Source organism: Falco punctatus (assembly GCF_963210335.1).
Source record: "Falco punctatus genome assembly, chromosome: 3".
In the NCBI taxonomy this organism is placed as follows: domain Eukaryota; kingdom Metazoa; phylum Chordata; class Aves; order Falconiformes; family Falconidae; genus Falco; species Falco punctatus.
The window spans coordinates 76,204,424-76,348,602 of NC_137582.1; the positions used below are offsets into that span (position 1 = coordinate 76,204,424).

General features: G+C 38.2%; 1 protein-coding gene across 3 annotated transcripts; it reads left to right on the forward strand.

Annotated features, from left to right (window-relative positions):
• Positions 1–7,943: 7,943 nt before the first annotated feature.
• Positions 7,944–114,149, forward strand: PTPN3 (protein tyrosine phosphatase non-receptor type 3). 3 transcript variants are annotated; one of them, XM_080378148.1, is made up of 26 exons: positions 7,944–8,098; positions 18,622–18,729; positions 18,875–18,932; positions 19,996–20,074; positions 21,590–21,634; positions 22,517–22,569; positions 32,354–32,474; positions 36,420–36,507; positions 41,921–42,009; positions 48,641–48,704; positions 53,902–54,074; positions 58,984–59,118; positions 60,636–60,812; positions 71,915–71,938; positions 73,882–74,080; positions 75,050–75,127; positions 76,123–76,179; positions 80,926–81,082; positions 82,871–83,037; positions 85,905–85,995; positions 86,263–86,324; positions 87,161–87,307; positions 91,374–91,502; positions 101,754–101,899; positions 102,578–102,713; positions 106,625–114,149. In XM_080378148.1, the coding sequence occupies exons 1-26, from the start codon at positions 7,961–7,963 to the stop codon at positions 106,700–106,702; spliced, it is 2,799 nt and encodes a 932-aa protein (XP_080234274.1). In that variant the 5' UTR covers positions 7,944–7,960; the 3' UTR covers positions 106,703–114,149. The 3 variants fall into 3 exon arrangements, with proteins under 3 accessions (XP_080234274.1, XP_080234275.1, XP_080234276.1); XM_080378149.1 differs by having other exon boundaries at positions 82,874–83,037; XM_080378150.1 differs by having other exon boundaries at positions 18,890–18,932.
• Positions 114,150–144,179: the final 30,030 nt, after the last annotated feature.

Genomic DNA, 144,179 nt, shown 5'->3' on the forward strand with positions numbered 1-144,179 from the left:
TAGCAGCCTGTGCAGCTTTATTGCTAGCCAGTCTGTGTCCTCTTCATCCTTAACAGCAAGAACTGTTGGTGTGCCTGAAGCCGTGCACGTTTTAAGACTTGGTAGGCAAAAATCTGTAGATGCAGGTAACACAAACCTTTTGAAAAAAGAGGAGGGAAAGAGGAAGAAAGATCTCAGAAAAGTTGAAGTAGACTGTGTCTTCAAAACTTGTCTCAAAATGAAAATATATATATTTTTATATTGATATATTTATATACAGAACAAATGTTTGACATGAATATTCATTTTTTAAGAGAATTCATTTATTGTTGCTCTGTCACTGTAAGTGCAGCTCGGCTTTCTGTAACTTAACCAATATTAATGTATAATTAATGGTCTGAAGAGAGCAAAGCCTTTTCTGTTATGCTTGTACAGTATTTTGAGAGCACTGAGTCTCTGCCATCCATCAAGAAACTGGATGGTCTCCCAGAAGTGTTGTCCCCAGTCCACACGTGTGAGTGTATGTACATACGTACCAGGCAGCAGAACTGAATTAAGAGTGGACAGCTTACTGTGCTGCATGGCTTATCTGCACCAGGTATTTGCAGCTTCTCACAGTGCTTGCATTACCTTCAGTATGTTATTGGCTTAGTGGGATCTTAGGGACACGTCAATCAAGATATAATGTAATGCTAGAACTAAAACTCAGGCTTATTTCCATTCCTGCCCACCTTCTCCAGTCCGTCTTTGACATGCATGTGTGGTCTTGCTGAATTCAGAATTCAAAGTAGCTGGATTTCTCTGAAACACTTTTCAATATGAGTTTACCAGAGATATGTTAAAATGGAAAGCTAAATGAAATGCAGGGAAGGCTTGCAAAGCACTTAATCTTATGCACAAATTAAGCACCTAACCTCTTGGTGTGGGCATTTTTTTTAATTTATTCAATTGTATATATTGTATTTTCTTAGAGGCAATGGCTACCGAGCAGTAGGTAGGTAACTGACTTCTAGACACAGGAACAATCCAGTTTGTCTACTTACTGGCTTTTAAAAGTAAAATAAAAAGTTAGGTTCCAATTTTGAGGCAGTTAGCAGAGGAAAGAATATTCAAAATTACTTGTGGCTTGGTTTTTGTTTTTAAATCAAGGCTTTTTTCCTTTTAAACTACCTTCATTGAAACTGAAATGCTTTCAAGTACATGCTAAATATGCAAATAGAGATATCATCATATATACGGTCTACCGTGAAAGCTTATTTGTGAATGAACTCCAGCATAAAGAGTTGTCAGATAAGATGAGGTATCGTTATATTTTACTTTGGAATAACCTTTTTTCTTTACTCTGTTCGGTACTAGTTCTGGTAAGTATTGGGCTGGCAATGCATGCAACAATATATGTTAATGAATATACCTATGTAACGTATAATTTTAAAATTCCTATGCTTATAACTTTTGTAAATTTTTGGGTTTTGTTTTTATTTTTACTTGATAGAGTTATTTTCTGCACAGAATCTCTACCTGGAAGATCTATTTTTCTGGAAAAATTAAGATAATAACTAGAATGACTGAAACATTGTTAATGCAATTTTTGATAACAAGTACTCTCAGAATGCTTTGCTAGACCTAGTCATTATTTGTATGACATGTAAATAATTTTGCTGCACTGGAATATATCATGGATGTTAGCCACTGGAAGGAAATATAAGAAAGCTGGATCTTTAATTTTTTTAACTTTAATTTTAATTTCGGGGCAAAGAATTTCTATTATAATGGTATTGCTGTCTTAAGAGTGGCTGGAAAAATTGAAGCTACTGCTTTTGAGATTGTGCGTTTGTCTACACACACACACAAACTTTCAACGTGGATATTAACCTTTTTTCTGTTTCTAAGCAAAAAGATGTTGCAAGAAGTCTGTTACTCATGTCTCAATTTGGAGGTATTTTTATACCATAAGCTGTAATACTTAATCATCTAGGGCTTTCATACTTGTTCTGTATTTATAGTTTAATTGCTTTTTTTCAAGTGATGTGAAGTTTCATCATGTTGTGATAATTCTGGCTTCTAAATTTACTTTTGATATAATTTATAATCAATAAGTCAGGAAAGGTTTATGAAAAATGACTAGATAAAGAGTAAGTGATAACCTGCACATATTGCTCAAAATGAAGTTTATCTTTTACTTTGGTTGTTGCTTTAATGATGCCCTGTAATTTGTATGGAAACTTGCAAATACTGTATTGCGGTTAAATACCTCATGGGATTTTTCTGTGAAATATTACAGTTTAATTTTATGTTAATGGGGACACATCTAGTTTCTTGATGGGAATATAGGAAAGATGAAGTGTTTCCTCTGCAGAAGGTGAAAACTGAGGCTGTTTTTCATAGGTGTTGAGTTAAATGTCAGTCTTCTATTCAGAAAATCTGACTGGATAATTTAATCCTCATTAAGATGGATTGATGATCAATATGTCTTTGAGGTGTGTAAATAATTCTTAACTACATGGGAATAATAATCAGAGTATAGATTACTACAAAAATTACAGGTTCACTAGCACTGGGCTTTTTTCTGATGGTAATCTGGGAGATTTTAACCAGCAAATATGGAAAGGTGAATGCATGCTGAAGAGTGTGTTGGTTGTTTTAGGGCTAGCCATTGATAAAAAGACACTTTTTATGCTGTTATACCTCTTTGTATAGCTATTTACCTTATTTCATACCTTTTAAATAAAGCAATAGGTAACCATTAAAGGTAACTGTTATTGAAAGAACATACAAGGCTTGGACATGTCTTTAGTATTTTTTCCCTTCATTGTCAGGGGTGGTCACTCGGGCAGTTGAAGTGGGTTAGAAGCACTATCCTTCCGTAAATGATATTCCCACAGGAACCCAATGTGGAACTATACATTTTTCAGTCATGAGTATAAAGAAATTAAGAGCATGTAGAGTGTGGTAGTCCCCTTCTAAAACAAACAAACAAAGAAAAACAACAACCAAAACCCAAAAAACCCAAACACGAGCGCAGTCACTTGCAGGACCAGAAATATCCCCATTTACCCAATGAAATGGGGTTAAGGAACAATTTATTTTTTTAAAAAAGTATATTCACAGTTACATATGGTGATGTTATATGTAGAAGGTCCTTAAATCAAGAGCAGATTTGCTGCATGTATATTCAATTCCTTGGTAACACACATATTAATGGTAGTTATACAGAGAATTGGGTCATGAGTTTCTTTACCAACAATTCCTAAGTGTGTCAGAAAGAAATTAAATGCTGGTGTGGAAAAAGTCTCTTTAGAAGTTAGTCTTCAATACAAAAGATGAGGAAAACACGTTGTTTTTGTTCTGCTTGGCTGCGGTGTTATTGTAGGAGAAGGCATGCATAACCAAACTTGTCCAGAGGTGTGTTTAATACACTTGGAAAACATTAACTTCTTTCTGTAGCTGTATTTGTTGCTCCTGTAAGCCTATTGCATGGTCTGATGATGGGATAGAATTCCACTTGTTTGTTTGATACCTTAGGGTGAAAGTAACTGTGTTTTGAGGGTGGCTTTGGTTTTTAAAATAAAATTTTAACTCTCAACTTTCTGGATTTGAGATGCTTATTTTAGGGAAAGGGGACTAATTATTAAGCTATTGGCTTGTTGATAATGTTCAAATTTGTCATATTTTTTTGCGGTTTGTTTTGTGAATTACCCTCCTGCCTGAGGGTACAAAGCAGGAGCTGGGATTCGCATGTAGTGGCTGGTCCTGGCTGCTCAGGGCTGGTGGCTGGTGTGCAGAGTCAGCTCCTGGTCTGGCCTGAGATCTCCGTGCCCCTCCGCCTACCCCAAAAGCGGTTGCCACTGCAGGTTGCTTCGTGTGCTTCCACAGGCCCCTTGATACTGCACTGGGGTTGTTGAGCCATTTCAGTAATCAGGGCCTATTTAAAATACAGCTTTAAACACGGGTCATGTATGGAGGAAAGGTAGTAGGGCATGTCCTAATAACTCAGCTGCTCACCTCTCTTCTGTTCTCCCCCTCTTGCCGTTTAGAGTAGGGTTTGCAGTTGTTTCCTTACAGACACGCTGAGTGTACGGCATGTTAAGCTAGGACATGCAGAATGACCTAGGCTGGTGCCAGTGGTGTGACATCTATAAAATAGCTCCTTCAGAAGCTTGCTGTCTCTGGAGTAACATTGAAGGCCATGGAGGTGGGAAGTAGAGAGTCCGGCTTTCTCTGCTAGGGACTCCTAGCTGGTGGAAATTTTCTGGGGCTTGATTAGGCCCTTTCAGCCTCTGTTGACTAATGGCTGCAGTGTCCAAACACTCGGCCATTTGTCCCAGCCTTGGCCTTGGCACAGCTTCCATGGTCAGCTGGCACCATCAAGGACAGCCTCAGCCAGGGCTCTTTGCACGCTGTAAACACAAACTGTGAGCTCCAGCTGTGTTACTAGTTTTATTTTGCATAAAATTGTAAAATACGAGGAATTCCAAGTTTTCATTTGTGAACTCAGTACAAACTGGTCACACGAGCATGTTTGAATTTCTTGTGATGAATTTCTGACTTACTACTTCAGTTGGGGCACCCAGTATATAACTTTAAGATACTAAGACAAATGTAACTGACGAGCTAGCATAGAAAACAACTGCAGCTTTAGTCTAAAGCTAAGCACCTCTCTGATTTTATGATAAGCAGCAGTATGTAAGTACATGTCACTCTTAGTTCTTGGATAGCTGCTATGGGTGCTGGAAGACAGACTGTTAACAGGTATATAGCACAGAAAAGAAAAGGTCTAACTTGCTGGAGGATGTGTGACAGTTCAGCAGTGACAATGCATTTTGTACAATCTCTTTGATATCATTCATAATTCTCATTATTTTGCGAAAAACTTTGACATAGAATTTCATCCTTGTCGCAGACAACTTTAGGGTGAAATTCCTACACATTCTTGTGTTTAGTTGCCAGCATTCGTTGGAGACCTGGGCCCGAGTTTAGAGAACTCGGGTTTGTCAGGGGCAATGGTTGAATTTCACGTAGAAATTGATACATAAGTGGAAAAGAAACGTTAGCAGTTTAAGAAAAACATAGGGGACCATCACCTGAAAATTAAACCTAGCCTGCCAAATCTACCTCAAGTATGGGCTAGGTTATCCAGCTGACATGCTAGGCTTTCTACAGAGGGGGACTGACTTTGCTGTGAAATGGACCTGTAATTACTTGTGCTGCTATGCATAGTCAGTTAAATAAAAATCATCAATTTGTTTGGTTTTATGTTTTAGTTATAAAAGAGTTTGAGGTGTTGGTTTTTTGTTTTGTTTTTTTTCTGGATAGCAAGTATATATATATAAAAAAATACTAAAATGTTGATGCTATTTTATCAGCTTCTATAGTTGAAGCTTGAATGAGTAGGAAGATCTAGCTAAACTGTAGCGCTTGAAAAAGTATTACTCTGCTGGGGAGCGATTAGGATTAGATACCAAATTTTCCACAGGGTCTCCAAGCGTGGCTTATCCTGCAGTACACTCTGCACGAGGAGTGCAGGGGCTACAATGCAATTTTCTTGCTTTCTCCAGGCTGAGTGCTGGAGAATCCTGCGATTGTTGCTCTCTGCTGAAGCCCAACTAAAGTGGAAGAGAATTAGAACATACTTAGAGAAAGGGTATGGTGGAAGTGTAAGATAGGAAGCATTGGGGTTGGCAGGTGAGAAAGGTTGGGGAATACGAGCAGAAGGGTCAAATAGCGTTTTCCCGAGAGCAGAGAAGTCTGTAAGCTCCAGGAGCATTAGGAGTCACAATGCAGCATGAGCCCTGAAGGTCATGCTGACAAAGCTTTGAATCTGGCTACCAAAAACCTTCTTTCTTGTCTAGTGGCTGGCCCGCAGCAAAGAATGACTTTCTCCTTTTACCCAGCAGCGGACTAGCAGGTAGGAAGCTATTTCTGCGAGTGAAAGGTTGTTGGGTTTTTTTTTACCTCAGAGGGTGGAAGGAGGAGAAAAGACAGTGCAGTATAATTCATGTAGTCACTGGAGTTTTTGGTATAAGATGAACACAGTGCTGAATAAATAGTTTGAAACGTAGCTGCTAGAAAATTAGAGAATGTGAAATTAAAGGCTTCATATACAGTCTTAACCCATCTTCACCTTTTTTGAATGTCCTTGATAATTAGATAGCTGCATATTTTATGTAGCAGCAACCATTCCTGAATAAGAAAGCCCATTTTCTGGTTAAAATAAATGAAAAATTAATATGCTGTGATTAACTGCAGTCTGTATATCAAGAATAATTTTAAACCAATAGGAGTGTATAGTGGGTTATATGAAAATACTGCTCTTAATCCACCTAAAGATCACGTCTTCCTTTTTTCCCCAGCCTTAAAAACCAACCAACCAACCAGAAAAAAAACCAACAAACAACCCCCAAACCAAAAATCCCCCACCAAACCCCCCAAAATCCAAAGCAAACAAACAAAACCTCCACCCCACACCTTTGGGAAAGAATAGGGAATTTCTCTTAGGAAAAATGTGCAGCCTAAATAAATGAGTCTCGACAACTTCCAGTTTTGATTTTAGAAAGTATACAATAGCAAACTATCAATAGGCTGACAAAAAAAGGTATGAGAATTTGTTGAATGCTTTTGTGTGTCTGACCTGAGTTTTCTGTGAGAAGGGAATTGTTTTAGCTGCTTCTAAGTATAGATTGCGCATCATTACGCAGGGGTGGTTCACTGCGCTGTTTTGTTGCCTGCCTTTGGTGCCGTATAGAATTTTGCATCTTGTGGCCTTTCATGCGTTTCACATTTGCTTTTTGTAGTGATGTGTGAGTAAATATGTTTCAGAATTCTAAGTGATTTTAAATTGATCAGTGTCTTTAGCTACTTAGAGAAAACCTACCCTATGTTTTAAGGCAGATATACAAATAAAGGGAGATTACAAAACTGTCCTGGTGTTGGTCCTATCTAGCTTGGCCAGCAGTCTAGGAAACACTCGTATTGTGCAAGTCTCTTTGTAGCTAGCCTTTAGTAAGTGAGGTAGAATTTGGTAATTGGTATGGTAATTAACCTGGAAAACTATACTCTGCTTTGCTTGCCAACTGGCTTTATATGCTGTGATGTTAATGGGTAAACTGATCTAGTGAAGAGAGGCTTGAAATGTTTACAAGCTTGACTGTATTTAATTCCTCTCATTTTAGTGAATGGCTCTTTTCTGTTTGGGCATTTTTATGTTTTTGATTCAGTTTTTTTTCAGTTTGTGAAAACTGGCTTCAGAGTTTTGGTGTTCATGAAGATTTTTTTTCTAAAAAAGAAAAAAACAAACTCCTAACAAAACTTTTTTTTTTTTTTTGTGGGATGTTCTTGGATATGAATTTCTGGCTTCATGAATTTATGTATGCTAGGCTGTAAAACATTGACATGTTTTAATGTTAATTCTGAGTGCCTTACATATGGTGTTAGCATTTTATTTCAAGAATATGTATACAATTTGACAGAATGTGATCTGCATTAATTCAAGACTGTTTTGTCAGTTGAGAGTAAATAGAATTGTTTTATTGAGGTGAAACCTGTATGGTAAATATTGAAATATGTAGGAAGTCTGTAAGGGGATGATGGATTTACTAGTTACAGATGATAAAAACTTGTCTTGACATTGCCTTCCTGCTTTATAGTAGGCATTTGGGTGATTTTTTACTGATTTAAACTGAGGCAATGGCTCATGCCTAACCTAAGTATACACTGCAGGAGTTACCTGTGATTCTTTTTAGAATACTCACATTTAGAACATGGAAGCCCCTCTATATATGCATTTATATTCTGGTTCACAATGCACTAATTTTACAACTTACTCTTTTCTGTAAGAAGCATTTGTTACTATAGGTATTGGGGATGTAATGAGGTCTTCATGATGATGTGGGTTTCTCTGAAAAAAAAAATAGGTGAAACATAGTGAATTATAAGAATTTTTATTAAACGTAATTTTATTTTTATAGGTTATTCAGCAATAGTTATGAACTCCCGTTTACGAGCCTTAGGTGGGAGGATAAATAACATACGAGCATCGGAACTACCGAAAGAGAAAACGCGATCAGAGATAATCTGTAACGTTCACTTTTTGGATGGCTCAGTACAAAGCTTCAAAGTCAACGTAAGTTTGGAAAAGTACTATTTTTTAAACGTATAGACATTTGTTTGAAAGCTGAAGATGAAATGTGGGACCCTGAGGCATGGGATTTCCAAAAGATGTTGAAGAAGTAGCTTTGCCATTACAAATTGCAGTATTACTAGCTATGAAATGGATTTTTAAAGTTCTATTATAATTTTCTTTAAAGTCAACCAGCTGAAATGTAATGAAATCATGCCATTCAGATTGTATCTAGGAGAAGGTCTTCTGTATAATATGGGAACCATGAAGAAACAGATCTGGTGATTGTTATTAGCTATGAATAAGTAATTCATATTTAAAAGGAACTCCTAAATTTAAATTTGCTCCTCCTTTTCTCCTGTCAAAGGACTGGTAGTGCTAAAAGGAGGAGGTCTTGTACTGACATCACTACAGGAGGTTACATATTTTTCTGAAATGCAAAGGTGATGAAAACAGGGAAGACATGGCTTGGTAGGTCAGTTCTGTTCGGTCTTTTGTACTTCAATGTAGTCTCTTTATCTGGGAGTGGGGAGAGAAAAGGGATTAATGGTGGTTTGTATTGTACATTTCTTACTGTATTGTGTTAAATATTTTGGTTTATAGCCTTCAGTACTGATCAAAAGTATTAGTTCATTTTTAAATGAAGACAAAGGAAATACGTTTACTCTTTAATCAGTTCTCAGCAGAATTACCTGACTATGCAGAACTGTGGATGAATTTAAGTATAATTGTGTAAATTTGTGTATATTAGACTTGTTTTATTCAGTTTGCCCTAGTTGAGAAGCAGCGTTTTGCTGAGGAAGCTGTTGTTGGATATCCTAGATTAATGCAATGCTTTCTTATTGGAGGTTCAAAACTTCACCTGAAAACTGTATTTAATGAAGTGTTCCTATAGTTATTGAAATAGAAATGCTTTGATAGGTAAACAGGTGCTTATTATTTTAATATATACAGAATTAGTCTCTATATTTTATATACTATGTATATTTATATATGTGTGTGTACGTATATATGAAGCAGCTAAGATTGAGGAGTGGAGTATAAGGAGAGCAGGTATATAAGAGAAAGAGCAACACATTAAGTATACAGTTACCATTGTTCATCTCCAGCATGCCCTACGTCAATGAGCTAGCATAATTGCCCTTGCCCTCTGTTCAAGGATCTTTGACAAATAAGGGATTTAAAACTTGTTGAAATCCATGCGTTAGTAGTATATTCTTCCTTGTAAACAAGTGTTTAAACAGCTTTAGATTTAGCACTTGGCCTGAAGTCCAGCACTGTACAAGTGCATTTTGCTTCTCATTTCATCCTTTTAGCAGTGAGTACAATATGGTAATTGAGAAACATTTTGAAACTCCAGACCCAGCTGGCTTCTCTCCCTGCCTTCAGTGTAGCCCCAGGGTGTCCCTTCTGGTACCTCCTGTGTCCTTCATCAATTGGAAGAGCCTCCTTTACTACAGCTGTAATGCTGAACTGGTGTAGAGGTAATGCAGGTCCCATTACTGCTTTATTGAAAAGAAATGGGGAGATGGCTATGTTATAGGCAAATGCGAGGAAGAGGTTTACCAAAAGGTCTATGATCTTCGAGTACTGAGCTTTTATACCTGACTGAGGGAGCCTGTGCTTTATCTGGCAGGATGGCTCTTCCTGATTATCTTAGCTTGACATCTGCCTAAGAACAGGCTTTGCTCTGCTCTCCTTGTGTTGCAAGGTCCAGTTCTCAAGGGTTTGGAGCCAGCTGTGGAAAATTTGTATCCAAGTTCTGCTTATGTTAACAGAAAAATTCAGCTTCATGAGGTTTGTACTGACTGTGTTTTTAATTGCCAACATCATTCAGTTTTACGTTTGTGAGCAAATAGTAACTCAGGTCTGTGGTTAGTCTGGGAATCAGCTAAGCACGTACTGAAGGAAAATAAGTTTTAATTTTCCCCACTAGTGAAGTCGTTCTGTGTTGCTTTAGAGAAACTCTTTCTCATATCAATACATTAGTTTATAGATCTGATTTTTCTCCATACTTTATTCATTTCTGGATGCCAGGTCAATTGATAATTCTATATTTTAAAGAAATTAAATATGCATATCACATGGCATGATTATCCGTAAGACAAATTAACAGCAATATATTAATATTGTATCAATAGATTATTAAAATGAAGGTGCTTTCTGAAATGGCTAGACATAGATCAAGATACATGGATAAAAAGGCATGTCTTGTGAATGTTGTAAATATGTTGTCTGGTTTTGTACTTTCTCAGTTTTTACTGTTATTGCTGAAATCTGTTGAATTTTTATCTCCTGTCTGACTTTGGAGAATTGGAACTGGATAGGATCACCTCTTTTAAAGCATAAGGTCTCTAGTGTTTTCTCCTTTTAAAGAACTTCAACATTAACTGTAAATTAAGGTTGGGAATTTTTCAGAGTTGTATGTTTAGCGGCTAGTGGTACCTGACTGTGATTTATGAAAGCTCTAAGTTTGGATGTATGTTACACTTCAAACTATAACATTACGGTACTGCTCATGTATACATAAGTATGCTTTACATTCACAGTCAGGATTATACTTTTCTACCGCAAATAGTGGAAAATGAATGGGGTAAAGCAGAATACTCAAAGCTTTGCCTTTGTCCATTTAATAGCATAAATGGAATTGAAGACTTCTGCCATACTAATGGCAACAGGCTGAAGAATACTGAGCATTGTTTTGTCATGTATCAGCTCTCTGAACACAGAATTCTTACTGCAGGAGGATTTCTTTCTTTAAAAGGCAAAGGAGGATTGTATAGAAAAGTAACATCAAATAAAAGAAACATCAAGGGTAAGAAGAAACTTGAGAGAAATTTGCTTTGAGTTTATGCAAATAGGTATTCCTAAGCTGTCATTTCTATTATCTTGTTGGCACTGCATGGAAGCTCAAGACTAGTAAATTTGAGGTGGATTTAAATTTAATACAAAGATGATAAACAGTCCAAACTTACAATCTATTGACACATTGAGAAGAACAACTTCAATATTTTGAACTAGTAGTAAATGACATCTTTAAAATGATGGTAGAATGTTCATGGTATCTCCAAATACTGAACCTTTTAGAGAACAGGGAGAATAGAGATGTGACTGACTTTTCATTCTGTAGAAACAGGATCTTTATAGAGCCCACACAGATAATTTTCATCAAACTTTGTTAGCAAAGTGCATGGGCCTATGAAACTTTCAAGTTTATAGCTATAGGTCTCTATTGTTCTCCTTGGTGGTACTTTCTTTTCCCGGTGGTTTTATCTGTAGCAGTAAGAATGAAAACGAAATATTCTAGTACTGGGCAAAGGAAGAAGGAAGGTGGATTTTGCTTATAGAAATAACCTGGGGGACTTTCTATTTATTGAGAAACCTGAAGATAGCTGCATAACTTGATTCTTGCAGATTTTTTCTTATTAAGTACTTCTACCAGAGAATATCAGTGGCCTGACCAACTGTAAATAAAGATTTAATTTTAAGAAACAGTGCCATTTTTATTATGTTTTTTTTGGCTTTGGCTGATTAGTGAAATGACAGGCTTTTTTGTTCATTGTTTTCATTTGAAGGAGTTGATACAGTTTCAGTGAATCTGAAATTTGTATTGATGGTGTCACAAAGAGTTAATCAGTATAACTTGTGGTATGTGCTGTTTTCAGGTCATCATGAAAGTTCACATGGGAGCACAGACAGACACATTCCACTAAATTACTTACAGGCCAAATAGAAACGTATGTGAACTCCACAAGGCTGAAATGGCCTTTCTTGTCTTGCCCCCGTTATGTGTTTCAGTATTTAGAGGGAACATGTCCGTAGTTCAGGCAAAGAGCAGAAGGTATACATAAGGTAAGAGTTGGAAATGTTCTTCTTTCAGAAACATTTCTGAGACAAAGACTTGACTGTACTTGGTAGAAAATGTTGCACTTGATTTTAATTATATCTGGGTTTTCTTGAGGCCTCCCAATACATTTCAGGTGTTTGAATTTTGTGAGAAGGTTAATTCACTTCTGTCTCTGGTGTTACCTCTGTCTTGTGCTAGAGCTGTAATGCATAAGCTTTCCACATGGAGAAAATGTTAGTTGTCATTCTAATATAGACAGAATGTGCTCGCATGCCATGTTTGGGTATGTTTAATAGCTGTATATTGAGCAATAATGCAAACTTACTTCTAACTTCTGATATAAACCTGCAGGAATTTTCTGTTATTGCTCTACTTTGACTCATTTACCAGGAATGACCACTTGGGAAGTACACCTCTCAAATTCCAGTAAATTGACTTTTACGTAGGAATAAAATTGACAGTGTCAGATCACTTCTGTATTTCATTGTCTTTCTGAGTTGATGCTCATGTCTCAGTACCTGTGATTTTTGGGTTTAGACTACTTAGCTTTTAGTAATAAGGTTCCCTTCTAGAAATAAAATGATTAAGCAGTAATAATGAGAAAAGGTGCACAATGTGAAATGCAAATTGTAAGGAATGTTTTTCCTTCCTCACCATCTCAGTTAAGCTCCTTCTTCCAGTATTTGAGAAGGAACACGTTTTTTACAGCTAACACCAACAATTGCTAATGCTGCATTTAAAATAATGGGCAGAGACAAGTCTTAAAGGTTCTTTTTGATTGTGGGTACGGGTTTTATAATTTTAAACTTCTCATAGTAAAATGCAATGATGCAGAATTGTTGAATCTTTGTCACTAAGTTTTCCTATTGGATATTGTTTGATAATACAAGACAGTTTAGTGCTAATATGTTTCCTTAATGTTGAAAGAACTGCTGGGTTAAGTTTCAGGCTGGCAACAAATATTTACTTTTATTTTGAGGCACATCAGTACGCTCTATGACTGAAAAACTGCAAAAGTATTAAATTTGATGATGTCTTTGAGGACAGTTAGGTGATCTGACTTCCATTGTTAGTCTTAGCCTTTCATGGGGCCTGGCTTAATATTAAATGCTGAAGGAAAGAATTAGTGGAGGAGAGATTTTTCCGGTTAGAACTGCAATGACTAACCTCGTGTATGTTTGTTTTAAATCATTTTTGAGGCAGAGGAAATGCAGTGGGTCAGAATGCTGTGGGCTTGGATAAATATTTTGTGTGACCTTTATATAGGAAAATACTGGGCTGGAGTGTATGGAATCTAGAAGAGTTAGGGGATGGGCAGGGATTTGGCTCAAGAGGTGGCAGTAGATCTTGCTGAAGAGGAGATGTTAAACAGTGCAAGGGTGTTAATAGAGTTCTTGACTGTCAAATTTTATGTGTTGCTATTGAATCTTTTTTTAGTAAATTGAAAATGTAAGACTCAAGGCATTATTAACAAGGAAAAAAGAGGCAGGAATATGAGGTAGCAGATAGGCTATCTTGAACAAGGAGTAATTGCAGTGAGGGAAATCAGTAGTGTAAACTAATAGCTTTCATAAGATGAGGTAATGTGTTTTTTCTAAGCTCAATTTTCAGTTGTAAACAATAGAGGAGGCGAACACTGTAGTTTCAGGCTGAGCTGCTGATGTGTTACTGTTCTGAAAAAGGTGAATGCTGTTACACATCAGGCAGGAGTCTTTAGCCAATGTCAAGGAAGTACTAACAGTGTTAGTCTTGGCATCAAGGCCGCCCTCCAGGGAATGTCACATGTAGATCCTGGTTACTCACAAAGAGGGAAGTTCCAGTCAGGCAGGCATAGAAAGGGCAACTAGGATACCCTGTAAAGGTCTGGACCTAAGGAAAGAAGAGGCTGCTCTGTTTGTTCCGGCCGTACAAAATCTTGCACGCTCTGAGTAAGAGCATCAGGTGGGTAAATAAATGCCAGGAAAAAGACAGAGTTAGTAGAAGAGCAAATAAATTAGCTGTGTAAAATTAGTGTGGAGATTAAAAGAAAGTGTAGCACTTAGTTCAATTTCATAGGCATGTTGGGACTGAAGGATGCAGGCTATTTGCTGGTGTATGACTGTTACAGGCTGAGTTAGGAAAGGATCGCCTCAAGCAGCATGTGAGGGGCAATGGGTATTGTGTCTGAAAAGTTCAGCTGGTGCTTAGCTGTGAGGTTATCATTGCCAGAAAGTGGGGGCAAAGCTTTTGCAGAGCGGAGGGACAGGGAGATGTGCTGTATGTTGCACTGTCCTCTTAAAGTGTCACTTTGTACCACTTACCTTGTGGAAGTTAAGCAAGTAATCCTTGTTATTTACCTCGCTACTCCAAACAGCAAATAGTCTTTGCTTATGTTTATGCAGTTCTTGGGACAGTGGGTCTTGGTCACCCCAGCTTCTAGGCAGTATTTGATGTTAAAAATAATGAAGGGGTTCTTTCTCTTCAAAATGGTGTAGCTTGCTAGAAATTAAACTTGCCTAATCTAAATTCCCTAAATATAGCAGGAAATTGTTGTGGTGCAGGCAGGGTGTAATAGGTGTTAGTTATGACTGCTTTAAATACTAATTTTTGGCCTCTCCAACATAATGTGAAATATACTTCAAGGTACGTGTAAATGGAGGTGAACAGTGCGTGGTTATGAGGTGGCTTTTAACAGTTCAAAATAAGGACTGGAAGGTGCCAGGAAGACTAAATAAATGGAAATTTCTTTTCGAGGTAGAAACAAACAAACCTCTTTTTAGTAGAAAAAACTTTAAAATTCTTAAGATTATCTTAAGAGCTTGTGTCATTGTAACAGTGGCTAATTAGGCTAGTGTGGAAAGTGCATAATTACTATTTCTTTTAAATCTCATTGTAGAAGGCAGGAGACGTGCTGAGACTGTCTTTAGTTGCTGTAATGGTTGACAGGGTTAAGGAGAACTTGGTTCTAATGCCCAGTTTAGCTGAGCAGTGTTGATGTTGTTTTGCCCTCTTCTTAGGGTGGAAGGGAGTGAAAATACGATGTGTTGTAAAGTACTTGACACATAGTATTAGAGTACAGTGTGGCTATGGACTGTATTGAAATGGATGTCAGCATTCAAAAGCAGTGATGTGACATTCTTAGCCTGCCTCACTTTACACCTAGATCTCAAAACTGTTTATGTGTAAAATAGATTGAAGGTTATGCAGTATGAGCTGTGTGGCAACTTTATTTTTAGGTGTATAGGCTGAAAAATAATTCAGGTGTTTCTTAAAGCTAAAGCCGAGTAAATACAGATTTTCTTCAGGAAAACCAAAAACCTTCAGCTTCAGGAATTCTAACAATTGAAGAAAACTTCAGCAATTTAAAATAACATTTTCTGCTAACTTTGATTTGTGGAGTGAGTGCTTGATCTAGGCACTGTGGAAGAAATGTGCTTTTAACACCAGAGGGCAAGAATTGGAGCCACAGAAAAGTAGTGTTGGAAATTTCTTGCGTTAGGAAACGTGGGGAGGAGGAGGAAGAGAAGGAAACAGTAGTAGATATGAAGATGGAGGAGACCAGTACTGGATGAGCAGCTGGGTTTAGGGTTGGGAGACCTTTAGGAAGGTTTCAAAGAGAGCTGCAACTGCTGAGCAAGAACACTGTAGCAGGAAGCTTGCTTGTCTTTACAGAGAAGCAGTGAAAAGGCTTAGCAATTCATGTGTGTTGAGGGAGGAAGGGGTGCAATTGTGAGAGGAGGGGAGAGGGAAGGTGGAGGCATCTGAATTGGGATGAAGAACCAAGCATGAAAAATGAAAGGGAAATTGGGAGATAATGCTGTTGCGACAAAAGGAGGCTGAGGGGAGTCAGGAGTGTTGAAATTCAGAGAGAAAACTAGCAGAAGAATCTGCCCTCTGTGGTCTTCTCCTGCTCCATTTGTAATGAAACCTGAGATGCTTCTGAACGCTTTCTTTCCATAAAGTCTCATCCCCTGTAATTACTGCTTTTGGTCACAGTGTAACTTGAGTTGTTTTATTTAGCTTGTGTCAGAAGTATGTACTATAGACCTACAATTATGCTTCTGTGTTGTGCAGGTGTCATGTGATGTCACTTGAAAGTGTTTAAACATTCTGCTTACAAAAACATGAACCCTGGGGAAATGAATGTGGCATGTATAGTAAGGCAGTGCTAAAGATGAAAGTATTCATGTCAGGAAATGCCCATTATTTTAGAGGATTAAGGATAATCTGCTATTTTCTTAGGGCCCTCTTGTAGACCTGTATGGATAATCTCTGTTAGCAAATATTAGTCTTCATCGTGGAGCCCGCCTGATAGATGGTGCTGGACAGAACTGCCTGACAGATGCACAGCATCGTGGCTGTGCGTGATGAGGAATGCCTGGTCGAGTGGTCCTTACCTGCCAGTGAGATTTAAGTTTCTAAACTGAGTTTAGGTCTGTGCTATTTCAGAAGAAAACCGGGTTTGATCAGTGCCATGGTTTGACTATCCCAAGGAACAGTACCTTGTTTGAAAGGAGGGGAGTAGGAATGTGCAGCTGGGGAAGAAGGAGGGGACAGAGCTGCTGCTTTTGATGGCTGCACAGACTTACAGGCCTGAGTGGACTTGCGTTTATTGCAAGACCTCAACTGGTTTTTGTGAAAGTTAAACAAGATGGGAGACTGTTGGAGGGGAAAGGGTAGTCTCATACGTAAGAGTTCAGTGTTGCCTACATTGTTTTATTCATACGTGACTTTGCCCCAGAAAAATGGGCATAACTTTTCATGGGAGGCCAACAGTTTGCTGTTACCTTATCTTGCATCTGGAGCCTGATGTAGAAACACTGAGTATTTAAATCACAAATGAGCTACTAGGAGTTCTGCTCTGGCAGTAGGGAAATGTTGGATAATATTCTGTCCTCCAAAATAAGGAAGCAGAGTGGGTGTCATTTGCTTGAGTCTTTGTTGTTCTTTTCCCATCTTTTAAACAGGAAGAATGCCTTTATGAGAAAAGGGAAGACTATAGAATATATTACTATTTAAAATGCTCCATTACAACAGTGTGGTACCCTGTTTAAAAATAAAATAATTAAAAAAAATATCAAATCTGTCTTCTGAACAGGACTTGAGCATTTTATAATAAACAAGATGTAGATAAAGAGAATTCAATACAATATTGGCTTAATAAAGTGAGCAGTCTTATGGAATAAGTAAGACTTGCCATCCACAAAAATTGTGGCCACTGTCATGCTTAATATACATTAAGTCCTTTGTTTCAATAGATAGCCTAAGAAATTTGTTTAAGAAATCAGAACTTGTGCTAAGGTAGTGATGTAGTGACAGGACAAGGGGGAATGGCTTTAAACTGAAAAAGGACAGATTTAGATTAGATGTTAGGAAGAAATTCTTTACTGTGAGGGTGGTGAGGCACTGGAATAGGTTTCCCAGAGAAGCTGTGGCTGCCCCATCCCTGGCAGTGTTCAAGGCCAGGCTGGATGGGGCTTTGAGCAACCTGGTCTAGTGGAAGGTGCCTCTGCCCATGGCAGAGGGGCTGGAACTAGCTGATCTTTAAGGTGCCTTCCAACCCAAACCATTCCGTGATTTTGTGACCTTAATTATATCAGAACTTAATTTTTAAGAAGTTTGTTTCAGAACAAAGTGCTTGTCCTTTGCAGTCTAAATAATTTTTCTCCAGTATTTTTTTTTTTTTTTGCATGTGTGCAGTTTATTTCTGCTTTTAAGAGTAACATTTGGAAGATATATGAAAAATAAGTATGCTATAATTTTTTGAATAGATGAGATAACAAGCAAACTGATGTAATTTTTGTTCTGTCCGGCAATTTTGTGCATAAAAATCTTGCCCTAAAATGCCATACAACTTTGCAAGCTATTTATTACGTATTACTGTATTTAGGATTGCAGCCTTGTTGAGGGGGTTTTGTTTGTTTCTTTTTGTGGTTGGGTTTTTATAGTATAGTTGGTTCACAGTGTTCTTTGGCAGAAGTTGGTTAATCTGCTGTTCACAATGCCATGGCATGGAGATACTTGTTTGGTTTGGGAAGAATTATACCGTGCTTCTGATTGTGGATCTCTGCAGCCTGTGCAATTCCCTGTTGCGTCAGTTCTTCCGTGATACCTGTCTTGAGGGATGTCTAGACAGAAAGTGGTGTGGCTGAACGGCAGCTGAGCACGCGGAGGCTGTGGGCCAGGCAGGAGTTGAGGCTGAAATACAGAATCCTATGGTTGAAGCACAGCATCCTCCTACTCTTTTTCCCGTCCTAGTGTATACTGACTTTGCCTTTTGACAGCTGATGTGGAAACAGTGAGCTGCTTTGGTGGTGACAGAAGGGGCCAGAACAGCCCCATGTGGCTGTAACCCATCCTTGCAGGTTACAGCTCCGGAGAATGGCATTGCTCCTAAAGACTGTGGTCAAGGGAGAGGTTGTCTCATCAAAATTAAGTTGCTGGACCAACCTCAGGGGCTTGATCATGTCAATTCAAATTATGAGATTTCACATGTGTAATGTGTTTTGGAAAGAAAGACTCTTAAAAAAGATACTTTTATCAGAATAAATTCTTATTACTGAGAAACTGTGAACCAATGCATTAGCAGCTATTTTTACTCATGAGTTACTTTTTTAAAAAACAAATATATTTTGATTATTTGCATCTTGAAATGTGTGAGGATTGCGGAGTTTCACTTCTGAAGTTTTCTTGTTTTCAGAAACAAGACACTGGACAGATTTTGTTGGATATGACCTATAACCAGTTGGGTGTGACAGAGAAGGAATATTTTGGTTTACAGCAAAATGAAACTTCAGTAGATTCACCTGTAAGTATAGTAAATAATAAATGTGTGTGCATGTATATGTGTGTATACATCTATATACACATGTATGTATACACACATATTTATGCACACACATACACATAAATAAGCAGTATTCATTTGTAAACATTTTTAATCTATCTAATAGTTTTTCATTTCACAGCGATGGCTTGAACCAAACAAACCTATTAGAAAACAGTTAAAAGGTAAGACTTGTTTTTAATATCTTGATTGTAACTGTGTAGTCATGCTTTTCTGTGTTCTTGTAACTAGAATAAATACAGTTCTTGTAAATTAGTACATCCAGATGGTAGATTTTCTTTAAGAGCAAGTCTTACCTCTGCACAACTTTTCAGCAGAACTTTCTATGCATCTCTTACTGCTATCTGGTGCTAATAAGACCTAGTAGGTCACTAACTTTGATGCTGTCTAACCCTGGCTTCTGAACAGTTTTGGACAACATGGTCATGAAAGCAGTAGTGATAGCATGATGCCAGTAAATTCCTCCTGATTGGGAAGGTAAAAACAGGGGTTTTGATCAAGGGAAGTGGAGCCAGTTTCGTGTCTATTTTCTGATAATTTCTTGTCTCAAGAAGAATAAGGAAGAATAATTCTGTTTTTACAAGAAACCAAGCAAACAAAACCCCAGCACTACACACTTCCAAGTGCATGTGTTGTTCCAGTATATCTTGTTTATAGACAGCTTTGGGTAACAGAATGCTTATGAAGAAGACCAGGTTGGCCAGCATGACCTTGCCATAAAGCAGTTTAGGAGGACTGAGTGACACTGTCCCAATTTCTGCTGTGAAACCTGAGCTGTGTTTTTCAGCTCTCTTACTTCTACCATATGCTGTAGGTTGTGTGTGACTTGAAATAAAATTACATAGAGTTAACATGGTGAACTTATGTTAATTTATTGTATTTATATGTAAGAGAGAATTGAGTATTATCCCAATTGAGATACTTCAGATATATTTGCTGCAATTTTCTCTTCTAATACCTATGAGGCAAAGCTAACTAAGTAATGCCTTTTATGTTAAGTAGCATATACAAGTGCTTTAAATGAAAGCGTTGCAATATTTGAGAGTATTTTCTTCTCATAGTTGGTGTTGGGGGATCAGGAGAGACTTCTGGTTTCTTGTAGTTTCATGAGAAAAATGCATCAGATTTCTGTGTGGTTGTTCATGTAATTTTTCTATAACTATAGAAATAAAAACCTTGGGCTTTTTATTAAATGAAACATTGATTTGCTCTTCTAAAATATTGCAGGAGGTTTTCCCTGCACCCTTCGTTTTCGTGTAAGGTTTTTTATACCTGATCCTAACACACTTCAGCAAGAGCAAACCAGGTAACTTCTTTTTGATATTTACTTCCATGAACTAAGAATATATAAAGCCCTCCTTTCCCATCTCCACAGCTTGGCAAACTATGCTTCATTAGATAGGTAACTTGACATAACTCTTTGTATCAAATATATTTGGAATTGACAGCTTGATGTGATGGTTATAATGAATGGTTTCTGCTATACGGAGCCTACAACTCTAAAATACAGCCAGAGTATAACCTAGTGCAAAGATGGCAGTTGGTTTATTTGCACCTTGGATTCCTTCTTTTTTGAGCACTTTGTTGCTTTAAGTACTTATTGCATGTTTTTCTTTCTTTTCTGATCCCTTAATTAATCAGATGCAATGATTAAAAAATAGGGGAGTTCAATGATTAAGCTGTCTGTATGCCCTAAGTGTATGTTGGAAGTTTTGTATCCACAGAGTCAGTTTTGAACACCTGTAGTAGCTTTAATGCCGAGGGTGTGGGAGGGTGGGGTTTATCTTTTTTTCAGGAAGAAAAGAGAATGGTTCTTGTTGTCTAATTTGCCTATTACTTGCAACATGCAAAGATCTATAGCGCTTCAGTTTATAGTAGATCTTTAAAATTTTCTTTCTTAACCTATCTCAGTTTTTATGGGGTGGTGAGGTACATGAATTATAAACAATTTTCAGTTAATTTGTCACAAGGCTTTAATTGAAAACTTGTTTTGTTCAGTGCACATGATTTGGAGTTCAGAATTCACAGACACTCATTAATCGGGCATTTTTGTAACATTTTTGTAATGTTTTCATTATCTGTTAATTTTGGTCACTTCAGAATATAAATAGTACAGCATGTTAAATGGTATTTCTTGTAGAAAATTTTGGCATCGACCTGTCTTGATATTTGCTAATCATGCAGTTGTAAGCTATTCTGCAGTTTTAAACTGAAATTATTCAAAGATCTGTTCTTTATGGTTCTTCACATCCCAACTCTCCAGGGTCACTGTAAAGTAACATTGTCAAACACTAATAAGAGCAAGACCGAGCTGCTCTTGGAGAATTGTTTAAGAGCTTTTTGTTAGCATATGCTACTTGAGAAATGTCTCGTCCTTCATTGAGTATTTCTAAAATAGACTGTCACAGTTTGGGGTTGGTTTGGGTTTTGGGTGGATGGTCAGTGTGTGTAGTTCGGGGGGGATGTTGTTTGGTTTTTTTGTGTGGTGTTTTGTTTTTTTTTTTTTTTTAATGTTGAATCTAAGATGAATGTTCCAGGGAGAAAGCCCAGTTCTGTAATGGTTTGGGTTTTGTAGTGTTTGTTGTGTCATTAATACTGTGGTCCTGGAGTTGACGTACAGACTGCCAAAGATGTTTAAAACCATGATGAGAGTGAGTGGGTGTATGATTGCATATTTGTAAATGGCACTAAGTTTTATTCAGCTGATTCTATAGTTTGCCAGGAAACTTAATAAAGTAAAATGAATACATGTAATCATTTCAACCATACCTTTTACATCTGAAAATAAATGTGTGTTTGTTTTCAAAAAAATATTTTCTAGGCACTTATTCTTCCTGCAATTGAAGACTGATATTGTGGAAGGAAGGTAATAAGAAGAATGCGCACTTTATTTATAATTCTTTTTTTAAATAATATTTTTTTTAAAAAAGCCTTTTTCTGAGAGTATTGTTGCTATAAAAATGTACCTTGTGAAGTACTGCTTTAAAAGAAAATTAAATTGGTAGGAAACAGTACAAATTTTAACATAACTCACTTAAGAATAGTTTAGAAGCCTGTTGCAATTGAGCTATAGGATGTGTTGCATGAATGTGAAAGATCTTTCTGCAAGGAATGGTGTGCCAGGCGTGGTATTCCAAACATGGGGACCTGCTGTCTAGTACAGTAATCGGGGGGAGCGGGAAAGAGCATTCATGCCATTGTTTCACATGATTTAAGGGTAGGCATATACCCAGTGGTTCCTTTGCCTGCAATTCCTGTGTGTTTGTATGCTTTAAAAAAAAGAGGGAAAAGGTGGTTTGAGTATTTGCTGCTAAATGTAAATTGCCTTTAGGTGTTTGCTTTCTTCTTTCACAGTCAGATTTGGTCCTGAGATCAGAGCTGTCTTTGTGCTTGGCATTTGGCTAATTTTAGTGTTTGTACCTAGTTTTAAATACACCAGACTGGACCTATTAACGTCCAGAGCTCCATAAAAATCCCTTCTCCTTTTGCTTTCCCGAGTAAGCATCCAGCAAGAATAGGAGCATGTCCTTTCAGGACTATTTATTTCCATTCACTTAAGAAGCTGTTATACAGCAAATAGCTTTTCATGTGTAGCCCTACTGTGTTTTGACAATCAAACTTTGTAAGAAAAAGTCAGATGCTCTTGGAGATAAATGAGTCTTCACATACTGAAGTAATTGCAGAGACATTGTTAACAATACATTTATGCAATCTATATTTAAATAAAACTGTTTTCCCCTCTTTCCAGGTTATCATGCCCCATTAGTTCTGCTGTTGTCCTGGCATCCTATGCAGTACAGTGTAAGTAATAACCAAGTGTTTTTTTGTTAATAAATGTATTTGACCAACTACCTTCTCTGCTGTTTGGCATGGAAAAATAAGGAAATATTTCTTCTTATCTGTTTGTGCTGAACATTCAAAATGCTACAGGTGATGCTTTATAAAGAAGATGCAGGTTATTTAAGCAGCCTTCAAAGAGTCTAAATAGAAATAGTATACTTGTTAGGTCGATCAAAAAAAAAAAAGTTGATACAAGAATAACATTGTTCTTAAGTGTGCTTGTACCGCTGACAAAAAAGGCAGGATTTCATTGTTACTGGAAACAAAATAATGAAATCTACCTTGTGTTACAGTAGCTACAGGAAATCATTCCAGGAAAATAAGAGATCATCTAGAGGAAAGTTAAGGGAAAGGTAAACTCATGATTAAGGAACTCCAATGTTTACTTATGTCATGTTTTTTCAGGGAATTTGATTTGTTAGTTCTGTAAAACTGTCTGGCACTTTGCAATACAATTAAGGTGACTCTATGTACAAAAACATATTCTCTTCTGCTTGCAACTGGCAAAAAGTAATTGTAAGAGTGATATTAGAAAAATATCTTCTGTAGGTAAGCCAAAATGGAGTCTGAAAACCATAATGGAGCCTGATCCTATGCCTTACAGGTATCCTAAACAGATAGTGGAAAAACAGCTGGAGGAAGACCTTTCTCAGTAAACAAAGGAAAAAAAACAGGTTGAGGGTTTAGTGGAGTTTGTGTATTTGTAGAAATTGTTGCCAGGGTAAGCATACTAGAATAGTTGTGTAGTTATTTGGCTGATGTATATTTATCCTGTTTCTTTATGGAAAGACTAGCAAGGTCTGCAGATATGACTGGTAATTTTTGCTTGAAATAAGGACCAAGCTAAGCAATTAAAAAACGGTTTTAAAAGGAGAAAGTGATAAACTGTTGGTATCTGAAAATCCCAAGTGGCTATGAAACATTCATTTTTATGTTTAAGTGTATCACATGTTGCACACTTTAATTAAATGGAACTTCAACCACATTCAAGCTTAGTAAGAACAGCTGAAACCAGAGCAAGTTTTCCAGAGTAGGCAGGAGTCCCAGTTTTGCTGCCAAAAGAAATGTGGTTTTGCCTCTGTATCCCTCGGGCACAGTAGGGCACTTGAAAGCTGAAATACTCTGAACCTTTAGGACTGCTAAATGCAATGCTGCTGACCCAATTGTGCTAAAGCACAAAAATGTAAAGGTACACTGAAGAATGCAAATATTTTATCACAAAGTCAAGGTTAATGTGATTTTTAAAATTAATTATGCCACAGGTAGTGTACCCCAAATCCCAAAGTAATTCCTGTTTCCCATTCAGTGTTACGACCGTTCTGGTTTTAGTGCTTTGGATACCTACTAATGCAGTTATTTGTGCTACGAAGGGGAACAACAGAAGGTCAGTGAAGACTGTGGAAGGGTGCTAGTGTGTTTTAATCTTTCTCCTTCCTAGTGGATTCTAGAATTTCCTATGCAGCTATTTGCTTGGTTTTCCTAACTCATGATAGTGCTATTATTACCAGAGTTTTTTAACTTTTAAAAAAACACAACCTTTCATTTTTGCTAGCTGATGGCCTTTCTGTTGCTGTTGGTATGATACCTACGTTTATTCTTTGCATTGGCAAAGAATGAAACATTTAAAAGAAAGACGTGTTCCCTTAAAGAAAAAAGAGGTTTGTTTTGCCTACCAGGTTGTTCCCATTTACCTGAAGATGATGGCCTAGAAAGACCTTCTGAAATCTGAGTGTAGGTCTCCTTATCTGCCCATGTTTGCTAGGATTCTTGTCAACTGAAATTGTTTTAAATTCTAGTCATACTTATTAAAGAGAGTTGAAGTTCTTGGATATGAGGGGTCTGATTATTAAAAAGCCGTTGTCTGAAGTTACCATGGATCGGTTCTACCTGAGCTGTTTCTTATTACAGCCGGTTCTTGGTGGTTTTCAGGCTGCTCCCTCCTCCTCCTGTAACTTCCCTTGTATGCAGAATGGGTAATAATCATTGCCTGACACCCTTATGGTTATTTGTTTAAAAGGTGGAGCAGTTGTCACTGGCAGGAGGGTTGAGGCAGGTGTCTTTCATTGCGCATGGTCTGATGTTTGGTATTACTGCTCTTTCTCTTGAACTGTTTTTCACATGTGGCAGTTGTATGATTAACCTTCCCAGGTCTGAGTTTTGCAAATGGACAGGTGGTGGTGGTGTCTGTTGCGCTGCTGGAGTGCTGCTTCTCTGTATGGCCCTTTGCACAGGCGTTTGGGTTCAGCACCGCGGTTCTGAAATAAAGTGCTGACGTTACTCTGCACCGCTGTGGCACACCCTGTGTGTCTCCTGGAGCCAAGTTACAGGGGAATACAAGTGGGTGTGAATACTGTGTCTAAATAGCATGTGACTAAACTTGATGACGAATACAGCTCAGACACTTGAGGAATGAGTTGTTAGTTTATTATCAGTAAATGTGGTTTGTGATAGAAATGATCCCTGGATTTTGAAAATTCTTTTTAATGAGAACTTAAGGTGCATTTCAAATAAATTCAAAATAGTTAAGTCTGAAGGATACTCTTGTACTCAAAACCCAATCTAATAATAAATCATTCATCTTGGATTTTTACTAGTGTAAAAAAGGGAATGTTCTATTCTCTATAAAATTAAATAAAGGACCCATGCAGTATGTGTACTGCTTTTTCTTATTTAAAATGTCACAAAGCTTAATCTAGCAACGCTTGTTTTCTGTCACTTCATGTAGTAATCTTTCATTTCCAGAACAGTATTTAAATTACTAACTGTTGGTATGTGAGGAGCCCCATGGGTTTGGTGGAAATACGCTCTTATGTGCGTAAATCCTTTGCTAGGTTTGACTTGAACCTAAAGCACAGCACCAAAGCAACAAAAGATGTTATGAATACTTCTAAGCTTTCTTCTTCCTGAGCATCAGCTGCTCAGTGATTCATTATGACTGGGGTCTCTCTCATATCTCCTCTGTCTCCTGTGATATTGTTCCCCGCTCAGCTCGGGAGGTTTCTCTAGCCCGCTGCTGTCTGTCATTGGGAGTTTGTTCAGGAAGGGGTTGACTGGTTACTTGGGATTCAAATGACCTTTAACACCTTCTAAGAAAAGGAAGGGTGGTGAGGGTGAGGATTTGAGGAAAGCTGAGCTTAGTGTGCCGGTTCCTCAGAAACTAGGCATAAGTGAGCGAGTTAGAATTTCAGGAATGCCAGAAGGCTGAGAATCCCAGAGGAGGTGGGCTGTAAGATTCAGAGGAACATCCAACAGCAGCTCCACAGTGAAAATTGCACCACGTAACTGCCTATCAACTTCTTGCCTGATTCTTCTCACTTGCCTTCATTTTGATCTCCTCTGTCTTCTCAGAGGTTACACTGAAGCCTCAGACTTGCTAATTTATGGAGACCTGCCTCTCTTCAAAGCTAGCATGTAGGTTTTTTTTTTCTCCATGTGCTCCACACCTATGTTTTGTGAAGTGCTCAGAAGGACGTCATGTAAGCTGAGAGATTTGCTCAGAGGTCATGCAGTTTCTGCTACTCTCCAGGGCACCTCTAGTCTTCATGCCCCAAAACCAAAATCAGAGTGGATGAATAAAAAAACCTTTGACCTGAATTTCAAGTGTTTGAAATTATTTACCAGATGTGTTGGGTAGTCTGAAGATGTGTGTTTGTCCCACCTGTTCTTCTGAAGCCTGTAGCAATGCTGTTCAGTCACAGGTACCTTTTTATCATGTTTTACAGTACTTGTTGTCAGCAGTACCAGAGCGTTACCTGTGCAATGGCAATGAAACTCCCAATACAAGAATCTGCTTGGAGAGATTAGTTGAAGTACACACCCATTTTCTTCCACATGGTTCACTGTGGTCTAGATTGTTGCCTTTGAGTTTGCTAGCTGTTCTAAGACTGTCCTGGTAGCTGATATACAGTAGCTCTCCAGCTGTTTTGGACTGTTTTCCCTTAATTATATTTTACAGTTGTGCTAGGCAATACAGAAGTCACTTCAGGAGATCATTACTTGAAGCATTGTATGTCTGGTGGTGTTCTGCTAAGCCACAAGTGATTTTTTTTGAATCTCAACACTTCAAAACAGGGTACAATGCTGTAATCTCTGGAAGTGGAGAACCCCAGGTAGGCATGTTGGCCAGTGCTGTAGCTGAAGGAGCTGACTTTCTACAGAGCCTCATAGGCTTGGTACTGTTCCTCTGTATTTTTAAGGTGAATGACCCTATTAAATATTTTGGTGTAACGTAACTTTTCCCCTTCCTAGTTACTGCAGGTCAAGGTCCATGTAGTACAATACTCATTATCATGAGTAGTAGTGCTGAGTGTATGCTGAGAGACAACGTTACATGACAGAAGATCAGAGTAGTTTTAAGATGCATTAATTCTGCAAAACCTCTTAATGTTTTGGGAGTACTGATGGCTATTCCTTTAAATCTTTTATTTCCATACTTTTTCAAAATTAATATGTTTGTACTTTGGATTATGCTTTGCTTTTCACAATACTTTTTCTGATTGTGACTGTATGGTTTCTGAAGTACATGTTGGTTTTGAGATACAGAAATAGCAACTCAGTATAACTTATATTTTTTAATTTGTTTCTTCTTTTTTCTTGTGAATTTTTTTGTTGTGGTTGTTGTTTAACTGTGGCTAGGGTTTGAGCTGCTGAATTATTTATTTATTTATTTAAATAAAAAATGTTACAATGACTCCTTTTTCATTTGAGAGTGGTAATAGATAACTTGGAGGCCACCATTGTGTGTGTGTAGTTGGCATTTTTTTTCTACAAATGTTTCTTTGTTGTTAAAGCCAAATTTCTCATTTTGATTTACCACAAAGTGACCAGTTGTCATAGGTGGTCATAAGCAGCTATTTACAGACATCTCTAGATTGAATCTTTTTTTAAGGGCTTTTGAGGGTGAAGCATTATTTCCTTTTACAAAACTAGTTTGTTTTATCCCCATGATAGCTAGTTCTTCTTGTCCAGTAGGGACATCATACTTGCTTACTTATTTGAGTGGATTAAAGTTTGTGCTCTCATCCTTATTTGGATACAGGTTCCACTTGTTTAAACACCTTTCCTTCTCCCGACATCCACTCAGGAAGGTTTTGGTCCTTTCTGAACTGTCTCTCTGGTAACTATTTTCAACATGGTGTCTTTAATTTCTACATCTAAATGGATTTTGCTCATTTCAGTGCTCCTTTTTAGTCTCTCTTTAAGTGTCTGCATTTTTATGGTGGTGCTTTGAAACTGAATTCTGCTATAATGGATTATTTTCTGATTCCAGAAGCATTATACCTGAATACTTTATAGTTACTGTTGAGAAACAGTAACTGCTTTACTTTGTGCTACACTGTGCGTCATCTTTCTTCTGTTCTCTATTTGTGCCAAGAAGTGATCGCTTGAAATGTCTAAACTGATTGAGCTGTACAGATTAGGAAGGATCTTTTCTTTTTGTACCTCAGTGCTCATATGAGTATAAATTTATCATTAGCCTTTAATATTATATTTCACTCTCATCTCAGCAGATCAGTCATTATTGCTGTTCTAATTTGGAGGCCAAAGTCACCCTAACTGTATTTTAATCCTGGATTGCAATTTTTTACCTGAGGATTTTTTTACTCCTTGATAACAGTTAAATCAGTTACCTAACTTGTGTGCTAGACTTGTCCTATTGTTTGATTATTTTCTGTTCCACTGGGACCCTGTTCTGCTTCTGTAATTATTCCCTTTTTAAAACAGGCAACTAGGTTCACTTCTGTGCTTTGTGTTACCTAAAATATTCAACCCCACAAAAAGATATGAATTCAGCGTGGAACTACTTGGTTTTGTTCTGTTACAATTCTCAGGTCTTCAGAAAGTTGTAATTAAACCTGTTTTCAAGGACTAGCTTTTGTAGGCATTCCTTTGGACCAAATTTTCCATAATATAGATAACTGATTTCCCATCATGCTACTGAGCCATTCATACATTTGCCCTTTGACATATGTAGTTACTTGGAATACCCATATGCAGAGAGGTTCTGGTACTATTACTTTGTATACAATTTTTTTTATTATTGTTTACAAGCAAACTCTGTAGAATTGGAGACCAGCTTGTCTTCTGTACCTTGAAGGAGATCATATATATGGGAAGTAGAAATCTGTCAACCTTTAAGTTATAAAAAGCTAGAGGCTTATCTTTTCTGCTATTATATTTTCTGGGTCTGCCTGTGGGAATTGGGCCAGATTGAAATAGTGGTATTTTGGTACTGTTAGCATTCAAAAACAACAACAAAACTAATTTCTAAAACTGGAACCAAACAAATAATTAACTTTGTTATGTAGCAGAAGAATTGGATGTTAAAAATAACTTCACGTAAGTAAGAACCACAGACAAATCTAACTTGGAAGGGGCTTCTTCAAAGCCAGGTCAGTTTGCTCAGGGCCTTTCCAGTTCGATTTTGTGTTTCTGATGCTGAAATTTGTTGTCAGTCATCCTTGTGGTTTGCAACTCAAAGAAGAGTCTGGCTCTGTCTTTCTTGAACCCTCACTTTGGGATAGTGGAAGACAGAAATGAGATCAGCACTGCCTTACCATAATACAAAGCTGATTGACCAATCCTTTTTTGGAAGAAAGCACTGAATAAATGAAGCATCAGTAATTACTGTAAGAGTTGTTGGCATCAGTGGCTTTCTTTGCTTCCATATGTGTCAGTTCTCCCCCCTATAAAGTTCTTCCTTGCCTCCCCCCATGCTGCAAGACATCAGGTACTTGGAGCTTCTCTTTCTATGGAAGATGCGTATCTATAGAATTCCTATTGAAACCCATTAGTGCTACACAAATGCACTTGTTCATGGTCTGCCTTTCCTCTGCATCTGAATCTTATAAAAATGTGTAATTTTTTAAAATTATTTTTAATTAGTCCTTTGCCTTCTTGCACAAAAAGAAATTATTCTGTGGCTACTTGGCACAAGACTTATAAAAGAAACGTCCTCTTTTTATTGAATTTGCCCTTCTAAATGAATGGTCTATCATGTTCTTTTCTTTAAAGTCTTCCATATTAGATATAAAACTCTAAAATGCAAGAATCTATATTCAAATAAATGATTTTTATTTTTTTTACTCCTCCTTGGTTCTGTTTTCTTTCATTTTATCTATATTCTTTCCCAGTTATAATGAATTAAACAGCAATAGTTGGCTAGAATGGAAAAAGGTAAACCTATGCTTCCTCCCGCCCCTCCCCCCGTAACTTTGTCCTTATTGACTCAGTATGTGCTGGCTCATGTGATCAGAGCAGAAGCTATGTCAGGAGAAAATCCAATTAGAAATAGGTCTTTAATATTTAGTGCTCCTCTGCTGTCTTCTGGAGGAATCCAGTAAAGAAGTGGAAACTTCACAGTTTTTTCTTCTTACTCGAGTCTTGATATGCCCTAACTTATTTTTTTCTACTTGAATAATTAAATCCTGCACAAGATCATTAGACTTTCATGATGCCTGCTAATCAGCATTTATAATTTCTCTTCAACTGTGACAGTTGGCTGGGGAGTTGGAGAAGCAAGTAGTACTCTAAACTGCTCCCCTTGTTGACATGACCTCAGGTAGCTAGGAGGAAGAGGAAAAAAGACCAGAGCAACCTTCATATTTGGAAGATGAGCAAGAAGAGTCTGCCTCATAATGCATGAAGGAACAGCAGTTGCCCTCTTTAGAGAAGGTAAAACTACAGTAAAAAATATTTTTACCTAATGCGAAAAGAATTGAAATGGGCAATTGCGTTGTCTTACTCCTGGCAATTGGGTCTCTTCCCATTGGCAAGAATGTGATTCAGGCTAGCTGCAACGAACCTTAAAAATGTAGACTGTGATTCAGAAAAAAGGTGGGTTATGTTAATGGCTAATAAAAGAAGAAATCTTCAATGAACTACTGTTGTCTGTGAAATTGTGTGGGTTTATTTTTATACTGTTATTAATATACCTACTTGATTCAAAAAGTTTTTAATTTTTTGTTTTTATTGTTATGCCTTGACCTTAGCCTTGGCAGAGACTTGGACTTCTAATATGTAGATATTCCTAAAAATTATTTCAGTTTTTTGTTATGCTTCTGGATCTTCTGTCTTGGTTCTTTTTTGGTTTTTTTTCTTTTCATAGACATGTTATTTGACAGAAGGGTTCAAATATGTGTTTTGGTTCTAATGGTAAGTATTTAGTCTTTTGCCAGCTATTTTGCTAACTAATTTAAAATTCGGGCTACCTTTAAAAAGAAAAGGCTAAGTGTTGCAGGAACATCTGCATTACATCTGCATTCAAAATAAATTACTTACTGTTTATCGTTCCACTTTTTATTTACATATTTCCGTTGATGCTGACAATTAGGTGTGCAACTATATTAGCTTCGGACTGCATTTGTCTGGGAATTGTTTTGTATCACGGTAGTTCTGTTTTCTAGGCCATAGAAATCATGCTTTTTGAATATGTAAGTGGCAAATAACTTTTATTTCCTGCATTACAGATACTCCATAGGTACTGTAGCTATAAGTTATTTTAACAGCTCGCCCCTGCCCCCCCCCCCCCCCCCCCAACCTGAATCATTTAAAACACACTTCCATGCAAGTATGCTTTTTAATTTGGTTTAGTTGAGGGGCTTTCTATGCGGAATTGTTTTCAGTCTATATGCTTTATTTTGTGTTAGTTACACAAGTTTACAAGTTGTGCAAATAACTTCTGCGAAGCTTCAGTGCTTTATAATAACTGTTCAATGCTCCTTAGGGAAAAAGCTGATTAGTACAGGTTCTAGTGATTTTCTTAAACGTACATCAGATTTCATGAAATACAGGGTTTGAATTGTTTGCTTAATTGAAACGAGGTAAATTTGTGGCACATAGGCAAGTACTTTGAAGCAACCTCCCTGCTGCCCCAAAGCTTGCATCTTTATAGCAAGTAAAAGGTTTGTGTATGTTTCCCAGGATATAAACTTGTGCTGACCTAGCTTTTGAAGGAAACTTGCATAGACTGAGGCTATAAACTTATGGTCATTTATACTTTCATTTCTTTTCGGATATACTGACAACTGTGGATAAGAATTAGCTTTTGTTTAGTAACTGTTTAGAAATATATACTGATTAGTATCATGTTAGAAAGGATAAAGTTTGCAGGAACTAAACACTTTTGTTTATTTGGCTGTAAACATATTTTGGTAGCAGCTTGGTAATGTTAAGTATAAATCAGCAATTATTTCTCATGTGTTAAGTAACTCATGTTCAGCTGAGACAAGATTAACAATTGTTAGGACAGAGCCACAGTTGGTAGTTTGAACAATTTCTACCAGACAGTGAGAATATTAGATGCTTTCTAAGTGACAGATCTTGTTGCAGATTTCTGATATATTTACTTGACTATAACACATACCAAACTGATTTCATTTGCTGTCTCTTACTGAAGCAATTTGGTATCCTCTGTTAAAGCACTACACATCTGTGCTGGCATGGCATGTAATGCCTGTCTGTTGATGTTGCAGCTTGTGATGCAAAAGTGGGGTCTATGTAAGTAACTAAAGTAAGTACTGAGTTATTAAGTACCTGACACTATGGTAAGTGTATTTTGAAAAAAAGTAATCTTTCTTCACTGATGTCATACAAGTCCCTGTGTTCAACAGTGCTTGTCTGTAGGGAAATAATTCAGAATTTCTGCATTTCCCCATATATGTTTTAATAAGGGGAAGGAATTCCTTTGAAGTAATAATCAACTAACTATGAACGCTTTCTGTATGTGTTTCTTGTTTCCTAACAGCACAACTTGGAGATTATAACGCTTCAGTACATCATTCAGGATATCTGTCAAATTACAACTTTATACCAGAGCAGAACAAAGATTTTCTTATCAAAGTAGAATCACTACACGAGCAACACAGGTAACATCAACTTTCAGTTCTCTTTTACCCCTTGAGGTTTTTAAAGGAAAAAAGAGTGCCAAAAGGAAGTCTCAAATTCTTAGTAGTTTCAATACAACACGGTTTTATTTTATATAGCTTCTATTAAATGAAATACTTGGTTTTATCATGTAGGTGCTAGACTAATCATATTCAGAGTACGATGCCAATATGTTAAAATATTTAAATAAATTTCTAGCTGTAACCACTGGTAGATCAATTAGCCTTATAATTATTAATGGCAACCATCTAGAATGCTGTACTGGATGTTAGGGTTTTTTTTTTGATTAAGGATATTTGACCATTTTTCAAATCCTATACATTTTTTTTGGTCTGTCTATTGGAAAAAATTCACCCATGAAACACTTCAATTAATGTTGTACTTTCTCTCCACTCTCCTGAGTGTACTATAAAAGCTACAACAGATTATTCCAGCTAGTCCACTGCTAATTACTCTTTCTAACCCTACTGCTGTGTCTCTTGTAAGACTGCAGCTTTAGAATTAGTGGTTGATCAGATACTTGCAAGCTGAATGCAAATATGCTAACCTAAGAAATTCTGTGAGTATTCAAGCAAATGAAATATGATTCTCTATGGACGTGTTCTCTCTGTCTGTATCTTTACTGTGGCAGAGCAAGTTTCCCACTTTCCTAGTTTCTTTGATTTATACCCTGAAATATCTCCATTTTCATCTCCCCCTGATATTCCTCAACTTTTCTTGTCATCTTTCAGTACTCTCACCTCTCCCTCATGTTTCTCTACTGCTAGTGGGTGTAATGAGTAGTTCTGAACTTCATGTGTGCTGCCTGGCAGTCCAGAACATGCTTGTGGGTTTTTCATCTGTGGGGACAAAGACAGATAACCGCTAAACTCTAACTGCAGGTACTAATCTGGACTACTTTCCATGTTCAGGAACGCAACAGCTGAGGCCTCTACTCCTTCCAAATTAATTTGTAGTTTTCAGTATTAGAGGGAGATTTGTAGACAGACATGAATAAATCTGCTTGTCTTTAGGAAGCAATCGTCTCTGAGACCGCTGAGGGAAGGTCTAGAAGTGGTAAGGTTGAACTGATGTGTGCAGTGCTATCACAGCCAAAGATATAAAACTGGTTACGTCCTGCAGAGAAAAGACTAGAAGTTACCATTGATCCAGACAAAGGTGTGGTCAGGTCTGTTGGAAAGACTCCTTTCTTTTCAGGGTCATTTCAGTGATAATACTTTCATTGAGTGTTTTTGGTAGAGAAGTCTTGATGACGGAGAAGTTTAACTGCTGTATTTAAATTCATCTAAGTGGTGGTAATTGACGTTCTGAATAAAAATACTTGAGTAGACCAGACTAGGGAAAATGCTTATAATTTTAACATCTGTTTTGAAACTTAGCTTTTCAGACCTATTTATTTTGGATTGTAGGGAGAGGCAAATTATTGTATATCCTGGCAGTATTTCTTGCATCCTCCTTTGGCATTTATAGTGAATACTTAGATCTGAGACATGGTTTTGACTAGAACCGTGCCAGAAATATACTTGACAAGAGTGGTTCTGGTGCTTAGCAGGCCTTCTGAGGAGGAAAGACAGGGAGAATTTTTCTTCTTACAGTTTGAAGAGAACAGTATTGTTTTGAAATGAGATTTCTGCTGATCTGGAGTAAATAATATTTGCTGTAGACCATATGGGATATCTGTAAATTATTATACCTTTTAAACTGACATTCTTGGATTGCAGAATTGCAATGCCAGCCCTATACACATCCATGCTTTTTCATTCTTTAGTGTCTATCCTTTGAGAAACTTTCACAAAGGAAGATTAAAAGGCTAGGATTGCTGAAATGCAGTATAGACTTGAGATGCCATGTTATGTCCTGTATGTTGTAGCTTAATGCAAGTTGGGGTTTTTTTTAGCTAGTTTTCATGCTGCTTTGCAAAATCTGAGAAAGTAGTTCTGTAAATATGTTCATATCAGCCACTATTCAGTGGACAAGTAAGTAGCTGTTGAGAAAGCAACTGTTGTCGTTGAACTGGTATAGCTTCAGAAATTTTCCTTTTGTGTTCATCTCTAAATCTGTAGGGGGTTTTTCTGTATGTAGTTTGTTCTAACAAGGTTTTCTTTATTTTCTTTATTTTTCTTAATACATAAGCAACCTGAGGACTTAGGATGTGTGGATATTATCCAAACTGGTAATGTTTTCATAGTGCTTGCTAGATCTAGCCATCAGTTTGAGGAGAAGGTTGCTTTTGAAACTTCCTGTGATGCTTATATTCCTGGTGATGTTAGCTCTCGTGTATTAAGGGTGATAAAAATTGGAAATGGACACCAAGACTGGTTTCCTCTTGCCTGTTTATCTCACTGAGTAACTGCCACCTGCTTAGGGACCTCAAGGTTTCATTTCATCTCTAATTGAGTAGGGAGGTGTAACAACAAGAAAAAAACCCTGCATCTGTGCTGAGGTACTTTTTCTTGTTGGTGCTTCAAGACACACAGCTTGATCGTTCTGCTGTAGATGGTGTACGGAAATTGAGAATTAAAATTTGCAGGTATATCTCATTGGTATGCAACGGACTTTTCTCCCCTTTCTAAATAAAATTCTTGATCAAAATTCAAAAAAGGAAATACTTTTGCAAACATATTCAGCATACTGTTGTATAATAAAATGGTTGTTTTGTTATGTTTTTTCTCTGCCTTTCTGACGCAGTATAAGAGATAAGGTGTACTAATGTTTTTCAAAATCAAGGTGACAGTAGTCACTGTAGATATAGGTCTGAGTAAGCAGTTTATGACAAGCAGCTCTTTTTTTGTCTTTACTCTTTTTTCCAATGTTGTGACATCCTCAAGCCACACTGCTGGCGATGACTTTCCTGTTCAAGGTGACTTTCAGTTTTGCAGAGCATGATATAATACTTCCTAGAGTGGCTGTTTCAGGGCATAGTATTTTCATGGCCTGGAATTTGAAAGGATGAAAATTAATTGGAAGTAATAGATGTCCACCTTTTGAGGTAAAACCCCTTTCAAAAATGAGAATTACTGCCTTATGTGGAATGCCTTTGTATCTGGAGTTCTTCACACAATGTTAAATGAACTTTTTACAGGTTGTACTTAAATTGTATTTGATTAACATAATTTTATGCTACTTCCTTTAGCATGCCTAAAGGAGTCTTTATAGGTCACATTGCATTAGTCTCAGATGAATAATTAGTAGGCTACATGGCAGAACCAGCTAGGCAGGGATTACTGTTGGATTCTTTGGTATTTTAAACTCCTAGTAGACTCCGTGTAGCCCTTCCATCATGATATATAATCTGTTTATTTCAGGTGTGGGGACTTTTAGGTTTTTGTCTCTGGGGGGGGAAAAAGTCAGAATTGTAGAAGCTTTCTAGAAGACAAGAAGATAGAATCCTTGTAAGTCTTGCAGCACATTTCACATCTAGCAGTGAGAGAAAAAAGTATTTTAGGACTTACAGTTTGTATAATCTGTAACTCAGATGGCTTTTCCTTGGTGAGCTACTTGTCTAATCTTCTTTCTCCCCCTTATTTTTTTAGTAGATTTCTGCTTCTAATTTTTCTTCTGAATTACTTCCTTCTGACAGACTGTGCAGTATAGAATATTTACAGATACAGCTTCTTGCTATAAAGGAGGCTTTTATAGGGCAATTGTTTCCTCATCTCTAACCAAAACAGATACTAACGAGTTTTTAAAAAAGAATTGGTCCAGAATGGCTAAGATTATAACGTTGTGTATAGTTTGCTCAATTTTTGAGAGGAGCTGAGGAGGGCCTTCACCAGTGAAGAACTCCTAGCACCAGTTAATGAGGTTTATTTGGCAGACACCAGGCTGTGGGATTCTTCTGTTTTTCTGCATTTGGAATAAATATAATGTCATGTCTTTAACTTTTGACTAGGGTTCATGTATTTTTTTTTTTCCTGCTTTTTTAGTGGCCTCAAGCAATCTGAAGCAGAGTCCTGCTACATAAATATAGCTCGAACGCTTGAATTCTATGGCGTGGAGTTGCACAGTGGTAGAGTATGTTTACATTGTGATTTTTCACTTGGAAAAAAAATATTTATATGTATCTTGACTTGATCTTAACAGCAATAAACCTAGTAGCATTTAAGTATTGACTTTATGGTGTGTAATTTTTAATGAGAGTTGAGTAATTATTCAGTAACTTCTGTATAAATCAGTGCTGGAATTTCAATCAAATAAGCTAGATCTCATCAAAAGTGTAACAATTTACTTTTAAGATAAATTGTTTTAATATGGCAATATTTTTACTAAAGTTTACGAATGTCTTATAGAAAAAGAATGCTCTGTTTAGTGCTATACTGTTGTTGACAGATTTTTTTAAGAGTTTACTTTCTCTGAATTTCTAACACAGTGTTAAGAATATAGAGATTTTATCGTGCGTGCATTGACAAGAAACATGTCCTACTATTTCAATGGCTACTGGGATTTGGTTGATTATACTAGCTGTCTGAGACAAATGCCCCAAATACTTTTTTTTTTATTGTGTCCTAGCGTGCAAGTCACCATTTGTGCTTTTTATGTATGGCAAATTATTTTGGCATACATCTTGTACTAAAAAGTTAATGAAGTGTAGTGCAGATGTTTGATTTCCTAAACAAACATGACTCCTGTTTTTGCTAACGTTTTTCTGAGATTTGTTAATAATCCTGACACTGAAAATTTTACCAAAAAATTTTCAATTTCTGTAATGATGGAAGGGATAGAAAAGGTCATTTTCTTCCTTCAGCGTGATGTTTTCTTCTTTTTTTCTTTATGGTACCACAAAAAAAGTGTTGCATTAAATTTCTAAGAATTCCTAAAGTACTCCTGTATAAAGCCACTGTAATTACATTCATATTAATGAAATACAGTGCTCAAACAGTAGAGGCCTTTTTTTAAGGGTGGGGAAAAGTACAAAGGAAAGGAAATAATTGATCAAAATATGAACTTTCTACGCTCATACCATCTGATATGAATATTGAGAGGCAACTGTTATGTGACAGCTGTTAAAAGTGATTACATATCGTGGTTCACATGCACTGGTTGTGGTTAAGTAATCTAGCATGTGTGAATGAAATCCTTATGTTCTTGCGTCTTCTGACAATGTAGAAGCTTTTCCAATTTCTAATGAGGTGATTAACTTTGAATGGTAAATGGGTATCTTAGTAAATTTGACTTTGTCTAGGTTCATTGTCCATTGGGTCATCAGTCACCTGCCTGCTGTATTGAAGAACCCTCTACTGTCACACTGCAGATATCCTGATACGCACTTAACTTGATCAGTGTATTATGCCTTTTAATTTCTGTTGTAGCCCAGTATTTTGATAAACCAACTTGAGTTCCAAGACTGACACCATGAGGCTATTCTCTTAATATTCATGGTATGCTGCTTCTGAAAGTTCTTTAATTTCTGACATCTTCCTGAGTTGCAGGCCACTGAACGACATGCAGGATGTCAGTAGGGGTCATGTCAGTGCCAAGTAGCGAGGGTGTTTCAAAGTGGGTTCAGACATTTTCAACTAAATGAAATTTCATTGCAGTGTGCTGGGCTGCTATGTCTGAATAGAAATACCTTCTGGAGATATTTACCTAAAGTTTTTTTTTTTATTTGTTTGTTCATTGGGTTGTTTCCCCAGAGCATTGTTTCATATTTAATGACCTGGGGGCTCATGGCTTGTCAGAATATTAATCATGAGCGCCTACTCTGCCTGACACTAAACTGTATGATCTTGAATCAAATAAAGTACAGATCTGAATCAAAGCCTTCTCTATTCCAGGCTGCTAAGATGCAGGCTGTCTTGCTGTTTCAATCCAAATTAATTTTTATTTTGAATGATGAAAATACTTGAAATGGTCTGGTTTTTTTAGCAGTTGAACTGAACATGTAGACAATTAGAAGTTGCTAGAAATGAAATAGAAAGCAAAATAGAAATGTCATGCCACCTTTTCTAAATCTGTTTTTTGTTATAATTTGAATGTTAAGTTTTGTTCTTAGTCTCCCTTCCTTATGTCAAAGCGGGTACAGGAGTAAGAAAAAGTACAAAGTAGTAAGTGTCATGTTTTAAGGAAAAGCCTTCTGCGGCAGGTGAAACAGCATTGAGAATGTGAATAATGAACAATTATTATTATTTTTTTGCTTTAGTAGTAAAAAATTTAAGGAGCTTAAGTCTCCCTAGAAAGAGACAGGTTTAAGCAAAAAGAACTTTTTCCGTATGGCTGCAGCTGAACTGTGGAAATTACTGCTATTTTAATGGGTGACCAAGGTGAAATAGGTATCAAGAGTAGTTAGGCAGTTCAGTGGAAGAATGGTTTACTGGAGTCCATTGAACATACAAAAAGCTGATCCAGGAAATCCTCTAGCTGTAAATCACCAGAAGCTGAGAAGGGGGCTTAGTAGAGGTGTGGTTGTCTCTGGATTTTTGTATTTCCAAAACATGTGTTACAAGTCATCATCTGGACTGAATGCCATGAGGTAAACCTTTCAACCAACACGTTATCACTGATGATGCTCCTGAAGGCCTATAAGAAAAGTGACAGCACTGGATTATATGAGTGGCCACTCTCAATATTGTCTTCTGGTAGTCTTCCATGTGTAAAGTGCTTTGGCTGTGCTGCAGCAATTCTGCAGAAGAATTACTCCTCAGCATTTGGTAGCCCATGTTGGCTGTAAATGACACTTTTCTGAAGTTTAAAACAGACTGTTTCTAAAGTTTGTTGGGAAGGTTAGATACCTTCCCCCCACAATATGCTGCTGCTTTACAGAGGCTACTGTGTTATAACCCCAGCTTTGGCAGGGATGTTTGCCATCTCCCCCAACTTAATACTGCTCTTAAATCATCTCTTTAGTTTTGTTATCCCAGTGCTTTTCTTAGTCCTCCTCGGTTTTGCATGGCAGAGGAACCAGGTGACACCTGCTTTTTATAATAAAAGCCTAAAGAAGCTGGTGCTCCTGTACTGGTGGTTAAGAGGTGGGATACTTTGGGGTAATGTTTCTTGAAGAACAGATGAGTATCTAGTTTACTTTTTGATGTTTTACGGTACAAAGTTAAGTATTCTGCAGAAGTCGAGTGTGAGCTTTCTTTTTAGCAACTTGCTAAACATGAAACTTCCATTAGTGAATTAATCTGAGCTCAGTTTTCACATGCAGACACTTCTGCTTTTCTCTGAGGATAAATCTGAACTGCTAAAATTGTAATGTTAAAAAATGAAATAGTGTTAAACTCAGACAAGTGAGTTCAATACCATAAAACTATATTGAGATTTCTTGAATTCCTAATATCCACTTGACTCTGGACCCCTATCTCATCTGCTCAACAATTAGTCTGGTCTTAACTCATCTTTCATTTTTTCTCAGACACATGAAAATAGGAAATTTGTAGAATCAATATTATTTCCATATCTACAAAAATTTAGATGGTAATTGTAAATTAAATCAAATGTGAATCACTATTTAGCTAGATGCCTGGCATAATCATTTTTATCTTTATAATTTTTTTATAATTGTCTCTTTAAAGAAACAAGTAAAAAGAAAAATACATGCATGTTATTTCTTAGTTGTGCAATTTAACAGCATAGCTATTTTGAAAAGAAAATAAGTGCACATCCAAATCATCTTTCTTTTGGTAGACCTTCTTTTTCTATACCGGTCCAAATTCTTGTTTTCGTATTGCTTAGGTTTAATTTATGAGAATTCATTATAACAAATGGCATGGGAGATTAGTATTTTGGACCAGGGCAGACGGGGTTGGGGAATGAACTTTGTTCTAACAAAGATCCTGGAGGAAATAGTTTAGCCTAATTAAGCCCTATCAAGTGTTTAGCTAATCCTTTGTTCCGGCTACATCATGTAGGTTTTCACCTTTTTCTCCTAAAGCTGTTTTTTTCTACACTCTGATTTTTTTTTTTTTTTTTTTTTCTTAAAAGCAGCAGCCTGGAGTAAGCTCCAAGGGCTAATAAACCAGGCTTCTGCCCTGCTTTACCTTGGCTGTATCATGGCAGGGGCAGCTAAATTACATGCAATTCATCTCTTGAAATACCTCAGTTTTCTCCCAGAATATTAAAATAAAGGAGTGTCAGTTCAGGATTTCTGTATTATGCTGGCATGAACTGGCAGTTCAGGAGCATCTTCCAGTGGCAATTCAACCAACATCTCTAGCAGCAGTTCTTTGCAAAGTCGGAGCAGCATATTGCTGAAGGTTATTAATAATTTCAGCTGATTCCGGTCTACCTTGAATGTATATGGGCTGCTACCTACCTAACTATTTTCTTTTATTATACTGTCACTGATAAGATTGGTATTCCTCCCATCTTGTTAGTATTCATTGTTAACGCACTGTACATCAAACAGGTTATGCTCATTTTCTGCGAACTGCTGTGGTATTTCACTGGAGGTTTATAAATCACATTGCAAATTAGGCTCAGCTTCATTCATTCATATGCCTGTATGATGCTTCTGTCCAACTATTTTGAAAGGATTTATTGTAGGCTTTCCACAGTATTGTTAGAGCACACGCTGCCTGTTCTATTCTTCTGTACCTTTCCGATAGAAAGACTTTGGGGCTGGACAGACAAGAGACTTGTGTTACCTGGGCGCAGAGCGCCATCTAGAGGAGCAGCTGAGCTACTGACGGCTTTAACACAATCATTCTCTTCGGCCATCCTTTACGAAAGAGTCTGAAACTACTTTTGAGTCAAACCTGATGTTTTAACCAATGGGTTCTGCACTTACATGTAGATTATTTCAATGTTCAGCTCTGTTTAGGAATTTAAGTAATAATCTGTGTGTTGATCTTAGAGAAATAGGAAGGCAAGATTTGCAACTTGTAACATTGGTTTGGGTTTAGACTCAACGATTCAGCCTGTCTATGTCCCCCCACCCTTTTTACTTTTTTAATCTTCTTTTAGCTCAAGTGTTTGCTTATATGGAAGCATGTGTTTCCTTTTGAGTATCTCAATACCTGTAAAGGATTGTAAATTTATGGATTCATTTTTCTAGTTATGCATGTTATGCTAATGCACAGTTTTTGGTTAATAATGGATTCAGTTTAGTGTATCAAATATTCCCATACATGTGTGTTCCTCTAGCATGCTCTTATGCAGAATTGTGGTCACCTTCTGCCCAGACTTTGTTGGTAAGACTTTTCAAGAAAAAATAAGGAATTACTTAATCTTCTAAACAGCTTAGAATCAGGACATTTGTGTTCAGTTCCCAAAATTCTGACCTAAGGAATATCTAGTATAGTAAGGCAAACATTACAATGTGTTTTAGAGAGTGAAAGTTTATAATACCTAGTAGATAACATCAAAGGAAAGACATGCATGTCATTGCCTCAGGATAGCAATATAAATATAGAAATATTGAAAATTAATTTATAAGTAAATGGAATGACATAAGCTGCATCTGTGTTCTTACAGTATTTTTCTTTTGCAGGATCTCCATAACCTAGATCTCATGATTGGGATTGCATCCGGTGGAATTGCTGTATATAGAAAACTCATCTGCACAAGCTTCTATCCCTGGTAAATTCCTTTACTAGTAAAGAATTATGTCTGGTCATTTTAGTCTTATCTATGTTTTCTTTAACATTTATCCCAAAGAAGCCTATAATACATACATTTTTTCTATATGGAGTATCATGGTATTTCCTTGTGCTGAGATAAAAATGAAACCTGTTGTCTAGGCTTTTAATTCTTTAAGACTTCTGAACTCCTTGTGCTGTGTTGAAGTCTTGATCAAGTTAAGTCACATAGAGGTGTGAGTACATGATTAGGAGGACCCTGTGGTCTTAGAGATTTGCTGTTGTTATATCCAATAATATGTCTTTTTAAAAATCAGTATTACTAGTAAAGCTAGACAGCTAATGGTCTCATCATTTTATCCTGTCCTTCATCAAGAAGATAAATTGGAAAAAAATAATTGGAAAATAAATGTAAAACTACTTGTTTAGAGTTTCAGGTTTACTGGAGTTTAAATTATTTAAATTTTATTTAAATATTTGAATTTTAAATAAAGTATATACATTTAAATTACAAATTTAAAAATTTTATCAAACAAGGCTGTATAACATTAACAAGTTTTGGAGTCTCCAGGGGAGAGACCTTTGCGTTATTCTAGGATACTGAAAATGTTAGATTGCATGATAGTGCTGTAGAAAATAATCTCTACAAAGAAACAGTGAGCATGAAAAGTTTAATATGAATGACATTAGAAATTAGTTAAGCTGTAATTTTTTATAGTAGTTATGGGCTTTATTAGTTATACCATACTAAAAATGTTAACATGAATTAGAAATTACATGGAGGCTGGGCATTTCCTTAAGGTTAATGGATAGGATCAGGAAGAATTTTTCCTAGTCTTTCAAAAGTACTAATTTATATTGTATAGTTGATAAAGTATAGCTTTATCATGTTATGCATAATTTCCTCATAATTTATAACAGTTTTTTTGGAGAGCATTTTCAGTATACCATCATACTGTTCTTAATCATGACAGAAAAGTACATTCTAATGCGTTGTGCTTGCTTTTCACCCCCTAATTATATAAAAAGGTCCTTCTTGCCAATATTCCTTAAGTATTCGAGTCATTCCATCCTTTAATTATGCACCCAACCTAACAGGTATTTACTACAGGAAAGCAATAAAATCAGTTTCAATTTAAATATTAGTGGAAGATGTTCTGCACAGTCCCTGAGTTTTCTTTCTTTCTTTGCAGCGAGTTGATTTCAGCTCACTTGGATGTACTGTTAACCATCTTAAATGTCAGTAATACTCTCATACAGCATGGTGACATCTTGTTTTTTTTCCATTTCTAATGCCCACTAAAGCATGAAAGACTTTTATATTTTACCTTTGTGCCGAGTTCTGCCCTTTAATATGTCAATCTTTCAGCTTTAAACAGCTCAGGTTTTAAAAACTGCCAGCTAGAGGCACATTTTATGTCTTCTGCAAGTCATCTTCTGCCAGCTTAGTGACCTAAGGTATGAATAGATAATAGTTATTCCTGAAAACCATAGTGATAGCATTTTAACATCCAGGGCTATATAATTCTTCAGAGAAGGGAAAGAGAGCTTTATAGCACACAAGACAGGAGGAATCCACAACTTCAGGTGCTACTGTAACTCCTGGATAGCACAGAGGAATAAAATGCAAATACTAAAACATCGTTCCCAAAAAAATATTCTCATTTTCAAATAGAAACTGAGGGGAATAAACCCCACAGACCTTTTAGTTCAGATAATTTCCACTCTATGAGGTTTCAGTAGCAAAATTTTCAGCTGACAACTAAAGCAATTGTTCCAAGCTTTCCTTCTCCCTCTCTAAAAATATCTTCTCAACTTGAAAGGGGCAAAACCTCATTACATGGGGGATAGGTTCTTGATGTTTTATTTCTGTCTTCTTGAATGAGTTAGTAATAATCATTTATGCAGGAATGGTGCCCATTCCCTGCCCTGCCCCCCCCCCCCCCCCTTCCCCCCAAGAAAACCCCAAACAAGCAAACAAAGAAGGTCACCAGAGCAGACTAGCTTGTGCTGTATTTGTGGTAAAGACTTTCATTTTCTTTTTAAACCTCAAAGCAGGATATATTTCTGTAGTGCCTGGAGGTTTAACGTATCTTGGTTGGGCTGAAGGTGTGCAGATAAGGAGATTCCTTACAGAATAGTATATACCTGAGAATGAGGAAAAAAAAAAAAAAGCAAAACAAAAAAACCCAAAACAACTCCCCCTTCAAATAATTGAAAAGATATTTAGGCTTTTTATGTAACAACATTTGTAGTAAGCAGATTTTCCTATGGGCTGAGCAAGCTTCACCATAAACATTGTAGAACTCAAGGTGGCAGCAAATGCCATCAAAGCATTCTTTCCAAAACTAAATAAAACACTCTGCAGCATTACTGGATGACAGCGATACAACTATACGATACGGTAGTAGTCTAGGACCAAAAGTTTTCAGGAACAGAGGCAGTGAGAGTACTGCCTTTGCAAAAGGAAGGTTTTCAGTCAAGGCAACCTATGTAAGGAGCTGACTGATCAGTCCGAGGCAGTGCAAGTCAAGACAGATTTAAAAATAACTCTGAATTTAACACAGTATTTTATATGGTCTGGAAAGTTATTCTTGTGGATGCTCAACTATTTTGTAATAATTTCCATATTAGTTTTGCAAGTAAAATGTTAATGGCAAAAACGTACAAGCACTCTACATCAGCAGCAATTAAGGTTACGTATTAAATGCTGTTCACTGTATGCAGTTTCTTTGCTTTGAAAACTTCAAGAGAAACTACTGGAGGGATACATTCTACATTGCTAGTTAAAATTTGAAAAACAACTCAACAGTCTTACATAGCAAATTTGATGGAATCTTTCCTGCTGAATCTTCCAATGGCAATATATCAGGCATACAGCTAAAGAAACATTTTTGCTTCAAGTTAAAAATAACAGTGTTTAGTACTAAGTGCTATGACAGAATTCCCATTTTAATCATAAATTACTAATTCTGTTGCCTAGTAAGTGAAAATAAATCTATTTTGACCCTTGTGAATGATAGGAATATGGGACCCAAAAGATGTATCATTACTAATGTGCTAAAAGTATTGAGCATATTACAAGTAAACCGTGAAATTTAACGATTTGGAATGTTGCATATTCACTGGACAGATCATTGGTGAGTGGTAAAAGCAGCTGAGCCACCAGTTAGAATAAGAGTAACTGCATCCTATTCAGATCATGTTTTGGATGTGGCATCTTCAAGCACTTCTTAAATCTGAATCCTTTGATACCTTAATCTCTTAGATTTTTTTTTTTTTTTTTTTTTTTTGAGGATTCTGCTCTATGTGAACATTCACTCAATTTGTAGGCGTAACATTGCAAATGATTTTTAGTTAATGTTAAATAAAACTGTCAGATTAGTAAGTGTTCTTTGTCACTGAATTAAATAGGTTTAGTTGTACTTTAAGAAGAATGAATGGAATTCAGAGGGATGCTCTACTTAGAGGAGAATCAAAATAGAGACTTAAAGCCCTGAATTGGCTTGAAGTGATTATGTGGTCATGCAGTGAATTATTTTTTTTAATTTTTTTTTTTTTTTAAAAAAGGAGGTAGAGAGAGGAGAGGAACTGACAGTTTTGGTATTTTGGGATGGCGGCTACCTTTTTGTTACTGTGTTGAGGGTGTTTTGCTTGGTCTGCAAGGTTAGTTTTGTGTCCTGCATTTCTGCTGGCATTATGTTAGAGTAAGAACAGACTACAACAGCAACTGCGTAAGCTGAGAAAAACTCCTAAAATTTATTTGTTGAATTTTAATCCAAGTCAAGAAACATGGTAAGAAAGAACCAGAAGCACAGAACTTGAGTACTAGTTCAGGTGGAATAGCACTAGGATTAAGAAAGGATTTATATATAAACGAGTCCTATCTAATTAAATACAACTGAAATTCAGAACCCAGAACTTCTAGATGAGCAGTACAGATCATTGCTGTTTGAGGTAGGAAATCAAATGGTACAAATATTTCAAGAGTTGGTTTAACAGGAGAGTTGGGTATGATTTAAACTTTCCATTAACTTTTGTACAACAATTTGCCTGGTTGCCAAAGAATAGTGTTAATGAAATTCCTGGCATTTTGTCATTTTGTAATTGATGGAGAAAAGCATTTTCAGAAATGGGCACATGTTCAGTTTTCCACCTGTTTTGTGAAGGAAGTGAGGATTGTTCATTCCATTATCTTTCTTGTTTGTAACTGTCAAATACACTTTTCTGTATCAATGAAGGATATTGCTCTTTAACAAGCACATCTCTCATGGGCAGTGGAGAATTGATGATATGCCATTGTCCCACTTGCTGAGAGCGATGCAAAAACTGTGCTAAGAACTGAAAGGACCTTCAATATAGTTCATACCTGATGAGATCTAGGGTGCTGTGGAATATTGTCAGTTTGTGAGAGTATTCTGAGACTTTTGGCAGCAACCTTCCAAAACTCTTTCATGGTGTCTTTTAAAGACAGATATGACTTGATCAGACCTTAAATAGCTTTCCCAAGGCTTCCATATGATTCCAGCTAATCACAGATTTCTTATTCCAAAATGTGTAGGCTTTCAGTTATTGCAGCAGAAGTATTGCAGACAAAATTTAGGTATTTTAAACAAATCACAGAACAGTCAGGGTTGGAAGGGACCTGTGGAGGTCACCTAGTCCAACCCCCTCCTAAAGCAGGCTCACCCAGAGCAGGTTGCACAGAGTCCCATTCAGGTGGGTTTAGAATGTCTCCAGAGAAGGAGACTCTGCGACCTCCCCAGGCAGCCTGTTCCAGCGCTCTGTCCCCCTCAGAGTAGAGAAGTTTTCCCTCATGTTCAGGTGGAGCTGCCTGTACTGCAGTTTGTGCCCATTGCCCCTTGTCCTGTCACTGGGCACCACTGAAGAGGGCCTGGCCCCATCCTCTTGGCACTTGCCCTTGTGATATTTGTAGGCGTTGATAAGATCCCCTCTCAGTCTTCTCTTCTGCAGGCTAAACAGGCCCAGCTCTCTCAGCCTTTCCTCATCAGGGAGATGCTCCAGCCCCCTCATCACCTGCATGGCCCTCCGCTGGATCGTCTCCAGCAGTTCCCTGTCCCTCTGGAACTGGGGAGCCCAGAACTGGACACAGCACTCCAGATGTGGCCTCACCAAGGCAGAGGAAAGGGGGAAGATAACCTCCCTCCAGCTGCTGGCCACCCTTCTCCTAATGCCCCCCAGGATCCCATTGGCCTTCTCGGCCCCAGGGCACCCTGCTGGCTCATGGGCACCTTGCTGTCCTCCAGCACTCCCAGGTCCCTCTCCGCAGAGCTGCCTTCCAGCCGGTCAGCCCCAGCCTGTGCTGGTGCGTGGGGTTGTTCCTCCCCAGGTGCAGGACCCTGCACTTGCCTTTGTTGAACTTCATGAGGTTCCTCTCACCGCAGCTCTCCAGCCTGCCCAGGTCTGGCTGAATGGCAGCGCAGCCGCCTGGTGCGTCAGCCGCTCCTCCCAGTTCTGCATCATCAGCAAACATGCCGAGGGTACGCTTGTCCCTTCATCCAGGTCATTGATGAAGAGGTTGAACAGGACTGGACAGTGCTGACCCCTGGGGAACACCACCAGCCACAGGTCTCCAGCCAAGCTCTGTGGGGCTGATCAGAGCCCTCTGAGCTCTGCCATCAGCCAGGTCTTGGTCCACCTCACTGCCCGCTCACCTGACCCACACTGCCTGAGCTGGCCCATGGGGATGTTGTGGGAGACAGTGTCAAAAGCCTTGCTGAGGTCGAGGTAGACAACACTCTTCCTTCCCACTCTCCCTTCATCTACCCAGCCAGCCATTTCATCATAGAAGGCTATGAGGTTGTTCAGGCATGATTTCTCTTTGGTGCATCTTGTTTTGATGTTGGGATGTGCGTGGGAACCTAGAAGTTTTGTTTAATTTAGCAAAACTGATAAACATATAATTAAAATAAAAATTGCTTAAGCACCAGTTCTAATTCTAGTCCTTACCTTAAAAATCTTTATTCCCACTATGTGTATATAGAAAAGAGGTGTTTAGTTCTCTATAAATTTACCACATAAATTATGTAGCAATGTTAATAATTTAAGTGAAAAAATATACTAATACTCATTCTTACAGTTTTCATCCTTCTACAATTATGATTTTAATGAGTGCTTTTTAGCTATTAATATAAGTACATGATATTTTTCATGTTATGAAACCAATTGTGTGAAGTCTCTGGGGAATTTCAGATGTTGTATGACCAACTCTGTTGTGTCATTAGGGTCTTAAATTCTGTTCCTTTAGTCACAGTTGTCATATGATTCTTAAGTTACACAGACTTGACACATTTAACATTTGTGCAGCTTAGTAAAGGATGTCATCAAGTTTTTGCTGCAAGAATAGATTTGGTGGGAGAGAATTGCAGTGTGAACTATTTAAAGAGTAAATGAGGCAGAACCTCAATTTTAAAAAGGACTTTCCTTCTTAGCTAAAATTTTTTCTTTGAGTTTCTTGACATCTATTTGCCACTCAACACAGGAGATGAGCTGCATGTTATTCATTGAATATGTATCAGCTATAATCTTTTAGGCTTTCTGTACTTGGTATTATTTTTTATTGTTTTATACATCTAAACTTTGCTTAGTATTTCATGGTCTGTTTCTTCTAGGGTGAACATATTAAAAATTTCCTTTAAAAGGAAAAAGTTTTTTATACAACAACGGCAAAAACATGTAAGTAGTCATTTAATTTTATTTTGCTCAAGTGGTCATGTTAAGTTTTTTTGCCTTAAATGTGAAGACAACAAAATGCTGATCAAAAGGCTCTGTTGTGGTAACTTGCCTTTGAAATTCTGTTTTCTTAACTTGCTACTGCTGTTGCGGTCTCCTTATCCTCACTGTGTTTCCCGTGTTTGTTTCCTTTCCAATACTGAATCCTTCCACATTCAGTCTCTTGGACTGCGTCGTTCCCATGCAGGTTTCTTCTCCCTTGGAGACCTGGGGGAAATGCATATCTTAATCCTTTCTACAGTATTTAGTAACCTAGCATATCTCCCTTTTCTTGCTAGCATTTGCTGCTCTCTTTGATGTTTTGTAAAGTTTCTTAGTGCAGTGAATCTACTAAACAGCTGCTTATCCCATCTATGAGGATGTTATGAGGTCCCTTCTGCTTATGGGGCTCAGAGTTCTGGGAGCAAGGAGGGTTTCTGGTGAAAAGGAGAGCTCTGCAGCTGAAAGACTTGAGGTTGGAAAGGGCAATAGTGCACCTTCTGCTGCATGTAACGTGGAGGGCTTTAGAAGTTGGCAAAATATGTGAAGATACCTCATGAAACTGATGTTAATTTTTTCTGCTCTTAAGAGTAGTCTTCTGAATGCTGTATGGTTTTTGCAGAGCAGTTGTAATATATTACTCAATGTAATAGGAAAAGAAATCTTGTTTACAGTATTGTGCTGCCACAGTATGAACAGATAAATTAAGGCATCTTTTTACAAAGAGAAGGGACTATTTGATATGACGGAAAAAATACAGAAATTAGTGACCAGCAGATATATAAATATTTTAATTCAGTTGAGGACGAAACTCAAATAGATAGTAAAAGGTGTTATCTTACACCTAAACTTTATGGAAGCTCTTTCCAGTAGTAAATGAGCTCTTAAAGGTGTGTTACAAGAAGACCCTCTGACCCCCATTGGTTAGAAGGCCTGCTGAAGACAGATTGCTAGGAAAGCTTTTTTACCGAAAAGGAGGTATTTCATCTTTCCCCCCTGTCCTTTGGTGCTTATCTTCCAAATTTGAGGACTGTGCATGCATGTACACATTCTTACTTTTCAGGGCTTATGTGTAAACAAAGTTACATCTAGAGGTAGTGTTACTGCACTAATACAGACACACACAGCATGTGCAAATGACACTGTTTTCTCTTTTGAGAGAGTATGTCCTAATGCACTGTAGAGGGGTCTTAAGTTTTTTGCAAGCTGTAAGTTTCTAAATATGTTTTTTTTATCTGCAAGCCAAGCTGTAAGTTTCTAAAGAGGTTGTTTATATGCAGGCTTGTCTCAGTGTGTTCATATATATCACTGTATGAAGAAATGAGTTGCTGGCAAACCAGTCTACTAAGTTGTGTGTGTAATTGTATTTGTGTTACACTCAGTGTAATTGTATTACACTTGCAAGTATTACCTTATTCTAGATTGGTGGATTAAAAATTCACTGATAAGTAGACATTTTAAAATTCTAAATATCTTCAAGTATACAAATATGGGCAAGTGTACAGACAGCAATTTCCAAATGTGTCTTTAGAGTAAACATAGGAACAGGACTCTCTGAGAGTGATCAGTAACAGCGGACAGTAATATGAGTGTACCTCATCAGTGTATCTCAGTAGACGTGAAAAAGGAGACCAGGCATGCTATTAAATCTCTAGGTATGTCCATACTGGTCAGTTAGCTCCCTTTGCTTGAAATTTAGGGCAGCACACCTGCAGTACTTCAGTGGTATTGCTTGGAAAAGCTTGCTCTTGCAATGGCAAGGGAGTGAGGGCGCAGCTGTACTACTAGAGGTTTTCTCCAGAACCGTGGGTTGATCAAGGGGTTTGTGAGGGCAGATGACTGAGGTGTTGTCAGTCTTTTGAGTGATCAGATTTTTGCTTGGAAGTACAGGAGAAAGTAGGTAAATGGGCCTGAAAGTAAGGAAGATGGAAGAATGTGGGGAAAGCAGAGCAGATACTACATATTCATAGGCAAATTTTTATTAAAGATATTAACAATGCTATCACACTTCAGTTTTGTGTGTCATATGGAGATTTCTTAACAAAATCTACAGAAAGTTCTCAAAGGCTGTGAATTTGCAGTCATCTGAGATGTGCCGTATTTCATTGATTTATTCTCCTTATTTCTCTTACTCCTTTTTTCTTTCCTTATGCCCCCGTTCTGAAGATTCGTCTTACCTTATCTCACTCTCTCCCTGCTACTCGCCACCTCTTTTACCTTCCCACTGCTTCAGTCTGTTGATCAGCTACGTGATAGAAGTATGCAATGTTTCTGTTTCTGCTGAAGAGCTACATAAGGACTGGGGAGCAAGACTGATGAATCAGTGAATGTCTGATGCTATAAAAGCTCATGATACGTAGATTTAGTAAAGGGTGCAAGATTTAAGGTAGGAATAGGAACTATGCTGGCTTACAGGCAACACTTTAAAGCTGACAGCAATGAAATGTTATTTGCAATTTGTTTATCTAATGCTTAAAAACAACTTCATGTTCTGCATATTAAAATATATTTTTATTTGCTATGCTGTAGATATTTTTTCAAATTCTCTGAATGGAATAGACATATATTTGACACAAAGAGCTTCCCTGGTGCTGAAATAGCAGGACACTCACTTTAGCTATTGAGAACTGTTCCCTTACCTTAACTGGCCATAAATTTCTCTAATACTGTTTTCTGGACAACTATTAAAATACCGTTCTTTTGGAACTTGAGCTGGGAAGTATGATGGGCATTAGATCCTTGGGTCCCGCTACAAGTCTTCACTTTTAAAACAGTACATAGATTTAATAGTGCAATTTGCAAGGTGGCCTGTTAGTGAGCCAGATGGTTATGTTAACAAAAGGTTTTGTTAATCTAAAAATAGACTGAGTTTTTCTGAAACTTCTGAAAGTATTTATCCTACTTTAAGTCCATATTTAGACTTTTAGCCCACTTAAAAGCTGCTAAAAAGGTTTTGTGACAACAGTGGGGAAGAACACACTTGTGATATTGACAAGTTTCATTTCTATTTTCAAACTTTACATTTTAATAAATTAATCTAACATTATTTTCTTAACTTTACACTATGGCTTTTCAGTGTAATTGAGATGTTTGGATTAATTTGTATAGCAATTGAAAGGCCAGTGCTTTCTTTTATTTGTCTTCTGGAATAGTAAAACACTTCAAGTGGTATTCAGCAAACGGAGAGTATGGCAGAAATCCATTTGTTGTTAAATCTTTAAGTGATATATGCTTCTTATATTGCAAGAAATTCTGAGCTAAAATTCCGTGGTGCTTGCATGCTTTATTTTATATAAGCTAATTAGAAGCTACTGTGGCAAACTGACAAACATTAATTGGTTCCATTATGCATAAGGCTCAAATAACAAACCCAGCTGCTTAAAAAACCCTATTAAAAAAAATAATATATATTTTAATAGATATAGGGAAAACAATCCTGAAAGATTTCAATGAGTTAACTGTTTTACAGTGTCTATGTGAAATCAAGAGGCAAATCCTTTTTATCGTTATCTTGAGATTCTCTCTGTTTTTTTAAAATAGCGGCTTAAGTCATAGCACCAGTCATAAAGTGATATGCAGAACGTGGCATTGATCTCTGATACATAGCATTTGTAAAATGTTGCCTAGACATTACAAGAACACAAGAAAAATACTGCATATTCCAGACAAAATGTTCTGTAGTTACTTCCCAGCAAGATTGTTCCTGTGAACAAACCAAAGGACATTGGCAACTAGAAGTCAAGGTGTTACACAGTTGGGACCTCGATTTCTTGCTGGGCTGTATGAGAGAGACCTTTGTTAGATCTTTGAGTTCTTTAATAAAAAGGCTTTGCGACCCAAATCCTGACTTCCTCCAAAGTATGAGCTAGAAAGACAGATTTACTGAGATGGTTGCCAGCCTAATGGTATGCTGGGTTGTCAAAATTCAGTCATAATGCAGAACAGCAGGAAAAGATGAGTGATTAAATCAAAAACTTGCTTTTTTTATTGCAGTGCTGAGCTGTAATGGCAATTAACTCAGGTGTCATGTTACCTTCCTTTCTCCTCTTTGCTTTACTCTTCATTCTGCTTTCTTGTGCAAAAGAGAAATAGAAATAGCTGCAAACATCTTGTGCAAAACTCTTGGGATCTGAAATAGCTCAACAAGTACTACAGTTGGTAAGGACATTAATGTGGGTGGCACAATTGTTACAACTGTGTTTCACTGGCACTTTGGCACTGAAATTGCAAGTAAGAGTTTGCAAGACAACAACAACCAAGACAAACAAGCTTTGTATTCTGCTTTCTTTTGATCTCCTCATTGTGGTCTCATGTTACCATCCAGAAAGGAGGGACTGGATCTGAACAGCAGTAGCAGCAGCTCCAGTCCCATCACAGCTACTTTATTTCCCCCAGGATGGATCACTGTTAACATCTTTAGTATCTTCTAGAAGACTATCAAGCAGATGCTTTTTGCATACTGTGGGTCTTGAAAGAACATGGTAGAACTGAAGCCTGATGCAAAGGGCGTTTTTTTTTTAACTCTGAGTGTGACTGAGCACTGGCACAGGCTGCCCAGAGGCCTGTGGGGTCTCCTTCTCTTGAGGCATTCAGAACCCATCTGGACATGATTCTGTGCAGCCTGCCCTAGAGGAACCTGCTTTAGCAGGGGGTTGGATTAGATGATCTCCAGAGGTCCCTTTCAATCCCAACCATTCTGTGATGATGTGAAGAGTTTGAATTCAAAGTTTGAGGTTTTTTTTTCTCCTTTGCACCCGTAATAGAATGTGTAAAAGAATTTTGTTTGTCATAGGAGGTCAAGATCTGACTGGAAACCTGAAACTATATTTAGCTACTTAATATTTCACCTGTATATACAAAATCTTCACCACTTAAGACTTATTTTGTTAACACTGTAAAGATTAGGAACTAAAAAACTTAATAGTTTTTCAGTATTGCTTAAACTTTTGAAGTGTCTGTTTTGCAGTTTAGAACTTCATGTGGTCATGGGGCTATTTTGGCCATCTCCAGCTCAAAATCTACTATATGCTGATTTTTTGTTTCCCTAAATGCCTTTTTCCTATTTAAGCTAAAAGTAATTTTATTGGGGTTTTTTATGAGCTTGTTTACTGTGTTTGATCTGCTTGTATATATTGAAACATGTTATTTCCTACTGTTTCAGAATGAATCCAGAGAGCATATTGTTGCCTTCAACATGTTAAATTACAGAGCATGCAAGAATCTATGGAAATCTTGTGTAGAGCATCACACGTTTTTTCAGGCAAAGAAGTCACTACCTCATGAAAAAAAGATATTGTCACATTATTGGACGCTGGGTTCTAGAAATCCAGCAAAGTAAGTATTGTGTGAAAGCATGTTTTGCTTTGTAATGGGAATGGGAGCATCTGTCCAAGTGATAGCTCAACTTGGAGTGACAAGAGTTCAGTTCTGCTCACAGCTGTGTCCCAGCCTGTATGTGAACCATTTGACAAGTTATATAGCTGTGACTTCAGTTTGTGCAACGTGGTATCATTACAATAGAACATTTCTTATAATTTCCTAGAAAGACATTCAAATATAAGTTTTACTGGTATTGTTTCAACTTGCTGTTTCAGTTTGAGGTATATAAACACTAGAAAGTAAAAATGTCATGTAGCTAATGATTCAATAAGAGAATCTGCAGAACAGATTTGTTTTGAACTGTTTACCCCTTAGTGTCATATACACATTCTGTTTAATGTGTTAGGTTGATTTCTGGAGTGCATCATACCAACCACTTAATACTGTCATCGAGATGAAAACCCTTGTCCCATCCAAGTGTTCAAGATACCACTTTTGTGACATTGAGTCTTATAGTTGCCTTGTTGGGTTCTGCTACTCGGAGCCTGTTATTTTGCTATATGAATTTGGGATTGTGCCTTCCCATATGTGCCAACTGTGCCCTAACTTCATTAAACTTCATCTGCCATCTTATTGTCTAGTCACTTGACATTAGAATGCCCTGCATTTCTTCACAATTGACCTTTATTTTTGCCATCCTGTGTGATTAATATCTTCAGCAAACTTTGTTCACTCTTTTCTCTAGATCACTAGTGAATATGTTGAGCAGAAGAGCCCCCCCCACATACCCCTCTGACTTCAGTGCTGATCTTTTTTCACTATAAACCTGAAACATTTTTGTTCTATTCTCTCTTTTCTGTCACAAGTGAACAGGTAATTCCTCCAAGTGAGAGGACACTTTCCCTAGCTTCTTAGTTTCTCTTTGGGTTTAAGGAACCTTGTCAAATGCCTTTTTGAAATCTTGAGTAGATTAAATCACTAAAGTGGGAGGTTATACTCGAGTAGTGCTGCTGTTTCATCTTCAAGGCTTTTAGAATTTTGATAAGTATCAGTCTCAGTGATTTTTATCAGCAGTTCAGCTAAAATGTCTCATCATGTGTAGCCTGTTATATCCATGTCCTGTCTCCCCCTGCCCTTGAAAAAAAATGTCATGAAACATACCAAAAATCTTCCGTATCAATAGTGAATGAAAAAGAAAGTCTTAAGTCATTGCTCTTACATGTGAGATTTTTGAGCATTCTTTGGTCTTTTGATAATCTGTAGGCTCTCTAGAAACCCATTTGTTCTGATGATTTTTGGAGAAGTCTTTTGTTCTCTTTTTGTTTGTGGACAGTGTGACTCTGTTTTTTCTTTTGCCGTGTGTTCCCTTAACAGTTTAACTTTACATTTAATTTGTCAGACTGATGCTCTTTTTCTTATTTGGATAAGCTTTAACTTTTGAGTGATGTCATCATACTTCAAATAGCTTCCCAGACTTTGCTGGCTCTCTGGCTTTTCAGACTGTCACATCTCTTTAGATACTGCAGAAATTCATACTATGTGGACTTGTATTGCTTGTACATGAAGCAGTTAACCCGTGAGGGCTGTCCAACAGTAAGAAGGCTGATAGAATGCTTTCTGCTGGAAAAAAGAAAATGTTCTTTGCTGGAGTGGAATTCCTATTTTCATCTAGTACTATATCATAGCTCAAACAAGTGAAAACAAGTAGTTGTACTAAAGTAATCTAATTTTGTACTGTTTTACAGATGTGTATTTTGAGAATTAGTTCCTCTATGGAGTGGTATGAACTTGTTCTTCCTATAGTGAAGGTTTTGAAGAAGTGACTTTCTCAAAGCTTGTAGGATTGTCACATCCTGGAGTCCTTTATTTCTGTCAAATTTGCAAAATCCTGATGCTTGTGTGTGCACACACAGGTATTGCACAGTCCTTGTGATATTAAAAAAACAGTATGAGTTCCAAAGGGTACCATTTTAATATCATTCCAGTTTCTACCAGACATTTGATTTTCAACAAATTTACTGTTACAATTGCTTAATAACGTGTAACATGCAGTATAGTTCTCATTGTTGAACTGAGTTACTAAGAAAGGCTTATTTTCAAGTAATTTCATGTTCTGAGGCATTATCTCTGGTGAATTGCTTATTTAGGCTCTTAAGGAATCTCTAGGGAAAACTGTTGACTGTGATATTTTTCATCAGCTTAATGATGTCCTCTCTACTACTATGTCCTTTGGCCATATTTATGGCAGCAACAAGCGTGAAAGTTAGGATCTATGTGAGGCAGAAGTGAGTCGGTAACCTTTACTAGCAGAGACTGCTAAAGCACATAAGAAGCAATTCTGGAAAATTCCAAGTTCTTATCAACTTGGTCACTGTCACTTAGCAAATTATTTTCTCAAAAGATTTAAGAAAAGTTGTGAACAAGTCACTTCAAAATCATCTGTCACATATTGAAAATTTTTGCTTTCCTACTTGTTTGTGATTGTAGAATATACAGGACAGCACGTTCCTTTTTAAGGATGGCTCTGAGCTTATATGGAAGATATGCAACCAAAAAAGGGATTCTGCATTCTCTCTTATGAAAGGGAGCAAAATTTTGCATTCAGAAAAAGAAACAAAACCTCTTAAAAACCCAAACACACACGCATGCACATAAAAATCCCACCAACCACACGGTACAAGTCTGGAGATTTTAAGATTGACTTGGATGAAAAGGATCCTTTTCATCTTCTGTCAGATTTGAAGGGGATTACATTCAGGTTTTATCACCTTAAGTATCACAGGTTTTCCTCTGAAATTTGTGGTTTTCTTGTACTGTGTTCTTTTACACTCATATGAGGCAGTTATCCTAGCATTTATTGCATCAGTTCAGATAGTTGATCTCTTGCAACGCTTTAGTAAAATTTATTTGCACGTGACTGTGCCCTTCTAGATTCTCTTAGTGTAAGGTGCCAGTGGAATTTCATTTAAATTAGGCTGCTGAGTTGTATAAATCACCTGTAAGCCTTATTCTAAAGGCAGGCTGAATCACATCTCCCAGATTCTGAGACATAAGTTTATTCAGTGTTTCTAGACTGAATGCTGATAACCTCTCCCAGGCACATTCTCATTCCTTGCTCAAAAGCTAAAAATGTACCTGTTTTTTCACAAAGGATAAGCTTGGTAATAGATAGGAGCAAGGAACTGGCACCTCAAGATATTACAGCCCATTCCAGAAAGGCATTGGCAGCCTCTCAGTGTGTTTGCTGAGCAATATGCTTGTATTTGACATATGAAGAGCAGCTACTTGGAGTTCAGGAGATTGCTACCTTAACTGAAATATCTAGAGAATATATTGTTAAAATCATTCTGTGGTCAGAGTTAGGGGTTAAGGGTTAGGGCTGACTTTTATCACATGAGTTGCAATGCTCCTCAAAAGACACCTGCATTGCAAAATGCATGAACAGGCACTTGTAAAAATAGAAAGCTGAATAATAAGAATACGTGGACTTCTTCAAGATGCGTTTTTTTGTAATACATCCTCTTTTTCGACTCTCCCTCTCCACTTCACTCATATAAGGTTTCTTTGAAAAAACTCTTTCTGTTTGAAGAAGAGTAGAGCAATTGGTGCCTTGTCATTGGTATTCAGAAGACTGACAGAAATAAAATAGATAATACAGGCAAAAGCTTTCACTGAAGTTCATGGGCTGTGTGTTTACTAAGCTTAAAAACATACATGGGTAAACTGATTTTTAGATGTTCATATTAAGTTTTTCCCCTTTTTTAAACTGGGAGAAGCTTTAAAAATATATGTTTAAAAGACGAAGGAATTATTTTGCTTTAAAATCATGAACAAGATTTGTAAAATACTTCCAAATATATAAAAAAAAAAGCTTTGGGTTGCTTTTTCTTTTACTTGTATAAACAAGAAGCAGTACCATGCGAAGGTTTGATATTAGCATGAATAATATCCACAGCATAAAAAACTTTTTTTAATGCCGTGTAAAATTGAGACATTTCAGCTCTACAGCAAAGTCCTCAACTACTCTGCTGTCCCAGCTGCCCGTTACGTACAGCTCAGGACTTAGCAAGACAAAGGTGCTTTCTCTGTAACTCATAAATTGCTTCTTTCCCATGAGAAATCCTAGACCTGTAAACTTGAGTATGGGCAACTCATCTCTCTGCTTGTCTTGCGAAATGTTGTGTAAAAACATGCATAAAAGTTTCTCAGTTTCAGTCCACTTAAAAAAAAATCTTTATGCTGTATGATTCAACTAGTAAGATAATTTTATTGCTTTCCTAGCTGAGGTTCTGGTTTGGATGCAACCCTTATCTTATTAGGTTCTTGTCAAAAGAAGCAGTCCAGACTCGGAGATTCCCTTTTCGTGTCAGATCTCTCCCTAATGGTTTATTCCAGTAAGGAACACATCACTCAAATGTGGCTTCCTTCTGGAAATGGAGCATGGTATCTTGTAGCTCTTATTTGCTGAGGCAGCAGGTTGATGGTTAAAGTAGTCCTGTGCTCAGTGAAACCATTAGTGAATTGTTACCCATTTACGAGCTTTAACAGAGAATATTTAGAATCTTTTGCCTGTATTTGAACCTGATGTTTTGTCAGGCACTTGGTTTAGTGCCAATAGGACATACTGAATTTCCTGTTTTCCCTTCCATCTTCTTAAACACAATTGGGTTAAAAATAACTTTCAGAAAAAGTTATTTTTACCCAAGCTTGTGATTAGCTTTGTTGCAAGGACTAGCAGTTTTATTGCCACAAGTGAAGGACACCAAATGGCTCTGTGAGAATGCAAATGCATAAGTAAGGAGGGTAAGCACAGGGGACCCTTTAAAACACATGAATTATAAAATTGACTTTCATAAACTTATTTAATTTCATTTAAGTTTTCTATGCAAAATGATTCATATACAGTTTTTTTATTTCTTTGCAGGTCTGTAAACAGCCAGTACTGCAGAAAAGTTATAGGTGGGATGGTTTGGAACCCATCTATGAGACGATCTTTATCTGTCGAGCATCTAGAGACCAAAAGCCTTCCTTCTCGATCACCTCCTGTTACCCCTAATTGGTAAATGCAGTTTCAGCCTTTCCCATACCTTCCAGCCTCCTACCTTCTCTAATTGTGTGTACTCTAGCAGAATAATTATGTAGTGTGTATGCATACATTCAAACATTGTTATTCTGAGAATATGTATGATGACAGGAGATGAGTGGGTGTCACCTCAACTTTAGGAAGGCTTTTGATACTCTCTGCCAAAATACTATACCCAATCTAAGACTTCGTGTTCTGGAAGGGTGGACAACAAGGTGGTTTTTAAAAAAACGAGATGGTTGGATGACTAGACTTAGAGGGGAGCTGTTTGTGAGTTGTACTCTACCTGGACAACAAGTGGAATACTGCAGGGGTCTATTCTGGGACCTGTCCTGCGTAACATCTTTGTGATCTGGAGGAGGCAATGGAGTGCTTGCTCATAAAGTTTGCAGAGGACACCAAACTGGGGGGATGAGTCAATTAGCTTGGGGGCAGGGCTGCTATTGAAAGGAACCTTAATAGTCTGAAGAAATGGGCCAATAGGAACTGTATGAAATTCAATAAAGACAAATGAAAAGTCCTGTGAAGGAAGAACCAAGTGCAACAGTATTGTCTGTGATGAACTGTCTGGAGAAAGACCTGGTAATCTTCATAGCTCATGTAACAGCTTGCTGCCTATCTGGTGTGCTGTGGCAGCAAAGTCCATAGCAACCTGGCAGTATTAACAGAAGCATGGATGGTAGATCAAGGGAAGTGATTATCCCCGTGTTGCTCGGCATTCATTAGACCTTATTAGAATGCTGCAGCCATTTTTGTGTCCTCTAATACAAAAAAGACACTGACAAACTGGAGCAAGCTCAGCAAAGGTCACCAGCCACCAAGGTATTCAGGAGACTGGACCACTTGCCCTGTGAGTAGAGGCTGAGACACCTGCATTTGTTCAGCCTGGAGAAGCAAGCATTTCCCAGATGCCTAATAACAGCCTGGCAATACAGAGGAGGAGGCTAGCTAGAGGATGAGGCAAGGTTCTTCAGTGTTGCAGGATGGGGAGGATGAAGCAACAGGTATATGTTGCAAGAAGACAGGCTTTGTCTGGACATAAAGAAAAACTGTTTCACAAGGACGGTTGATCAGTGGTTGCTTGGAGCAGCTGTGCAGTCTCCATCCTTCAAGTATTTTGAGATCTGACTGGATAAAGTCTTAAGTAGCCTACTCTGACCTCAGCTGACTGTGCTTTGGAGCAGGAGGTTGGACTAGATGATTTCCATAGGTCCCTTCCAACCTGAATTGTCTTATGATTAGAACTTTAACAATATAGGTGGCATTTTAGAGAGGTGAAAAAAACAAATCAGTTCAGTGTACTGAACCTAGTAGTGTATGATTGCCTAGTATACCCTACCAAGTATTTAAAAATTGATTATTTAAAGTGAGACTTGTAGACTTGTCATCAAGATTTTGGAACGTGGATTGCAATAGGATAGAATTTTCACTTTGATAAAGATTTATTAATTATTCTGACCTTCCAAATTGTGTTTATGTTCCTTATTTTTAAGGCGGAGTCCTAGACTACGTCATGAAATTCGTAAACCACGACACTCGTCTGTAGATAACCTTACAAATGAGATTAGTTATATTACTGAAACGGAGGATGTTTTTTATACATATAAGGGTTCTCCAACATCAAAGGACAGTGATTCAGAGTTCTCTCAGAACCGTAGTCCACAGAGGAGGTAAGGACTGCTGCAAACAATTCATTGCCTATTTTGACTTTTTAAAAAACACCAAAAAAACTAAACAGCTTTAGTATAAAACAATCACCATCCATTATAATATTAGAATGAGTTTAAACAGTTTTGTGTTTGCATAACCTTTATTTTGACAAATTGCTAAACTGCAAATGCCGTGATACAAAATGACAGGTTAAAACCAAACCAACCCTTCAGCCCTAAACAATTATCAGTAGTTGAGTTCTCAGTAAAATTAGAAAAGTTATTAAGGCATGCTTGTTCATATCTGTAATATCCTGAGTCCTAGTAGCTTCTGCTACCCTTTCCTACCTGTTATAACCTTTTCATTTTTTTGCTGGGGGTGGGGTGGGGGAGATTTACTGAACTCTTTCAGTGTTCCACATCATCAGCTCAATGTCATCAGTTGAAAGAGGTACTACATTTAAGTAAACACAAGAATATAATAATGCTAGCTGTCAAACATCTTGTTCTTCTTCAGAGGAACTGTAGATTTCTACTCTAAAGGCAGCCTCTGCTTTTTGCCTTGAGGCATTTTTGCTGTATCCCTTGAGGACCAACTTTTTTCTCCCTTGCATCAGTATAACCACTTGAAGCACCTGTCTTTTGTGCACTGATTATTTGTTTACTTGTATATTACATTTTCTGTGTGGCTTCACTCTTTTCTTACAGAGGCATTTCTTAACGAGTAACTCCAGATTAACACAGCATTTATTTTACAAATAATGTACAAAGTTATTGATTGTTCAGTCTCAAAAAGAAAACAGAGCTACTTCAAAACTTTCAGCTGGAGAGAATACCATGTATTAAAATGCAGGTTCCTTTGTAATGTTACAAAAGGAAAGTGGTTTCTAGTGATCCTGAGTAACTTTGAGGCAAGATGTATTTTTAGAAGCAGTGTATTATTGGAAGCTGACAGGACTTAACTCTGTGATAGAGTGCAGCTACTAACTGTAGCTTTAAACTCTAGGTTTAAACTGTTTCCTTCAAATTCTAATACAATAATGTTGGCACTGCATTACAGCAGAGAGGTTTCTATGAAAGAAGGGAAAATAAGCATGCTGTATGCATATTTGGAGTTTGTCATTGTGGTGTTTTAAATTGTTTTTCTATTTTTCTGACTGAAATTCAGATGAACCTTAGTAATAGTAGTGCCAGTAATAGCCATGGTAATAAATGAAAGTAATGCATCTAGATGTTGTCAACAATCGTAGATAGAAAGCCATATCTTCCCTATGTTTTAACATTTTACAGATTATACACTTGAAGTATTTTCTGAGTAATAATACTGACAGACTATAAGAGGAGAGGATGAGGGTAGAAGCTCTGTAGACAGAAAACTAAGTTGCCATGCTGTGTTCTGTGACAGGGGAATTGTCCTGCCAGTTAGTACGTTGTTGGGTTTTTTCTTTATTTTCTTTTTTCTTTTCTTCCCTGTAGTTTTTTTTTTTTTCCTTCCCTTCCTCTTTTGCCTGTCCTATGGCTACTGAGAATGGAGTGGGAAAGCCTGCTTTATTGCTGTTTCTCAGACAGTGAAAATCTCATATTCATTTATTTTCTGAGCACTAAATGATGATGCAGTATCTGAGTAATATCACTCACTGTGGAGAAGATTACTGTTATTACCTCATATAAACCAAATTTTCTATACATCTTATCCGCAACACAATCTTGGTTTCTTGGGTATGTTTATAATATTTGATACTCTGCAGGTAATTGAAAATAATGCTTGCATAGATCTGATTAAAATTTGAAGCTTGTCTTTTGGAAAAAGAACAGTAACACATGGAATGAATGATCATTTGTTGTATTGACTGCTAGAATTCTGTGAAATGATTGTTAATACTTTCCTTTTTAACAATTGAGTAACCGTACAAATGAAAAAATTTCTTCTTTACACAGAAGCTGTAAACAGTTTATGTTAGTCCACATTCCAGTTTTTCTCCTTTGATATTCTTAAAGTAATCATTACTTGCCTCGCTGTGTTGAAAGATGTAAAGTAAAATTTAAGTATATATAGGTACTAAAATCTTTCCCTGAACGCTTTATGAAAGAGGGAATCTTACCCTGTTGGATACATCTGTTTTATAAGTAAAAAGTTTAACTTGTGTATCTTTGGGATTACACTTGTCCTGGACTTTTGCCACGCTTCAGGACTATTTAGATATTAACTATAAAACACCTTGCAGTGTACTGATAAATCTCTTAAAGCCAACTTACCCACTTTTGCCATCCTGATTTTTAGTAGATTTGAATTGACATTATTGAAACATGTTATGGAAAAAAATAATTTGCAATTTCAGTATCTCTTTTTCATTAGAAGAGAGCCAAGAGTAGCTTCTTATAGTCCTGCTAATATACACTGTCTTTAGAGGGTTCTTTTTTTACTGCCCAGCCTGATTTCTGAAGCTATAAAAACAAAACAAAAGTTAGTTACTGCTAATTATAACTAATAAATAGCTTTGGTATGAAAAAAATCTGAAATATTTTTGGAGTGCTACTAGCAAACAACTGTAAAAAGCTGATTTTTAATCACTGAATTCTTATGTCTGGGACCATAAATCTTAATTATAATCATGCATCTGCTTGACTTCTGTAAACTAAATATGTTCACATCAGTTTCTTTTACTGCATCTGAAGCCTAAGACTGCAAGTTGCAGTTAGCACAGGATATGGCTCTTCTCTGTTTTTCAGGCTGCCATCAGCATTTCAGAGGTGAGAGCTAGTTTTCACCTGTTTCATTTCAGCCCTTGGGAAACGTGTTAAGTCTTTTTCATTAAAACTACAAGTGGTTCAAGACAGACCTACCTGCAAACTGTTCTGTTGTGTTAGAGTGCCTTTTGAGACAAACACATAGGTAAAACTCATGTAACAAGATTTGCTGTGTACCTAATCCTGCCAAGGCATGTTTGGAACCTTGGTAGGTATCAGAACTGTAGAAGCCACTGCTGCTAGCAGAGTACGTACACCTGCGTTTATTTCTCTATACACCTTTTTTTTTTTGTTCCTGACAATACCAAGTATAATTATATTCTTAATAATCGATTTTCTTCCTTGCTGTGGTTACTGACTTAAGGGAATCAATGAAGTTCCATTTTCTTTCTATAAAACAGTACACAACTTAGAAGACAAATTATGTGCTCTTAGTTTCAAGAGCATAAAACAGAGCTGTTAACATTTCTTTATCCATTTCTTTAAGTATATTGCATGCTGCTAAATACTTTGAGTATGCTACAAATGAGGGTCAAAAAGATTTTGTCATTTATTACATTGCTTTAAAAAACCACAGTGTTTGTTTTAAAGATGTTTTTTTATTAACATTCTACTTTCTAACTGAAATTTATGAGGTATATCTTACAGGCTGTGACTTGAATAAAGACTATTAGAAAATAGAGCAAGCCATGCACGTAGGTGAACTACAGAAAGCCGGGGCAAGCTTATGAGTCTTGTGTTTGGTGTCACTAAATTGCCTCTGCTACCAAAATTATTTAAGGTACTTTCACATTCAAGTACAATTTGAGGCTCAGAGATAGTGAAAAGAAGCAAATTTTCTCTCTGATTAGTGTCTGCAGAAAAGATTGGAGCTATCCATTACATATGTATTATAGAGAAAAAAATTGCTCTAATCCCAAATTAACATATATGAAATAGAGCTTTATTCACAGGGTTTTCAATAGGTTTGCTTATCTAAGCCAACTATCTCAAATCACAGCTGCATACAAAACCTGTCATCAAAGACAGTGCTGAAGAGGACTTCAAGAGGACTTTTGTTTAGCCCAGGGCTTCCCAGCCTTTGTGAAGAAAGCATCCCCTGTCAGTTCTTTCTCCTCTTTGTTGCCCTGCTGCTGTGCATCTCATCTGACTGCTACTGCCACTGAAAAATTAACACTAACACAGACACGGAGCCCACACTGAGCCTTCTGAAGTCTCATAGTGCTTTCTGTGTTATACCACACTTTTATTATGGCTGTGCCTCACCAGTTCAGAACAGGTAATCCAGTCTGTCTTGTGACTATGTGCTGTACTCGCTCTGTCGTTATATTTATCCCATGCCTACGTGCATATGCACATGATACTACTACTATTTTGGTTTTAAAATTATTTGAAGAATAATATTGTGATAAAACATACTAATTAGTAAGTGCACTTGTTTAATAACTGTTTTTCACTTAAAATTGGCTTTCCCTAGTCTTGATTTCAGCTTCCCTAAAGATTTTTCTCTTGAAAGATTTGCGTTTTCTTCATTGAAGCACTGCTGCTACTGATTTACTACATTTCTTATTTTAAGCAAAGTAGAAAAAACTTCTCTCTATTCTGTGAGGTAACATATCTTGTCTTCAGATGTCCTTAAACACTGAGATGCACATTAGGGAAGAGTTATGAATATGAAGTCTTATGGCTTTTCTTTAAGATACAAAATAAGTTATATTATGAGGCTTTATTTCTAAAATCATCTCTGTGGAATAGCTGCTTTAATATGGGGTTTTTTCAAAGTCATGTCATACCAACAGGCTACCTGGCACCAACCCATCCTGACCGTCTGTTATTCTAATATATTAGCTCCAGGGAGAGGTTGCCTTTGAGAAAAATGTTTCAGTGTAACAGATTTAAACCACAGCTGGTTATTTTTAAAGGCAGGCTGGTGGACTTGTGCAAGGAATTCTTTTTGGTTGCACTTTTTTCTTTTTTTTAGCATGGTATAGTACCTGAAGATTACCAATGTTGCAGTCTGTCTTGATAAAGGTACCACTACAGTTTCCAAATCTGGAATAAAGAAAGCTTCACTGGTTAGTGGAGCAAATCATCATCAGTGATTCACCTTTCTGTGACACTAATGCAGTCTGTGTGCTATGTCATTTAAGGGCAAAAGGCTACAGTGAAAATGAAATAGTCATACTGAAATATGTGACATTTTCAAGACCATGTTGGGAAATTCTAAAATATCTTTGATTTAAGCAGTAACCTTCAAATTTAAGTTGACTTTAACTGGGGCAATAGACTGATTACATTTTGGAATCATGTACTCTTGACATGCTTCGTCTTGTATCAGATGTTAGGTTTTGTCTTGAAAGACTGCACTGTCCATCCCCAGAGCAAGTTCTGGCTCCTATCATTGGTATCTTTATTAAAAAATAAAATAAAATAGTAGTAACTTAATGGTTTTCACACCCAGTAGTTCATGTAGGAGTCTTCACTGATGAGCTGTTACAAGAACAGAAAAAAACCCAAAAACTTGAAAGAAACTAGCTTACCCTTTACCTGCAAATAAATAAGTGAAAATTTAAACTACTAAGCTGAGTTTACTTGTTTTCTTATGTTCAAGTATTTTTGTAAACTAAAAAATGGTAGATTTAAATGTTTTGATAATATGCATTTTAAACACTTGGTGACCTTAAAATACCAAGGTCCAAGGTTTGCCATGAAAACATAAGGACATGTAACCAAGCAGTGTTTAAGGAGCTTTGAACTTTAATTTTCTCTGCGTATTTCTTTCCTGTTTTCTCAAGCATCTTCTGGTGCCTGAGGTGTGATACAGATGTTCACACTTCACAGCGCAATGAGAAATGAAAGTGAGTGAATGAATGAATGACAAAAAATGAAATTTGAAAACCAGTGTTTAATGCTTTTAACCTCAGAGAGCCCAGCTGTGGGAAGCCATGTGGTTTTCTGCTGGTCACTATGAAGAGGGAAGTGTCCTCCGCTCTTTCCTGTTCATGGATTTAAGGTTTTACTTTGTGGGAAGACCATGCATCGTTGCCAACACCCACACTTGCCCCCTAACTGAATGTTGTCTCATTGAAGTAAGCTGGTATTTCTTTTGGACAGGAAGGTGTTAGATGCAAAGGGTTACTGAAACAAGCAGGTTTCCTTGCAGTTCAGGATAATCTTATTCATGTTACCTGTGCTGGACTGATTTCTACTTTATATGAGGAGCAGAGCTTACTTTTGACGTTTTAAATTTGGGATTAATGGCTTGTGCTTTTTAAAATGCTTTTTATGCTACAGGGGGAATAGTTTGGAGTGTTAATATAGCTGTTGCTTGCCCTCTTAATGCCTTTTTTCATGTTTTTGAATACTTTTCTGAGTGGGAAGGGTACTTGTTAATAAGAATACATAAATTTAAATATGTATATAAGATGCTGTTTTAAGGGGTAAAAATAACTGGATTATTGGCTTGGGAAAATAACCTGATAAATCTGTGTTGGAGGGTCTTGCTACTTGAACTGTAATCAGTTTCTCTTGTTCACTCTAATTAAATGTTCCATAACCAAACATCTTTGGTTTAGTGGACTGCGTAGGAACAAGTGTTTTGGTAGGTTTTTTTAAAGTAGACTCAGTGGCCTGACAGAAAAGATTAGCTGTGAAATTTTCTGTTTAACCAGGAAGATTATTGTAAAACACATTTCTAAGTGATAAGCTATAGTATTAGTCAGTAAGAAAAACTTACTGACAGATGAGGTATATTAGATATTTTTTAGAGTCATTACACTGGTGTGGGTGAGATAAATCTGGCTGGTTATTCATAGATGTGAGCATATGATGTATGAGAACCGGAAGGCTGTGGGGGTTGAGGAGGGGTCGGTCTCATTTTTGCCTTACTTTACCAAAAGAGGGTCATCAAGAATATGGAGCCAACTCTTCTTGGAGGTGCACAGCAAAAACATGTGAGGCAGTGGACAAAGTTACAGCAAGGGAAATGCTCAGAAGACACTGAGGGGAGGAGGGGGTGGGGAAATCACATCAAGATGTACACATTGACAGAAAGATGGAAGTGTTTGCATCCTTGAAGAGCCTCAGAATGCAAAGTGACAGGGCCCTGAAAACCTTCATCTAACTTTTGATGTTGGCTATTCTTTGGACAAGAGTTTAGTTGATTTCTCAAGATCCATTCCAACCTAAATAACTTTGAGTCTACAATTCATTTTGTTATACATGCAATGTATTCCCCCATAAAGCTTTTCTCTTAAACATGTTTGCAAAGCTATAAACCTCTTTAACTTATATTCTAAAACTATCTTTTGCTGGTGATATAGATGGTATAATGTGTGTAGTCTTACAGTTGGAGAGGAAGGAAATGAAATGATGAACTAGTATACAAAAAGGAAATTCACTTGCACTGTGCTATGAATTTCTGGAAGTGCATGTACACTGCTGGTGTAAGTCTGATACATCATCTGGTGAAGGTATTGCACTGAAAATAGATTTCCTGAACGGATGCTGCATTTGTTCAATTCTTTCAAATTACCATTTTGATAGACAATAAACTGTAGGTGCATAGTGAGCTTTGGTGAATGTACTATGGGAACAAATCACTATTTTAACTAAAATTTAATTCCTTTTGTGGACAACATTTTTGAAGTGTAACTGTAGATGAAAGTACCCTTCAGATGTATCCAGCCAAGTCCTAGTAACTAGTTTCTTAGTAGGAAATTGTAAAAACCATTTTAAACTAAGTTTTTTCCTTAGTTTTTCATTATATACAGATGCGATCAATTCCTTGTTCTTAAAATCTGCTACATTTCACAAGAGTGCATTGTCCTTGTTTGTGTACTTCAGTCTTTCTCAAGGAGTATGTCCTCCTAATACTGGTCAATGGATCTGACATTTCAATTGGTTTCAAATTAGTATTTTAAGACTACAGCTAGTAGACTTTTATCAGTTTACTCTGCTTTTCCACTCAGATATACATTAAAATAGTGCATATATATATTTTGCTTACATGTAACCCTTTCTTTTTAAATATGTATCCTTATGAAAATGTACTACACTTTCCTTGCCAGTTCAAGAAACAAGCATTTTGCATCCAGAAAGAATGTCTCAAAGCTGAATTGCGAATCTGTGATAAGGCAAATTTTGCAGCAAGCCAAGCAGTTGCAGAGTATCAGAGTACATGAAACTTCCATGGAAAGTCAGTAAACCTGGAATATGGTCAATAGAGGCAATGCAGAGTAACTGAAAGTATCCTTTTATGGGTGATGGCAGCAGCTTACCAAATGTGAATGTTTGGAATTTCTAGAAAATCACTGAAAAACTTGTGTATACCATGAAGTCCTCAAGTTTTTCTGTAATGGTACTTATAAGTATGCAACACAAAGAATCTACATGGCTGCCTTACAGAGTTATTCAGTTCATAGAAATGCTGCATATTCTGTGTTGCTGTCTAAAAGGCAGCAAAAATGTGGTGTTGCAAATGTCTTCCACTTATTTGGCTTATGAATAATAATCCCAGTTTTAATGGTGAGCTCTCAGAAAAGAGGTGATAATGGAAGTGCTGGCATATTCAGTCTCCCTAGCCCTGCAGGTGTTACAATAAAAGAAGCTTTAAGAACTACAAGAACAGCACAAGGGCAAAACCTACAGATGTTTCCTTCAGTTGTTTTGTAAAGGGGGGAGTTCTGCTACTCTGCTATTGTTTCAGTTGTCCCTTTTCTCTCGGGGTTTTACTCTGCTGTATTTTATCATCTTCAGTCCTCAGAATAGCAGAATTCCCTGGTAGGGCACACCAGAATGAGGAGGAGGGATCTTTCCTTAAGACCTTGTCCTCATGACAGAAGAGGAGAGTTAGCCTTTTCAGGGCAAAGAGCTTTATAATAAAGATATTCATCAACAGAGCAATCAACAGTGAGTGAAAGATTGAAACGGCAGCATTTTAGATATATTGTGGATTAAGGAACAGAAATTACCTGCAGTTTTAAAGTATTTGCTTGTTAGCTGCACCAATGGAAAGCTTAATCTCCTTGCGAGGAAGGGATCTCTTTCTTGATGAAAAAGTTGAATGGCTGGTCTGGTGAGTGTTCTCTTTTATTGACTTAAAATATTGTCCTTGTCTTATGTTGTGAAATGAGGAAGAGAGGTTAGTGAAATGTGTAATAATGTATAGCCAGAAAAGATCATCTAGTTTTTCGTGTTTAAGGTACTTTATTGTATTGGTGAGCAATTAAATGCTAAAAATACTATTTAACTGAGTTTCAGAACAAAATTCTACAGCTCTAGCATGCTGAGCTACTGAGGACTTTTGGAGACACGGCTGCTTTTCCCTGATGAATTCTTTTAGGCCTTGAATTTGGTCACTTTCCAGGTCAAAATTTTGGCTATCTTTCTCCACTTTAGAAGGTTACAGCATGATTCAATACCTGTTTAAGTGCTGATATGTTTCAATTAAAGTGCAATAATCCAACAGATAAACCTTCAACAAATACTACTAAGAACTTATATCCCACATTTAAGTCTCAAAATGTATTACTAAGAAGATGAAAAATTTGCTATATTTTTACACACAATATTTGAATGGAAGCCCAAGTTGTTTTTTACTGTCTGAAATTACCTCGCTATTGGGAGGAAAGAGAGGAGATAATACATAAAATTAGGGACATTGCATCGATTTGCACCATAGTTCTTTGTGTGTAAGTTTTTGATGAAGACTTTTGAAAGGATTAATTTAGGGTGCCTTGAATTCCACACAGTTTAGTAATAAGAGTGGTAGCTCTGCTGTGGCAAAACATAGAAAAGATACAGGGTTTCATTGTTCTTTGCCTCACAAGGAAATCAGTTAGCTTAAATGAAAATAAATTCAATGTTTCTTTATTTTTAGCATGACTTCCTAAGGAAATAAGGCTTATGTCATTGCACTGCCTGTCTGCCTCTATATTCCCACTTAAGAACATTTGGACAATTGCAGTCAAATCTAATGCAGGAGTCAAGTTTTCAGAGGCAATTTTTTCTACAAGATTAGTGAAAGTTGGTGACTAGGCATAAAAAAAAATCCTTTAGACTGACATCTTCCTCTCACTGAGCAATTACAGCATGAGTTCAATGATTGTCTGTTCCATTTAGACGTGGGCTGGTCAGGCAGCAAGTGAGTGCGCATTCTCAAAGGATCTGCTGGGCACTGCTGACATTTAGTGGGGAAAAAATACCATGGGGCTTGCATACAAGGAGAACCAGAGGTATTTGTGGGAGAGTGGGGGTAGATGTCAGTGGAATCAGAAGGGAGGCATGACTGCGATGAAAAAGGAAAACGCTTGGTTCTTTAAAAAAAAGGTAAAATACACACAACCCAAACCTCCACAAATTGCTATGGAATCAAGCTTCACCATCTCTGCCTCTCAATGAAGAGTTTCTTCATATTGTAGAATACATAGAAGGAAACTTAACTAGGCTGATACTGCTGCTATTTTTACTGTAGTTTTGATGAAACATAGTACGTCATTCTTAGTAGTGGGGGTTTTAGAGATCAATAATTAAAAAATTTAACCCTATATTGTGAATTGCCTCCTATAACGTGACAATTCAACAACTCTACATTCAAACCAAACTACTTCATGTTTGTATTTGTCTAGCATGGACTTTTATCACTCCAGGTTTTTTGGTCATTACTTAATTAAATTTGTAAAGCTAGCCCATCTGCCATAAACTTACCAAAAAGTGCTTGCAAAGCAAAGTAACTTTTACTTTCAAATTTATCTTCATATCACAGCTGTTGTTTTAATTGATGTAATGTAGTTTAACTCACTGTTGCAGGTGATTTCTGACAAAGCTGACTGAATGCCTTGGAAAATGCCATGTACTGCAAATTTTGATTTCTTTTCTGTACTACTTGTCCTCATCTGTGTAACCACTTCAGCTTTAGCTATGCTTTGTCTTAAAGTTCTCTGTCAACATCTGTTCTGCTTTCAGATTATGAGAATGTGTGAGAAACTCCATGCTTCTGAAGCTGCCTATGCTCATTTCTTGTTACCTATACATAAAGATTTTGCCACATTTGACTTTTTGCAAAATACCGTCAGTGATGTCTGTAGTTACTGTGGTCCAATCTAAAACTTTGTTAAATGATGTAGAATGTCTTGCTAACAAGAGCTGCTCTGGAATTTTTCTTGGAGTGTTTCATAAATTCCGTAATTGTCCGATTTATACTTTCAGCATAGGATTAAGTATTCTTTAATTTACTGTGAGCACACCTTTTGGCTTTTATGCAGGCATTTTATTTTTTTTTTTATTAGAGTTTAGGTCTTGTTTTCCTGAAGATTTAACTTATATTCTTTTACTGTTTTGTTTTGGTTTCTTTTTTTTATTTTTTATTTAAACAGGTCATCTGAACAAGAATCACCAAAGTGAGTTTTCTTTAAACTTTCTACTGTAGAATCTCTAGCTCTAAGATAAAAGTACATAACTTGAACTGATTTTTCAAAGTAGTGATCTTGTATGGTTAAAGGACATAAATAAATGTATAAACCAATGAAAATAGTAAAGATTTGTGGGGAAAAAAAAAAAAGTTTTTGCATCAGTCCTAATACACCCCTAATCACTGTTAACAAGAAAGTTGGTTAAAAACTGTTGTAAAAGTTTAAAGATGCAAAAATCCACTGGTAATTTTACGTGGTAGCTTTATATAGTGCCAGAGGGCATTAACTGAAATAATTTTTCATATTTTTCTGGCATTGGGTTGTTTTTTTGTTCTACACTGAAAAATCATTATGATCTGTATTCTCAATTTGTAAGTGAAACGTTTGGAGTTTTTTAAATTACTGTATTCTGAAAAACTTATTAGGGTGTTTTTACATGTACAGTGTTCCTCCTTGCTTAACATGAAAAGTCCTGGAAGCTATCAAATAAAAGCACAATCGTGATGGTATAATTCCTTCAAGTGTCATTATAGTTCACTACTTCAAAGTATTTTGAAATTATTGAGAGCACCAAGTGGATAAGATCTGGCAAACACTGAAAATATATTTTCTGTAATAACTGAAAATTCTGCAAATGCTGCACAAAACCCTTAGTTCCCATTGCCAAGTACACATAGTATAACTGAACATGGGAAATATTATGGCAAGAATACATTTGCTTGATGGCACCTTTCAGAATGTTTACATTTGTTGCAGTCAGATTTCCATAAGCTGCGAAATAAGTGTGTTATTAAAGTTTGCTGCAGTGTGAGTCCTGTATGTTAAAAGCCTAAGCTACGTCCCTCTGTAGTGCAGTATTACTTCCTCATTGACAGCTAGCAGTGGTTGCTGGAAATAGTTAAAAAAAGCTCACATATACAGTTAGATTAGTATCAGAGCAGAAACAAATGTTTGATTTTACGAATTTTAATGCCAGGGTTTAATTGCATATACTAGTGCTACTTTAACCCTGTGAGAAGTTGATGTTGCTTTTAGGGATAAACTGCAATAAACAAGTAACGGCATGTGTACTTCAAGGATCAAATGTCCTTCACTGCAGCGCTGGCTTGTCAGCAGCAGTGCAGAGTGTTCTTGCACTGAGCATGGCGATCTGTTGTGTGAGCAAGAGGTCTGTCTGCAGAGGGGTAGTACAGGGAGCTGGGACTCCGTTTTTGCCATACACAGTGCTGTATGTTAGTGATAGAAAACTGTCTGAGCTGTACCTGAGCTTTCCCCAGGACAGCGAATTTCATGAAGTATTATATAGTATTTGTAAAGATGGAACAGTTAGTTTGTCCGGTATCTATGAGTTTGGCCCAATTAAAGAAGGGGTTTAGTTGTATTAGAGGTCTGCATTTCATCCTTTTCATAAGAGGCCATGTAGCTAAATGAATGTTTGAAAGGTCCTGGGGCACCACCAGGCCATTTGGCCCATTCTAAGATTTGAGGTATTTAATTACTGACTTTTGTTATGCTTGAATTTTAAGGTCCTTGAATAGTGATTCAAGGCCAGACCTACATCCCAGTTTAATTCTGGGTCCTTCTACGTGGTTATAACTAACTCAATAAGCTCCCCTGGGCTTCAGCTCTCCTCACGTTACTGTGATTTCCTGTGCCACTGCAATAGCACCTTTCACTACTAACATGGAAATACTTTGCTAAAATGTTTTTGCTACTTCAGTTTTGTTTTGCCCATTCTTCTCGATGCCCAGATCAATGATCAGTTTAGATCATACACCAGTCCTGTTATCCTGTACCTCTACGAGTGGTGTTAAATCTAAGTATAAAGTTGGCTTGCTTCTTTAACTGGGTGGTACATTTGTGTGTTGTACTAGTTAACTTAAAAATCTAGATAATGATACCCTTGTAATGTTTGTCCTTTTTAAATGAAGGAATGTATTGGGAAACAGTCCAACGCGGAATTCTGTGACCCACATCTCACCTAAAGCCTTGGCTCAGTCTCCAAATGGAGTTGGTAACATTTCTGGCCCTTACCCATTGGAAGGGGTGGATAAACAGTTCTTAGAAACATATGACAACGTTACAAGGAGTAGCTCAACAGAAGATTCCAACCAGTACTACTGTGATAAGGTATGTTCAATTGTGTGCTTTTAAAGTCAAAACTAGTACTGAATGTAGCTTTGAACTGTAGATTAAGAATGCACAAAATTTGTGGTTATATTTCAGGATGAGAATATTTTATGCAGCAATAAGAATAAATCTTGTCTTACTACAAATTTGTCCAAGGTTGCATACCACAGTATGATAGGCAAGCCTGCGAACTGCATTGATTTCCATAGTCCAGGCTTCCAGGAGCATCTGCAGGGGAAGTTCCTAGTGGAATGGGAATCTTTGTTTGATTAAATCTTATTTCCTCCATCGGGAAAAAGCATGTAACTCAGGTTGCTATATGTCTTCATAGCAGGCACAGTTCTGCTTTATCTTGGGCATCTCTTCAGGATGGTTGAACATCCTTTGAATCCTGTGCTGACTAGAGAGCAGCTGCTCCTTGCTAGTGTTATGGTAGTGGATCATTCCTCCCCTTTCTCCAGACTGTTCCAGCAGGGCGCTGAACAGCTTCCTAACCTGTCTGTCCAGTAGCTGCTGCAAACTTCTAATCCTTCTGGCTTGTGGATTTCTTGCGTAAGATACCAATGCACCCATTTACAGGAGAAAAATTGGGGAAAAAGTAGTCACTTCCTAGTCCTTAGAGTAGAATTGATTCAAATGTGTTGCATCTAACACTTTTTCCTTTTAAGTCACCTTTAGTAAAGAGAACACTGAAAATTTTAATAGGAGCTATCAACTGAGAAAGCTGAGAGTAACAGGACAGAGCAAGCAGAGTATCTATTTACTGTTATGTATGTTGCCATTTTTACAATTTAAAAGATTGCTATCATGAGTATGTTCTGTGACTTTAGCTTCTTCCTATTTTAAAGATGGATTTACATAGAGTATTCTTGTTAAGCACATCTAAATTTGGATGCACTATTTTCTAATTTGCTGCTATTTTTTAAAAAATGAAAAAAGTTTTGGTTTTTTTTTTTCTGTGTATTGCAGAATGATCTAATTGAGGGAGATTTACTTCTGGTGCGTATCATACCAGATGAAGATGGGAAGTTTGGATTTAACCTAAAGGTAAAACAGCAATTTTGTAGTTATTTTTATATGCTTTATAGAGATGCTATGCTTTGAGGTTATGATTATTTTTCATTTTTAATGCAGTGCTTTGGAGAAAGCAGTGTATTCTACAGGAATTTTTTATGGACCAAGATTTTTTAAAAAGTGGCAGCCTAATGCTTAAATGCTAAAGCAACTTTTACAGAAATAAGTCTTTACTAGTTCTCTGGTGTTTTGTTGCATATACTATGGGCATGGCAGATTTCCAAAGCAGACTGCCAGTTTGGCTGCTTGAATGGCAACTTGGAAGCCTAATGTAATGCATCAACTTTTAGAAGATCGGACCTCTGTATTATAAAACAAGTTAAATAGTTTATGCTATCCAATTGGATATATCCATTAAAAGATCATATTGGAAGGGTGAAAATTAATTTGTGAAGAAAACTGAAATTACTGTTGATAATTGACTGTTGTGAATTTTTTACGTTCTCTCACTGAAATTCCATTTAAGGAGATAGAGTAATGTAAAGTAACCATAATATCAAGATTGGGGCAGAGTCTTGTCTTTTCTTTCACCTTGGGCATTTATTGGTGGGGCAGTCATAGAACATCACATAAAGAGAATAAGGGAGTACAGTTGTCTGGAACCTGATCCTTTACAGGTTCGATCACAACATCTAAGAACGCTGTCCACCTTGCAAGTTCAAGTGTTGAATAGTCTTGTTTGAAGGGTAGGGTTAAAATAAATGCTGCATTTGTTCTGTTGATTGCTTATTAAAATATATGGCCAAGCAAAGATGCTGGGTCTAGTTTACTGGAATGTGGTAGATCTAAAGACACTGCACACACACAGACACACCCATTTACTGATGAAAATTCAGTCTTACCAACCCCGCCTATAATGACAAAGCATCAAGTTTATATAAAAACAAAAACAAGTGATTACTTGTATGAAATGCTGCTATTGGTTAATGACATATTTTATGATTGTTATTTTTTTGACATTCCTCTAGGGTGGTGTAGATCAGAAAATGCCATTAGTGGTATCAAGAATAACTCCAGGATCACCTGTAAGTAAATTCTTAAGCCTTCTAATCCCTTCCTTTATTACTTCCTCCACCACTCAGAGGTCCATATGTGTAGGAATCTGGACACGCTTAACCAGTATGAGAGAGAAGCTGAGCTGTTCTCTTTAGACCAGCACTTTCTTAAACCACAGATGAAAAGATCTGGAAGTGTTAACCAAACAAGATACAGTAGAAAGTATGTTTGTTTCCCCCATCATCTCAAAAAGTGCGTCTTCAGCTGGAAAATGTTTGATGAGGGCCAAGAGCCATGATTGAAAATATAGAACAGTGTTCATTAAAGTAAGTAGTCTGGGCCCCTGCAGCCTAGAAAAAAGAACTACTTTAAGGGAGATATAGTAGGGATGTAGATGTAGTATCATTGTGAGCAGGGAATTCCAGCAGAACTACTACAGGCTACCAGATTAAGTCACTTAAAGTCAGGTTCTTCATGCTTAACAAAGTAGTTCTTCATGCATAAGATAGCAGACCTGTGAAACTCCTTGATAAAGGATACTATTAAAATAGTTTTGTGGGTGGTCAGGAGAGGACAAGTACCTGGGGGAAAAACCTACTGACAGTTACTGAATAGAGAAACCACTGTAGGCTGAGGAATTCCTCAGAGCTAAAAATATTTATAGGATGGGAGAGTACTTGGCAGGGGAGAGGGGGTGCAGAATATATTTGCTCTGTTCTTATTTTGCCATAGATTTTTGCTTATGGAAATACTTATGGACTAGGTAAAACGTTCATCAGAATCAGTACAGCCACTGCATTCTTCTGTTGAATTGTAAAATAATAGTAACATAATATCTTGTTAACTTTTTTCTAAATAATTAGTACATAAATTTGTGAGGACATTATGTTAACTCAAATTTTATTCATTCACCTTATTCCAAAGTGTATTTCCCAATTCTCATAGAATAATTTCAGTGCAAACTTGATAAGATATATTTTATATCCTAAAAATCTGATGTATTCTGCATCTTGTGGACTTTTGAAATTTGATAAGCTGTCACAGGGCTGATACCTTTTTGTGATGTAAATCAAGATAAAAGGTTGTTTGAGAAGGGGTGGGGTTTTTTGTCACATTTGTGATTTGTGGCTTGACTTATGCAGTGTATAGGATGCCTTTATGAACTCCAATTATTTGAATAAAAGAGTAGCAGGTAATTATAATTCTAAGCTTAAATCCACAAAGTGAGAATAAAACAGTCCTTAAAACATTTCATGGACAACCTAGCAAACTTCTTAAGAGTGATTTGAGATACTGGCATTAATGTAGGGCAAACATGTTCATTCCACAGTCAGAGAATGAAAGATGCTTCTCCAGAGGCAACAATTTCTTTTGGCAGATTCAGGTTGTCTTCTGGAAAGTGTTGATCTGTTTGGTTTTTTCTCTTGGATTGGAAAAGGACTGGACTTTAACTTCATGTAAGTGTCTCCAGTTAAGTGGCACATGCATAGATGCAAGTGACCAATTAGCTCTCTAGCCTAGTAAGCAAGTTATCAAGTGTCAGGGAATAAATTGGAAACAGTTCTCCAATACAATATACTTAACAGCAGTATTATAGAAATCGTGTTGCTTTACAGCAAGAGGAAAAACATATACTTACTTTTAGAGCATAGTAGTATTAACGTTGATTATATTGTTTTCCATAAACTAAATTTCACCTGTTCTTGACTGTTTAATGAAATGTAGCTGATATTTGAAAGTTGAAGTTAAGCAGTCTATGGAATGCATTTTTACATTATTTTAGCTCAGTGATGCCTTTCCTTCATTGTATTTGCTACTGTTTAACATGCTCTAGATACACTCATTACCTTGTAAATTGTCCTAAGGGATGTTGTTTGGTAATATTATTAGCTAAGGTTATTTCTCAGATTTTGTAGGTCACTTTCTCCCAGTTTCCTACAAAAAAAAAAAAAACAACTGTATTTTTTGTGAAGGAGGGGAAACAAATCTGCTCACCAAACTAAGGCATTATTTTTCCCTTTCACGTCCTAAAGTTCTTTTAAAAATCCTCCTCCAATACAGCACCAGTCTAGTATGCTGGGAAGACTGTAGGATAGAGTAGCCAAAATTGTGATAGAGCATTATATCTAAAGAACAGCCATTTATTGTGTCTGGTTTGTTTTGTTGTTTTGGGTTTGTTTTTTTTATTCAACTAATGTCATATACTGATTTTTTTTTTTCCCACAAACTGTATTAATGTCCTAAGGTGGTAAAGAAGTCATTATGGTTTTATTTAATAGAGCTTCTAAATGAAAAATAGTATGCACCATTCTTGAAGCAATAACAAGCGATTAGCATAAAATGAAACATTGGGTGTGTCAGTAAGACAGGAAGCCTTTGGCATAATTAATTGTCTGGAAAATCTAGTATCTGAAAAAATCTACAAATTATGCTTACATAGAAGGAATTAATTCTCCTTCAAGATACATTTTATATAGTCAGATGATTCAAGTAAGATAGCTGAGGCATTAGCATGTCACGTGATTAACAAAGTTTCTTTGAGCAAAGATATTAGTCTCCTTCTGTAATAAAGAATAATAGCCAGCAGCAAGCCAAGAAATCGAAATTATAGACAAATGTAGGATATCAGAAACCATTCTCTCCATGTTATTGTTGGCTACTTGAGTCTCTGAAACTGACCTGATACGGTCTTCATATCACTTATCTTTTCAAGTAATTGTATTTTAGGGAGAGTAATTTATATCTCAAACAATAATATTTCAAAGTGTTTAAATCATTCATAGTTGCATTCTTCAATCTTGCCTTTCTAAATTGGACAAAATGTGGCAAGGGAGTTTGGGGGGAGCTGTGAATACCTAGTTAAATCAGTGTTGAACACCATGGCTCTTCCTAATCCCCATTCTTTTTCTGTTTACATTTGTCTTTTTTTTTGATTAATCATAGTCAATCTTCCCCGTCCTTTATTATTTTATTTCCTTATTTCTTTGGAAAAAGTTGGGGGAAACTATTCCTTTTGTAAATTTTTAAGCAGATTTTTTGCTTAGGATTCTTCTTCCTCTTACGTACATCTTTCTTTTCTCTCTAGTCTTTCTTTTATCTGTTTTTTGGCACTCCTACATGTCATAAATTTTCTTTCCTTTTACTTTATTCTCTGACACAAGTGGCTCCCAATTTTTCTTCTTCGTAGTGTTGCCTCTTTTTAGTCTGCGTTTTCTTCTTGTTGGTTCTTTCATTATCACTTCTCCTTTCCATCTCTTCCTGTTTTTTACTTAATGATAGAGTACGCCACTGATAAATTTACTTTTAGAGCCATCAGTGCAAGGCGTAACCGGTTCTAATTAGAACTTCTTGTTCACGTTTTTGGAGCCGATGATATTTTTTTTTATAGGACTAATAACATTGGATGAACAAAGTTCAGAGAACCTGTGCAGGCATTAAGGAAATACAAGGAACAAGTATGAATAGACAATAACAGTGAAGATCGAAATCTCATTCATAAAACAAATGAAATGGAGTGTGTATATAACTGTATCACTCTTGTGTAGCTGAGTACTTCCTAGACAAAATAAAAATTAGGATAGCAATGAAAATAGAATTGTTACGCTACTCGACACTCAAAGGTTGTAGAGGATCCTGCATATTCATATTGCAGAATCACAGAAGGAAAGGTTGGGAGGGACCTGGAGGTCATCTTGTCCAGCCCCCTCTACTTGAGCCACCTAGAGTGCCCAGGTGCCCAGGGCCATGTCCAGATGGCTTTTGAGTACTCCAGAGTGGGACACTCCACAACATCTCTGGGCAGGTACCTGCTCGAGTGCTCAGTAACCCTCACAGTTAAAAAAGAGTTTCTTGATGTTCAGATGGAGCCTCCTATGTTTCAGTTTGTGCCCATTGCTTCTTGTCCTGTCACTGGGCACTACTGAAGAGAGCCTGGCTCCATCTTCTCAGGACCTTCCCATCAGGTATTTATACACATTGACAAGATCCCGCTAAGCCTTCTCCTCTAGGTTAAACATTCCCAGCCGTCTTAGCCTTCCCTCCTACGAGAGATGATCTAGTCCCTTAATCATCTTCATAGCATCATCACCATATTCTGGCCATAGCTTTAATTGCTTTGCACTGGACTTAGAGCTAAGCATTCTGGGAAGTGTGACAGAAAAGCCAAACAAACCCTAGATTTCAGCACTTGGTCTGAATTGCTGTATCCAAGATAAGACATAATGTAAGTTTTCATTTGAGATGGGGAAAACCTTGTTTTAGTGTTCTCTGTAGCACAGGTAGCAAAAGAATTTTCATCAAAATTTTTTCACAGGGTACTTGAGCATCATGGGTTAGTGTACTTATCTGCATCTTCTTGTTAAAACTTTCAGCAAATGAAGTGAGGAAGAATGTTCTCCATTTGTAGATATCACTTGGTACTCACCAAACAAGAATCTGATAAATACCAAAAATATGAAATGTGTAGGGATTTCTTTAAATTTTAAAAAGTGCATGCCTGGGGAATGTCATATTTCTTAAATTACATTCATCAAAATCACGTTTGGACAATCTCAGTATTCACTGCATAAAAACTGAAGCATGTTATCTTATGTGTCCAAAACACTTTTTGCAGAAATTAATTTGCAAATGGCTATAACCAGTGGTTGTCCAGGCTTGGAGTCTGAAGTGTAGATCTTCAAGAATTTAATGAATAAAATGAATTTAATATCCTGATGTTTTCCTGCTTACATGACTGGATACAATGACATTAATGTGTTTCTTTGGTCTTGAAACAGGCTGATAAATGCATTCCAAAACTGAATGAAGGTGATCAGATAGTATTAATTAATGGCAGAGATATCTCAGAGCACACGCATGACCAGGTGGTCATGTTCATAAAAGCCAGCAGAGAATCTCACACGCGAGAGCTTGCACTTTTGGTCAGGCGGAAAGGTAATTGGGCTAATTTTATTAACTTTTAATGTTTTTGAGACTATTGCTCTTATGCTAAGGTATACCATCTTCTGTTTACGTAAATATGTTCTCAGTGCACTGGGAATGGGTCTGTGCTAAAAAGTAGATCTCTCTGCATTTGAATTAGTAGTACAGATAGTTTTAACTATGTGGATTCTTAACCCTGCAACAAAGAATCTATTAAATTAGAATTTCTTCCTATTTTATAAGTCTAAAAATCTATGAGAACAAATAGTCCCTTGCAAAATTTGAGGGATTTTGTGGGGGCTTTGTGCTTTTGGGCTTTCTTTTTTGTTTGGTTTCTTGGTTTTTTTGTTGTTTTGTTTCTAGGTTTTTTTGTAAATGTAGCATAATTTCAGAAATCCCCAGTTGTGGATTTGAAAATACCCACGGGCTGTTCCCCTGCACCATTTTCCAATGCAACAAGTCAAGCTGCCTCTTTTTATTTTTTCTTATCCATTCTTACAATAGATATTTTCTGACAGTACTCAGCTTGACCTGTGCTGGTTTCTTGCTAAACTGCTGCCAGCAAACAGGAGACAGTCTCTGAAATGTGCAGGGTCTTAAGCCTGTCTATTTAAGATATGGAGAACCCATCTAGCTTGGTTTTGCTTGCTCCATATTTAAACACATGCAGATCCCAAGAGCTTTCAGATGATGTGAAACTCTAGTTTATTATTCACTTTCCTTAAGAGCTATGGTAAGCCCTTAACACACATGATTATGGAAGGGCTTTGCAGAGTTCCTAATTACATTAAAACTTAAACATTTGAAAGGAAACAGGAGGGAATAAAACTAATTGATATGGATTTCTGAAGCATTTACTTTCTTTACAGTTTCTGGTGTTACCAGGAAGACAGGTGGGCTCTTGGTCTTTTTTCCTGAACAGTCCTACTCCTATTATTACAGGCCTTTCCACTGGCTCTATGCAGTCATTAGTCTTCCCTTAAGTTTTGTAGTCCCCTTCCTACTTGCAGATGAGAGAAGTCTGCCGTTAGCTTAAGATAGCCTGTGGCCCTGTGCCAGTCATTTGTATAGGCATGAGTATGAACAGCTCCCCATTCTCTGGTTTGGCAGGTATGAGTAACATTGCAGAGAATAACCACAGGTGACCACATTTGGTGATATAATAGCTTTTGTCAAGACAGAACTGCTGTGTAGATTAATTCGTTAATGTTTGTCATGTTCTTCAACATGCTAGCAAAGAATGTCATAAAAAACCTGCCAAATCAATTTTTTTTTGTAGTTTATTAAGTTAGTTCCTTCAGTAGTAGCATAAGAAACTGCAAAAGACAATTCAGGTGCTATTGTAATGGCAAAAGAGTACAATGTAAGTATGTGCATTAATTTTGTTGTTGGGGGACCACTTTAAGCTTCTTATAGGGATATTCCATTAACTATGCTGTACACTTTTTTTTTTAGGCAAAACTTACTTGTTTTTTACTATGCTGTATGTTGTGATTAATTAGTTTATTCAGCAGTTCATTCTGTAAGACAAGGTTGCAGCAAAAAACTCTTTGTGCTTGGAAGTCAAGTTCTTCGCCTTCACAGATAGGCACCTTGAGGAGTTTTGTTTTCTGAAAGGTCATAAGGACATTTTACTCTTAGTCATATAGTACACAGAGAAATGCAGTTAAATGTATTGCTGTTTGTTTTCCTGAGGCCTTGTCTTTGCTAACTTTGTTCTTGCAAGCTGGTAAATTTTAATGTGTTGCAAGGACATTAATGCTGTATGTAACAGATTTTTATTTTCAATACATCTTTCAGTAGTTAAACAGTTTGTGGAGCCTAAATCAGAAGATGAAGTTGATTCCCACAATCTCCCAGAATCTCTTCTTCCTACCTGTTCTGAATATGGTGATGATACACTGGAGGACTCTATGGAGCAGCTAAGAAGAGGGCTGGAAAGTGGGACTGTCCTTATTCAGTTTGAGGTAGGTAATACTCAACTCTAAAACACTCTAAAATATAGGCTAGTAGCTGTGATCTGCAAGTGATGTAAGCTTAATTAATTGGAAATCTCATTTCTCCCATTCATTCTTATTTCAAGAGAGCAAGAATATGATTTGCCCACCCATTTTACCCTTCACTGTTTAGAATAGGGAAGAATGAGTAGTTACCAGTCTTGCATAAATCTTCATCTGCTGATTAAAAATGTGTTTTAATTAGCATGTTTCTAGATCAAGTACCCAATGCTTACTAAATTAGTGGGTTTTTTCTTAATTATTTTATTGAGTACCATAGTGGGGTTTTGACAGAGGTCAGTCTTGTACTTTGTTTCTTTTTCCATGCCACTCGGTGACATTTCCGAAACATCTTTTATACCTTAAATTAAGGTTTCAAGTTCTCATGCGTTGCCTTCTTTCATGGAATAACAGGAGCAACTTGACCATTCCTTGTTGTCTTCTCTTGGAGGTTGATATGAAAGTGTTGGAATGTTAATTTCCATTTGAGGGACAATTGTAGTGTCCAGTTCTGTGGTGTTTCTCCCTGGCTATCTAAAACAATGATGGTTACTTCGTGGGTAGATTACTTCGGGGGTGAGATTCTCCTGTATGTACGATGAGACTTACAAAACTGCTATATAGATTAATGAATTAATGTTTGTCATGTTCTTTAACGTGTTAGCAAGGAATGTCATAGAAAACTGACTAATAGAATGTTTGTATAATTTATTAAATTAGTTCCTTCAATGTCAGCATAAGAAATTCAAAAGATAATTTAGCTGCTTCTGTAATGGTAAGGGAATACAGCATATGTATGTTTGTGCTTGTTTTGCTGTTGTGGATCTGAACATTTATAGTAACTTCGGAGAAACCCTGGTTATTATGGTTTAAATATTTCACATTGTTGAATTCAGGAGTAACCCTTTCTGATGCTGAAAACTTGTAGAACAGCAATACAATTTTCCCCTATTTTGATATATTTTTCTTCACTCTTTTTTTTCAAATCCCATAAGATTTCATGGTGGTGGCTGAAGAATTGTGGTATTTCTTATTGCAGAACCACTCTTTGAGGTTTTCTTAGTTTTCAAGATTTCTGAGAATTAAAATTCCCTCTTTTGGGTTGGTTGTTTTTTTAGTGAGGGGTTTTTTTTTGTTTGGGTTTTTTTTTAAGGAATTGTAGACTATAGTTCTTACCTGTTTTCCAAAATCCACAGCACTGTTGCAATGCAGCAATAGTAGTGAGTCTGTTGGCTATTGAAACAGTAACTCAAAAGACATGAACTAGCTTTTCAGTGCTTTCTTGGTTGTCAAAGTGTTTGACCAAATCTGTGCACAAAGTTCCTGTAATAATCTTCATGGCATATTTGATCCTTTATGGCTTTTTTTTTTTTTACCTGACATCATTTATAAAAGGTTATTACTGATGTTACAAAAAAAGTGCAAAAGATTTTTGAAATCTAATGATCTGGTGGACAGCTTAGTGGCCATTCTTAAAGTTCCTTGTTTAGTTATCTTCAGAAGGCAGAGCCAATTGCAGCATCACCTCATCAGCCTTGGTGGCTCTCAAACTCTCCATTCACATTAGTAAATAATTAGCCAGTAGACTATGAATATAATCAGGGTTTTTTTTCCAGAACATCTTCCTCCACTTAATCAGAATTTAAGATGTCTGTCAATGGCAAATGACTTTTTGCCAGGCAACAATAATTAAGCTCCAAAATTGTTACTTAACGTTAAATTATTCTTGTTTCCCCAAAAAAGGCAGAAATAGCAGCTTGGCACTAGTAAAATGAAACTTGAGTTGAGAAGCTCTTTGGTTACATTTATTATCAAGTTCTCTTCTCACATGGCTTGTTTATGCTGTTCAAGTTGCAAAACGTGGTGAGCTGTGATACTGAGTCTTAGGATTCAGTAAATCTCACAGTGGAATTAACTTTTTGTGTGTTGTTCCTTTTCTCTCAACTGAAGTAGTAGATTTTAGACTCCTATTTGATTAATTCCATTTTATGTATGGAACCATATTCTAATTCTTCATTAAACATGTAAGATATAATGAGTTCTTCGGGCAGTGTTCAATGAAGTATATAAAACTCTGGCATAGCCAGGTTAATAACACAGTTGTAAGTTGCTTTCATGTATATTTAATGCAGAAAAACCGTAGTTGTATAATTACATTTCTTGATTTTATTTGTTGTTGTTGCTGTTGGTGTTTGCCACACTGTACCTTTTCTTGTCCTGTATGATGCACTTTATGCATTTTGACCTTAAAATTTTCGTTATACACTTCTATGCCTACATTTACTCCAGGTGAAGTTTGCAAGATAGGGGTTGGCCCAAATGAAAAGGAGTCACATCTTAAGAGACTGTGATACATGAAACTTTGTTTTTTTCAGGTACTTGTAGGATTGAATGTGGTAGTTTTAGTCCAGAGAATAAGTTTGTCTGAACTTTCTATGTTACAGTTGATTCAAGAAAATATTAATCTCCAGCTGTCTTTTTCTTCTGATGTCTTTTGTGGGTCACTTCTACCCTCAACCACTGTTTTCCTTCTGGCCCACAGTTTTATGAGAAAAAGGCGACCTTGCAGGGAAATGGTTTATTTCAATGGCTCTCACATTTCCTTCCCCCCTCCTCCTAGAAATCTTTCTAGAGATCATGATGGGTTAGCAGTAACAGAAATTCTTGTCATGTTAAATACAAAAATCTCTCAGGTGACTTTTGCAGATGGTTAAGAAAAAGGTTAAGGAAAATCATTCTGATTTTTTTTCCCGTCTGTTTTCATGTGAATCTATTTAGTGTTTGTATAGCATAATCACCCCCCTCAAAATCCTACTATTTTTCATTCTGTTTTGCAGCAACTTTATAGAAAGAAACCAGGGTTGGCTGTTACATGTGCAAAGGTACCTCAGAATATGGACAAGAACAGATACAAAGATGTTCTGCCTTGTGAGTATTAAGTACAGTTTCTGCCTATTTTGCTTTGTCCTCTAAATGATAGCTTATAAAATTGTTGTATTGAACTTCTTGATCAAAGATTTCATTATATAAAGTCATATAATTGTTCATTTTATTTTCTAAAAGGTTATCTATTCCAGACTGTATTCTGCTGTTTGTGTGTCTGAGATTCCTCAGGTTTTTTACTTATAAGGGAAGCATGCCTCTTAATTGCTAATTTTATTCCCTCTTTTTGTGTGTGTGTGTGTGTGTGTGCAGATGATGCCACGAGGATAATATTGCAAGGAGATGAAGATTACATTAATGCAAATTACGTTAATGTAAGTGGTATGGAGACCTGCATTTTCTCACTTTCTGTATTACAATACCAGGCTAAATTTAGGCTTTTTAAGGAATAAGGCTTTTTCATTTTATATTTTGTGGACTTGTAAATGTAAAAGACGCAAAGATTCATAATGTAAAGGATGAAGCGTCTCTTGTGAGACAAGTGGCCATCCTGATATACAGTAGATGGAAGTATCTGTGGTATGTGCGGAGTCTTTAACCAGTAAAACTTGTGTTATCTTCCTATGTACTGCAAATTCTGAAGTACTGCAAATTCTCCTGTAGCTTAACACTAAGCCTTTTTCCCTCTAGAACCACTCACCAAATGTCCTATGAAGGGTCTGGAAGATAAACCAGAGCCTTAAAATTGCCCTAATCTTGTGCGTATGCTGGGAAACAGGGAAAATTGAAGAAATATGTTTGTGTCAGATACTTAAATTAAACATGTAAATCACAGAATTAACTATTAACTTACTCTGTTTAGTGTCAGGCAATAAACAGCTAGTGTAGCTTTGGTATATCTTGCCATTATTCCCTACTAAATATTAAAGAAAATTTTGAAAGCTTTGCAGTTTCAAGTTTTGAAATACATTTTCACTATTAATTATCTCTTCCTAGTTCAACATGGAGTTTAGAGTCTGTAGTATACATCTGGTTTAAATTAAATATTTAAAGATTTTTCACATAACAAATTGTGATCTTGCTTGTCTGATTACACAGGCTTGCTGATTAATCTTCCCTCAAAACTTCCTCTTTGAGTGAAATGCTGAATTAAAATAGTACTTGAGTAGTGAGAACAAACTTTACATAGGATTTTCCTTTCTCTTTGTAGATGGAAATTCCCTCTGCGGGCATTGTGAACAGATACATTGCTACTCAGGGGCCTCTTCCACACACATGTGCGCACTTCTGGCAAGTAGTCTGGGATCACAAGTTGTCACTCATCATCATGCTAACAACTCTTACTGAACGAGGACGGGTAAGTGTTCAGGTTCTTTTGCACGCTGAAGAAATGTACTGTGCCTTTAAATTTTTTTCCCATTATTGTTATGAAATAACCCTAAAATAGGCCAGCTTCACGTGTTGAATCATTTCTCTTAGACCAGGCTTTCTGAATTATTTTTTTTCTGAATTACTGTAACTTTTTGTTATGCTTCTTTGAAAACAAACCAGCTGTCTGATAAACAGAAATCACTGCACTGACTCTGTTTCACTGATCACCCAGGTACTATATACTGTCATTTTTTCCCCTGAGAACTGGGCTGCATGTGGCAGTTGCATTCCTAATGATTCAGCAGATGTCTGGAAGCACTGAGCAAAACTTTCGGTCTGGCTTCAAACAAGAGACTGACGTTGCAGTACTTCCTAGTTTTAGCATGCTGGTGGTCAGAATTTAACCTGCTTGCTTTTATTTATATTGTAGGTTCTTTCCTAGAATTGCTCTGATAATTCTTTTAATTCCGTTCAAATAAATGCCAGCACTCTATGAATTTCAGAATAATACAGTGAAAATTAAAGCACTATCCAGTATATTCTTCTGTATTTTGATTTAATATATCCTTTGAAACTTTAAATATGAAAATTTTAGATTAAGGTACATAGACATTGTTTTTCAAGTTTTAGAAGCTGAAAATTGAAGGATTTTTGTTTTAAAGGTGGAGAAGATGCTGACTCTTGTATTCCTTCACTGTAGCTTTTATCTTTAGTTCCTATATGATATATCCTACACTATCAAATTTATTTGGCATCCCAGTCAAAAATCCCGATGTTTTTAGAAGACAAGAGAGTGAGTATTTGAGGTCCTAAACAGCCTAATGATTGAGCTGTAAGAACTGACAGTTAAGCAACAGTGTGTGAAAGGTGAAAAGCAACAGACTTTAACCATGGTCAGGGTATGTTGCTGTTCATGGAGAGAGATATTATTGAACATCATCTGGCACAAAATGCTTCCTTCATCTTTCGACTGTATTTCAGTGAAAATAATTTCCTCCTTGCTTTTCTTGTATTGAGGAGAAACACAAGTTAGTACTAGTCTGTACTTTGCCTGGTGAGTTGGAAACTTCAGGGTGTTTTGTTCTAACTTCTAACCATCCTGCTGATACCTTTATACACCAGACACTTTTTCTGACTTTTGTTTACTTTCAGGGATGATTTACATTTGCCTATTTTGTGGGTGATAAAAAAAGATGCATGTTCTTGCCAGAGTATCCCCATTGCCAAATGCCAAACCTTTTCCCAAACCCTGGAGGCTTTATATTCTAGAATATTTCTTTTCAGTGGTGTTAAGATTTGTATTACAGAATAAAAAACTTCCCACACACACACACACACATATAGAGTAGGGTTATTTTTTTAGAAATGGATGCATTATTTTGGCTTAAATTTAAAGGGGGAAGTATTTCAGATAATCTAATACAGTAAAATTTTCAGGCATAATGGTTTAAATGTGGATTTCAAGTCATTGAAAACTGAACCCTAAGAAAGGTAGAATTAAGAAATTTTAACATTTCAGAATTTCCAGCTCTTGCCACTCTTTATTAGTTTAAAAAGAAATTAAAGTTATAGATGGCACATGCAGTGTTGATAAGTTGATAGAGAATCCAAATTAACTAAAGCTGAAGTAGAAACACATTGGGTATATAATTGTTTGAGGTTACTTTTGGATCTAGTAACAATTATTATTTAAATATATAAGTAGTGAATAGGACAATTGTAGCTCAGCTGTTTTGGTCACAAACAATTAAATAAAAATTTTCAGTAGAGTGTCTGAGGAATTGTGTCAAGATGTGGGGTTTTTTGTATGAATCACCCTGGATTTTCATATGGATCAGCTGTCCTTTCTCTTTCGTATGACTTTCTCATAAGTCCAGTGGACTTATACTAGGAAACTTGGTTCATATTTGTTACATGATGGCAATTACTTGCAAGGCTGGAGTACAGAAGTGGATGATGAGAATATTCAATTACTGCGATGAAATATTGAAACTTTTAAGTTGATGGGCAAACTTGAGCTGCTTTCGGTGAGCAAAAGTTTCACTGAACTAGTATCTCACTGGAATACTTTTTCAAGTTCAGTCTATTCCACAACATTTCATCCTTTGATTAGATGGGAAACGAGGTGGCAAACTTTGTCATCAGTGCTACTCTAATCTTACCTTTTAAAATGAGGAATAGATACTGGCATTGCAACTCCTGTAGAAAAATATCCTATGTACACTGACTAGATGTGCCTTATCGGCTTTTAGAAGGTGAACCAGAAAAAGGAAGACTTTCATATCGGCAGTAGAGTGGTAGGGATCTGAACATCAGCCTCATACCTATTAGCAGCAGAAGACAGGAGAGAAAATAGTTCCTTGTTGTTGTAAGCAGAATTCATTAATCTGGTTTCTTTTAGAAAAAATAGGGTATTTAATGGATGTAATTTTGATACTGAATTCCACTTCAGCTCTCACTTGTACTGCACATGCAGTTTGTGGTACACCAAAATATATCAGGTGCATTCACATGCATGTATGACTTTGCTTGTCACATGTTGGTAGGCTTGACGGTTAAGCTATTGTGGCCTTGCATGAAACCAGTCTGAGGCAGAGGGCAAATTACACTTTCCTGCATCAATATGTACGTTTCCAGGGTTTTGTTTATAACTTTAACATTTAGATACAAATAGTCATTTAAGAGAAGATCTCTGTCTTCAGTCATGCATCTGACATAGAAAAGAAACATGCACTGACAAGTGACATGCACGTAAACTGAAGTTGTTCATGAGTTCTTCCAGTTTCTAAGCTCAGTTTTCCCTAGAAAGTGTAAAGAACAACTTTCATTGTATGACCAAGTCACTGTGGATTATTGTGCCCGCAATAACTTTTTATATAGTATTTTTGCTACTAATGTTCGTAAGCATTGTTCTGCATTTTAAAATGTTTGCTTTAAAACACAAAATACGATCAAATGGAAAAATGAAGATGTGTTTCCCATTCGGTTAATTCCTGTCAAAAACTGAAGTAACGTATAGCTATTAGTGACCTGAAAACTAATAACCAAGTTAGGGAAGCAGTCTTTAAAAGCTTCATCACCTTCTCCACTTGCTGTCAGGGAGAGGATAAGGGAAACAATGGAGAATGGAAGCAGTCAGATAAGTACCAGGCATGCTGAACTTTTGAGGGGTTCGTGTTAAGAGATGACAGTGCTTTTTGGTGTTCCTTTTCCTGCTCCCTCTCTCTGTGTAGGGTGAGTTCTCTCTTAAGGCCTCCAGAAATGGAGCTTGCCTTGCTCTTTCCCTCAGCCGCAAGCCTGCAGTGTTGGAATACAGGGGAGACAGACTGATTCGCACGACTTTTTGCATTCCAGTGTGATCTTGCTTCAAGGTCTTGGACAAATTCAGGTTTGAAGGGACCACTGGAGATATCTGGTCCATTCCTCTCTGCTCAAAGCAGGAGCATCTTTGAACTTCATGAGGGTTGCACCGTGTCATGTCAGTTAAGTTTTGATTATTTCCATGGATGAAGATTCAACAGCCTCATAAGGCATCTTGTTTCTGTGCTTGATCATCCTCATCAAAATATTTTTTGCCAACATCTAATGAGAATTTCTCTTTTTGCATCTCTCTTTTCAGTCACCTCTTGTCCTTTCATTGTTCATTTTCAAGACAAGTGTGGCTCTGTCTTTGCTATAACCTGCTGTGAGGTGGCCAAAGTTAGTTATAACTTTGCCCCCTATGCTTTTCATCTTAACATGGAATAAATTCATCTGTTTCTCCTCCTATGTTATGCCTTGAGAAGTCATTTTAGCAATTGCAGATAAGTACCAGACAGAAAGCACCTTGCATCCAGTTTACCTGAGTTTTTATTATAAGTTACTACAAAAGCTTATAGAGAATGTAGCCTATTTTGCCACATTATTTTCCAATTTAGATGTAAACAGCTCACCAACAAACCAGAACGGATTTTACACCACTCCTTGAATTCCCTGAACCACAGCATAGGAGGAGAGGCTGAAAACAAAAGTGCTTGTAGACAGTCTTGATATGCGCTTAATTTTCTTTACAGACCAAATGTCATCAGTATTGGCCTGATCCACCAGATGTAATGGAATATGGCAGCTTTCGTGTCAGATGCCACTCTGAAGATTGTACAATTGCTTATGTTGTTAGAGAAATGGTGATTACAAATGTTGAGGTAAGTGCCCATTATCTTTAATTATCCCCAAACAAGCTGAATTAATAAATTATTGATAGGAAGATACAAGCTCTGTGTCTGACCATGTACATCTGTATGTGTGAATATACATGTGTGTGTATATACACACGTTTTTGTAAAAATATGTGTATATTATATGAATCAACATAGTACAATTATTTCTTTAAAACTTCTTAAAAAATGTACTTTCTGAAGTTCTATATTACATTAATGCATTGTGCTGTACATGTACTGTGATAGGCTTCATAAAGAAATTTAGAGCTTTTCTGTAAACAGTTTTGCAGTCACTGACTCTTCACAAGTGTTTCAGTTGCCATTGAGAGTTTTTTTCTAAGTGACTGTGCTCTTTCGAGGTGAAATATGGGTCACTTGGTTAACAGCACATACAGCTAGAATAGCTAACAAAGAAGTGTAATATTATTGTTTTGAGAGAAGATGCAGAATCTCATCAGTTCCTTTTCATTGTCTTTAGTCAGATAAGAACTTTTTTCTTTTTTTAAAATCTCAATTGAAGCGTTTTCAATTTACATAAGGTATTTATATTCCATAGCTGTTTATATTTTATGCTAATAGAAGGGTTATAAAGCAAAGAGAAAGTTAAATACCTGGAATACTTCTTGCATACCAGCTTGCATTGTGGAATCTTGTTCAGATCACATCTAGGCTTCCCACAACCTGAATAAACGGGATGAAGTTTGGCTTTTGTTTATAAGTTGTACTATTTCTACATTTCTCTTTTCATCTCTTTTCCAAAATTCTATCGCCACAAGAACTTTCTAAAAATATGAAGGGTTTGTTCTAAGATACATGTGTAAGAAATTCAGTGTACTGATCAAACGCTAATTTACAGTTCCAAGTTTTAAAGTTCTTTTAGTTAAGTAAATTTTACTGTTGCTAGAATTGCTAGTAGTAAGAAAAAGGAAATATCTGTTTTAAAATATAACATTTCATTTATGTATTTACAGCAACATGACCAATCCTTTAGTCTTACAAATTTGTAACTATCATTTGACAGTGCATCCAAATTTTTTTTCACATGATTAAAATTTCCTTTGTAGTTACAAACATGTGAGATGCCAGTACTGAAAGTTTTTTCAGTTAAGATGACTTACAGTGTTTCAGTTTCTAGCTGTGAGAAACCATCCAGTCAGGGAGTAGCATGATTTTTGGTTGTTTTTCAGCCAATTAATCTGAAAATGATAAACTTGGATGTCAGCACATAAGAACCTCATTTAACCTCATTAAAGCATTACTGCCGAGCATGTGTAGACAAACTTTTAGTTCCCTTCACTCAAATTAGTTGATTGACAATTAACTTTGGTTAGCTAATGCTTCATGTAAAAATTAGTTTACTATTTTCAAATACTTGTTCTTTTTCTCAGTTAGTATTTATCAGACTGGTACATAATTTTGAGTAAATTCAGCAGTGATTGTATTCATTATGTGTTTTCACTTCAGGTATCTATTTGCTAGCATGTGATATGTCAAAATCCTGATGAGAACGGGGCAGTCAATTATTTTTTTTTTAAGTACAAGTTAATTTTTATTTTCAGATAAAGATTGTGTGAGAATAGACTTTGTAGACATGTTAAAAGATGCGAAAGTTACAAGGTTCCTCAACCGTGTAAGTTGTCTCATGGTAGCTCAGTTGAGAATAGAATTTCTAATTCAAAGGCATATGCTTGCATAGATTTCATCTAGTTAGATAAAAGCATGCTAAAGCTAGTCCTAGGCTGGATATTTGTTTGCGGTGAGGGCAAGGTTGTTTTGAAGGGGTATTTTACTTTGATTTTTTTCGGGTTTTTTTCCACTAAAAGCAAGTTTATTTGTACACTTAAAGTGGCTACACTCAAAACCACTCAACATTGTCAATGCGGTAAAAATATGACCCCACTAACTGATAGCTCTGTGTGCATTTCAGATGGGAATAAACACCCCTGTAGTTTGTTAAAGCATAGTGAGAGAACTCTCTGAAACACTGAAGTATCTCCTAGTTCTACATGTCATTTGATCTGTTTTCTTAAAGCTAACCAAAAGTATTCTTGTGGAGGCATCTTGTGTTTGAGCAGACTTTGCAAAGTTTTATATATACTACCTCTCACAGATACTGCTGTTGTATGCTTTGCAGAAAACATTAAAAAGCCATCTGAATTCAAACCAGGGCTTTATTATTCCCTGAACTAATGTGAACATCGTTGGACTGGTCTTTTTGAAGACAAATAGCTTTTAATAGTAAGATAGATAAAGCTTCCAAACTCACAAGAGACTTGATTTCGGTTGGAAAGGCATATTTTGTGAAAGAGTTTCCTGTGAATTAAATTGCACAGATTTCAAACCTGCCTTTAGGGAAAATACCTCAAAAGATATGAAATGATGCCCTTGGCCTTTTGTTCACATTCAGAAGACTTGAGGAACAAGAAACTACTTAGGATTTTGCTAACGCAGTTTAATTTGGTGTTTCTTTACCTATAATTGAAGATCAGCAAATCATAGAATCATTTAGGTTGGAAAAGACCTTTAAGGTAAAGTCCAACTGTTAACCAAGGACTGCCAAATCCACCATTAAACCATTGCATCTATGTGTTTTTTAAACATTTCCAGGGATGGTGTCTCCACCACCTCCCTGGGCAGCCTGTTCCCATGCTTGACCCACCTCCCAGTGAAGAAATTTTTTCATAATATCCAATCTAAACTTCCCCTGGCACAACTTGAGGCCATTTCCTCTTCTTCTGCCACTTGTTATCTGGGAGAAGAGACCTATCCCCACCTGTCTACAGCCTCCTTTCAGGGAGTTGTAGAGAGTGATTAGGTCCCCAGTGAGCCTCATCTTCTCTAGATTAAACAACCCCAGTTCCTTCAGCTGCTCCTTGTAAGGCTTGTGCTCCAGACCCTTCACCAGCTCCATTGCCACCCTCTGGACATGCTCCAGCACCTCTGCATCCCTCCTGCAGTGAGGGGCCCAAAACTGAACACAGGATTTAACATGCAGCCTCACCAGTGCTGAGTGCAGGGGGGCGATGACGGCCCTGGTCCTGCTGGCCACACTGTTTCAGATACAAGCCAGGGTGCTGTTGGCTGCCTTGTCCCCCTGGGCACACTGCTGGCCCATGTTCAGCCAGCCATCAGCCAGCACCCCCAGGTCCTTTCCCACCAGGCAGCTTTGCAGCCGCTCTTCCCCAGGCCTGTAGCGCTGCGTGGGGTGGTTGTGACCCAGGTGCAAGACCCAGCACTTCTCCTGGTGGAACCTCATACAATTGGCCTTGGCCCATCAGTCCAGCCTGTCCAGATCCCTCTGCAGAGCCTTCCTGCCCTCCAGCAGATCAACATTCCTGCTCAGCTTGGTGTCATCTGCAAACTTACTAAAGGTTCACTCAATCCCCTCATCCAGATTGTCGATAAAGACATTAATCAGGACTGGCCTCAATACTGAAACCTGGGGAACAGCACTTGTGACTGGCCACCAGCTGGATGTAGCTCCATTCACCACCACACTTTGGGCTTGGCTGTCCAGCCAGTTTTTAACCCAGCATAGAGTATATCCATCCAAACCATGAGCAGCCAGTTTCTTCAGGAGAATGGTATATGAAATGGTGTTAAAGGCTTTACTAAGGTCCAGGTAGACAACATCCACAGCCTTTCCCTCATCCACTAGCCAGGTCACCTTGTCATAGAAGGAGATCAGGTTCGTCAAGCAGGACCTGCCTTTCATAACCCCATGCTGGCTGGGCCTGATCCCCTGGTTGTCTTCCATGTGCTGTGTGATAGAGCTCGGGAGGATCTTCTCCACGGCCTTTTCTGGCACCGATGTCAGGCTGACAGGCCTGTAGCTCCCCAGATCCTCCTTCCTGCCCTTCTTGTAAATATCTGCAAATGTGTGAAATATATGTAATCTTTCTAAGCCTCATGAAACAAAATAAGGCTTAATTTTGTGCCTTTTCTATTTAAAACCAAGGTTGAATGTTATCCTCTATCAAAATTAAAGAAAAGCAAATAAAGCACTAGGTTTGGGGGGTGGGGGTGGTGTTAGGTCAGTTGTTTGGTTTTGGCGGGTTTTATTTATTATTTTTTTTTTTTACAGTTTCAAAACACTTTGGGGACCACAACAAACAGACCAAAGGAAAGAAATTGTGTAGCAGGAGTGCAAACTTAAACACACAGTGCACTGTTTTGTAAACCAAGATAATTTCTTTTTAGTCACTGCAAAAATAGCATGGGAAGCATGAAGCAAACTTTCATTCAGTTCCTTTAAGATAATTGTCTTGTAATGTAACATTGCCCGTTAAATCTCACCAATTTCATCCATTTACATTTTGAAAAAAACTTTTTTGCACCTTCTCCTTGTTTAAAAGAACATTTTTCTTTATTTCAGTTAAGTGTGACTAGAACCCAGCCATGGAACTTAGTAAGGCTGTGGAGATGATACTTGCTGAAGCATCTTACTCGCATAACTTTGAAGAACTGTAATTTTGCATGTTGCTCTGTTGTGCTTTTTTCATTCTGCCACATCTTATATTAGTTGTTAACTAACACCTTGTTAGTTGTTTCCACAGTGCCCTGTCATTGTCCTACCTGATTAGTTTTATTAACTAAACTAAATCATTCAAAAAAAAAAAAAAGTTTAAAACTTGATTGAATTTCGTCCATTAAAGACCACTTAATTATACCACTGCTATAATGAATAAGGAGTGAGCACCTTGAGAGAGTGCTTACACCTTATAAACAACCCAGGTCAAGGTAATTAAGACAATAACTTGTTATAATTTGGACTGTTTAGGCTGATTGTGCAGACAAGGACAATGCAAATAGAGGGGTTTCAGGAGGTTAGCTTATTTTTAATTTAAAAACTATCACTTTGCATGGACATCACAGTGATGGAGGGGATGGTTTGAAGAAAAAAAAAAAAATTGATGCAGCAATTCCACAAACTGAAGCTTAAGCATAAATTAATTTTGCTGAGGAAGGTTATTGCTGTTTGCTGAAGGGAAACAAAGGCAGCAATGTAAATGAGTATACTACCGGCACTTTCTGCTATAACCAGCTAAAACCAGAATCTCTCGTCATTTTTTACACATCCTAATTGTTTGGGCTGAGGCTTTCCACACCATTTGTCTTCCTTGCCAGATGCATGTCACACAACAGTTTGGAGGAGTGGGGAATGTTGAGTTTGTTCATGCTAAATATTTTTAGATTGGTTCACTGAAACTTTTGCTTCAGCACAATAAACAAGACCTCATTACTTTCTCTTTCCAAAGATATCTATATAAATTTGACTTAAGTCATAAATGTTTTGAACAAACTTGTACTGCAGAGGTATTTTAAAGGCTTCTCTGAAAAGTACCTGCACTTTGAATGTGTTCTGTTCTGTCAAATACTTGTGGTAGAAGAAAACTAGTTGGTTATGAATAGTAAAGAGCTGAAGAACAAAAGTAGATTAAAAGCGTGTCATGGTTTACCCTCAGCCAGCAACTAAGTACCACACAGCTACTTGCTCAGCCCCCTTCGCCTCAGTGAGATGGCAAGAAGAATCAGGAAAAAGGTGGAACTTGTGGGTTGAGATAAGAACAATTTAATAATTGAAATAAAATATAATAATAATAGTCATTGTAATGAAAGGGAGAAAGAGAGGAATAAAACCCAAAAGGAGGAAGAAAACACCAAGTGATGCACAACACAATTTCTCACCACCCCTTGACCAATGTCCAGCCGGTTCCTGAGCAGCAACTAGCAAGCACTGGCTAATTCCCCCCAGTTTATATACTGAGCATTCTGTAGTATGGAACACCCCTTTGGATAGTTCAGGTCAGCTGTCCTCACAGTGTCCCTTCCTGATGGCTTGTGGCCCTCCAGGCTTCTTGCTGGCAGGCCCTAAGAAACTGTGAAGTCCTTGACCTAGTATAAACATTACTTAGCAACAACTGAAAACATCAGTGTGTTATCAACATTATTCTCATATTAAATCCGAAATACAACATTGTACCAGCTACTGAGAAGAAAATTAACTTTATTCCAGCTGAAGCCAGGACAGTGTTGTGGCAGGGGTGTACAGAAGCATAATGAGGTGGGAACAGTGTTCCAAAGAAATGGCAAATGCCGCTGCCAAAGCATCTGCTCTTTCGAAACTAGTCTTTACCCCTGATCACTGAGTCTCTGCTTTCAAGGTATATTTGTGTACCTCACTAGCAAAGAGCATACCTTTTCCTGCTTAGAAGATAATGACCATGTCAAGGTTAAAGTAGTTCTACATGAGGAGATTTCTGTTCTTGGTTTTGTTTTTTTTTTTAATTGAAGATTATATTATAACCTAGACCAAAAAGGAAATGAAATGAAAAGGTGAAATACAAAATCAATTGCTTGGATTTTAAGAAAAGTCAAAGTTAAGATTGACATTTCGAGCCTAAATTTCCTTCTTTCTATATGACTATTATTATTCCAAGCTGTGTGGGGTGTTTTTTTCTGAGGAGCTCAATTCTTTTATTAGTTGGGGAGAGTCATTTTAGGAGAATGAAACAAGGAAACTTGCCTTGTGATTTAATTATAATAAGCAAGGCTGCAAACTACAGAAGGATGAAGAATGGCTATTTTTTGTGGCTGAAACTCTTAATGAGATTTTTTTGCAAGTGTTACAGCAGCAATTTGAAGCATTACCTCTGACAGCCCTTTACTTTGTCAGGAGTTGCTTTGTGAGGAGTTGCAATCCCAATGTCAGGCTAATTAGAAAAGATCAAGTGTCTTTACCCAGTGTTTCCGAGCAAAGTCTAGGATGTTAGCTTAAGCACAATGAAGTTGCTTTTGCAGTAAAATGTCTTGAAATTTCACAGGAGGAGTAAGTCCAAGTACATCTTTTTTTTATTTTTTTTTTTTTTTTTGGCTGATACCTTTGCTGCAGCAACAATAACCGTTATTGGAAGGATAGTAACAAATTCCTTGGGACAGATATGATGTCGTAGACCTTTGTAGCTGCTTGCCATGTAAATGTGGGTCAGTGCTGTGAAGCAGCTAAATGTTGGCCAAATGGTTGATGATCAACTGGGCAAATTATGTAATCCAAAAGTGTCACTGGAGTTCGTAAATTGTTTGAAACCATTTTTTTGAATGCACCATTTTTAAGCTGATTTGTGGAAATACCAAATACATAAATTCAATTAGAATCAGTCCACTCTGAGTGCAAAAAATATTTAATACTGTTGGAACAACAAGGTCTGTAGTATCAGATTAGGCAAAAACAGCAACCGGGCCAGGAGCAATTCTTGCTGTCTCACTTTCTGTAACTTTAGACTTATGAAACAGGGCTAATAAAGCCAGATTTTATAAAGGTAAATTCTCCATTTTTTTCAGTCATTAGGATGCTACAGTAATGACTGTCACTGAAAACCTTAGTGCAAAAGAAAAAAATCTGTAGAAAGGATTTAAGCTGACTTGCAGAGAATAATGGTATGAACAGCAACTTCAGTATAATGAGAAGCTACCTCTTATCATCCATTAGCACATTTGTACAAAGCAAGGTCTGGAAAAAATGGTGTGTTTAAAAATAAGTATTGTTAATAGGACATGTACAGTGGGGCTATAACTATGGGACCAGTAACTATAATTCTAGCACTTTTTTAATGTTAGATGGTCTTTTACTGCATTATTTTCATGTGTGGTGATATTTGGCTGACATTTTCTGAATTTGAAAGCTGACTGTCATTATGAGTGTAAAGACTTGAAGATTTTATATTTAAAAAAAATAAAATAAGCAAAGCCAAAAAACCCCACTAAAAACAGTGGGACTGAGTACTGATTTGATATCTTCTGCATGAGACTTAAAAATATTAGAATTGGAAAAACTAGTTCTGACCTATGAATATAACTACAGTTTACAATAGGTTAACGCACTAATAAAGAAATGAAGTATTTTAAAATTCTGGTGTATTTTAAAAAGCAAGTGATGTAATGGTCAAGTTTTGACAATTTAACCCATCTCAGAAGAGCTCAACCAAAAGAATCAAAACTGTTTACATCTTAACACAAATAACTAGAAAACTGTACTGAAGCTTGAGACGTACCTGGAATAATTAACAAACAACTGTGCTGGTCTCTAGGGATGAACAGGGCACAAAACAGAAAATTAAGATGATCACACCAAGAGAGGATGAAGGACTAAGTGCGTGCTCTTACAGTGTATTCTTACTCAGAATAAGTTATATAACATACTTGTTATACTTAATGTCTATGAACTATTTAAAATAAATACAACTCACTATATATGATCCTGAATTACTGATAAGTGAAAACTAAGTTAACCCTTTCAGTTTTTCTGACCCTGTAAAATAGCTTTTGATGCTAAAGATCACTGTGGGTGGTTCTTGGGTATGCCACTAGCACTTATCCATGATGCATGGCTTGAAGTTCTTGGTGCACATGGAAGGTGACTGGATACTCACTCTTGGATAATTTTAGAATGAGTCAAGTCTTTGTTTCATCTGAATGCTGTAATTCAAAACATCTCTGATTTAAGAGAATCAGCTCGAACTCTTACATGTAATTGCTGCATTATCTCATTTCCCTTTTGAAGAGGTTCTGATTAAGCATGTGCAGATTTGCAAAAGAGGACTTCTTAATGACATTTTCTTGTCACGTTTTTATATTTTTTCAATCTGTGGCATTTCAGAAAAACTTTAAGTGTAATCATTTGATCAAGCTCAACTGCACAATGGCAGCAAAGCCAAGTAGAAAAAGGCAATGCTTTTTCTTGCAGAGATCCCAGTCATTGTGGGGTCTTTTTAATGATACATCCCAATGCCATTTGTATTGCAGCAAGCTTGGTCATTGATGTTAGGTTGCATTGTCCACTTGGGCCTTATGCTAGACCTTTTAATTGTGATTGCTCAGGCGCCGCCTTTAGGAAGATAAGTATGAGCTATGTTGTTTTCCTTCATGTCCCTGCAGGTAATTGTAAATTTCTGAAATTACTTTGACTGAAATAAATGCATGTCCTAGGACTCTACTTGGTACGTAGGCAGTAGTTATGCTGTGTTCTGTAGCTCACTAACCTGGTCCTGGAAGTGGAACCACATCCTCAAGTGGAAGAGGAAAGCAAGCAGTTGAAGGCATTTATAACAGGTCTTATATTTCAGTAGTTGTGCACTTCAGAGAAAAGGGAAAAAAACCCTCCTAAATTCGCTAGCACCATGAAAACATTCTTGCATGGACCACTAGAGAGAGGCCAGCTTTTATAGACTATAACAGTGATAAAGGAGAGTTTTCTTTCAGTAGGGTGTCAAATGTTAATTCTAGTAATGGACAATGATAAAATGCAGGAAACAGTTTAACTGTTGCTAAATGTGTCGAAGAAATAAAGAAAATGACTTGTCTCAGTTTGTAAAGAGTGAGATCCTCATTGTATGGTACAGTAGAGCCCAGAAGCGCCTTAGTTTTTTTCCTTTCCACCCTAACCATTGGTTGCATCTGTAACATAACAGTTGAGCTCAATCTGAATGCAAAGATGGTTGAGTGATTTCACAATCAAAGTCGTCAAAAAGCTAAACTGAAAGAACTTCTGTAAAACCAGGTTTTTTAGGTATAATCAAATGGAAAAAGAACTCTTCATACAACAGAATCTTTTCTGTATGGAAGCAGTGTGGTTAGTGAAAAGTATCCTTCTATCGGTCATACAGAAAATCATTCATATATGTACAATGAACATGTATGTATGAACAATATATATTGTTTTCTAAAAGAAATGAGATGTCACAAATGTTGCAGGCAATTTTATATTGTAACTGAATCTGTAAGTAAACACAGACTATTTGGAGTAGATTGTGTAGGCCCAAGATCCTGTTATTTTGTTACTGTTCTCAATAGTTCTGCTGTTTTCAGCTGTTTCTTCTAGCATGTTCTTAACTATAGTACTATTATACGGAAGTCTTAAGCATTTTACCTCAAGGGAATCATTGATTTCAAGGTATTAGAGGTCAACAGTAAATAAATTCAGAAGATTAAAATCTGTTTAGATCACAGAAGTTAAACATGATCTTATTTACTTAGAAAATGTTACACCTTTTGCACGCTTTCTAAAAATTTTGTGTTCATACTTACCTCTGAATTTTAAAATGGCAAACATTTTTTGCATCATACGCATCTTAATATCCACAGAATACATTTACAGGGAAAAGTGTGACTTGTATATAGTAAATATCAATGCAGGAGTCATAACGCTGAACACTTTTTGAAAACCTTACTGTATTTTAGACAGAACAACAACACACTGTCACCCATCTCCAGTATGTTGCTTGGCCTGATCATGGTGTTCCTGATGACTCAATGGACTTCTTGGAGTTTGTGACCTGTATGAGGCCCAAGAGAGTAGAAAATGAGCCGGTTCTTGTACACTGCAGGTACTTGTGTTCTAGAATTCTGATCCTCGATTTGCTTCAGCCTTAGAATAAGTGTTTGCTTTGAAAAGTTTGTCTGCAGGACAGGAGATTTCTTGAACTAGATGAAAATGTTTAACTGTGCAAGACCAGCAGTAGTTGTTGAAGACAGAAGCATTGGAGTTGTTGTATCTAAAGGATGAGTTTCTTTTCTCTCACTTTTTCCTGCAACCTTTTGGTGAAATAGCTTAGTCACATAATTATCACAAAGCTGATAATTTGTAATGGAATTTGTTCCCCAATTTTATTTTCTACCACTGTTGTAACGTCATTATGAATGGTACTGCGAAGTGGATTTTTTCTGCTGTTCAAGTGCCTGTCAAAAAGCAGTCAATTAGTTCATACCTTTTTTAGTCAAAAATACCAAACCAATATATGGAGATTTGTAAGCATGTATAATTGTTAAAAATCCATTTACTTTAAATGATGTTTTAGTTTTATTTATTAAAAAATTATTTTCAATAATTGGAAGGAAATATTACTGAAGTTACTTTAAAGCTAAGCTTCATGCTCTGTCCTAATTTTATTAGTCTTCCTATAATTTCTGAGGCTATTTAGCATCCTAGTATTAAGACTAGGATATGAATCTGGTGCAATGCAAAAACCTAATTTTATAGACTGTTTTTCTGTTACACTTCCCAGCGCTGGAATCGGTCGCACTGGTGTATTGGTCACTATGGAAACAGCCATGTGCTTAATTGAAAGAAACCAACCTGTCTATCCGCTGGATATTGTACGAAAAATGCGAGACCAGCGAGCTATGATGGTGCAAACATCAGTAAGTGATGGAGAGGAAGCCTCATTTTCTTTATATATACATATATATATATAAAATTATATATATATAATTTTTTAATTACCTAGTTGTATGAGTCTTCAGCTGCCAGTATATTTCGTGCTTCCTACATTTAGCGTAACATAGCATGGTGCCAAAGGATGCTTTGCTTCTGAGGTTTGTATTTAACTTTTTTGTAAATACTTCTTACATTGCCATTGAAAGATAATTGATTTCCATATACTGCAGGTGGTTACAATGCACAAAGTCAGACTTACACAAAAATCATCTGTTCATGGTCCTTTGTCTAAATTCTCTGCAAGAAACTAGAATAACTTTTTGCTTTTCATTCTAGTACAGAGCCATATAGGAAAGATATTAAACTGAAGGTAAAATTAGAGGTTCTGCGGAATGATTTGAAGAGGGGAAGTGGCTCATCAAGAGGCCACTTCAGGAAAAGAAATTCAATAGGAACAAAATCTGTATGTTTTTAAATTGTGCCACAGCTCCACTTTGGAAAAATGAAGGGCAAGAATGAAATTCAGGAAAAGTTGGGTAGTATCAATAACTGAAATATTAAAATCAGTGATTTTAAGATGAAAGTGGGTCAAAGATAATTTGAGATCATGAGGTCAATGTTGCATCAGCTTTGGAAATTAACATACTGACATTAGAGACCAAGGATGAAGGATGGGAGGCTCTGCTTTCTTGATTAGAGGCTGGATGACAGAATACTAACTGTGGGTTATCTCAGAGAGCAAAATGCCCTGGGGCAAATGGAAGTAAAGAGACCCACAAAGTCAGCAGTTAAATTGGGCATTTCTGTGTCTCGTTTCAGAAGAAAATGCCTTGGTTTTCACTTGATTAAGAGAAGGAAGAAGGTAACTTGCAAAGACAAATACTGTTCATTAACAGGCTAATGACTGCAGGAGCTAGCATTATAACTGACTAGATGGGGGAGAAGTCCTGTGTTATCAAAGCATATGAAAGTGCCAGGAGTTATGGTTGCTTGTGTGTAGTATTAGAGTGCTCTGTGAGCAGAGATTGTTCATACATGCTGCTGGCACTCTTCTTTATTGCAGTGTAAGCGCGCTGTCTGGAAGTGCGTTGGGGCTGCAGGGTTGAGAAGGGAGTTATCTGAACAGTCCCCTGCCCGTTCCTTGCAGAAATGGAAGCTGAGCTTATGATGAAGGATGTCATGGGATGAGAAACACTAGCCTCAAGTTTAAGGCAGTTGAATGTTGACTTCCAGAGTTGTACACATCTACGCTCCTCAGTTTCTAAAATGAACTGAGACAATTCAGGCTTAAACTTTCTAGAGGTGGCAGTCTTTTTGAGTCATACGTGAGAATCTTAAGTAAACTTCAGCTTGCCAGAAGGCCAAGTCCCTCCTGTTAAAACAGTAATTGGTTGTAATTGTCCTTGCACTCCACAGTTTGGTGTAACTGAAGAATATGGGGAATAGCAATAAATACACTTAACGATCAGATCCCACGTGTGGAAAACTGAGTATCTAAAATAGGATTCTTTACCTTGCTTGCTGTATTCCACAGTTCACTGTCAGCAGAATCAGGAGAGGGATGATCTGTAGCAGCAATACTGTGAAAACCAAATTCACTTGTTATTTCTGAAGTATGCAGATACTGTTGTGAAAAGCCAATGAGCAGAACTGGCATACTGTGCTGTAAATGGGACACAAAAGCAAGCACTCCACTGTGAGAAAACAGAATACCAAAGAGCAGCATGTTAACATTTTGATCTATCCTGAGTTCTCTATTGCATTCCCATGCCTGCATTCCAGCTAGCCCCACTGCTCATATTTGATATTCAGCTTAGGGCTTCTGGGAGAAGCCATTAGGGATTGTTCAGTTGTAATAGCCTTGCCTGAAGCATGCTCCACTGCCCTGTGGGAATTGTGTGTGTGCTGCAATTGTAAGATGATACATATAGCCAGATGCATCTTGCGAGTTAATACCAGACAGGATATACTCAGTAAGTAAGAACGAACTCGTGAGAGCTATTAACTGGTCAGTTTTGTGGCTGCTGTTAATCATGTGAAAGCTGTAGTTTCTCAAAGACCTGTAATTTGGTCATCAGGAACAGCAAAACAAAAGCTTCAACAAAAATAATAAAGCTACAATAAAATTTGTGTAACTCTATGGCCTTTCATTGAAAAAAAAAAAAACAAAACCTAACCATTAGGTTATACTAAAGAGAAATTAGAGGTACTAATCAATACAGAAAGCAATGCTTTAGGACATACATAATGGAACTAGCCATCAGCTGAGTGAGCAGTAAGAATATATGCAACAGATAAGAGCAGAGAAAACAAGTAGTCAGAGTCTCTGAGTCAGGAAGCAGCACTGAAGTGCTTATTCTTATTTGTTCAGTAACATGATCACACAAGTTAACAAGGCATTGAACAGGGAGCTAAATATCACACTTGGGTTGTTCAGGCAGTAGAAATCTGCAAATGACAATAACAATGAAGAGAAAGTCAAGGTAATTAAGAAATAAAGACAAAAGAACAGAATGATACTGAAGGTGGGAGTAATTGACTGAAAAGTTTTTTTAAAAAAAGGCAGGAAAATCAAGATGCAGAAAAATAATTTCCATCCCCCTGTTTTCCTTAAGTATTGCAGGTTATGGACAAGAATAACATTCCTAACTGCTAGTATTTAAGTGTAACATAAGGTCCTTTACAGTACTAGCCTTATCTTTTAGCCCTGTCCTTTGGGGGATATCGGAGGAATGTTTCCAGATGCTCCTGAAGAGTTGATGGGAGCTGACATGCAAGGGCAGCTGAGGGAACATTTCAAAGATGTAAAAAGGGATCTAGAAAATGTGAATCTGCGCTCCTGTGAATATAGGACATGGAGCTTGGGATAAAGGTGTTCATTTTGGGGTTTTCACAATGGTGGAAAATACTTTGGGAGGAGAGGTATGCTTTGATCTTTCTGAGTTCTTTTAAATTTCCATCATCTAGCATTCTCAGGACTGTGTTAGTCATAAAAATTTATTCAGGCTATGTGGATTTTTAGTTCTGCATTAGTCCTATTGCTAATGTCTCCTTGTATCGCTTTTCAGAAAGAACCTCACAAGCTAATTGCTTCTAATAAATAGGTACATCACAAGATCATGGAAGAAATAGTCTTTGCAATAGTGTAACTCAGGCAAGAAATACTAATCTAATTTGTGAAGCCTTCATAAGCACTAAATGAGCTCAAAGCGTTGGGTGACAGAAGAATTCATGTGGCTGCTACTCTTCAAAAATACTCATTCCAATGGTTTTGATCCCACTTTGTTACAAAAGGAGATGTGTGGTTTGATCAGAAATTGGAAATAAAGTGACTCCATCTTCTGTTACAGTGTAGGTGGTTTGGAGAACAAAAAAAAAGGTTTTATCAAGGCAGTTGGACCTATATATCCTATATGGTAACTTCACATGTATTTTGGGTCACGTAAGTGTGCCCAATAATGTGTAACTGTAGGATTGGCAAGGTTAGAATACTTGTAATAATGAGATAACTACAAAAAAAATAGATAGCGTGTATAAAGAACATAACTAGTCTTAGTCTGTTATTTAAACTTAGTCAGAAGAATCATGTAAATTTGCATAGCTTTTAAAATAAATCCTATTCCCTGGAATTTAAGCATGTGTTCTTTTAAATTTGGGGATGTGTTTTCCTTGGTGTGAGATTTTTTAATGCTTGTCCTTCAAAGAAGAGTAAATGTTACCTTTGTTTACTGTGAACATAGCCAGCAGAGCTGGATTTTCTCCTTCCACCTCTGCATCTCCTTTCGTGTCATTGAATAGAAAGTAGTGAGACTGTTAGTCCTGTTGAATACTACCGTATAATCGGGAGTTTAAATAATCATCCATAAATGTTGTTCGTTTTTTCTTTCTTACGCAGAGTCAGTACAAATTTGTTTGTGAAGCTATTCTTCGTGTTTACAAAGAAGGATTGGTTCGACCACTGGAATCCAGTTAGCACAGCAGTGAAGGATGAATTCTTTCCCCCCCCCCCCCTAAAAAGACTGCTCTTTAAATAAAACAAGGGCTTGTTTCTGAAAGCAACTAGAATGGACTAGAAGCCCATGAAAAGGCAGATGAGCACATTTGAACTGTGGCACTTTAAATTTCCCAAGAAGATTGCTAAATCATGTACAGTATGATGAAATCATGTAGATAAATATGAGAGCAATTGTGTGTAATATGCTTTATTCACATAGACAGCCATAAACAATCATGGAAACCTTAATACATCTTTTACTGCCTTAAAACACCCTTCAGTTTGGAAGTTACAAACATCCTTGTGTCCTTTAAAATAGCAAAAAGAAGACTCATAGTATTGAAATGATTCAGCTTAAGAAGGTATTTGGTATCTTGGTATGGAAGTTTATTGAAGGTGAATATTTGTAACTTTCTTATTGGGACACTAAATATTCGTGGAAATGAAAGATTGACTTCTAAAAGACCAATGAAGAGCTTTAAAGGCTAATGCATAGCTACTGTACATTAAGAGCTGGAGAAATTAAGTATTCAGTTACCATAAATCTATTAGCAACTATGCCAGCTGTTGTAATACGCTTCTTAGAAATCACATCGACTGTATGTGACATGCAAAATAATGCTGCATTTAAGCATTTATGCAGATGGTACAGTCTACATCTTCTGTTGATCTACTTTCTTTGCAACTTGCCCTTTTAACAGTGACCTACTTCTTAACGGTTTTAGTGATTGTACTCCTTTTCTTCTGTTTCTGCTGTCTATCTCCTTTATACTTGTTTTTCACTGCTGTTTCCGTATGTGGACTGAAAAAGTTTTTAACTTAAAATGAGTTTTAATTCTGTCACCTTTGTTTCCATGTGTATTTATGAGTTCTCAGATGTAAATGTGGATAAATGTTGCACGCAACTACTAGGCTTTTGACTTACTGTATATGCAAAGTAGTCTAATCCAATACTGGAAGAAAAATTACTACTGAACCCATCAAATATGTTGCTGCTAATTCAAGGTGTGAAGCTTACAAGGGCACAGATGTTGCTAGTGTTCAGATGGTGGTAAAATGTTGACTTGCTGCCCTTCAGCAAAAACTGCTCTTATCCAGTGAAATGCAATTCCTTTTGCAAGAGTTCTGCGGGTTTACTGTGTTTCTTGCTTTCTGGAAATGCAGCTAAATTCATATGAAGATTTACGTGGAACGAGAGAATGAATTTGTACATTGATGAATAATTCACCCTAAGGTACACTGGTCTCCATTTCATTTCAAATGGGAGAATTGGACTTTCTGGACAATATAACCACATTTGTACGACGTTAATTTATTTTGTGTGTGTTTTTTGATTACCCTGACATTCATTTTTGAATAGTGTTTCAGAAAAATATTCTAAGAGGATGTTTAAAATTCTGTTATTTAGAAGATTAGACCTAAATAAGGAAAAAAAAATTATGGGGCATATTAGCTAGATGTTTATATGTGTATAAAAGAGAAAATTAGATAATTTTCTTTTTAGAGAGATATATACACACACATATTCATATATATTTTAGAATTATGGTTTGTATTATGGATATTATGATTTATATCTGGCGTTTCATTATAGAAACTGCCACAGCTGTACAATATGCATCTCTCATGTTACCAGAAGGTTATGGTTTTTTTTCCCTAGGAGACAGCTGAAAAGTGAATGTAGGGTATGCTAAATTGCTGACTTGTCTTCTTATAGGCTTGGTCCTTTCTTCAAGATTACATTATTAGATATAGGTAAAGAAGATACCTGGTTACTATTTATTGATAAAAAGAGTTTTAGTTGGAACATGCAGCATAATTGGCAACATGGAAAGCTTCTTGGCTTTGTTAGGTTGGAGGGTGAATAAGTTTGTGCTCATTCTTATGTACTGCATTCCAGATTTCACTTGCACTGAAGTTTTTGTAATACTTTGGATCATTATCCTCTTGCTTGATTATCTGGGCACAGATTGGAAGACAAGAGACCATAACTCTGGTTCACTCTTAACTTGCTAAACTGCATCAGGTCGTTCAATCTGTCTGTGGCTCTAAATGTAAAATGATACTGCACATGCACATGCTGCTCAGGAAGCTTTTTGGAAAAATGCACGTGGAAAAATTTTGTGCAAGTGCAGGCTTCCTGCTGCTATTTAAGAGTACTGAGCAGTGAGAAAACCTAGTGGCTCTTTCCCATGTGAGGAGTTGTGGGCACTAAAGAATCTGTGCCTGCTGGGTAGTTAACAAAAGCCTCCCTTTTGTTATGTGTGTGTACCTTTCTGTTAAAACATTTTTTTTTTCTTTTTTTCCTTTTTTTTCCCCCCCCTAAAGTTTTGTTGTGCCCCGGTCTCAAAGTCATCCCTTGTAGTTGGCATGACTTGCAATTAATAGTTTGTCAGGAAGTGAAAAAGGCAAGGAGGAACACCCCAAGAAAATAAATAGTAGGAAAATATTTAGAGTATTTCTTTGTGACATCTGTTTTTTTCGTGGAAGTATTTGATTAAACTTACAATTTATTTGTGTTCAAAGTTATTGCTATATTCCTGTTGCTATTTATGTTTCTTCATGTTGAATATGTATTTACCCAAACATTGTAAATTTATTCCTTATATAACTCCAGTCTCAAGATACATGGTATAGCCTTGACTTAAATTAGTCTGTCTGTGTGTAAATGATGATGGTTGTATTGTGACAACAAATGCTGCTCTTGTTCTGGAAAACTTAAATGGCTTCAATAATATCATTCACGAATTCTTACTTGGGTTTTAATAATTTGTTTGAGATTGTTGGCTGCTGAGAGACTACTCAAAACTTTAAAAATAGTAATCTCTGTAATATTTGATTATTTTTTTTAAACCATAGAGCAAATATTAACTACACAAGTATCTTGTGCATTGTGTCCATCTTTATTTCAGTCTTGCTGGGTTTTGCACATGTACCTGTAGGGTCCATAGGGGAGAATGAAGGGGTTTTGTCTTCTCTCTGTGTGTGATGACTTTGCACTGAATGATATATGCCTTAGACCTGATCTTGCAATGAAAGCATAGTTATGAACACATAGTCTTAATGCTGGCTTTTGTTTCCACAAAGTTAGGAAATTAAAAAGACACAGAGTTGACTGAATTTGGGAGTGGGGGTGGGGTTGGGGGTGGTAGGAGTTAAAACTCCAAACTCCTAACACAGAATTAGTAACTGTCAATCAATTGACAAATAGCAGAAAATGCTGTGAAGTCAAGATTCTGTGTAACCTTCATAAATAGTTTTAACCTCGATTTTGCCTTTTTGTGTGATCATGACAATAAGTATCTAAAATGTCTAGCATGGGCGATGGATGAAGAGGGAGTAATAAGCCTTTGAGATTTTCATCACTGTGAAATACACTAACATTTATTCTTCAGAATTAACCAGATTTTAACTAAGTAGCTTTATATTTGATACAGAAGTAACTATAATGCCTATTCAGTCTCTTCAGAAATATCACAGGGGAACACTTCTGAGAACAGAGGTGGGAGGGACAGATCTTACCTTGTATTGAAAATAAGAAAAATGGTGCCATAAACCATGAATGCCTTTTGTGTAACAGGATGTATGAAATACAAATCATTAAAATACAACCAAACCTTGAATACTGGTGGTGTTTTGGAAAAAAAATAATTTTGTAATCCAGGGTTTTGCTTTCGATAATCCTGTCTTTTAGGTGTTGGTACTAAATTATATGCAATCAAAATGTACCTAAGAATTCAGCAATAGTTCTTCAATACACTTGGGTTTTGTGACAGTTGGTTCTCTTTTTTTCCTCCTCCTTTTTTCCACTATGCAATACTTGTTTAAATAAATATATAAATATGTATATCTTTCAAAAGAACTGTAGATCTGAAATACCTATCAAACTATGCATTTTCTTTATTACAAGCATATGATACTGTTTTACAACATAAGTTCTTCCCTGTAGATAGTGTTCTTAAATGTCAGACTAAATGCATAAATGGTCCAGTGACTGAAAACGTTGAAAATAGACATGCATGGTTCATGCTCAATAAATCAAAATTTAAACGTAGTTATTTCAGTGAGAATGGATTTATTCTCATATCTTGAAATGTAGCATTTAAGTACAAGTTTATTTCACTCCTTCACATAAAGCCTTTCCAGAAGGAACATGCGCTGGGAGTTGTTTGTATTTCAGTTGGTAACCTGCAATTAGTCTACTTCGTTAAAAACATTTATTAATTGAAACTATATAGAAGATAAAACTGTGTCATGAAATAACTTTGTTCAGAGGCAGTTGATAGCCAAGTGAATGATTAATTAATTACATAAAACATAACATTTGGGTTAAATGGATTCTCTTGCATTTAAGTTCTGACACTGATAGTGTTAAGCCATCTCAGATGACTGTTTTAACAATAGTATTATGTGAACAGTTTGAATAGGCAATCTAATGCAGTGTATGATTTAGTTTTAGTGTACTTTGACATGTTTAATGTTCCATTTGTTCAGTAGCTATACAAGCTTCAAACAGCGGTACCCACAATCACTGAAATTTGTGGTCTTACAAAAAGAGAAAGGAAGTTTCTCTGAATGAAAAGGAAGGAGTAGCACATGATATTGATAGATCTAACCATTTTCCAGCTCAGACTAACCCTGTGATAGCAGCGGTCTGATTTGGTCACTGATATGTTGAGCAGTTGTTGAAGGCGAAGAATATCATGGAAAAAGATTGTGTGAACAGTTGACAGTGCTTGTTTAGTCTTGGCTGTAATTAAGAAACCAGTAACTGTTGTCTGTCTTCTCCCCGCACCACCCTTCACCCCCAAAAGACAAATTCATCTCAAGAGGTAGCTTAGGGAATGGGAAGTAGGATGTGCCTTTAGTGACTCTCCTAATTTTGTTGCAGACTGCTTGGATAAGAGTCTTAGATTATGTGTTATTTTGAGCTTAGCTGCAGGTTTTGAATCTTAGATGAAATTCTTACTTAATATATTAAAGCATTAATTTTAATAGACACTAGTGAAACAATTCAGTTTACTGTTAGTTGCGTAGCTTCTGTTTTCTTGCCTGTCATGATGTCCTTTCTTGACTTGTCGTTGTTTTACCTCATAAAAACACGTTGAGGTTTCCCACAGCTGTAAATCTGGCTTTGTCGTAGACAGGCGAGGTGATGTCGCTGTTGCTTAAGACAGGATGCTACTTACACCTGAAGGTGCAATGTGGTGGTCAGACCAGCCTGAACTGAGCTTCTTTCTGAGGAATTTAAACAGTGCTGCTAACAGTGGTAAACATCATAAAGATATTTTGAAAAAGTATGTAGGAAATGCTTTGTTCAGGGCAGATAAGACCTGGGTTTTATTTTCAAAAAGTAATATTTTGCGTGGATGAAAATGTTTTTAACAGATAAGGTAGGGGTTGGAAATGCATGATTTTTTTTCCCTTTGCAGAACACTTTTGGTATGTTTCAACCGCATCAGTTCTCTTGGAGCAGTATCTTTAGTAAATAATTTTAGTAAAGAAATCCCCCCCTGTTGGTGGGATTGTAAGTTGGACTTTTTCCTCGTTTACTGCTTTGTGCTTTTAAGTAATATTAAACAAAACTGGAATTTTTTCCTTCTAAAATTTTTGTCTGTTTTCATTTGGTGTCCCTTTCTGAGACGTAAATGGAACCTGAATTTGACTAGCTAACTAGTGAGACTGCCACACATATTAAGAGGGAACACATGTTTTTCTAGATCTATAAATCCGTTACCTAACATCAGTTACCGACTGAAACCAGTGTAGCACCGTATTTATCAGCCTTTTCCAGAATAACAGTTTTGTAAATAGGAAGTCTTTGGACCTTGCTCTCCCAAGCGTCAGGAAGTCTTCTTGTACTAAGCTACAACTGACGCTTTAAAAAAAACCAAACAAACAAAATCTGAATCTTCAAGTAAGGAAGGACTGTTTACCAAAATCTATACAAAACACATATACCTTTTATGAGGAAAAAATAGTTTCTCTGTAAAAAAAGCAAGCTGTAGGTGCTTCTTACGTAGTCATAAACCAAACTAGCTCTCAACTAATAAGCAGTATGGCCACTAAAGCACAGAAAAGTCAACACTGACCTGATTGCCCAGTTAATTTCTCAACCTTCTTGTGAAGGGTTGGTTGCAATCCTGCTTCGTAAGTCCTTGCTGCAGACTGGAAGGAGAAGGGTGTTCCTTCCTTAGGGAAGAGGCTGAAAGCCCGCTCAGTAAATCAGCAGTCGATACTGACCTTAGTGGGGTTGTGCTTTTATTCTTTAACCTGAGCAGTGCAGTTTAAAGTTAGATCAGGTGTATCTATATGAGTTTGCAAGAGCATTGAAGCCCTGCATTAATTCCAGAAGAAAAAGCTCAGACCAGCAGTGTTAATTTGTTCATTTCTGTGGGCTTCGTTTTGTTCATTTAAGCAACAGGTTAGCATGGCAGCAGTTGTTATCCTTGATCAGTGCCCTTCTGAAACAGAGCTTTGCATACATGAATGAAAACTTGGTATAACTATTGCTTCCCTAGATTTTAAATTACTGTCTGTAGAAATTAGATGGAGAATTCGTATATGTGCTCAAAGGTAACTGTATTTCAAATCCTAATTTTCAAAATAAATGACAAGTATCAATGCCTATATTCCAGTGACCTGTGCAGCGAGTCCTAAACATAATTTATTTAGGTTTTCACACTTCATTGTGTAACCTTAATAGAGAGATACAAGATAAATAATGGGGACAGTCTTATCGAGGCTTTGAAAATCTGCCAGGCATTCATAGTAACAAATGATGTATTGGTGAAAATTGACCTTCATTACAACTGATAGGGAAATGTTGCTTAATAGGACTGGAATAAATTATATAACAGCTGGGAAAGACAAGGTTTAGCTTTGGGGTTTTTTTTCCAGGTTTTGCAAAAGATTACACTATTCTAGTCACTACATTTATATTTTCTGTTAGTGTTTTTGTTAGAGATATAGAAAAACCTTGGAAGATAATATCCTTTCGGTGACTCTGGCTGTATGTGTTTTTGTTGGATTTTTTTTTTAATGGTTGTTTCTGTAGCATTCTATAGTTTCTTCTTCAGAGATTTTAGGTGCCAGTGCATTAAAGAAATAAAAGAATGTATTTGATGTGTTTGGAAGGTAAGGAAAGAGTTTATTTTGTATCCTAAGTTGTACTTTTCTTTTAAATCATTTGAAATGTAAATTCATGTTGATACTATAAAGCTTAATTTATTGTTTAAAAACTTAGACACATCTTGAAATGAATGTATCATTTTTCTTTTTTATTTTTATAGGAATAAAATATATTGGTTAATGTTTTCAGTATCATTTTCTTGGGGTTTGGAACTGTTTTGAACAACAATATTATAGCCACCATTTTATGCTTATTGGTTATATGGCTAATTGTGAAATAAAGCGCTTTTGGCTATATGGTTTTACTGTGGCTTTTTTCCAAGAAAAAGAAAATGAGTAGCATTAAAAAGTTGCAGACCTTTTTAATCCCTTAAATTCAGGCTGCAGTCATTTGATTATTTTTTTTTAATATCTAAGCAAGCAAACATATATGGAAAGTGTGTGCTCCATATAGATACAGTGTGTAATCTTTCATAAATAGCTTGCTGGAGAAGTGAAGCAACCAAGCCACAAATTCTGGGGAATATTTCACTTGCAACAATTTTTTATAAGATAGGGTTGTCTTAATTAATTAGACCTATAAACCTTTGTATTCATGTCACACAAGGCCACATAAACAACTGAGTGCAGATTTTCTTTTTTGTTGCTATGTATAATACGTGCAGAGTACCCTTCCTTTTGGGATTTCCCATGTCCTGATGGTGCTCCCCAGAGGTGTCTGAGTAGTCCTATCTCCTACACTCTCTGTTGCTCCAGGGTGGTTGTCAATTTTTCACAAACCAGAGCCCAGTGATGCTGTTCTTGAATTATTTCTGGTTACATGTGTATCTAAAATGCAACTTTGTATGTTTCAAAACATAAAGCCCACTGAAGCTTGAGTCCAACACTGCCAGATGGATAGAGCATTGACCTTAAGTTTGGGATTCAGTTAAAAACTGGGATGGTTGTAAGTAAGCGCTTTTTGCTGTTTACAAGACATGGCTCTGCCTACTGATTAGTCTTTTTAAGCGTAAGGCAAATAATCCTTCATGATGTAGTTATGAATTCAAGGAAATCTTGGTGAAAGGAAGTACAAAGCCAAAAATAACTATCTGGATAGCTCAGGCATGGGATATGGTTGCAGGTTGGAAACTCTTATTGGTGCATGGAAAGCTACTGAGGTGGAGGTTTTGCTGGAAATACGTATGAAACAGCTTACAGAAAGGTGTACCAGTGTCTTCACAGCTTGTTACCAGGATAGGATGCGGAAGAGCCTTGCAGAGGAGATAAGGCAGAAGTAAACTCCAAGCCCGTGGCTGTATCGTCAAGACTTGTGCAGCTGATTGCTAGCGGGAAGAAGAGGGCTTTAACATGCCTAGTGTTAAAGGTGATTTCAGGCTTAATGCAAGGAACGAAGGTATTCCATTCCTACACACAAGACAATCCTTTAAAATCCTGATGGAACTGGTAACCCCACAGAGGAACAGGATGCTCCGCCAGGGAGCCGGGAGTATGGAAAACATGTCTTTATATAACTTGTGTTGGGCAAAGACTTCTAATGAGCAGTCACTGGCAAGAGAACCTGAATTTTGGCAGTCTTGCTTGAATTTGTAACAATTGGGATGTCAAACCGGCATTTTGCAATACATGTATTACTTCCCTGTATAGCTTTTTGGTGCTGTATCTCAGTGATACAAATTTTTTCAAGCAGTGTCTCAGTTTAGCTTATCTTCCTTACAGTACTCTAAATTATTTTAACCAATTTCATAAAAATTATGAAGTATCCAATTTCATCTTGGATTGATTTGGGATTAAATTCCTTTTTTGGTCAGTCCTCGTATAATATAACTAAACTGATTTCCATGTAGTAAAGAATAAATATGCAGTGGTAGCATGTGTAAAAGCTAACCTGCTAAGAATGCTTGATTCTTCATTCAAATGAAAGGCAAAATTCAAAGTTTTCCATTTGTTGAAAAGAAGGACCATGTGAGAATAACTGAAAGCCTTTTGGGGAGACTGCAGTCACTGCTGCTGATCTCTGGGTTTCAGAGCCAGTTCAGTTTCCCAGGTCCATCTCCAAGTGTGAAGGACATCAGTATTTCACTGGAGCATGCTGAAAGGCCAGAGTCAGTGTAAATTCACGTGCAGTCTTCATGTGTTAGTCTGACACTGCTATAGGGGAGCTCAGGCACCTGCAACACTGTTTTAAAGCAAAGGTATTCTGATTTATTTTTCCTGTTTCATTGAGTTTAACACCCACCCACAGAAGATGCAGCATCTCCTGTAACAGGAGCCTTTAGTTCTTCCATGCATCAATTACAAGTTAAAAAATAAATTATCTGGCACTGATAGCAAAAAGTTTCCTTGGCACTAGCTCTGCATCTCAAGCATAGGGGATAATTGTTTCAAGCACACTCAGGCTGCACAGGCACAAGTGCTGTGGACTAGGGTGTCAGGTGTTCTAATGGTAGTGAGATGGAGTGGCGTGTGGAAAACCTCACTGTATACATCAATGTAGCCCACAGAGTACCACAGGGATACTGATTGCTAATGGGTTTGGTCCTGTTTCAGTCTAACTTTGGCCTTCAGAGCCTTCTGCATCAGTACAAATGCCCTGAGCTTTTAGACCTGATAAATTCTCATTTAAATACTGGGTGTTACTCCTTGCAAATGGAATAGCAATTTGTTGTCATTTTTGAGTACCTGGGTCTTCAGCTCTGGGCTGGAAAGCTCTGCTCATGCATGTTCATACAAATGTCATGTAAATGTAGTGTAGCTCTTTAGCTTCACATTCATTTATAAAGATTCCAAGTTAGCATAAGCTCACTGGTTTCAAAAGGGGCCAACTTTCTTATGTATGATACTTAGCCTAAAAGGATGTAGTGACTCCAGCCTTCTGGTTACGTGCCAAAAAACTGAAATTGCCTTTTGCTTTTGAAGATACTTCTTGCTTTATCCAGGCCAGCTGCCAGTGTCATGGCTGTATGATTTTCACCTGTGCTGTTGGGTGCTTTTTTTTCAGTTTAAGAAACACTATTACAAGAAAATCTACTTCCTTTGCTTAAGTGTTCCGCAGATACCTTATTGCTGAGGACATTTTGAACAGGGTGTCATTTTTGTCCTCTATGAGAACCAATAACAGTAAATTTACTGTGATATTGCACCGCTGTTACTTCAGTAGCTCTGACTGCTACATCACATGAGATGTCAGAGCATGGGCAAGAGTCTTGAGCTGTCTCTGGCTCACAGCTGGGAATATACCACTTCTGTAGGAGCTCTTCCTTATATATTTTGAATATATTTGCCTGCTTTTGAAGAGTAAAGCAGGAACTGAGGAGAAGCAGAACCTGCAGCTCAAGGAAAGTTAGAACTGAATGGAGCCTAGATACTACGCTGAAGACCTAGAGGACTAAAGTGTGATTAGACCTTCTGTGGAAGCAGAAGGATGCCCATTTGCAAGGAGCTGCTTTTTTCTCCCTCTTCCCCTTAGATCTTTACCAAGGAAAATAGGCAGTTCAGGTACAGCCCCTGTGTCAGGGGCACGCTACAGGCAGTCTGAGCTCCCTTCAGAGTGGGAAGGTTTCTCCGCGCTTACAAAGCTGTTCTTCCATGGCCCAATGCAGGTCATATTGTTATTTTCCTGCTTGACCTCTGCTGTTCAACTTGACAGATAACAGCAGTGGCTGCTCAGAACTGGCCTGGTTTAAAAGCTCCTGAGCTGTGTTTCTCTGTGAGAAACCCCAGCTTGGCAACTGCTAGTACAACAGGAGTCTTAAAGATTTGCTTAAATGGCATTACTTTCAAATATTGTCTCTTTCTCTATCAAATGGCTAGGAAAGGGGTGTATATAAAGAGACGTGTATGTGTGCATGCATACATAAAATAGAACATATAAGTGAATAACAAAAATAGCTCTAAAAAGAGCAGAGAAGGCATAAATTCAGTTTGACATCTCAACCATAAACATAATTAAAAAGGGAGGAGTCTATAATGAAGATGGCAATACAGGTTATATAAATAATGGATAAATGAGGAGTGCTTTCTCCTACTGTGCCAAAATAATATTTGTACTAAAATAAAAACTTCATTCAACTATTGAAAAAAATCTGTATTTAAACTGGGTTTATTACTTATATGCATAGCATTTGCTTTTGTAGATTCCTGTAATACAAGCGTAGATTTAATTCCTCAATTAATACTGAATATTGTTTGCTTTATTGTCATCTGTGTAAGCTCTTTACTAATTTTGTCATTACAAGGTTATGTAGATTGAGGACTTTTTTTAAGGGTAATGACTTAGACAAGTGATTTCCTGGTATGTTGAGGGAGTTTAGATGGCAAAAAAAAGGAAAAAATAAAATACTTTATGTAGCCATGATTACATTTAGCATATATTTAAACAGATTAACTTATGTATCATGCCTTGTTTCCCTAATCAAACCAGTTATTATTAAAGTTTTTCATCTGATACAATTAGGGCACTTGTGCTGTGCAAATAACTATCAAATGCAATCCCACTTCCAAAGGGCTTTCAAGCTAGTTCAGAGGAGAGAGAAAACAGTTTTATATGTGCACAATCAACCAAATGATGATATATAAGGAAACAGGTGTATGATATCCTCCTTCTAATCAAACTAAATACAGAAACAAGTAAATGTACTCTTCTTTAGTAACTGCTCAATAACAGAAACGATGCTACAAATAATTTCAGCAAACATTTTAGGAGTAGAAGTTAAGCCATGTGAACTGAGAGAGTTTCTGAAATATCCGAGTACAAAGGGAACGGTATTACATGGAGCCTGGATTATCCAAGTATAGCAAGCAAGAAAGAAGAAAGTCATAGAAACTGGAAGTACAGCATTGGCAACCTGCCTTGAGAGGAAGCCCACGTAGTGCAGAGCCCTTTCTGGAAAGAGAATTGAAATTTTGGCCAAAAAACTTGTTCTCACTGTGATCCTATTGCTTCACAGAAATCAGACCTTGAGGGAATTGTGCTGATTCTTGGAAAAGTCCGTACAAAAGAAAAATTACTTTTCTAATGCAAGGATCTTACTAGCTTTCTTGCATTCCCTGTTGGGAACAGTGCGAGGAAGTAGCAACAGCTGAAATTTTGCAGAAGAGAATACGTTTTTGTATAGCCCTTTTGGACAAGGTACTGTGAACATCTTGTATCTTGTTGCCAAGCAAAGTTTGTTTTACAGTAGTGCGAGATGCAGTTATTTATATCTGTTTTCCGAATGGGTAAGGTCAGGTGCAGAGATAGTGTAGTATTTAGTTCCTTGCTGGGCTTAAATCGTGGCCGTCTTTAGGGCTGCAGAGTAAAACTGTCATATCAGGGGACTGAACTTCCTGGCTAAGTTGTGGTCCTCTGCCTGTGCCAGGGCTGAAGCAATGTCTGTTCCCAGAATGATTTACACATGTTCCATGTGATGCCCTACTTGTAGAAAAATATTCTGTGGAGTTCTGCACCGGAGAAGTTTCACATTAAAAACGATGGCATTGTTGGCTGTAGGTGGTGGTGAGAAAGCAATAGGTTTGGGTGGCTGCATCAGGACTAATCAGTGTACAAGACAGTGAAACAGCTGGTTCTCCTAAGATTGATCTTTTCCCCTGCTTCTTGAGTGTGGCCAACCTGGCATCCTCCCGAAGAGAAGGGTTCACCTCAGCTGTACTCCACTCCCCCTCTAGCAATGATGGTCCCTTCCTTATCCTAGTTTTCTCTCCTCCATCACTTGCAACACGTGCCTCCCCTGCACACAGAGCATGCAGTGTTAAATTCTGGCCATGCTGAGTGGGTAGAAGTGGGTGAGTTGCTGTTGTGCTGGAACAGATGGTGTCTGCAATGCAGCCACCAGTTATGTGCATGTGTTGTAGGTGGCTGCTAAAGGAAAAGGGGATAACGTAGAGGTTTTGTTGAAAAGGTTTGTTAGTTTTCTCTTATTGATTGGGGATGGAACAATTAGAAAGCTGAGGTCAGTTTGGTTTTTTTCAGTGGCTGGTGGCTGTTTTTTTGTTTAGATGAGGGGAACTTGGTGTGTTGAACCACAGTAACGTGACAGGGGTGGTTAAGAGGAGAGGTATCTGATTAATGATTTTCTGTCTCTTGACAACCTGCAGGTAGCCACGCTTCTGGACTATAGTCCACAGCTTCCAGGTGTTCCCCTCTTCCTCTGTTACATCCCCATCACTTATTGTAAGCAAGACCCCCACTCGGGTCATCTGCTGCTCACACCTTGCCTGCCCAAGCCTGATACTGCACCCTCAAGCCAGCCCCTTTCCCTTGCGGAGAAAAGCCTGCAGCCATCCACCAGGTCTCTCCTCCTGTGGATCACGAAGTTTCTCAGAGTCCTGCCTCTCACCTGAAATTCCCAGGCCCACATGTCCCTCCTCAGGCAGCTGCAGCATTCAGAGGGTCTTCACCAGCCCTTGGCACAGCAACGGCCCCAGCAGCTGGCACGCTGTACCCTGGTCCTTGGAGACCCAACTCCTCCATGAGGGGACCATTTAAAGACAGTGCAAAAGAGCCATTAAGGGGCAAATCACCCCAAGGGCTTTGGCGATCTGTAACAGGCCACTATCATCCCCTGGATTTGTGGCCCTATGGTTTGGTTTTGGAGCATTTTGCATGCGTCCCATGAGATCCCAGTCTACTCATCTGTGCTAATGGTTTTTCTCCAGGAAGGGCATCAAAGGTTGGGTGGGTGGGTGGGTGTAAGTTTTTTCAGAAGTTTTTTCTGCAGTCATAACAAATGTCTTGATAAAAGTACTTTTTGTTGCTGTGTTTAATTTGTGGTGATATGGTTTTTAGCTAAAGATATTTTAATCTACATGAGGGAAGATCTGGCAAAACTTGGAGGAGGAGGTGGAGTATGCATGTCCAACAGCTCCCAAACAATTTCTTTTGTGAGAAACAAATTGCAGATGTCCCTTGAAGACCTGTGGTACTGACAGTAGGCATTGAATTTCTTGTTCAGTTGTGCAGCAAAGAGTCTGACTTCTTGGGAGTTGCAGCGCAAGCTTTACTGGCTTCTCAGTAACATTGTACTGTGATCTCCAGTCTAATAAAATTAGAAGATAATTCACATATGTTGTATTGTTCACAGCTTACTTTTTCGTGCTGAGTGGTGTAAGGTATTTATCAACTGGTTTACCAGATTAGATCTTTGCCTGCACCTCCCCACACTCTGCTGCGTGTGGATGAAGGCTGACAACTCTGCCTCTATGAAAGCTTTCCTTGCTCAACCCCATGACTAATGCAGATAATTATTTTTAAAACAGCTCTGGATCCCACTGCAGTGCGCTTTCATGTGCATGCAGAACTGTATATTTACATTCATCTGGCGTTTGTGAACCCCCGGGAGCCGTGTAAATCTTACTCTTACCATGCGGTTTAAAGAAATACTTTGTAGGGCTAGTGTCACAGTGGGGAGAGAGCTTGTGTGGGCTGGATGCCCAAAGTTACAAAACAGTGGGTTTAAAATAAATAAATAAAGATAAACATTAAAGAGATCTCATTTCATAGCATATTATTAAAGTCCTGTATTGCTGAAGAGCCTCGAGGCTGGTCCATTTCACACGGTGGCTGATCATTTCTCCTTTCCAAACCTAGCTGAACGTGGAACAAAACCAAACCCGCCTCAAAACCAAAACAATGAGGAGGGGAAAAAAAATCACAAAATAACCCCAAACTTAAGCCTCCCTTAGATTATACAGCCTGGTATGGCAGTGGGTTAAAAACTAGACTGATTTGACATCTTTTTTAATGAATCGGTGATGGTGCTGGCTTGTATCTTGGTTGCTTACTGCATGTTCACATATAATTACTTAATTTGTTCCAGTGCTTTTCTAGGAATTGAAATTGAAGCCACTTGCTCTATTATCCTTGGACATGTCAGTCGGTCTTACGATTAACATCTTGAGTTTCTCTTTTCCCATTATCAAGCTCTCAACAAAAACTTCTAGCGATTCTGATGAGCTTCTCTGCAAACTGACAAGCACCCTGGCTGCATTTCCTCAGGTCTGGCCAGTTAAATAAGCTTAGGTCTTTCCTACCTTAACAGACTACTCTTTGGCTTGCTCCTTTTCTAGTATCATCTTAGCTCTTCCACCCCTTCCCTGGGCATCGTTCTTCTGCCCATCTGCGTCCTAGCTGGATCCTTTTCAGTGACTACTAAAGCAAAATGCTGTTAATTACTCTGACTATCAGTGCCAGCTGCTGCCTTCCCACCAAGAAGTGATCATTATTGTATTGGTAATATATTAATTTACATACTTTCTTGTTAATGTTGCTGTTCTCCGGGTCTGTTCTGTCTTGGCCTTTGATTTTACCCTTGTAAATTCATGCTCTTCTATTATGCTTCTCCTGAGTAACTTACCCTATTTCCTATTTTTCTTATTTTTCTCAAGTTTCAGGCTGTTGCATAGCTCCTGACAGAGCCAAGTTGCTCTTCTGTTGTGTGCTTCCTCCGCACTGGCATAGCATGTGTGTGTGTGCTTTTAATACTGTTCTCTAGAGAGCTACCCATCCTCTGAAACAAATTATTGCCTGTAACTTTCCTGAAAATCATTGCCATCGTTTCCCAAGAAGCTCTTGAGCCTCCTGCCTGTTTCACGGCTTTCTGTTGGGAAAGGAAAAGGCTACCAAAGACTCCAACTAATGGCTTAAAAAATATTTTAAAAAGGAAAGAAAATAAAACTCTCTACCTAATGTTACTTATTAGATGACCTGTAGCAGACCTCTTGTATGTCCTATACTGCTGCTTTCATTGTCATTACTGAGCAGAGACTTCTAAGTTTATCCCTGTGTCCTGTCAGAATTAAAACAATATAAAAATAAATAAAATGATTCACTGATAGACCAAACTAATTTTTTTTTCTTGTTGTTGTCCCTTCCTAAACAGCTATAAACTTATTTCGCAGTAGTCCTGCCATATGTGTAACCTAACAAGCTTTTGGTGTTCTAATTACTTTCTAATCAATAACTTCTGTTCCCTTTCAGCTGGTCTATTTGTTTTTTAAAGGAAAGTTTTCCACAAGAGTGTTTTTATTTTTAAAATAAATATTTTTTTTAAAAAAGTAAGTTTTGCTGAAAACTTTCTAATTTCATGGAGATTTGTTTTTATGTTCAAATTTATTCCTGGAAAGTTGTTCACTTTCTTTCCACTTTCAGTGCACACACAGTCTGGAGCACAGAGGGAATCTGACAGATGCTTCTCCCAAGCCTTTGTGTGTGCCAGTGAGGCAGGGAAAGCATGTTTGTGAGAGGATAAGCAGACATTTTTGTGAAAGAGGAGGGACAGGACATCCTCCTTGAATACCCCCAAGATCTGCCCATATTTAAAAAAAAAAAAAAAAAAAAGAGCCTGGACCTGGTTCATTCATCCAGCCCTTTCAGAAACATACAGTAGGTGGCTTGACATGCCCTTCTAGCTACCTGAGACTTCCAGACATCTTGAGTCCTAGCACTGTGTTGTGGTTTAACCCCAGATGGCAACTAAGCCCCACACAGCCCCTCCCTTCCTCCCTCCGTGTTGGGATGGGGCAGAGAATCAGAAGAGCAAAAGTGAGAAAACTCATGGGCTGAGATAAAGACAGTTTAATAGGTAAAGCAAAAGCCACGCACACAAGCAAAGCAAACCAAGGAATTCAATCGCCACTTCCCACGGGCAGGCAGGTGTTCAGCCATCCCCAGGAAAGCCGGGCTCCATCACACCTAACAGTGGCTTGGGAAGACAAACGCCATCACTCCAAATGTCCCCCCCTTCCTTCTTCCCCCAGCTTCATATGCTGAGCGTGACACCATGTGGTACGGGATATCCCTTTGGTCAGCTGGGGTCAGCTGTCCCGGCTGTGTCCCCTCCAGCTTCTCGTGCCCCCCAGCCTGCTCGCTGGTGGGTGGGTGAGGGGCAGAAAAGCCCTTGGCTCTGTGTGAGCTGCTCAGCAGTAACCAAAGCATCCCTGAATTGGGAACACTGTTTCCAGCACAAATCCAAAACATAGTCTTACACTAGGCTTTACGAAGAAAATTAACGCTATTCCAGCCAAACCATTCACACAGTGCTATCACGTTAGCTCAGTGGGTGACTCCCAAGGAGGCTCTCGTGCTCCTTGGAGCACATCTGCCGTTGCTTGCTGAGGATAGAGGAAAAAGCCGGACAGTTGACGGATGCATTAGTAGTGCAGCTGATGGGGAAGTGTGACGGACTGTCTGTGTCTGATTTTGATCATATAGAACACTCAGCTTGTAGCTGTGGCTGTTCTGAAGGCTGCCCAGCAGAGATGAGAGGCGAAGCAAGCAATTCTCCTGCATTTTCATTATTTAACCTCTTCTGTTTTGCAGTAGCTAAGCGTAAAAACCCAAAAGGTTTCTGAAGAAGGTTATTGTGAATTCATGGGTCTATTTTCTTTGGTTTGCAGCCCACAGCACTGATTAGCTAAAGCAAAATATGTCATCATGGCATTTTATCTCCTTCCTTGAAAATGGATCAAGGTAATTAGCAGGTTGGAGAAGATGGTTACCACAGCTGCACGCTGCCTTGCCAGGACCTCCTGTAAATTCTCTTGGGACTTTGGGCCTGCTTGGATTTTATAAGTGATGTTATTTTTTTTTAAATATCAGTTTGCTACTTATAATGAATCTAAGAACAATAAAAATGGATTTCTGCAGTCACCATCTCTTTCAAGGAGGGAGTGTGATAGTGCATGCAGTGATTCTTTTAACACACTGATACATCTTTTCCCTCTACTGGTGATGAAACAATGAGCAGAATAGTGGGTCTGCACACTAAAAATGATTTGCTGTCCAACATTGAGATCCACTTGGCCTGTCTGCCATTGATTCCTTCTGGATAAAACAGGAAGATTACTTCGCTTGCTGTTTTCAAAGTACAAGGTGGTATTATGAAAGCTGACCTGAACCATTTCCATTGACATTTCTGTTGGACAAATCAGGCTTTCACGGTTCGTTCTGAAACTGCTTGCTATCCACAGGAGTAAAGAAATTCTCGTTATAAAAAAGGATACATCCAGTAAATATAATGATTTTTAGTCAATCCAGATGTCATAGTGCTTCCTGAATTATGCTTTAGGTCTTACCAGCCAGCCTCCCTTGCCTGACATTGCCCACGGGGAGCAGCCACCTTCCTCCTACTCTAAATCCAGCGAGGCATGCCATGCGTGAACCCCACTCAGACCCCCAGTGTGCAGAAGAGACCGGGCACAAAAATGACAAACTACAGGTCTTATTAGGCCCTCAGTGGCACTTAGAGCTAAAAACACTCCAGTATTTTTTTCATCCCCACTTTCATCTCATTTTCCATGAAAACTATTAACAATGTGACTTTTTTCATCAAATGTTTTCCCTTGGGCTAGAAATTCATTTTCTGCCCTTTTAAAATTCTTGTTTGTTACACCCCAGGGAACAAATGCAATATCTGAGCCTGGGATACTGAAGTAGCACATGTACAATATTCTGAAAAGCAATAGGAAAGCAAATCTATTGCATTTGCATCTCACAGCAACTGACACTAATGTGCAAAGTTAAAATAAATCCAAGTGATATCATAGATTTATGATCAATACTTAAGCAAGTTGTTTACTTTGTAATCTGAAAGGCCACTGATGGTTGTATCTGTCTGGAAATACGCTGGCCTGCAATAAGTAACATTTTTATCTTGTTCCATAAACGAATTAGATCTGAAAGCACTGAAGGGCTTAAAAACTAAACAAAATCTTTCCTTCAAGCTACATATATATATGCTTCTGGATGCCTTAGAGGCAGTCTGGGTTTTTTTGTAAACAGTGTTAAGTGCATTGGAAGCAAAGCCTGTTGAAACACTTCTGCAAACAGCAGTTTGAAACAGAAATGCAATGAACAGAACCAATCCAGAGCAGCATTTCAGCCTGACACGACCATTATCTGAATTTACTGCCAAATAGTACACAGGCAGGGGTCCATGTTCCTGAGTTTGCACTAGTGCTGAGAGGTTCCCTGAAGCCCATGTGAGGGAAAGGATAGCCTCTGTGTTCCCTCTCCTTCCCTTTTTCCTTTCCCCTCCTGGCTACCCCCTCCCCACCCACCCACCACCCAGCCACCCCGATTTCTGAGTAGTTTCTAGATGTTCAAGGTGTCTTGAGGCAGCAGCGGTGAGTGTGTATCCCAAAGCAGCAGACAGGGTGGTTCACAAAATCCCTGAAGGCTCCTTATTTTTTTCAGCCTCTGTGCAGTTTGTGCCTGAAACCAGAATAACGCTAAAGGAAACATCCGTAACGTGTAAGAGCAGGGGGATGAGCGGCTCCCGCAGCAGCGTGGCATCTGTACAGATGGATGCTCAAACTGCCCAGGTTATAAGATGTGCTTAGATGAGCATTTTCCAATCTGGTAGAGCAGGATGCCTATTTTCTGACCACAGATGGTGCCCAGGTTGATTCAGCAGCTCTGATGAAGGGACTTGCTAGGGTTTAGTCCAGCCAACCCTCTGACTAGAGAAGAATGAAGAGAGTAGAGACCTGACCCTTCAGGTGCAACAAGCAGAGCCAAGCCCTGCAGCAAGGGCAGGGACTTCGCCTCAATGAACAGCAGAAGAAGCTACTGACAGGGTGCCTAAGAAATGCTGCCAGCAGGTAAAGCCACCCATGCTTTTAGGCCGGTGTGTCGCAGTGTTATTCTCCTGCAAAGCTAATCAGCAGCAATCAGTGCTGGCGGCAGGGAGGGGAAGGCAAGGGGGATGTACTGGACAAATTGAACCTCGTAAATGTCAGAAACCAGCCTGCTGCAATACAGTCAGAGATGAAAATGGCTCTAAGCGTGAAGCACACAGGTTTGCTACTCAAGAGGATCGTTTCCTAGAGCGGAGGCTGCTTGAAAGGAGGGAAGAGCTGGCACTTCAGGTGATGTTGGGGATGTTGCTATGGCCACCAGAAAGCTCAGGGCGGGGGTGGGCAGCATACAGGAGCTCAGAATGGGGCCAACAAGGCAGCTGCAAGGCAAACCTCTACTAAGCATTTCTGGAGTAGTTCCTGCTGATCAACAGCACAGAACAGCCTAACCTCCAGCTGAGGCTGTCCTGAAACCTCTGAAGAAGTTCGCCTGTTGTTTTGCTGCATGTGAGTATGGCACCTGTGCTGGTGGAGCAGAAGCGTAAAGGATTTTTGCGTGTGTGTGGCCTGGGTCTGTGTCTACTGTTGGATTGGTGGAGGGGTATTCAGTTAATCACAGAAGCAATGCAAAATTTTTTGCCTCCTTCAGTCCTCTGTAAGGCACTACCAGGCCAGGCTGGTACAGTCCTCTGCTTCAGTGCCCTGGGCTTGGATGTAGCTAGGTAAATGTTTTCCATTGCCATTTATTATTCATTGTAAGATTTGAATATTTTATCCGAGGCAGGTTCTTGATATTCACTTACATTCACTTTCTCTTCCTTCCCCTTTCCTCCCACACAGCCCAAGGAACAAGTAAGGTGAAAACATGAAGCCAGTATCCAAATCAGCTCCTGCAAGCCAGATGGGTGAGAGATGCTGATAGAAGCTGTCTGTAATTGGAAACAGCTTTTGTATGGAGAAGGCAGAGCTGGGAGAGATGTAAAAAGTCCTTGTATTTGCTTCAGTGCTTAGAAATACGTGGATAATTTGTTCCTGGGATGAGAGGTGCTACTGCTGGAGAAAGGGATGCAGGTAGAGAAAACACCTTCTCTGGGAGGTTTTTTTGTGTTAAGCATTCTTTCATCTCTATTTTTGCTGCATGTATCATTTTGGTACTTAACAGAGGACATACCCTCAGCTTTAAGAAGAATGGCTGAAAGGTGACACATTTCCCTACAGCTCAGCTTACAGCCAGTCACACATGCTGACTTCAGTGACTGCTGTTGCTCCTGTAGTGCTTGGGAGGGAACTTTGTCACTGGGATAAGAGGTGGATGTGCCACTTGATCCCCTGTGATCATGAGAATTGCTAGGTGGCAAACCCCTCTTGTTGAGCCAAATTGCCTTGTCACTTGTAATTGCAGGACCTTCCTTGGAGCAATGGGTAAGCAGAGAGGATTCTCAGACAGCAGGTTTTACAGCTCTGCTGCAGTCTCTGCCGCTTAATGTGATGGCTTAACCTATTCAAGTGGAAGACTAGAACAAGAAAATAACCTCGGAAAGCCCTGCAAATAGTCAGCTCTAGTCAGAAACATGGTCATGGACTCATCTCAAAGCTCCACTTGGCTGGAAGCTGTGTCCTCAAGAAAGGAAGACATCTTAGAATCTGCCTGATATAACATGGTATCTCACATGCTTGTTTGTAGCCCTTGCTCATTTGTGGATCTGGAATCTCCTGTGCTTGTCAGTTTGAGAGTGTCATCCTGCCTGAGCCTTCGTAACAGCCTCCCAGCAACTGTCCAGGGAAATCCCAGTACTATAGGAGTTAAATGGCTTGAAAAAATGGAAGTTTTGCTGTGGGTCTTGGGCAGCCCCTTTACGTTTTTGTTAGTTAAGATGTTCAGAACCGAAATGATCTGCTTTGAGAAACTGGGCCTCTTTCTTTTACTGGGACTGATGCTATTTTGCTATCCAAAGAGCAATCATCAGCATTTCTGCAGTACCCAGGATGAATTCCCCTCTGCCACGGGTAGGTTTGCTGGCTCACATGCAAACAGAGGAAACCCACCCACTGCTTGGTCGTCCCATGTAAAGCAAGAGGTGTCATGGCAGACCTCTGCTGTCTGGGGCTTGTTCTCCTTTCAGAGACAGTGAGCATTTTAGGCTGCAAAATTTTTCCAGCTGCATTGTGCCAGCTGGACATATATAGTCTCTGTTTCCTCCCCTCCCTTTTGGCACATTGCCGGGGACCAAGATTTGCTCTGTTCACAATTTCTGTAAATAAGATGGAGACATATGAGCTTCTTTGCTCATTGGTTTTTCTTATCTTCTTGACTTGTGCTGGGACAGCTGGTCTTCTGGAGCATGAACAATCTGTAATTACAGGAATTATCAAGTGTTTAGACTGTGAGAAGGTCAGCTTACTGCTGAAGAACCTAACCAGTCTTTGGGTTTTCCTTAACTGATGCAGCACCAACCACTCTTTGGTAGCAGAGGTGGTGCTTGAAGGAAATAACTCATCAGTGACTTTTGAGTGCTTCCACCACCCTCCTTCACTTAGCATATCCTCTGGGCCCCCTACTTCTCCCAGGCACTACTGATTTCTTCTTTTCCAATTTTTTAGAGCTTCCTTCTCCCAGCAGACTCAGAAGCAGTTCAGCACAATGTGCTGCTGCTCTGTGCCCTCCTGTAAATTCACAGTACTGAATGGTCAAGCAGCTGCACACAGAGTGAAACACAGAGCCTTGGTCCGGCTTCTCAGTGCTGAGGGGTGTGATTGTGTGGGTTTTTCTAGTTACATTTTCACTCTGCCTTCATGCTGCAGCTGTACAAGTGACTACAAGCTTCACTATATAAACACTCGTTTTTTTTGAATTGGAAAGGATTGCAGTGAAAAGCTGAATGTTGCAATGGCCTTTCATCCACAGAAGCACAAATAATCTCTTAAAGGAAGAGGAAAGGTAACATGTGACAGAATCACAAAGCTGGTATGTTGTCCTTCTGCAGGCCCAGGTAAATGTAGGGGGTCCATGTAAATGTTCCAGCCTTTCCACTTGAAAAAATTCCTTTTCCTCCTGGCACTGGGCAAATCATAGCAAATTTCTGGATCAGCTTTCTACAAGCTGGAGTATCAACTGCTCAAAGCCCATCTTCTTTTATTTATATGCATTTACTAGCTCTGGAGCAAAGGTCATGTCAAGCAGCTTACAAAGAACCCCCCCCCCCCCTCAAAGAAAAGTCATCCTTACAAGCTCAGAGTTGTGGTTCTGCGTGTTTTCTCTCTAAATACAGGGAATAAGCCTCAGAGCAAGCCCCCAGGGGAAAAAAAAAAAAAAAAGACGGAAAAAAAAGCAAAAAAGAAGTAAGGGAAAAAGATCTCCACTCCCTAACATGACAATATTTTTTTGAAGATGAAAAACTTGCTCAGAAGAAATAGACAATCTAACAGAGCCACCTAGTGATACCACCAGTGAAAAGGTACATCAAGGACTACAGCAGATCCCAGCCTAGCCACCAGGCTGCTCCATGCAGCAAAAGAGGAACGGAGAAAGACACGCTGTTGCCCACATTCCCAGGCACTCTGCAGTCCCCATCTGAAACTGGGCTGGTAGGGCTGTTTGCTCAGCTGGAGCACCTGGTCTGGACACATTAATGGTTCCCAGTGAGAGGAAACCAACTGTGTGTTGTGAAAGAGCCTGCACCAGATCCCACCTCTTCCAAAGCCCAATACCTTCTCTGCAAGGGAGAGTTACGGTGTTGTTCCAAAGCAAAATTATGATTAAACCTAGTTACTTTTAAGCTCTTTCTGCTTTTTTTTTTAAGGCTGTCTGGAAAACCATATGACTCTGGTTGTGCATTTTGCTGCCTGATTTCTATGTGCCTTTAAGGGCTGTATAGTTAGCATCTGCAGGCTGCACCTTTGCATAAAAACCCTGGCATTTAGCTAAGCTTGGAGAAGAGCCCTTTACTTCTCCTATCAATTTCCCTACAGCCAGATGCACCTCATCTCCTGAGTCGTAAATCCATAAGTATGATAGTGTTCATGCCTGAGGAAGCAAGCAAAAGCCTTGAGAAAACAGAGTTAAAATGCTGAGCAGATCCCCTGGTTTCTTGCAGAACCAGCCCCCGGGCTCTTTAGCCAGACACTGGCCACCTTTTGCAGGAATACCTGTGGGTAAAGTCATCTTGCCTGCTCACCCTACAAGCATTTGTGGGGGTGAAGATCTGAGCCCATGCAATGCCTCAGACAGGGATAGGCCATGAGTTTTTTTGCAGAAGTTGGCAAATTGACCTAGTAGAGCTTTAATAGATATTTTCTGCTAGGAAGGAGCTAGGCCAGGTCAGCTGAGGCAATCCATTTGGGCATCTCACTGTTTCCTGGGACCATGGGAACGTGTGCATGTTTTCCAAGGAACAAATTTAGTTTCAGCAACCACCTGATGAAGCGCAGGGTTCATGTGCAAGTTGCCTTCATCCAGCATGAGCAAGGAGCTTGTGGTGTTTACACTGAGACCTGGCAGGGCTGCACCAGAGGGCCTTGCCTCTCTGAAGGGCCTTGGGGGCTTTCCCAGGCAACAGGGGGAAGCCCTGGCATTTTACAATTTATCTTTTTACTGCTGACAGTATATCACATCATTAATATAGGAAGCTGATGGTAATTCACTCAACTTTCCTTCTGCCGCTTGTTACATTCACTTTTTCTGCAACTCTCAGCTCAGACAATGGCATAGGCTTGTGTGTTTCAGGTTTCCATAAAACTTGTATAATTTGCAAATGCAAAGATACATGTGTCCTGGGATTTATTTGAACATGCTTTTAATTACAGGGAAATTAAAATGAAATAGTCTTCAGAATCTCTTGCTCCTTGAGAATGCAGAATCTCAAAAAAAATTGTTTCACTCTGTGCTCTGTCTTTGCCTGGTTACGCTAATATTTGCAGAGGAATAGTATGTTTGATAGTCACTTTTCATTACTTAGAATGTTTCCATTAGTAAGTCTTTAAAAAGAATTTATTTATTTATTTAAAGTTGAGTTTTGGTCCTGGCAGCAACCCTTGGGTTTCCTCATGCCGTGGGACATGCCAGGTCATTGTCCGCCCTGTAGGACAATGAAGTGGCAGGGACGGATGCTAGCTGATTTGCCCCAGACCAGTTCAATGGCAGTGCCAGGCAGGTGACCTGGACCCTGACTCTGTGGCTTGCTCTGGAAGCTCAGGCAAGACTCTGGATCATGAACAGCGTGCACAAGTCTCGTCAAGTCCTCCTAAAGAATAACCTTTTCTCACACTCTCCTGGAAAATTACTCATCTGGCCAGCTGTTGTCTGGCATGCACCGTACTGAATAGGACATATGCTTTTGTTTTCTGTCTCTTTTTGTATGAATTGCTTCATCTGGACTCTGGGATCTCAGAGTTACCCAAACACGTCCAAGGTGTGGGGCAGAGGGACCTTCTCACCTCAGATGCCACACAGCTAAAAACCAACATCAGTTGTAACTTTTCCCATTAAGAGTTTTTTACTGGGGCACCCAGCATGTAGTATTCACAATATTCTAAATGCCAGTATAATAATCCAGATGTGTGATCTCAGATCAGCTTCATACTTTTTGTATCAGAACAGCTTAAGCTGATTACTTTTTCCTCAATTCATTCAGCTCTACTTGTTTTAATTAGGTAGACCTGCGAGTGCTGGAGCTGCTATTTAGTGAAGTTCCACATAGCCTGATGGGTGGTAATGTAACTATGCTGCATGGAGTGTAAGCACTGTTGCTGAAGGAAGGATGGAAACGCAGCATGCCACAACTATGAGAGGTAAGGAATCACCACATTTCTGGGGTACTGTTCATCTCCCAGGACCATACAGAGTTCAAACAGTGGTTAAGACCTATAAATTCCAAAGAAGAGAAGACCTTTGACTGCATTACAAATTAACCATGAAATATTTGCCTTTCAGGGGGTTCATTCACAAGCGTCACTGCTCCCTTTTCAGTGGTAGTAGGAGATATTGCTCCTGGACCACTGCTGTTTACAGCAGGACAAAGCCAAACCATTTGTGCCCAGGGATGTGCTGCAACAATGCAGCTGCTGCTGCCGGGCTCTGGATGCACTGGGAGCGCAGGTTGCACTGGGAGCGCAGGCTGCACTGCGTCATGGGCTGCAGGCAGAGGAAAGTGGAGCACAAATCCCTGTGAGGTATCTTGGCATTGTATCATAAATGAGCTACTGGACTTGGGCTCAAACACCAGGGTTTAAATTTATTCACTCAAACACAATACTTTCCCTTCCAGCAGGCAGCTGCTCCATTTCTCCCACAGCAGTGCACCAGTGTGCCAGTCAGTGCAGCCTTGCAATAAAATGCCATGCTGTGAATGCTGGTGGAGGGGGTGAGAGATATGCCCTGCTCTGCTGCAAGCATGCTTGCTAGCCCTCAGCAGGCAGCGATGCCTAAAACCTACACAGGCAGTTTCATGGGCAGGCGCCTGGCTGGGTGTCTGGGGCCCACAGGTGGGCAAGGACATCCCTGGCAGTGACAGGAGGAGAGATGTGACTGCTGTTGGTGGAGGTGGCATTTCCCTGGAGTTTCTCTCGATCCATTCACCTCGCGTCTGTTCTCTCACTGACACTTAGAAGGTCAAGCCTTGGATGTAGGTGCATGCAAAGGCTTTCCTGCAATTACACCTACTGCCAGAGCAAAGGTTGGGGCTTTTGTCTGCCACATTCTATTAGAGAGCCACAGATGCTGTCAGAGGTCTCTTTGCTAACAGAGAGTGGTTTCTGCTTTTCTGTTGGCTTCCAAAAGAAGCTTGAAGCTATTTGACACTCAAGTAGCTATGAAAGTGCCCCACCAATGTGTTTTTCTGTTCCTCAGAGCTGTGATACCTTGAAAATAGCCTAATAAAGTCTCACTAATTCTGCGGCTTACATTCAGATCAGCAGCCTTTCTTGCAAGTCTGTACGTGCCTTTTAATAGAAGTCTGAATGACCTTCATTAGGCCAAGATGTTTTTATACGACAATGATGCTAGGGGAATTGCAGACTCTTCTTCGCATTTATATCACAGTAGGGTTGTGATGTAGGAAAGGATGTGCTATAGGCTACCCAGCATGCTATATGACCCAGATCTTGCAGACAGGCCACACCAGAATGCAGCAAAATCAGTATAATTTTCTTCATAGTCCGTCTGACCTGCTGCCCTGGGTACCAGGTCAGCTGGCTTCATCACCTGGCTAATTGCAGAGTTGCATCTTCTCCTCCTACATTTCCTGTTACGCACAGTAGTTGTATTGCAGAGAGGGTGCTGGGGGAGAGCTCACAGATAAGGAACAGGGGAGAAGCAGAGGGTCAACAGCACATATACTGCTAGCAGGAGTAGTAAGAGAGTAGAAGTACCCTGGCTAAGTTCCAGCGGGGCTGAATCATTAAGTTGCCCCGTGTAAACTTGGGGGGTGTGTGTGTGTGACTTGTCACAGGGTAATGCTACACTAGTATACATGGCTGAGCTTATAAGCAAACAGATATAAAGAAAATAAATCCTTTGAAGCAACTTGTCCAACCCATTCTGAACGTGTGCGTGTGTGTGTGTGTGTGTGTCTGCGCGTGCGTGCGTGCGTGCGTGTGTGTGTGTGTGTGTGTGTGTGTAACCCAAACCCTCTAACCCTAAACCTAGTTAGCTTTAATATTCAGGAGCTAAAAATCTGCCCCCAGTCAAATCTGTGAGACATTTTCAACTTACCAAGGCCTCCCAGTACAGTGTATTAGAATGCAAAATGCGGGGCCAGTGCACACTGTAGATTGATGTTCCTGATAACTTGTCCCTGGTGTTTGCAGGTGACCCTGTTGCCTCACCTCATCGTTGTGCATGTGCAGACATGTCTGACAGCTGCTAATCAAACCCAGAACTGCCTGAGAGAGAGCAGAAAGGCTGCGTGGAGGCTAGGGTTAGGCATCTGATTACATAGCTGTAAGGGTGAGACTTGCAGTCAGCGTTTAAGTGGGCGGTCAGGTCACTCAGGTCTCGTGCTCAACACACAGTTTGTCCATTGGTTTCCATCTCTTAGTCCTGTACTGAGGTGCCCAAACCCCATGAATGCTGCTGCACCTCATTCACATGAGGAGAAAACACGCCATCCTCATACATGTCATTGGGTACAACTCGGTGCTGCCAGCCCTTTCCCACGCCTGCCTGGGGGACCCCTGACTCCCCCCAGGGACGCTGCATCTGATGAGCAGCACAGCACGGCACACCACAGCAGGCATCTCTGTGCTGTGACTGAGTGTAGCCCTGCTACAGGTGTCCTGGATGTTGGCCCGTGAGCTGGGGAAGGGTTTTTCAAGCAGCACGTGAAAAGAGGCAGAGTTGTTTTTCCAAAGGAAGGAAATGATGGAAAGCAAGCGATAATTCAGTGGTCTGGCCCTGCATCAACTGTGAGTGGCTCTGTCTTCTGGTGTTCAGAAGTGAAAGATGAAAACCTTTTCTTTCATAGGTCGCAGAGTAATAGCAAAGAAAAGAGCTTTCTTGCCAGCCTCAAGCAGGTGGGAAGTTGTTCATGCCTTGGCTGCCATTCCCCTGCTATCACATCCAGCCAGGCAGCCCCACCTGGAAGCTAGCCAGAGGGAAAGGACTTGAAAGAGTTGGGTGTGCTTGTCTGACTGAGAGACCCTGACTGTCACCACAAGTGATGTTCACAAGGAGTAATGCCACCTTCACTTCCTCCTCTTGCCGCAAGGTCATCTCCAGGACGCGTGTCAAACCAAAGTTTTATTTTCTCAGATACAAAATCATAGTTTTTAATATGCTCATTTGTACTTTTACCCTTTTCTGCTTGAAATTTACCTTAAATGCTTTCACATTGCTGCTTTCACAACACAGATATACAAAGGCTAAAGCAAAAGATAGGAGGAAACAAATTTATTGGGAATCTGGTCTGAAATCACCTTTGTGGAAACAAACTAGATCAATAGCATTGCCGACAGCAGTAAAAGACATTAGATGGTTGCATTTGATGGAAAAGTGTATTCATTCAGCCATCCAACAGGGCAAGTCCAATGTCAATAAAAACAGTAATTTAAAAAATAGTTTCTTTCACTATGTTTAGAAGCAGGTGTGCACACACATATATATGTGTTGGCTGTATGTGTATGCCTCACCACAGCATTACTTAATTTTCTTACTGTCTTTCACCTGCATATTAGCTCTTTGCCTCATTTTCTAGTTAATCAGCATCTGTAAATGTCACGAGCATGTCATTCATCTTTTCCAGGTCACTCATACAGAAGTTAAATGGGACCCATCCTGAAGAACATTCCTCCCTGTTAAGCCTTTGCCGTATCTTCCTTGACCTTAGGACTATGAATTCACCAGGCAGATGGCTGAACCTTTTCTACAGCCATTACCTTTGTAGGTGAGATATGACAAAGTAAATTTCTCTCTCAGAGTACCTTTCCCACACCTCTTCTCTCAGCATCCTTGCCCTCTGAGCCCTCCTGAGGCTGGCAGGGCTTAGCGGCAGAGATTTTGAGGCAGTATTGGTCCTTTAGATTTCTCTGAAGATAGAGAGGACTGCATTACATGCTTTGCTGGGTCAGGCATAAAGTACGCTGCAGCTACCTATATAATCAATTTCTTCAAAAATCTTGTGTTGTGTGCTGATGGCTACCCCTCCCAAACAGGGCCATTCTTTTATATGGTCAGCACGTAAAGCCACATATAATACTTTATATACTTAAATACTGGGGTAGGTCTTTTAAAAACATGGTCTATATCAGCACAAAATCTTGTGGGACGCAGTTTGACTGTGATACCTCTTAATTCTGTGCCTCAGCTTTATTTCTCCAAGAAAATAAATGTAATTTGAATGATGAGCTAGATATTAGTAGAATGCTTTTCTATCTTATTCTGTAATATTTTGTTTCTTTTTAGATTTTTTGTTTGGTTTTGGGTACTGACAGGTTGTCCAGAGATTGTCACTAAATTGTCTATTAAAATGCATTGGTGTGTCTTCTGAATTGATGTACTCAATTCAGTACGTAGCAGCATTTGGAAACAGTTCAAATTGCATATATTTAATCTGACAACGTGTTGTCTGGTTTTCCACCTTTCTTCAGTTCCCTCTGGAGTACACCCAGAATAGCTCAGTGTCATCAGCAAATCTTGGAAATGAAACTCAGTTTCAGATAACGGAGAACTCTTTATGGACCTCAGTGTATTCCACTCCTATTTTTCTTTAAAAAAAAAAAAAAAAAATCCATGTAATAGTTAATGGAGAACAATACAGCTTCAGTTTTAAGCCAGAGTTTGGGTGTTACTGACAAACTATGAAGGTGTGCCCCATACAGATGTTATCTTTTGTACCTGTGAACACTGGTCCCACCCAAAAGACTCAAATGTTTCTTGAGTGGTGGCTACCTCCTGAGCTGATGGACAGGCTTCTGGGACTCCTTTGTTCCTGGGGCCTGGTCCTGCTGTTGCACAAAACACTTAAAGATTTCAAAACCATCTTAAGAAATACGTCTGTTATTTTTCTAACCCTTTAGCCAGTGGCCTAGGACTTTGTCTAGATTGCAAATATAAAAGAGCTGATTAAAGAGCTATGAACTCTCCTGACCCCATAAGGAACACTTTGAATCCTTTTATCAGATATTAGTTTCTCTTGAGCTGTGATGATTTATGGATACAAGAGGTCAGTGTTTTCTTTGTGGACCAAAAGCTACATATTTTTTTGTAGGAATCAGAAGTTCCTTTGGGCCTTATCACATGCATTAGGGATGGGTTTTGTCACCATCAGCTTTACAGCAGTGGTACTTGTCATCAGCTGCAGTGGGTCCCACTGCTATATATGTACCTAGCATCTTGCTGTGATTGCATGGCTCATGAACACTTCTTGAGAAGGTTGGATTTCTTAAATGCATACAGATGAGGTGCAGGTGGTGCAGCCAGCTAAATTGGTGTTTATGCACAGGTAAGTCCCTGTTTGCTCCTGGCCAGCAACAAGGCCGTATTAAATACTACAACAGCGGTAGCCTCCTTTCACACTCAGTTTTCAGAAATAAGCTAGAGAACAGCTGCTTTTGCTACTTGTCCCTAAGTAGGTCTCCATCGTGTGGGGAAAGAACAATGCTATCCTCAGAAAAGATAATGGCCAGGAGTGGCCACACCTTTTCATAGCCATGCAGTCCCTTTCCATGAGCACCATGTGATATATACTGAATGTCACTGTCCTAAAGAAGAAATAAACCCCAATCAGCACATTTTGTTGACTGGCAAAAAAAAAAAAAAAAAAAAAAAAAAAAGCAGCCCAGAGCTGTGTGAAAATGCCACATGAATGACCTCTTGTCACAGGCAAAACAGTCTTGACTCAGGGAATTTAATTTAATTTAATTCACGAGGAATTAACATAAACTCTTAGTAACTGATTTGGCTATTAAGGGGGAAAATAAGATGCCAAGCGATAAAAGAAACACTGAGGGAAATGCCTTTCCTCCCCCTTCCCCAGGCTCAGCTTCAGTCCAACACCCTCATCTCCCTTTCCTAATCCTCACTTCACTTTCACTGCATGTTACACTCAGTCCCTCCCTGTCCCTTGGGTGAGGTGACAGGTGACAAAGGGGGTTGGGGCTGGCGCATAGTAATTTTCCTCTGCTGATCCATGCCACCACTGCTTTTCTGCCTGGTGTGGGTCCTGCATGGGCTGCAGTCCCTCTAGGGTCCTCCTCGGCACAGAGAGCCACCTTCCAGGTGTGTGTCTGCAGCCCTGTCCCCTGCCACATCCCTTCCCTATATAATTTCTCCAGATTTTGGAATTCAAAGCAGTAAAGCATCATTGTCCCTGTTATTGTCCAAAATCCTTCTCTTCCTGACATATAGAAGCCTTTAACAAGGTTGTGTCTCTTTCCCTTGAGCTACCACAAAGGTGTCCACACCAGGTCATGTATTTTTTTTACATTGCTGGGTAGTTTTCAAATTTCTTTTAGCATTCCTTTTTCCAGGTGGAACCACTAGATTAGCAAGACCTAGGCTCTCACTTTGACACCAACAATTCCTGGCTGAACAGTTCGACACACGTAGAAACCTCTTTTTCATGTATTCAAGGCCGTGCATTTTAGGTGTGTAACTCTTGGATAGCCTCTCTGAAGCTCACATTGAAAATTTGTGGAGTGTGTGCTCAGCTGAAAGAGCAATTTTCTGGGGTCCACCATTGAAACGAAAAGGTGCTAATGCTCTTTAGTATACAGGAACTGCTCAGCATGTAGAGCAATATACTTAAACCACTGTGATGCAAAAATAGCTTTTACCTCCTTTCTTCTGTTCCTTTTTAAGGGATTCAAGATGTGACAATTTGTGTAAGTTGATTAACTAGTAACTGTGCAAGTTACTACAATTCTCAAACTGAGAACCAGCTATGAATGCCCAAACAAACACAATAAAGGACTGTAGCAGAGGCACCTGCAACATAGTCACATAATGACCTATGCTTTCTGAAATGTGGAATATTTTTTTTTTAATGAGTTCACTTGTGGAACATGTTTTCTATCTACATGTAGAAATGGATAAAAAGAAGTTTTCTTGGTGACGTAATAATGCAGGGAAAATATTTGCAACATATCTGTCCATTCAGGTCGGAATTCGCCAACTCTGTTGTCTGTGTTTGAATACATGTATAAAAATGCTCCTCTTTCATGGGCAGAGAAGTCTTTGCAGTTGAAAAATGCTCTAGTCTAAGATGTCCACTCTGGTAATCCAAAAAATATTTTTGCAATTCTTCAGACATTGTGTCTTTGAGAGGAGAGTTTCAGCTTTATCTCCATGTCCCCAGATCACTTTTGGTGTAGATAAGTTGTCCCTGAACAAAATATTGTTACCGAGTAGTTTGATGCAAAGCAAATATCCTTACTTGACTGAAGCAAAATGGATGAGCTGCTCAGTGCATGCACATCTTGTCCTGAACTAATTGCCATCCTTAGGGTGGTTCTGCTGCAACATGCAAGTGAGGAGGTTGTCGTAGGCTGCCACTCTCACAGATAGGCTCTTTCAGAGATCGCTCCCACATGTGGGACAGCACAGCAGGCAAGGTCATCACTTCAGCATGTATCTGAAATCCCTTTCCAAATACACATCGCTGCTCATGGTTGGCCTAGTGGAAATGATCTGCCTGTGTCCCTTCCTAATGCAGTTAGCTGTCCTCAGAGGGGAAAGAAGGGACAGAAAACAGTGGGTGGTCTGCCCATTCTGTGCCCTGAATATGAAGTCCTGGACACAGGACACTTGCACTGCAGATGCCCTGAAAAACCCTCAACTGCCTTCTGGATGCTGCGGCATCCCTGGGATTCAGGGGATCACTGTGAGCTGCCTGATGAAAGGCAGAGGGCCTTGCTCACCCCTCTGCACCACTGTTATTCCACCCATAAAACACCCCTCTTCCTTGGGCTATTCAATGGGGGCTGCTCACCGGCGGCTAATCCAGCCAGTGCCAGCCATCTCCTCTGCTGCCCTTGGTGTTGAGCACGCACAGCAGCACCGTGGTTTCAGCAAGTGCTCAACCCCCAAGACTCCAAGTTTTTCACCTTCAGCTATCGAGAGCTGGGCATTCACTTACCTTATCTCAAGCTTGTTTTCTGAAACTTACCTCTGTTGAAACATGGCTTTTATGTTAGGCTCTTGTTTGATCTATTTTGAACTGCTTTAGGAAAGTCTGAGCCAGTCCTCTGTTGCCCTGTGTTGCTTTAGTGCATTGCTCGTTGTTGTACCCTGGATGGGCCAGGAAAAGCTGGTGGCAGGTCTACAAAAGTTAAATCATGTCTTCTTTGGCTTCCCCTCCTGAGGATTAAATCACAGGGAAATGCTACAATATTTGGAGCAGAAGTCCAGCCTGTGCCATGTATCGGGAGGCACACTCCCGAATCCTTTTTCAGCTGAAAACCATGTATAGAATAAGGAAGAGAAAAAAGAGGGAGAGAAAAAAAAAAAAAAAAAAAAAGAAAAGAAAAAAAAAGAAGAAGAAAAAAACCCCCACAGATTTTCTCGGCTGTATATTAACCTCTGAGCTGTTTACTTACACATGTAATAGCTCGGGTCCTGACTGTGCTGCAGTCACTGAACTTCATCTTAGGGATGAAATGAAAGCTGTTTTCATGACAAATTTCTTTGACCCATCTACAGGCAAAGTCACTGCTGGCCTTTTTATCTTGTCTTCACATCCTGCTGAGATAGCAATGCTGAAGCCAGAAGTTGTTGAAATAGAAGGATTTGCTGTCTGTTTTGTCACTGTAAATGGGTTGCAGAAAGGAAACATTTGAGGATGGTGAGTCCAAAAAGTCATCCCAGCATTAGTTTCTGGTGCTGGAATGCCAGACATCTCTTAAAATCAGCTCTCATAGCCCGTGGAGATGACGTTTATGACAGACAGAGCCAACTGCAATTTCTTTGTGCTTTGCTAGCATTACAAATACTTATGTTCTGTAAAGTTTTGTCTAACTTTTCGGAATAAGTTTGCAGGGAGCAAATAACTAACAAAGTTTTAATACTATACAAGTTGAGTTGGGTGTAACTATTTGCTGCTGGTTCTCCTTTTTTCAACCTCAGGAACCATGAGAATAACTAACCTGTCTTGCAGAGGAACACACTCCAAGCCCTTAGCGTATAGAAAAGCCTTTTAAATACAAAGTATACCTTGAGAATTACTTGAGAGCACAAGTAGCAAAAAGTATCACAGACTTGGGTGAAACATCCCATTCATCCATTGTATCCAAGCAATGGGAGTGAAGCAATGTTACTTAACATTGGAATTAACTAATGCTGACAGATGAAGCAAAACTAAAATTTTCACCTACCACCAGAATATCTGAGATCTTAAAACATGATGTGCATTGACTTCTTTGGAGTCATCTCTATCTGTCAAGCATTTTAAAGAATGGAGCTTCCTCATAAAGAAGGGCGGGGGTGGGGGGGCATAGCTATTGTTCTTCCGTTCTCCCCCAGCAGCTGCTATGTGTCACCAACTACATGTTGAAGGCCAATTTTGCAACTAGTGCAAACTATATTAACTCCCTTAATATTGGTGAAAATAATAAGATCATTCCGGTTTATTTTTCTACCCGATGAGCTAGTTTGTAGGTGTGTGTAGGGACCTTGACTTCTAATGATTTGCATGGCACAAGCCATGAAGGCAACGCAGCAAGTGCTGCCAGAGGGGCAGCCTGGCCTGGGCAGCAAGCTGCTCTCTTAGGGGTGCACCCCCCAGATATATCTCAGTCACTGCCACACAAGTTGCATTGGCCCATGGAAATACTCACAAGAGCAGAAACAGCGTGTTCTTTACCCAGGCACCAGTGATTTGCCAGGTTATAAATACAAACCTGCCATGTTAATAACAGCAGCCAGCTGAATTACAGTCAGCTGTGTGAGCAGAGTGAGCCAAACCAGCCACATAGGCAAGGGTATGAAATCAGGAGGGAATCGGTCCTGGTGAATACCAGAATGGTCTAACTCCCCCCACAAAACGGACTCCATTGATGATGCAAAAGGTGGATTTCCTAAAGCATGAAAGGAACGACTCCTTCTGCCATCATTAGTGGCTGAATACAAATACTCATGAGATTGAATTAACAAAACTACTACCTTTATAATGCTACAGTTGAAGGCTCTCCAGGGAAGGCACTGACTCATAAGACTACTGTTGCTCATCCTTTTCAGCCCGAGCAGGGAACAACGTGCGCAGAGGTATGACACATGCTGCGTTTGAATCGCGAGCAAGTGGGGGAGGTACCATTGTTTCAGATATTAACCTCAGTGTCAGGAACAAATTGACATGCTGATCAGTTCCAGGATTTTGAATGTGAATATTTGCATTAGTCAAATAGGCAGCCTTATTTTGCATGAATTTTCAAATTTATGCCTTATTTCCCATTTTGCAAAAAATGAAAGGTTGTAAGTGGAGCTGAGCAAGGAACTTGAAATGGGATGGGCATGGAACTGATAGCAGAACCAAAAAGATGGAGGGGAAAATAATTCTCTTGCAGTTTCTTTTATTTGTTTGGTTTTGGTTTTGTGATATTTTTTTTTGTTTGTTTTTTGTTTTGTTTTGTTTTTAATTTAAAATGAAGGGGGTAAAACTCACTGGTTTAAGTCCAAAGAAGGCCTTTTGTATGATACGTTCTTTTTGAAATTTTGGGGTTATTACACTATTTTGTTTACCCATTTTCACAATTTATATTAAAAAACTGCTATGCACAAGTGAAAATATGAAAGACTAACCCAAAAGGTTTTATTGAGAAAGCCAAGACAAACTGGTTTAACTCTTTGGAGTCCTTCCCCTAAGCCTTTTGCTTTTGGTAAAAGGTGTTCATTTGATTTGCTCTGGATTTCTGTGTTGTTTTAGTAGAGGTTTGTGTTTTTATTCACTTTTATTATATATCTACATCAATGCAGCCAGTGTCTAATAACAAGGAAGAGAAAAGTAAGGATCTATTTTCATAACTCTCAGAAGAATTTTCTAGAAACTTGTCCTTCTGCAGTCTAGCTAATTGAAATTTCCTTCCCTTGACTCACTATTTTCAAGGGCAAAACAAAAGGGCATCTTCTGGGCTCGGTTCCCATGCAGGAATGTGCATGGTAGTTGATGCCTGGGACTGTATTTCCTAAAGATTTCTCCTATCTTTTTTTCAAATAGGCTTCTGATTTTCTCATTTTGTTTAATAAACTCTTTTCTCATTAGTTTTATTTATGCAATTTAAACATACACACAAATATCAGTAAGTAAAATATAACCATGAAATAACCAAAGTCAGATTTCCCCTAATATTGAAGCACATCCTTTCTGCTTCTTCTAAAGCCAACCCCCCCAAAAAAAAGCAACCAAAAAACCCACAACAAGTCACCCCCCCCCAAAAAAAGAAATCATCAAAGCAAAACAAAGAGCCAAACCAAAACCCTCCAACAAAACCAACGTAGACTCATCAACCTTTAGGAAAATAAAAGTATGTCCAGTAATGCGCATTAGAAAAGTGATGCTCGTCCTGTTCTTTTCCAGTTGAGGAACCATACCTTGTTCTTTTAATGCTGGTATCTTACAGACAGGTAATTCCTCAGGCAGCCAGGTCAGATAGAGGACTTTGGTTAAAACCTGTTTGTCATTATTGCTTGGGAATGTGCTGAAATTGCAGTAACACATCATGTGATAAATTTTCAAGCAGTTGTGCCATTGCTTCTCACTGTGTATCTACACAGACTCTTGACATGTGCAAAAATAGATAAATCATGGGTAAAGAAATTGAAGTTTTTGCTGTTTGGTAATATATGGCTTAGAAAAAGATGAGGCATGCAAGAGTGTCTGTGTGCGTGGGAAATACTCTGCAGTTAAATTTTAATTACTAACACACATGGATTAGTTAGAAGAGCTTTTTGCCTCTGGGCATGTGCAGAAGATCTGGATACAGAGGTGCCTGCACACTTCCCCAGCTGTTCTTCCACTAGATGGAATAACGGTTGTGTGCCTTGGCCTTAAACAAAATCTAGGAATACGTGCTCTGGACATACATCACAGAAATGTGGAGGAACATGGGGACAAGTGAAAGATCAGGATAGCGCAATACAGCTCATGCTGTTTCACAACACTGTGCCATAGTACTAACCCCTACAAACTACAGCCCCTTACTCACTGCTTTGCACTTGCTTTGAAACAAGAGCCGCAGTCCAGGACTTTTGTACCATGCCCTTCTTAGTCATTTGCTGGCATTTGGCTACTGGAAACCAAATGCATATCTTTTTATATTTTTACAC

What these genes read in the sequence shown, in the direction of transcription:
- PTPN3 (XM_080378148.1), top strand. Translation starts at nt 7,961, where the DNA reads ATGAACTCCCGTTTACGAGCCTTAGGTGGGAGGATAAATAACATACGA. An exon ending in TGCACAAGCTTCTATCCCTG is followed by an intron (nt 42,010 to 48,640) that starts GTAAATTCCTTT and finishes TGTTTCTTCTAG; the next exon opens with GGTGAACATATTAAAAATTT. An exon ending in AACCGTAGTCCACAGAGGAG is followed by an intron (nt 60,813 to 71,914) that starts GTAAGGACTGCT and finishes TTATTTAAACAG; the next exon opens with GTCATCTGAACAAGAATCAC.